At 43.1% G+C, this 144,179-nt stretch overlaps 1 long non-coding RNA gene across 2 annotated transcripts; it reads left to right on the top strand.

Annotated features, from left to right (window-relative positions):
• Positions 1–35,254: 35,254 nt before the first annotated feature.
• LOC143810018 (uncharacterized) lies at positions 35,255–130,928 on the top strand. 2 transcript variants are annotated; one of them, XR_013222602.1, is made up of 4 exons: positions 35,255–35,526; positions 37,668–37,778; positions 56,879–56,958; positions 128,306–130,928. It is a non-coding gene; the product is annotated as an uncharacterized LOC143810018 (long non-coding RNA). The 2 variants fall into 2 exon arrangements; XR_013222601.1 differs by having other exon boundaries at positions 35,270–35,526; positions 56,879–57,006.
• Positions 130,929–144,179: the final 13,251 nt, after the last annotated feature.

Raw genomic sequence — 144,179 nt, 5'->3', positions numbered from 1 at the left:
TCATCACATCCAGGCACTTTGTTGTCTGTCAGAAACTTAGTTGAAGCAACAACTTAGTTTTTCATGATGTTTGTGTCTCTCTAACATTTCCAGTCTCATTTCTCCTGTACCTCTGAGTCGTTCTTGTAGAGGCGCTCCGTGTACTCTCTCCATCTTTTCTTGATATGTTCTTGCTCAGTTAGTTGTTCCTGTTGGCATCTTTCAACACGCCCACTCTTGGTTGAAACTTTCATTGTAACTCTTTATTCTTTTAGCATGCCTTCCTAGTCTTACCCATCTGATATTCACTTTCTGCCTCTATACATATCTTTTAGTAATAGTGTTCTGTGTCTGCTCTTTCATGAGAACCCCTATTACTTGCACACAAGAAAGTGGCCATGGGCAATACAATAAATATTCTTCTCCTATAGCTTACAGCTCGGAGCTACACAACAAGCAAATGTTGCATAGAGACTATAGCAACAAGCCCATTGCTTGATCCATAATCTAGTTCTCATCCTTTGGAGCAGACTCAGAATTGGAAATCCATCTGTAAAGACAGCATATAGATCAATATGCATCAGAACACTCCTTTCTTAGGTCAAGGCAACTGAACTCATGGCAGGGAGGAGGTAAGTAGGCTTAGGGTGGAGCTTAAGGCCACGTACACGTTTAGTATTTAGTATTTTACGTCAGTTTGTGTAAGCCAAAATCAGGAGAGGAACAATCAGAGGATGAGTATAATAGAAGCATGTCACCACTACTGAATTAATGACCCACTGCTGATTTTGGCTTACAAATACTGATGTAAAATATTGAACATCTGAATGTGACATTAATAGTCCCTTTCTTTACCTCCTACAGCATGGTCACCAATGTTTTTGTAAAATTAAAGGTAAATTTGGAGGTCATTTGTGAACAAAAGTTTAACACCCTAACGACGTAATGTTCTCCTATTACCCATCATGTAAAATGTAAAATTAGGGGTTAAGACAGTATTTTAGTGGAAAAAAATATTTTTTTGTTCTCACATCTACATGTTTATAAAGTTTTGTAAATCACTTGTAGGTTTAAAATTCTCAGTACACCCCTAGATGAATTCCATCATTGGTCTAGTTTCCAAAATGGAGTTACTTGTGGGGAATTTATGCTGTTTTCGCATGTCAGGGGCTCTCCATATGCGACATGGCATTCACAATCTACTCCAAACTAATAGCACTCTTTCCTTTCCGAGCTGTCATTGCAATTGGGAGAAATTGATTAACAAATTATGAGGTCCGTTTTCTCCTATTATCCATTGTGAAAATGACAAATTTTGGGCTAAAACTACATTTTTATGAAAAAAATGAAAATTTTCAATATGACGACCTAAAGTTATCAAATTCTGTTTAGTGCCTGTGTGTTCAAAATATTCACTGTACCCCTGTATAAAATTCTTGAGGGGTGTAGTTTCTAAAATAGTGTCATTTGTGGGTGGTTTCTGCTGTTTAGGCACCTTAGGGGCCCTGCAAATACGACATGTGCTCACAATTTATTTAGGCCAAATTTGTGTTCCAAAATTCAAATGGTGCTCGTTCCCTTCTGAGCCCTGAGGTTTCTGATCACACAGCCCACTCAGAAGAAGCTTAATAACAACATTTGTGGTCCATTTTCTTGTGTTATCCCTTGTAAAAGTGAAAAAATGGAGCTAAAGCAACATTTTGGAGCACCTGAAAGGTTAAAAAAAATTCCTGACATAAATTTTTAAGTATTTGAGGGGTGCAGTTTTTAAAATGGTCTTATTTTTGTGGAGTTTCGAATATATGCTGGATCTGGTAACAACTTGGTGGATATGCTGGGTATTGGGCCTCCACTGATCTGATATAGCCAAGGATAGGTCATCAACATTTTAGTCCTGGAAAATCATTTCAGCCAAAAATAAAGTTCAATAATGTAATTTCAGAACAATGCAAATTTTAAGTGGCCATTACACCAAACTTCACAAATATGCAAAGAATTGGTAATATCAGTCACATATATGTAAGTACATGTTTCTAAAAGGGGTTGTCACTTTGTGACTGCAGACTTGTGAATCCTTACATCACTCGCACTGCGCACTGTGAGAATTCTGTGGGGTCGGTGTGGCCGGTGCAATGTGCATACTCCTGGCCACATTCGGGCTGGATGGGCACAGCCTCGCTCAATGCAAGAGTGTTGAGTGAGGCCAAAAACTGAATGTAGCTGGGAGTATACATATTGCATACTTGTGGTCACGACCGTCTGCTCCCGGCACTGGAGAATCTTCACATTGCAGTGCACAAAATACGAGGATTCACAAGTCTACAGTCACATAAAGTGACTCTAAACTTTTAGCTTCAGACCAGACAACCCCTCTAAGGGTCTCAGAGCTGAAGATGTGAGCTGAACATGCAATCCCACTTTGAATAAGACTTCTATCTGTCACAAGCAGTCAGACAGACAATACAAAGTTGGCAGTACGTTCAAGTTTACCAAGATGGTCACAATCTTCAGTTGCCATTTCAGAACGATTCTTGGGCTATTAAAGCCATTTTACAGTAGATACAGAGAAATCTCCTTCTCGGCTTCAGGAATATCAGTCAGATTGCTCGATTTTGCGCTGGTGTTTATTTTCATTATTCATGCTCTGGGAATTCATTTGACGGTTTGATTTTCGTTGATTAGTAGCAACAACATTAAACAATGTTGAGTTAATCATGTCACACCTGACTTTCTCGTTCCTAACAAGACAGTAAGTGATTCCTTTACTTCTCTGCAAAAGATAACACAGTATGGGGTCCACCTAAATGAAATGCCAAGGCAGTTATCTGTCGCACAATAGCTAGAAGCCGCCGGGATCTTCTACATTAACCAGAATTTTCATATTTTAATTCAAACACTAAATTGTCTTCTAAAGAGAAATCAGTTATTAAGCAGGAATTCACTGACAAGCATCACCTAGTTTACTGTCCTAACACTTCTGGATTTGGCAGCTAGAGGGTTAATGAGCGGATGAATGTTGCAGGAAATAATACCCGCGTCGTACAATTGCTATTGGTTTCCACATGAGCTGCCAAAGTCTCAATTAATAATGTAAGATGATGTTACATGCCGGACATTGCGGGTGATTTGGAGAAACAGGATACAGTAGATACAGTATTTCATGGACCTCTAAATATGCATGGTAGATTTGAGTTTTGTGTCATCTGATCTCAGTGCATTTAGTTGGAGCAGTGTCATGTGTTTGCAGCGATACACCATACCCTGCACAATACTTTGCGCATTAATATAGATTTGTAAACTGCACAGCAAGGATTCAGAATGATGGAGAGAAATAATGGAATTAACTTTGCTGATATACTCTTGCTGACATGATGTGGGTCAGTCACCTTTTTAACGGAAAAAGAAAAAGGAACTGCTGCCCCTTTTTCTGCTGTATCAATTATTCACCTTTTTAGCAGAGTTGTCCAATCTAGGAAAAAAAAGACTAAGTTGCCTTCTTGCGCAAATAGTGCCAGGCATGCGCATGGGTTACATTGGGTGCTGCAGCTCTGCTTAATTGAAACTAAGGGTACTGTCACACAGTGCAATTTTGATCGCTACGACGGCACAATTCGTGACGTTCTAGCGATATCGTTACGATCTCGCAGTGTCTGACACGCTACTGCGATCAGGGACCCTGCTGAGAATCGTACGTCGTAGCAGATTGTTTGAAACTTTCTTTCGTCGCTGGATCTCCCGCTGTCATCGCTGGATCGTTGTGTGTGACAGCGATCCAGCGATGCGTTCGCTGGTAACCAGGGTAAACATCGGGTTACTAAGCGCAGGGCCGCGCTTAGTAACCCGATGTTTACCGTGGTTACCAGCGTAAAAGTAAAAAAAAAAAAACCGTACATACTCACCATCTGATGTCCGTCAGGTCCCTTGCCGTCCGCTTCCCGCTCTGACTGTGAGCGCCGGCCGGTAAGTGAGAGCAGATCACAGCGGTGACGTCACTGCTGTGCTGTGCTCTCACTGTACGGCGGCGCTCAGTCAGAGCAGGAAGCAGACGGCAAGGGACCTGACGGACATCAGATGGTGAGTATGTACGGTTTGTTTTTTTTTACTTTTACGCTGGTAACCACGGTAAACATCGGGTTACTAAGCGCGGCCCTGCGCTTAGTAACCCGATGTTTACTCTGGTTACCCGGGGACTTCGGCATCGCTCCAGCGCCGTGATTGCAAAGTGTGACCGCAGTCTACGACGCTGGAGCGATAATCATACGACGCTGCAACGTCACGAATCGTGCCGTCGTAGCGATCAAAATTGCACTGTGAGACAGTACCCTAACTTGGCTACGATGCAGCGCAAGACGCAACCTGTGGACAATCAATGCAGAAGGGGTTTTGGAAGAAAATTGCCTTACTTTCCAATCCTTTAATCAATGTATGGCCTCCTTCACACGTCTGTGTTTCCAGTATGTGTGCTATCTGTTTTTTTTCACGCATACCCACTATATCCTATGGGGCTATGCACATGTCTGTGTTTTTACACAGCTCGTATGTCCATGCAAAACACGCAGAGACATATCCGTTTTTTATGTCATCACTGATGACAAGGGCCAATGCAAGTTTATGGGTCACAGCACGTGGATGGCATCAGAGTACAATCTGTGTTTACTGTAACATTGCAAAGTACAGGAGAAGCTTCATCAATTATTCCTTTCTCTATTGATCCTGGAATAACACTGACACACTGACAATCAGCTCCTGATTGCTGATCGTTGGTTGTTCCATAACCTGTTTACACCATCAGTATGATCAGTAGCAGAGTTCTTTCAGCAAGCATAGGCTGCCAACAAGTGTGAATGAACATTGAAAGAGTTCTGCAATGTTTACTATTCCTGCTTTATAATAACTAGAATATTGGGTTATGTGCACACAATGTCTTTTTTAGGTGGGTTTCACCGCTTAAATAGCGCCACAAAAGTGCAATATAAAGCGCAATATAAAATGAACTACATGTAAATCAATGTCAAAATGACATTTCCTTTTACATGTTCCATCTTGTCTTTTAGCCATCAAGCAGTTAAATGAAGTGACATGCTCATTCTTCAGGCAGCTTCCTCTTCTAAGTATAGAGTAAAAGGTGCCAGCAGTGGAGCCGCCTGAAGAATAACAGCAAATCCATCAGCAAAGCCGCCTCTGGAAATGTCAATTTTCAGCTTCACCTAGGAAAACAGGTTGGATGCACCAGCATCAGAAGATGCCATGTGCACATACCCTTAGAGAGTTGTAAAATGTTTCATTATGACAAAGGGAACCTCCAAGATATGTGCAGCATGTATCAGCCATATAAGTCTCGGTACTGCTTTAAGTGTAACTTGAACAAAGGCTTGATCTCTTTAAAAATATCAAAATGAGCATTACTTACCCCCTGCCTCTCCAGCACTCTGCTACTCTGCTTCTCCCCGCTGTCTTTTTGACAGGACTGCTTTTGTGATGTCCCATCTACTGTACATGGCTGCTGCAGCCAATTACTGGGCTCAGTGGTCTTGAGTCATCTTCCCCAGCATGACCACTAATCCCAGTGGGCCTAGGGTCTTGGGAAACATTACAGGAAATATCCGTCTGCAGCAGCAGTAACAAAGAATATTTTAGACAGAGAAGTTTAAACAACTGCTTTGTCTTTGGCAAATTACTCTACTACTCTTGTGCGCACACATCCAGTTATTGCAGCAGCATATTCTCCATTCTGTCTCTTACATCCTCCATAGGTCCCAGCAAAGAGAAGTCTATGAGACCTAGATGCGACAGGTCACCTCTGTGAACACAGGATATTTGGTTGTAGCACTTTAGGGTCATGAATGATCCCTTGTAAGAGTCTGATTGAGAGGGCCTCCTTTAAAATATAGCAGCAATTTGCTTGAAACAAATAAATAATTATTTTTTTCCCATTCTACATGCCACAGTGGCACGACGAGATTGATGGTTACAAATCTCATATAGGCACAGGAGCTTGGTTGTTGCAATTCACTCTTGGTTGTGCTATTATCTCATCAACACAAAGTGAATAGACTTTAGAATTTAATAGTTTCTCTAAGATTACTCAGGTCATTACAACAGGTCAGTTTTGTCTTCACACAGACACACAAGGTAGCACCTCTGCTATTCATGTAGCTGACGTTCAAATACTTAACATTAGATTCACATTCTACACTAACAACATTGAATGCTGTGGCACAATTTCCATATGCCTAAAGTTTTAATGTGTGCTAAATCTGTAATTTACAGTTCAATTTTAGAATAAAACTTTTTGTGTGCAAACATTTTGAGAAGTAATGCTAATCCAGGGCTAATTCATATGAGTATTTCATGAACCAACCTCCCTTTACACTCTCCCAGTCTTTTCACTACACCAAAAGCCTTGACAAATTGAGCCACACTACAGACCTCAGGGCAGTCAGCTTTCCAGGCAGATATCCCACAAACCCCTCCTAGACTCAAGTGTAGCACTCGCAGGGTTTAGATCTGTGTCACTACCCAACTCTTCTAGGCTCAATACAAAGATTAACATGTTTTAAAGCCCAAGCAAAATTGATCCCTTAGTTGGAACTCTGTCCAGAAGCTAGCCTTTCAGTACTTTAGCCCATGACCACCAGATGGTAATAAATCTTCACGTCAGATCACAGTCTGCACCTACTAACTCACCAGAGTTGTATAAAAAAATTTAAATGACAATTTTTACCTAATGGAGATTTCAAGGGCACACCAAGTTGACCACAATCACATCTAGCTCACCAGTTCTCCAGTCCACCAATGCTCCTCTGATGAACCAACTCACTTCAGTTCCCCAGCTTACCAACGCTCTTCCAAAGTAGACATCATTCCAGATCTCTCTGTACGCTGCTGGGCATGGTGGCACTGCAAGCTCAGAAAACCAGAATCAAACAGTACACATCAGATGGGCAAAGTTTATACATTGTGCATTGTGTCCAGATACATACGACCTGACGAGGTGTGTGATCACTAACAGCCATAGACAATTTTTTGTCACATTCTTATGCTGCTACACAAATAAATTAAGTGAAGCTCAGAAGTAGAGAGTGCTCTGATTTTTATTTGTCCTTCAGTATCTATTAGAAAGTTGTATATTGTATTTACATTATATCTACAATGATTATTTTTGCATTTTAGGACTATTGAAATACTGTATATCCTTCTCCCTGGAGACCTCTTTTAAAAAAATATTTTGTTTACATAAAATAGGATAACCCATGTAATAATACTGGTATACTTGTTTTGTGCCTTTATTCTTTATAGTTCATAAAATGGAACAGTCTAGCAAAATGAAACTGAATGATAAAAAAGCAAACTCTCTAAGGAGATATGGAATCTGATATATAGCTGCAGTAGTTATGATTTGCAATGGCTTCAGAAATGCTCATCTATCTAGACGGGTGAATTTCAGAGTTGTTATGGGCACTGCATAAAACAGTGTGTTTTACAAGAAACAATAAGTAATTCATGCTATATGCCACTGCAGCATTTTGTCATCAAGTTCCAGTCTCTTCAAGAACAGCACAAAAAAACTCAAAATAATGCCATAGTACATATAAGGGGATGTGAGGTCATAATCTCAACATAAGTATACTGAGATTGGGCCTAATTGCAGTACACCCACTTACTAGAAAGCACTTGCTATGTATTACCTTTACCTATGCTATCTGTCTTCTATGGAGAATAGTAATAAAAACAGCAACAAATTAAAACTTTGGGAAAAATGTAGTTTGCTCATAAACAAAATACATAAATACATAAACTATGTGCATCAGGAGCGATTTGTTGATTTGCTGATTCTATTTATTTATTGTTTAGAGCTTAAAGTGAACCGGTCACCACAATTTTATATACTTATGTATTTAAGAAATTTAGAGTAAACACATAAGCAAATCAGTCTGGAAGTGCACTGGGGGCGTGTTACTGCACTTGGAAATAACAAACCAAGCGCATTGCCACACCCCCAGTGCTCCTCCAAACTGATTTGTATATAGCTTCTACATTAGGCTTTGCATGACTGCCATGTCGGATCTTTAAAAAAATACATTGATAATAGGAATTAAGCGCCTATACAGCCATACCACTACTTTCATATGTAAAAACATGACTTCCTTTAAGGCACACACAATACCCAATGAAGGAACAGATACCCTGACACTATTTACTTATAATTCTATTATATACAGTATCCTATTTACAGGTGATATTAAAGTAAGGGTGCGTGTCCACGGTCCGTAATGAGGACACGCCTCGGGTCTCCACTACAGGCTCTCTGATGTAATATGAGATGAATTGATCTTGAGCTATGAGCATTCTATGTCGGTGTGTGCTGTGATTAACAAAGTTTGGGGGCTATCAGTCGTCCCTTTGTTTTTCAGTTATCTATTCTAGGCATTATTTCACTATTAGAGGGCATATTTTTTGAGTGACTGGTTCCTTAGTTTAGGTATATATCTTCATTAGTCCCAACATTGTGATAATCGGTAACCCATTTATATGAGTAGCTTAGGACCACTCATGCATATCTGATGAATTTGGATATTGTGCATAATTTGAAAATACGCAGTAATGAAAAATAAAAATCGAGTGGGCACCACTATAAATACATAACCTTTATCAAAGGGAGGGTGCAACTAATGCGCCAGAAAGCATGCATAAGAAGAGAGAAAAAGAAGCGCAAATAAAGTGCACACACAACCCATATAAAGTGAACACGGCTTTATTGAGACAAAAAGTGCTTACAAGATATAAAAACATTTAAAAAAGCATGTAAAAAACATACCCAAACAACAATAACACCCCCTGTATATGAGGATGTAATTCAAGCAGACTCAAGGGAATAAATAATCCCAAAAGGGATCCTGGTGAGTAGTAAATTATCCACAAATAAGAGTGAATATAAAAGTGTAAATACAAACCCACCACAGGCTCAAGTGGTAAAACTCCTCAGGCCTATAAGGCTATAGATATCCAATAGGCAATGTCGCCACATAGTGGCTAATAAAAAAGGATTTTATTCTATATGAAAAATAATGATAATAAAAACTCATACACATACAGGTCCTTCTCAAAAAATTAGCATATAGTGTTAAATTTCATTATTTACCATAATGTAATGATTACAATTAAACTTTCATATATTATAGATTCATTATCCACCAACTGAAATTTGTCAGGTCTTTTATTGTTTTAATACTGATGATTTTGGCATACAACTCCTGAAAACCCAAAAAACCTGTCTCAATAAATTAGCATATCAAGAAAAGGTTCTCTAAACGACCTATTACCCTAATCTTCTGAATCAACTAATTAACTCTAAACACATGCAAAAGATACCTGAGGCTTTTAAAAACTCCCTGCCTGGTTCATTACTCAAAACCCCCATCATGGGTAAGACTAGCGACCTGACAGATGTCAAGAAGGCCATCATTGACACCCTCAAGCAAGAGGGTAAGACCCAGAAAGAAATTTCTCAACAAATAGGCTGTTCCCAGAGTGCTGTATCAAGGCACCTCAATGGTAAGTCTGTTGGAAGGAAACAATGTGGCAGAAAACGCTGTACAACGAGAAGAGGTGACCGGACCCTGAGGAAGATTGTGGAGAAGGACCGATTCCAGACCTTGGGGAACCTGAGGAAGCAGTGGACTGAGTCTGGTGTGGAAACATCCAGAGCCACCGTGCACAGGCGTGTGCAGGAAATGGGCTACAGGTGCCGCATTCCCCAGGTAAAGCCACTTTTGAACCATAAACAGCGGCAGAAGCGCCTGACCTGGGCTACAGAGAAGCAGCACTGGACTGTTGCTAAGTGGTCCCAAGTACTTTTTTCTGATGAAAGCAAATTTTGCATGTCATTCGGAAATCAAGGTGCCAGAGTCTGGAGGAAGACTGGGGAGAAGGAAATGCCAAAATGCCTGAAGTCCAGTGTCAAGTACCCACAGTCAGTGATGGTGTGGGGTGCCATGTCAGCTGCTGTTGTTGGTCCACTGTGTTTCATCAAGGGCAGGGTCAATGCAGCTAGCTATCAGGAGATTTTGGAGCACTTCATGCTTCCATCGGCTGAAATGCTTTATGGAGATGAAGATTTCATTTTTCAGCACGACCTGGCACCTGCTCACAGTGCCAAAACCACTGGTAAATGGTTTACTGACCATGGTATTACTGTGCTCAATTGGCCTGCCAACTCTCCTGACCTGAACCCCATAGAGAATCTGTGGGATATTGTGAAGAGAAAGTTGAGAGACGCAAGACCCAACACTCTGGATGAGCTTAAGGCCGCTATTGAAGCATCCTGGGCCTCCATAACATCTCAGCAGTGTCACAGGCTGATTGCCTCCATGCCACGCCGCATTGAAGCAGTCATTTCTGCCAAAGGATTCCCGACCAAGTATTGAGTGCATAACTGAACATTATTATTTGATGGTTTTTTTGTTTGTTATTAAAAAACACTTTTATTTGATTGGACGGGTGAAATATGCTAATTTATTGAGACAGGTTTTTTGGGTTTTCAGGAGTTGTATGCCAAAATCATCAGTATTAAAACAATAAAAGACCTGACAAATTTCAGTTGGTGGATAATGAATCTATAATATATGAAAGTTTAATTGTAATCATTACATTATGGTAAATAATGAAATTTAACACTATATGCTAATTTTTTGAGAAGGACCTGTATAGATAATGATTAACAATCCAAGATGTAAACGAGGATATCCCACATTGAGCGCATGGAAGATAGTACAAGATACATAAATAAGCACATAAATAGTAATACTCACTACTCACTAGAGGTCATAGAGCCCGCTTGCTCCCAAGCCTTGTTCACTTTATATGGGTTGTGTGTGCACTTTATTTGAGCTTCTTTTTCTCTCTTCTTTATTTGAAAATACGTCATATCTATCTAGTCAGTTGAGTTCTGTGTGGATAACATGTTGTTGTTTCTTTGTAAACATTGTTTTTAAATGTTTTTATTGTGTGGTTTTTGTATACCTGTATTAATAAAAGTTATTTAAATTTATAGTCTGATATGTGATGGTCCCCCTTTTTTGCCCATAACATGCCTCTCTTTCTTGGATTTAAGTTTATCTATTGACTTTTTTTAGGGGTTGACCATTTACTTAATTATATTGACTCTGATATTTGATGGTGCCATCTATATGTTTAAAATATGGTCCGTAATGACGGCGCTTTGGACGGAGCGGAAAACCCGCTCTGCCCAAAGCGCCGCCCCCTTCTGTACACGCGGTGATTCCAGATGTGTTCATTGTACACGTCTGGAATCTCCGCACCCCATACATAGGGCCCTGTGATTTAGCTTTCAGCGACGGAGCATTGCCACAAGGTAAACAGACATAATCCAAACAAACCTTAGTGAGCGCCATCTACACATATACTACATTAAAGGGGATCACCAACTGCATACTCAGCATAAGTAAGACCAAACAGAGCAGTGGGGTTTTTAGATGTTTTTATGTTTTTTGTGTGATGTTCCCTACAATAAAGATGTTTTTGTAATAACCTTTAATTGTTGTGGTGATCCCAATTTACATGCATACGCTTTCTTTGCTCTGTAAGGTAAACAGACATGCTGCGTTCTAAAAAGATGCACCGCATGTCCGTAAACGCATGGCCGCCGGATGCGAGTTCACACGCATATTTACATCCTATAGATTGCCATAGTAGATGTCACAGAGAATGCAAAAGAAAGGTATTTAACATATCAGAGAGGATAGCAAGCAATTCAAAGGACAGCTGCAAACAATACTTATCATTAAGTATAAGGTAGGTGCCACTATGCACATATGCCATTCATAGTGGGTTCCACTTGGACTTAACAAAGGTTAACTTATTAGGTGCCAAATACTTTGATTGCTAATATCTCCACAATGTAGAAGGGAAATATAACAAAACAAAAACAATATTTTATTACACTCTGCAGTTACTATTACAATGTGTGTTCATTTCAACATGAAAAATTTGATGAATGGTTCTCTTTAAAGGCTAGGGAGAAATTTGAATGTTTTTACAGTTTATTGTATTTAGAATGTGATATTAATCCCTTAATACAAATCACAGCAAGAACATAAATCCACAAAAACATAACTGAAAAAGACTACCATATTTTACAATACCTAGTCACATTACAAAAGCACTGCAGGATGCAACAGACCCTTATGATAAAAGGTGAAGGCAGCATTGGTGCAAAATACTGATGAAAAACCACTCATACCGCTAACATTCATTCAGGATTGTTACAGTTGTTTAGTGTGGAAACAAGGGGGGGGGGGGTAACCGGGTGCCCTAGTCCACTAGCCGAAGCTACTTGGACCAGGGATCGTCCCACCAAAAGCCCACATTCAGCCAAGGCCGTAGTCCTCTAAGCTGGCATTCTGTAGATTGACAAATCTGTGTCCCTCATGATGGAGTCATGATCTGGCAGCTATCCTGTAGAGTGTTCCTGGCTGTGGTTTTGTAAAGAGTCTCTGGTTCGCTGAATCTCTGGATATTTGGATGTCTTGGATTTCTTGGATGTTTTATTATAGTTTACTAATGCTCTTCAAGCCATTATTCACAGGTCAAGAGAAAGGGGTGATGAGGTTAACCCACATTTCTTGATTATTTATAGCTTATCCTTCAATGTTTGCAAATCAACAGACTGCATGGCCGGCTATAATGTGTAATCCACATATCAGCAAACATCATTGTTCAGTGTCCCTGCATACCTGTTTTGCAAAGATAACAGTACAATAAACTGTAGAAGCTGATATAAAAGGTAAATAACAACAATTCAACAGTTTACAAATATCAGATCAACCTAAAAGAAGAGTCAACATAAAGATGACAGTCAATGCCTCCTGAAAATAGACATCTAGATAATTAAGATTAATGCTGTGTAGTCACACTTGGTATTACAAATGCACACAGATAAGGCTTGTATAGGACGATAGTCACATAGATATGTATAGTGCACAATGTCTGACTTAAAGCTTAATGGTCATGCTCATACTATCAGATCGCTCTATCAGTGCATTTCTCATGGACAGACATCCCAATGCCCCACACCAAAACTACAGAGCCCAGCTGCATTATGCAAAAGGTAAAAAAATGCATGAGGTCTTAGTTGATATTTTGTCCAACATAGGCAAGGTCACAACTCATGTCAAGGCTTCTCATATATGCAAGTTATCTGGGAGTTGTACTTGCCCCAGATTCATGTGCATGAAACTCATTGTGTCTTTTTAAAAAGTGCCAGAGGACGGTAGTCAAGGTCAAGGGGCTGCCTCACATAGCTGTGACACAGTACAGGAAACTCAGTTTTCCGGCCCAGTGTGCTATCTCAAGTTGGGTATGTTACACTAACTTGCAAGCCACAGGCCTCCACTGCCTTCTGTTCTACATCTACAGGAACAGCCGTGCAAGCAACAGGGGACACCCAGTTTATTTTGCAAAAGAAGTTTACTTAGCAGTCCATTTTCATCATAAAGCAACGCTCGGTAGTGTTGGGTACAACATTTTCCGTTGCTTAGGTCCATAGTGCAGTACACTTTCATGTTTCCCTTTTCATCAGCTTGAACTATCCCTACTCTTATTGGCTGCTTCAGTCCCAAGGACTTAACATCCAGCTCTGCAAGATCCATTAACTTTCCCTCACACGGTTCCAACTCCATCTTCTTCTGTACGTAAAAGTTGTCGGTGCTCTCCATAGCCCCAACTCTAGCATTGAGCTCCAGATGTTTCAGTAATGTCCGCAGGGAGATTTGAAAGGTCTCCTACTGCTGAGAACAATACATACATGCTTCAGCTTACAGTCCACTGCACCTTGAAGTCATCCACTCTCTAACTCTCTACAACCATCTCTACCCAGAAAATTCTCCCCTTTTATTTGACCTTGCCCCCTCTTTTGATGAGCCGGCCACAAACACTTTACCTGTATATTAACCTGTAAATGCACTGTAAGCACTGATGGAATGCACCGAGTAAATAGTGAGATGTTTTCAGGTGCGTTCGCAGTCCGGGGTCCACTGTGCAGGAGAGAACCTGCTGCTAGCAAATGGCAGTGGAAGCAAACTCTGTTAAGTCACAGGGCCGCGGTGCCACACAAAGAGCACAAGGAGTCACCGAACTCAGTCCCAAGACTCAGGATTAGAGTCCGTCTAGACTAGTTGCGCTCGACACCGCTACTGGGTGTAAGAGATTAACTGCAAATAATATTTTGAGCGCAAGAGTGCGAGCTGTACCATACTGGCGGACGCCACCAACCACCCAGGCTTGGGCTAAGAAAGCGATCTAATGGCGTGTGGTGCCACACTGGCAGTCACCGCAGTAGACGCTGTTGTGTGTAATAGTGCTGATAGTTTAGCTGGGCGCTAGATAACAGCCATACACCATATGCGAACAGTCATACAATAGGGATGGGATATTTAAGACAATAGGGATGGGATATTTAAGAACGACTTGCACTCATCAACACACACATGTATACAAATGTGCACTAGCGCATGGCCGTGCGGTCATGCAAACCTTTTATAGCTGCAGCATGTACAGGACCTTCCCAAAAGGACCAATGGGAGGCTGCCACAGAAGTTGAGCACCTTCAGGACCTTCCTGGAGGACCAATGGGAACTGCTGCAGTATCTGAGCATGTGACCCTCGATGTCCAACGGGAGATCTTGCCCTGGGCATGCTCAGAAGAGGAAAAGCAGGACTTAGTCCCAAAAGCATCTGCTCGCCGCTGCCCAGCACTGGCTTCAATGGCAGAAGCTGGAAAAGCAGTAGTAACCCTTTGCACAGAGTGAGATTGAGCAAGACGCTAGGACCGACGTCTCCGCTGAGCAGGCTCCACTGCGGCAGAAGAAGAATGGGAGACCGCAGCGGAGATGGCCTGAGATTCCCCCTGTGCAGAAGCAGGAACTCGACCCCTAACATTACCCCCCCAGGGCCCCCCCCCCTGGACCTCGCCACACTCGAAGGCAGCAATGAGCTGCGGAGCCCGAATGTGCTCAGCAGGCTCTCAGGACCACATATCTTCCAGTCCACCAAATAAATTTTTTTGCCACGTACCACCTTGCACCCCAAAATAGCATTCACCTCGTAATTGTCAGTAGACTAACCCGATGTCCCGGCAGATGACTCGGAAAACTGGGATATGTACACGGGCTTCAAGAGGGACACATGAAAGGTGTCGGTGATACCCAGGGCTAATCGGTAGACCACAGGGTTAACCTGTTTGAGGACCTTAAAAGGACCCAAGTAGCGAGGTGCAAACTAGTGGACTCAACTCACAGCCTGATGTTACGGGTGGAGAGCCACACTAAATTGCCAGGAGCAAAGGTCGGAGCGGGGCTCCGATGTGCATCGGCGGACATCCTCATTCTCTCCTTGGAGGCCCGAATGGCATCCTGAGTGCAGTCGCAAATGTCCCGTGCCTCCACAGTCCAGTCTGCCACCCTGGAGTCGGCGGAAGACACGGGCATGGGCACAGGTACCCGCGGATGCTGACCATAGTTAAGGAGGAATGGAGTCTGTCCAGTGGAGTCAGCTACAGTGTTGTTCAGCGCAAACTCTGCCCCCGATAGCAAAGATGCCCAGTCATCCTGCCTGGCTGAGACAAAATGTCCCAGATATGTGACCAAGGTCTGGTTGGCCCTCTCTACCAACCCATTCGTCTCGGGATGATATGCAGAAGAGAGATTTAACTCAATGCTGAGAAGATGACAAAGCTCTCTCCAGAACCGAGACGCAAACTGGGGATCCCAGTCACTGACAATTTTGTCTGGTATACCGTGTAGGCGGAAGATGTGTTTTATAAACAACGCTACCAAGGCCCATGCAGAAGGTAGCCGTGGAAGCGGCACCAAGTGCACCATTTTAGAAAAATGATTGGTGATAACCCAAATGATGGTACAGCCACGAGACTTGGGCAAACCCACCACAAAGTCCATCCCGACCATCTCCCAGGGCCTGTCTGCCACCGGCAGGGGATATAATAACCCAGCTGGCCGTTGTCGAGGAGAGTTATTTTTGGCGCAGGAGACACACGCCCGAATATAGTCTCTAACGTCACGGACCATATGTGGCCACCAGTACGTTCTCGCCAGCAGCTCAGATGTCCTCTTTGCCCCAAAATGTCCACCCACTCTGGACGAATGAGCCCAAGAGAGAACCTCCGGTCGCAAATTAATGGGTACAAAAGTCTTGCCCGGAGGCACAGACTCTAGCGAAACCGGAGCTACGGTTCTCAGGCTCTCAGAAGGGACAATAAGCTGAGGCTCCTCTTCCTCCTCTTCAGATGACACAACGGAGTTAGAGAGGGCATCAGCATGAATGTTCTTCTCCCCAGCGAGATAATGGAGAGTGAAGTGGAACTGGGAGAAGAACAAGGACCATCTGGCCTGATGAGAATTCAGCCGCTGAGTTGTATGTAAATAAACCAAATTTTTGTGGTCCGTGAAGACTTGGAAGGGAAAGCGAGCTCCCTCCAAAAGATATCTCCACTCCGAGAAGGCCAACTTCATTGCTAGCAACTCCCTATCCCTGATGGAATAATTCCTCTCCGCTGGTGTGAAGGTCTTGAAGAAGAAGAAGCAAGGATGCTTCCGACCTTGAGCATCCTTTTGGAAGAGGACTGCTCAAGCTTATGAATGGCTTATCAACATCGGGACGATGTAGGATGGGAGCGCTAGCAAAATGAGACTTAATAGAAGTGAAGGCCTTGGAGACCTCCTCAGACCACAATTTCGGATTTGCTCCTGTTGTGAATTCCGTCTGGGCTCCCTCTGGTGGCCTTTAGCAATACTGCGGGACTGGAGCTGGGCTCAGCCGCCTCATTTCCTGCTATGCTGGTTCCTATTTAACTCCACCTGGACCTTTACTTGTTGCCTGCTGTCGTTGTATTCAGTACTGGTTCTGACCTCTCCTGGATCTCCCTGGTGACCTGTCTCTTTCTGAGAAGCTAAGTCTTGCTAGTTCTTTTTGCTCATTGTTTCCTGGAATATGTTTCTCAGTATATGATGTGTTCAGTCCAGCTTGCTTATATGTGATTTTTCGCTTGCTTGTAGCTCTGGGGTGCAGAGTGCGCCCCTCACATCGTGAGTCAGTGTGGGGGTTCTTGTACTTTCTGCGTGGATAGTTTTTGATAGTTTTTGTACCGACCGCACAGATCCCTTGCTTTCTTCTGACTATTTAGTGTTAGCGGGCCTCATTTGCTTAAACCTGTTTTTCATTCCTACGTTTGTATTTTCCCCTTAACTCACCGTTATTATTTGTGGGGGGCTGTCTAAACTTTGGGGTTATTTCTCTGAGGCAAGTGAGGCTTTGCTTTCTCTCTAGGGGTAGCCAGTTTCTTAGGCTGTGAAGAGGCGTCTAGGTTTTTAGGTAACGCTCCACGGCTGCCTTTAGTGTGTGTGGATAGGATCAGGATTGCGGTCGGTATAGTTCCCACATTCCCGGAGCTTGTCCTACAATTCAGGTTTACCTATCAGGTCAGTTTTGTGATCCTACCACCGGATTATAACAGTACAGCAGACCCGAAAAGAGTTAATGCATCGCAAAAGAGGGATAAGAGAAATCCTGAGTTCATTTTTTTTTTCCTCTGCAGTGTGTCTAGCCTCTCTCCTCCCCTTAATCTCTGGGTGGTTCAGAATTCAGCTGCAGCTATGGACCTTCAGAGTCTGTCTTCTAGTGTGGATCATCTCACTGCTAGGGTACAAGGCATTCAGGATTATGTAGTTCACAGTCCTATGTCAGAGCCTAAGATACCTATTCCTGAGCTGTTCTCCAGAGACAGATCTAGGTTTTTGAACTTTAAAAATAATTGCAAATTGTTCCTTTCTCTGAGACCTCGTTCCTCTGGTGATCCGGTTCAGCAAGTTAAAATTATTATTTCTTTGTTGCGTGGTGACCCTCAAGATTGGGCATTCTCTCTGGCGCCAGGAGATCCTGCATTGCAAAATGTGGATGCGTTTTTTCTGGCGCTTGGAGTGCTTTATGAGGAACCTAATCTGGTAGACCAAGCAGAAAAGGTTTTGCTGGCTCTCTCCCAGGGTCTGGATGAAGCAGAGGTTTACTGTCAGAAGTTTAGGAAATGGTCTGTGCTCACTCAATGGAATGAGTGTGCCCTGGCAGCGATTTTCAGAAAGGGTCTTTCTGAAGCCATTAAGGATGTTATGGTGGGGTTTCCCACGCCTGCGGGTCTGAATGAGTCAATGTCTTTGGCCATTCAGATTGATCAGCGTTTGCGGGAGCGCAAACCAGTGCACCATCTGGCGGTATTTTCTGAGCAGAAGCCTGAGTCTATGCAATGTGACAGGATTCTGACCAGAATTGAACGGCAAAATCACATACGTCAGAATGGGTTGTGCTTTTACTGTGGTGATTCTGCTCATGTTATCTCAGATTGTTCTAAGCGCACAAAAAACTTTGCTAAGTCTGTCACCATTGGTACTGTACAGCCTAAATTCATTTTGTCTGTTACTTTGATTTGCTCTCTGTCATCCTACTCAGTTATGGCTTTTGTGGATTCAGGTGCTGCCCTGAATTTGATGGATTTGTCTTTTGCCAGGCGCTGTGGTTTTATCTTGGAGCCTTTGCATATCCCTATTCCACTAAAGGGAATTGATGCCACGCCATTGGCCAAGAATAAACCTCAGTACTGGGCTCAAGTGACCATGTGCATGACTCCTGCACATCAGGAGGTGATTCGCTTTCTTGTGTTACATAATTTGCATGATGTTGTCGTGTTAGGTCTGCCATGGCTGCAGGCTCATAATCCAGTCCTGGATTGGAAAGCAATGTCTGTGTCAAGTTGGGGTTGCCAGGGAATTCATGGCGATGCTCCTTTGGTGTCAATTGCTTCTTCTACTCCTTCTGAAGTCCCTGAATTTTTGTTGGACTACCAGGATGTATTTGATGAGCCCAAGTCCAGTGCCCTACCCCCTCATAGGGATTGTGATTGTGCCATAAATTAGATTCCTGGTAGTAAGTTCCCTAAGGGATGACTTTTTAATTTGTCTGTACCAGAACATGCTGCTATGCGGAGTTATATCAAGGAGTCCTTGGAGAAGGGTCATATTCGCCCGTCCTCGTCCCCTTTGGGTGCGGGGTTCTTTTTTGTGGCCAAGAAGGATGGTTCTCTGAGACCCTGTATAGATTATCGCCTTCTAAATAACATCACGGTCAAATTTCAGTATCCCTTGCCACTGTTGTCCGATCTGTTTGCTCGGATTAGGGGGGCCAGTTGGTTCACCAAGATAGATCTTCGTGGAGCGTATAATCTTGTGCGTATAAAGCAGGGCGATGAATGGAAAACAGCATTTAATACGCCCGAAGGCCATTTTGAGTACTTGGTGATGCCTTTTGGGCTTTCTAATGCCCCTTCTGTGTTCCAGTCCTTCATGCACGACATCTTCCGAGAGTATCTGGATAGGTTTATGATTGTGTACCTGGATGATATTTTGGTCTTTTCTGATGATTGGGAATCTCATGTGAAGCAGGTCAGGATGGTATTTCAGGTCCTGCGAGCCAATGCCTTGTTTGTGAAGGGCTCTAAATGTCTCTTCGGAGTCCAGAAGGTTTCCTTTTTGGGCTTTATTTTTTCTCCTTCTACCATTGAGATGGATCCAGTCAAGGTCCAGGCTATTTATGACTGGACTCAACCTACATCGGTAAAGAGTCTTCAGAAGTTCTTGGGTTTTGCTAATTTTTACCGTCGCTTCATCACTAATTTTTCCAGTGTGGTAAAGCCTTTGACGGATTTGACCAAGAAGGGTTCTGATGTGACGAATTGGTCTCCTGCGGCCGTGGAGGCCTTTCAGGAGCTCAAACGTCGGTTCTCTTTGGCTCCTGTCTTGCGTCAGCCGGATGTCTCTCTGCCCTTCCAGGTCGAGGTTGATGCTTCTGAGATTGGAGCAGGGGCCGTCTTGTCACAGAGAAGCTCTGATGGCTCTGTGATGAGGCCATGTGCTTTCTTTTCAAGAAAGTTTTCGCCTGCCGAGCGGAATTATGATGTTGGTAATCGGGAGTTGTTGGCAATGAAGTGGGCATTTGAGGAGTGGCGACATTGGCTTGAGGGAGCCAAACATCGTGTGGTGGTCTTGACGGATCACAAGAATTTGACTTATCTCGAGTCTGCTAAGCGGCTAAATCCTAGACAGGCTCGATGGTCGCTGTTTTTCTCCCGTTTCGATTTCGTGGTTTCATACCTTCCGGGTTCGAAGAACGTGAAGGCTGATGCTCTTTCTAGGAGCTTTGTGCCTGACTCTACGGGAGTTTCTGAACCGGCTGGTGTCCTCAAAGAAGGGGTGATTTTGTCTGCCATCTCCCCTGATTTACAACGGGTACTGCAGGAATTTCAGGCCAATAGACCTGATCGTTGTCCACCGGAGAGACTGTTTGTCCCGGATAGATGGACCAGTAGAGTCATTTCCGAGGTTCATTCTTCAGTGTTGGCGGGTCACCCTGGGATTTTTGGTACCAGGGATTTGGTGGCTAGGTCCTTTTGGTGGCCTTCCTTGTCGCAGGATGTGCGTTCCTTTGTGCAGTCCTGTGGGATTTGTGCTCGGGCCAAGCCTTGCTGTTCTCGTGCCAGTGGATTGCTTTTGCCTTTGCCTGTCCCGAAGAGGCCCTGGACGCATATTTCCATGGATTTTATTTTGGATCTTCCAGTCTCTCAGATGATGTCTGTTATCTGGGTGGTTTGTGATCATTTTTTCTAAAATGGTCCATTTGGTGCCCTTGCCTAAGCTGCCTTCCTCCTCCGATTTGGTTCCACTGTTTTTTCAGAATGTGGTTCGTTTGCATGGTATTCCTGAGAATATTGTGTCTGACAGAGGATCCCAGTTTGTGTCCAGATTTTGGCGGTCCTTTTGTGCTAAGATGGGCATTGAATTATCTTTTTCATCGGCCTTCCATCCTCAGACGAATGGCCAAACCGAACGAACTAATCAGACCTTGGAGACTTATCTGAGATGTTTTGTTTCTGCTGATCAGGATGATTGGGTGACCTTTTTGCCATTGGCTGAGTTCGCCCTCAATAATCGGGCTAGTTCTGCTACTTTGGTTTCGCCTTTTTTTTGCAATTCTGGTTTTCATCCTCGTTTTTCCTCAGGTCAGGTTGAGCCTTCTGACTGTCCTGGGGTGGATTCTGTGGTGGATAGGTTGCAGCAGATTTGGAACCACGTGGTGGACAATTTGACATTGTCACAAGAGAAGGCTCAGCGCTTTGCTAACCGCCGGCGCTGTGTGGGTCCCCGACTTCGTGTGGGGGATTTGGTATGGTTGTCTTCTCGTTATGTTCCGATGAAGGTTTCCTCTCCTAAGTTCAAGCCTCGTTTCATCGGTCCTTATAAGATTTTGGAAATCCTCAACCCTGTGTCATTTCGTTTGGACCTCCCAGCATCATTTGCCATTCACAATGTGTTCCATAGGTCATTGTTGCGGAGATATGTGGTGCCTGTGGTTCCTTCTGTTGATCCTCCTGCTCCGGTCTTGGTCGAGGGAGAATTGGAGTATGTGGTGGAGAAGATCTTGGATTCTCGTGTTTCGAGACGAAAGCTTCAGTACTTGGTTAAGTGGCAGGGCTATGGTCAGGAGGATAATTCCTGGGTTGTCGCCTCTGATGTCCATGCGGCCGATTTGGTTCGTGCCTTTCATTCGGCTCGTCCTGATCGGCCTGGGGGCTCTGGTGAGGGTTCGGTGACCCCTCCTCAAGGGGGGGGTACTGTTGTGAATTCCGTCTGGGCTCCCTCTGGTGGCCTTTAGCGATACTGCGGGTCTGGAGCTGGGCTCAGCCGCCTCATTTCCTGCTATGCTGGTTCCTATTTAACTCCACCTGGACCTTTACTTGTTGCCTGCTGTCGTTGTATTCAGTACTGGTTCTGACCTCTCCTGGATCTCCCTGGTGACCTGTCTCTTTCTGAGAAGCTAAGTCTTGCTAGTTCTTTTTGCTCATTGTTTCCCGGAATATGTTTCTCAGTATATAATGTGTTCAGTCCAGCTTGCTTATATGTGATTTTTCGCTTGCTTGTAGCTCTGGGGTGCAGAGTGCGCCCCTCACATCGTGAGTCGGTGTGGAGGTTCTTGTACTTTCTGCATGGATAGTTTTTGATAGTTTTTGTACCGACCGCACAGATCCCTTGCTTTCTTCTGACTATTTAGTGTTAGCGGGCCTCATTTGCTTAAACCTGTTTTTCATTCCTACGTTTGTATTTTCCCCTTAACTCACCGTTATTATTTGTGGGGGGCTGTCTAAACTTTGGGGTTATTTCTCTGAGGCAAGTGAGGCTTTGCTTTCTCTCTAGGGGTAGCCAGTTTCTTAGGCTGTGAAGAGGCGTCTAGGTTTTTAGGTAACGCTCCACGGCTGCCTTTAGTGTGTGTGGATAGGATCAGGATTGTGGTCGGTATAGTTCCCACATTCCCGGAGCTTGTCCTACAATTCAGGTTTACCTATCAGGTCAGTTTTGTGATCCTACCACCGGATTATAACATGCTCCCTTCTTGGTGAGGGCTACCAAGGGAGCTACCAAAGTTAAGAAATGGGGAATGAACTGGTGATAGTAATTAATGAACCCCGTAAAGCGCTGCACCACTTTAAGAGAATGGGGTTCTTGCCAGTCCATCACAGCCTGTAGTTTGGCAGGATCCATAGCCAATCCCTGGGCAGAGATGGTATAGCACAGGAAAGGTAAAGACTCCTACTCAAACACACACTTCTCCAACTTTGCATAGAGGGAATTAGCCCGTAAGAGGTCGAAGACTCTGCCAACATCTGTTCGATGGGAGTCAATATCTGGAGGGAAGATGAGAATATCATCCAGATAGACTTTGACCGAGGTGGTGAGCATATCCCGGAAGATATCGTTGACAAAGTCTTGGAAAACGGCTGGGGCATTACAGAGCCCGAAGGGCATCACCAGATACTCATAGTGCCCATCCCTGGTATTAAAAGCCATCTTCCATTCGTCCCCCTCACGGATGCGAATCAGGTTATAAGCACCCCGCAGATCTAATTTGGTGAATACCCTTGCTCCCCTTAGCCTGTCAAAGAGCTCAGAAATCAGGGGCAACGATTACTTATTTTTATTGGTGATGGCGTTAAGACCCCTGTAATCGATGCATGGACTTAATTCCCAATTCTTCTTCTGCACGAAGAAGAACCCCGCCCCTGCAGGTGATACTGACTTCCTAATGAACCCTCTTGCCATATTCTCCTGGATGTATTGAGACATAGCCTCCGTCTCAGGGAGAGAGAGGGGATAGACCCATCCCTGAGGAGGTTCAGCTCCAGGCATGAGATCAATAGGACAGTCATAGGGGCGATGAGGCGAAAGGGTCTCTGCAGCCTTTTTGGAGAAGACGTCTGAATAGCACCAATAGCACTTGGGAAGGGATGAAAGATCTGCGGGTATCTCGGTAGTGGAAACCTGTACACACTCTCACACATCTGCCCTTACAAGACTCACTCCAACCCAATATCCTCCCAGAGGTCCACTCAATATGTGGGGAGTGGAAACGGAGCAAGGGTATTCCCAGCAGAATCTCATCCATTCCCTCGGGAAGGACAAGAAGAGAAATAATTTCCTGGTGGGAAGGGGACATGGACAATGTGAAAGGGACAGTCTGGTGTGTGATCTGTAAAGGGAGTGTCGACCCATTCACTACTCTTACAGTTACCGGTTTGGCAAGCATCACCAGAGGTATTGCGTGGCGCAGAGCAAAAGTAGAGGACATGAAATTTCCCTCTGCCCCAGAATCCACATAAAGCTCGACAGTTAGAGAGGATGAGCCTAACATGATTGTCCCTTTGAAGGACAGCTTGGAGGAAAATGCCGCTGTGTCTAGTGAACCCCCTCCAATGGTTACTGGACGTGATCGTTTACCCGACCGCCGTGGACATTTATTGGCATAATGTCCTTGTTGTTGGCAATTTCTACAAACCACTGGTACTCGAGCGGTCTGAGACTTAGGTTCCGCTCGAGAAACCTCCATGGCCTCATGGGAGTCAGATGCCAGAACAGGAGATTCTAGAGGTCTGGCGAATGTGGGAGCCAGCCGAAACCTCTGCCTACACTGGGTCCGCTCTAACCTCTGCTCGTTAAAATGGAGGTCGATGCGGGTAGATATAGAAATTAGCTCCTCCAGTGTGGCGAGAATCTCGCTGGTGGCCAAGGCGTCCTTCACATGGTCTGCCAGTCCTTTCCAGAACACCGGAATAAGAACTTTATCTGGCCATTCTAGCTCAGAAGCTAGAGTCCGGAATTGGACGGCAAACTGGCTGACCATGGACGAACCCTGAGTTACTGCCAACAATTGGAGCCCGGTATCGTGGGTGACACGGGGTCCCAAAAAGACCTGCCTCAGAGCATCCAGGAAGAGAGGAGCACTCTGCACCACATGATCATCATGCTCCCAAAGCGGCGTTGCCCACTCCAACACCCTGCCCGACAAAAGAGATAAAATAAATCCCACTTTCGCCAGTTCCGTAGGAAAACATGCAGCCAGAAGCTCAAGATGTATGGAGCACTGACTCACGAATCCCCAACATAGCTTACTGTCACCAGCAAACTTGTCTGGAAGTGGGAGATGGGAAATAGTCGGAGCAGGGGTGGCAGCGGACAGACTGGCTGCAGCTACACTTGCAGCCTGAACAGCGACTGAAGTGAAATCCACAGCTTAGGTTGTACGCTCTAGAGCCGCCAACCTACCCTCCAGCTGCTGGATGTACCGCTGTAGACGCTGATCGTCCGCCATTTACTAGCCAGACCCTGGCGCTAGTGTTCTGTTAGGACTGGAGGAACGCACCGAGTAAATAGTGAGATGTTATCAGGTGCGTTCGCAGTCCGGGGTCCACCTTGCAGGAGAGAACCTGCTGCTAGCAAATGGCAGCGCTATATGGCGGTGGAAGCGAACTCTGTTAAGTCACAGGGCCGCAATACCTCACAAAGAGCGCAAGCAAGGAGTCACCGAACTCAGTCCCAAGACTCAGAATTAGAGTCCGTCTAGACTACTTGCGCTCGACACCGCTACTGGGTGTAAGAGAATAACTGCAAATAATATTTTGAGCACAAGAGTGCGAGCTGTACCGTACTGGCGGACGCCACGAACCACCCAGGCTTGGGCTTAGAAAGCGCTCTAATGGCGCGTGGCGCCATACTGGTGGTCACAGCAGTAGATGCTGTTGTGTGTAATAGTGCTGATAGTTCAGCCGGGCGCTAGATAGCAGCCATACACCATACGCGAACAGTCATACAATAGGGATGGGTTATTTAAGAACGACTTGTACTCATCAACACACACACTTATACAAATGTACACTAGCGCATGGTCATGTGAACCTTTTATAGCTGCAGCATGTACAGGACCTTCCCAAAAGGACCAATGGGAGGCTGCCACAGAAGTTGAGCACCTTCAGGACCTTCCTGGAGGACCAATGGGACCTGCTGCAGTATCTGAGCATGTGACCCTCGATGTCCAACGGGAGATCTTGCCCTGGGCATGCTCAGAAGAGGAAAAGCAGGACTTAGTCCCAAAAGCGTCTGCTCGCCGCTGCCGAGCACTGGCTTCAATGGCAGAAGCTGGAAAAACAGCAGTAACCCTTTGCACAGAGTGAGACTGAGCAAGACACTGGGACCAATGTCTCCACCGAGCAGGCTCCACTGCGGCAGAAGAAGAATGGGAGACCACAGCAGATATGGCCCGAGATTCCCCCCATGCAGAGGTGAGAACTCAACCCCCAACATCCACCTCCTAGATCTGATGTTCTAAACTTAATCTCGTGCTTTCCATATATATGCTATACGCAAATTGAATTATACATTAATCACAATACATTACATTAACAGCATACATTAGTGACTATAAAACTCTGCATTTTCACATATTATAGTCACAAAAATGCAATAAAATCACACACTCTGTATTTAAGAGGAAATGGCATATAACAGCCCTTACACTTTGTCTGCACAACCACAGGGATAGTCCAGAGTTCTGCTGGCCTCCGGATGAAAAATCCTGCAATCTGGGTATGTGAAGAGAACACCATGGATGATGCAGTCTTTAGCAACTGCAGCATCTGAGAGGTTTGACAGAGTGACTGACATCTCCTGGACATAATTAGAGTTGTCTCATGTGCAAGAATTACCCAAACTATTCAAGTATCATGTTATTTAACATGTATGATGAATACTGTAAAAAAAACTAGGCTGTGCTAGAATTGCTATTTTTTTTTAAATCAAATCTTGTAACCTAAAATAGTACCACCAAAAACAAATACCACAAAAAAAAGTTTTCACACATTTTTGAACTGTTTAATTATGCATTTTCCATATATTACAATGCATTTCAAGCTGCTTGATGCTGTTTATTCTGAATCCTAACAGGAGCTCCCTGTCCGGTCAGTCTCAAGCCCCTCATTCCCATCTCTCTCTTGAATGTTCATCTAAGCTCAAAATAAATGTTTTTTTTTTTTTTGCCAGATGATACTTTAAAGTCTACAGTGCAATATGAGACACACTTCATTCAATATGTTTTTTTTTTTGACCTTTTGGTAGAATTTTTTTGGGGTCAGTGGTTTCATTTTAACTCACAGCATGGTCTGGATATGATGTTTTTTTCCCCAGTAGTTTATCCAATAGGTTTCTCTATATGACTTAAAAGAATGCTGAAAAAATGCATGGACAAAATGACAGTGAAAATGTACAAAATAATAAAATAAAAAATAACACTGAAAAAACACCCTGTGTAAGTCCTAAAATTCTTGTTCCATTACATGCAAAAAAACCTTTTTTTGCATGGCATATTAAAATACAGTGCGAGAATACTCTTTCATGTGCATAGCTATTGTGTCATACTGTGGTTCCAACCATGCGCTTTATCATGTCCAACCTCCAGGTTCACACTGCGTTATCGGCGTCCGTTAGATGGACTACATTACACCGCGGCATAACGTGGTGTAACGTAGTCTGTTAATGCCGCCATTAAATCCTATGACAGACGCATCGATAGCGCACGCCCACGATGGGCGTGCGCTAGCTATGTGCCGTCATTGAGTGACGGACCCTGGGACGCAGGCTGCAGCGTTTCCGGGTCCGTCACTGCTAGCACAGATAGAGCTAGCAGATGCTCTATCTGCGCTAGCGCGATGACAAATTGGCACTTGCATTTACAGCAGCCCGTTAATGCATGTGTTGAACGGGCTGCTGTTAACGCAATGTGAACCTTATAATGCTTTACCACTAGTTTCTCTTCCTCTGCTATATATCTATGTGCCTGCTTCAAGTGGTGGTTAAATGAGGGTATGATGCCTGCAGCTTCCTATTACTGACTTACTCTAAAGCTCAATCAGATATCCGTTTTCCTTGTTTTTTTGAGGGGGAAGGTTTGCATATGAAAATACAATGGCATCCATGTGCTGCTGTTTACTTTTTTATAGACCCATTGATAAAATAGGCAAGCTTTTTTTGAGTTCACAAAAATTCACAGACTATAGTGGCAATGAAAAAGGATAGAACACATAAGTCAAGAACAGATGTCTACATGAGGCATAATGCAGAGATTGATGCAGGAACAGGACAATGTTGTGCAAAAGGTATTGTATACTAAACTCCAAACTGAAGTATCTTTTTATGTTTTTGAGACTTCTGCCACCTTGCTGATTTAACTAGGGGTTATAGTTCTGGTATGTTCTGTATAGTTCTCTTCTATTGTATTACCTCCTTATCATTTTCTACTGGCTTTTCACTTTGTGCAAAGCATTTATGAGTGTAGAAGCACATCAACTACACTTTCAAAATATTTGAATGAGTCCCACAAGTTGTTGCCTTCAAGGGTCTATGGATGACTGGATGGCCCTCCTTATAATTTTTTCCTGGTTTTGCAGTTCGTGAAAAGCCTTTATATGTGAAGGAGGACCACAACTACACTTTGCTCATGATAATGAATGAGGCACTGCTCTTGGTGCCTTCAATGGTGTATAGATGACCCTGCTTGTAATTTTTGTCAGGCTTTGCACTTACTGCATAGCCTTTATGAGTCTAGGAGTATCACTATATGACAATTTGAACATAATGTTTATGAGGCCTTCCTTTATGTCTCATACAGAGTGTATTTGAGTTCCTCTTCCATTGAATTTTTGGCAGCTCTTGCTTCCTTCATAACTTACATTGAAATTTCCAATTTTTTAACAAAAAATAATAATAAACATTAATACAAAATTCTATTTTGGTATACTTAAATTCTCCTTTTTAAATCTGTTATCAATTTTGTCTTATATACAAGTCATTATACAGGAATGAATGTTTCTTAATATTTTTTTGTCCTGTAAACTCCGTTTTCTCTTCGATTTTGAATGTTTTATTGTCACTCCATAAAGTGTAGTAAAAGTGTAGCACCATAGTTCTCAGCAGCAATCTGGGAGTCAGAGATGCTTCCAGAGGTCCTCCTCATGCCATTCTCCTTCCATTCAGCACTTTTCCCATCCATTTCAACATTTTCACTGCCCCCCAGACCTCCTAGTAGGGTCTGCCGGAAAAATGCTCGGATTTCCCATTTACTCCTATTATGCTCGTTACTTGAAACAAGCATCTGAATATTAGGAATTGCTTGGTTCAAGTAACGAGCATCATGTGCTGAAGGTCACATAAAAAATGTACAGTATACAATATACAATTTTTACACTGCATGGCATTAAGGTAGGATATGTTGCAGCCTTCCTTAGACACTTCCATTTACTAACCATATACTATGCTCAATAGTTCAGTTAAACCTCTAACGTCACTGGACGAAATTAAGAAATTAATTCCGGAACACATCACCCCTTCAGAATCTCATAACACTGGACTTTGCACTATTCTTGACTTACTACATATTTCTATGCTTGGCTGAGAAAATCCAGTATATTAAAGGAAATGTGTCATCAGAAAATTACCTATTCTTTAAATCAAGTTTCTGTCTTATTTTCTTTTTAAACATTATTGGCATTTTTTTATATAACGATCTTTATTTAAAAAGCAACATCATTTTTAATCTTGCAATTTTTACAGTGACCATTGCATCTATTTTAGTATGTTCCTGTCCTTTCAAGAAGAATTTTCAGAGTGTTCATTATCATCAGAGACAGAATTACAATAAAAGGTAACACATCCATACAAATACACAGGTAAACAACAACCTTGTACGCCCTCTGAGTCCTCCTGGATAAATAAAAAAAAATGTTGTGAAGAAGAAACGGAGAGTTGTGGTCATAGGGGATTCCCTGCTGAGAGGTAAAGAGGCTGCTATCTGCAAACCAGATATAACCTCAAGAGAATTGTGCGGTCTTCCAAGGTGCAAAAATTTAAGATGTGTCTGACAGGATATCAGGACTCTTCAGGCCTTCAGAGGACTACCCATTCCTGCTAATACATGTGGGGACAAATGACACCATAAGAAATGACCTGGAAACCATCTGTAGTGACTTTGAAAACTTAGGTAAGAAAGTGAAAGAACTGGGAGCGCAGGTGGTCTTCTCTTCCATCCTTCCTGTAGATGGCCATGGAACAAGGAGGTGGAATAAAATTCTGCAGGTGAACAACTGGCTATGTCGATGTTGCCGTCAGCAAGGATTTGGATTTCTAGATCACGTGAATTACCTATACGATGGACTACTTGCTAGGGATGGGTGCACCTTACAGAGACTGGAAAACATGTATTTGGAAGTCGCATTGCTACACTCATCAGGAGAGCTTTAAACTAGAACAATGTGGGAAGGGAAGCAAAAGGCCAGAAAAAGCCATACACCTGACAAATACTATTGAGAACTCTGTTATTAGAAGTGGAAGGGAAGAACAAAGACAAAAAATGTAAATAATAAAAATACTGGAGAAAGAGAAACCAATCACAAACTAAAATGTTTCTATATGAATGCACAATGCATGGGCAACAAACAAGAACAATTTTAACTACTAACGCAGGAAAAGAAATATGATGTCATTGGAAGCACTGAAACTTGGTGGGACGATACACATGATTGGAATACAAGGCTAGAAGGATACAACTTATTTGCAAGAAACAGACTTGATAAACGAGGAGGAAGTGTTGCATTGTATGTTAGAAAAGCGTATATCTGCACAGAGATTGAAGTTTCAGAGACTGGAAGTTCTGTGGAAACTATTTGGGTAAGAATACAAGGACAGAACAATGGAAAGGACACCATTTTGGGCATTTACTGCAGGCTGCCAGCAAAAGCCGAAGATATGGATGAACTCTTTATGCATCAAATGGCCAAATTCTCCAAAAATATGACATACTTGTCATGGGAGATTTCAACTATCTGGACATTTGTTGGGAATCTCTCTCAGGCAAAACTAACAGGTCAAGCAAATTCTTATCCTCTCTTGCTGACAACTTTATCTTCCAAAAGGTAGGGGATGTAATCCATATAAAATAGGGAGGAAATGGTTGAGGAAGTAAGAATGGCTGGGACCCTAGGAGGTAGCGACCATGCTATTTTAAAATTTTGGATAACTAGAGGAGGAAGACCTGTGACGACTCAAGGTTAGATTTCAGAAAGGCAGATTTTAAGGGATTCAGAAAGAGAATCAGAGGGATCCATTGGCTGGATATCCTTAAGGACAAAAATGTGCAGGAAGGATGGGAAATCTTGAAAAATGAGATTCTCAAAGCACAATTGTTAACAATTCCGAAAAGAGGGAATAATAGGAAGCATTTAAGGAAACCAGGGTGGATGAACACAGAACTTAAACACATGGTAAAAAAGAAGAAATGTTTATCAAATGGAGAGAGGGAGCCATATCTAAAGAAGAATATAATGCTGTCTGCAGAACCTGCAGGGCACGAATCATATTATCTAAAGCTGACAATGAATTAAGGCTTGCAAGAGATGTCAAAGGCAATAAAAAAGGATTTTGGGGGTATGTCAAAAGTAAAAGAAAACTCAAAGAAGATATAGGATTTTACAGGATGAAAATGATGAAATGGTAAGAAAGGATGTTGAGAAGGCCAAACTTTTAAATTCCTATTTTGCATCTGTTTTCTCTCAGAAAGGAAATGTAACATTAACTGATCTTCACTGTCCTATTAAGGGAATAGAAGAATCCAATATATCTATAAACAGAAACATAGTGAGGAAACACTTAGCTAACATAAATAAATTCAAGTCTCCAGGTCCAGATGAATTACACCCCAGAATACTGAAGGAGATAACAGAAGAAATTTTTGAACCACTCTCCATAATCTTTGCAAATTCTTGGAGAACAGGAAAAGTCCCAGAAGACTGGAGAAGAGCAAATGTTGTTCCTATCTTCAAAAAGGGAAAGAAGGTGAACCCAGGGAACTATAGGCCAGTGAGTCTGACCTCTGTACCAGGAAAGATCTTTGAACAAATTATTATTATACAACATGTATGTAAGCACCTGGATAAGAATGAAATGATTAAACAGAATCAGCATGGGTTTGTAACTAATAAGTCATGTCAGACTAACTCAATTTCCTTCTATGACAGAATCACTGACTGGGTGGATCATCGAAATGCTGTAGATATAGTATATCTTGACTTCAGCAAAGCATTTGACAAAGTATCTCACACAATCCTTATTGAAAAAATGACTAAGCATGGAATGCAAAAGGCAACTGTTAGGTGGATTCATAACTGGCTTAGTGATCGGACCCAAAGAGTGGTCATAAATGGCTGCACATCCAGTTTGAAAAATGTCTCAAGTGGGATGCCACAGGGCTCTGTCCTGGGCCCTGTATTGTTCAACATATTTATCAATGATTTAGATGAAGGAATTGAGGGTAAACTGATAAGATTTGCTGATGTCACAAAGCTAGGAGGGATAGCTAATACTAGAGAAGAGAGAGAGGATTCAAAAAGATATAAATAAACTGGAGCAGTGGGTAGCAACTTACAGAATGGTTTTTTACAGGGAAAAATGCAAAGTACTACATCTTAAAAATGAAAATGAAAAAAAAGCCTATACAAAATGGGAGGAATAGGGCTAAGCAACAGCACATGTGAAAAAGACTTGGGTATACTAATAGATCACAGGCTGGACATGAGTCAACAGTGTGATGCAGCAGAAAAAAGGCAAATACAATTCTGGGATGTATTAACAGAAGCATACATGCTAGATCACGTGAAGTTATTATTGCCCTCTACTCCTCTTTGGTCAGACCTCATCTGGAATACTGTGTCCAGTTTTGGGCACCACATCTTAAAAAAGACATTAACAAACTGAAGCAAGTACAGAGAAGAGCGACCAGAATGGTGACCGGTCTGCAAAAGATGTCCTAAGGGGAACGGTTACAGGATCTGGGAATGTTTAGCTTGCAAAAAAGAAGACTGAGAGGAGACTTAATAGCTGTCTAAAAATATCTCAAGGGCTGTCACATTGCAGAAGGATCATCTTTATTCTCATTTGCACAAGGAAAGACTAGAAGCAATGGGATGAAACTGAATGGAAGGAGACACAGATTAGATATTAGAAAAAACTTTTTGACAGTTAGGGTGATCGAAGACTGGAACAGGCTGCCACGAGAGGTGGTGAGTTCTCCTTCAATGGAAGTCTTCAAACAGAGGCTGGACAGACATCTGTCTGGTATGCTTTAGTGAATCCTGCTTTGAGCAGGGGGTTGGACCAGATGACCCAGGAGGTCCCTTCCAACTCTACCATTCTATGATTCTATGACTCCAGGATCCATCACAATAAGTGATATCACAGCGCCCTCGCACCAGCAACAGGCACTAGGCAAGGCGTGGGAGCGCTATCCACTATCCACAACCTTAAAGCATATCGCTTTCTCTCTGAGGACTATACAGCCCATAGTACACATCACCACAACCAGGGAGGCTTCCCTATACAGTGTACATCCACCACCAAGACAACATTGACAATGTATTGAATAAGACCAGGGATAGGTCAAAACGTCACTCAATTATATTGTCGCTCTGAAATTTTTTCTGTGTTCTGCCACTTTTTACTTTTTTTGTTCTCACCAATAAACATTTTTTTTCTTGCATCACTTGAAAATCCTCAGAGTGTGCGGTAAAATTCTACTTTATGGACTCATGGTCATCTGGCCCATTACACCAGCACCTCGAATTAGGACAGAGTGCAGGCCATTATCTTTCTTTATTGGTCATTTTACAAAAACACATTCCCTTCAAGCTCTTCTTGAAGATATGGCTCCAAAAAGCAATTCAGAGCTAAAAAGTGAATGTGACTATCAAGAACAACAATGTTTTACATGTTATATGCTTCTACACTTGGTGGCATTCTCCTGTCATTGCTTGGAGGTGATTCAAATAGTATCAGTAGGGCAGACATTTGTTGATTTAAGTAGGAAGAAAGGCATCCTATGACAGTCAAGAAAATGATGAGGAATCCAGCTCAACGAGATAGTGAAAAAAACCTTTTCTTTATTCACTTGGAAAATGTGTTCAGTGGAGGATAAAAACATCAGCGTTTCTGGTGACCAAGCACCCTTAATCATGATATCATGACTAAGGGTGCTTGGTCACCAGAAACGCGTTGATATCGCATTTTATTCTCTGTAATTGCTGATGTTTTTATTCTCCACTGAACACATTTTCCAAGTGAATAAAGAAAAGGTTTTTTTTGCTATCTCGTTGAGCTTGATCCCTCATCATTTTCTTGATTCTTCCACACCCTGACACAGCGGTTCCGTGCTCTGAGTCTCTAAGGATGTCGACCATGGTGAGCTGGACTTTGTTTGATATCCTATGATAGTGCAATGTTAAAAGTCAATGCACTCTTCAATATAACCCAATCTAATGCTTTTTTTTTGAGTGCAGAAATTATATGGCAGTAGTTCAGATTGTGGGTTCACTCACACTGGCTTATAACACGGCCGAGTGCTTTACTTTCCGATTTTTTTTATCAGACAGCATGAGGCCCAGTGTTATACTAAGGCAGTGCAGATCAGCGATGTCATAAGCATAATTGTCCCAATTCTCTCACATGAAAGAATATATGCCAGTGTAAGCATACCCTTTAAAGGGAATCTGTCAGTAGGATAAAATCACCTAAACCATCTATATAGGTATGTAGGTCATATGAAGCTGAATAAAATCATAACTTGATATCTGAAATCCAATGTCTTATTCCAAAGATATCCATTTTTTTAATATATGTAAATGAGCTGTTCCAGGTTTTGGGCCAGACACAGAATTTCATGAGAATCTGCCTCCAGAGATTATTCTTTTTAAAAAGGTGGCATTACCAGTGTGAAACATGGAACTAACACAGAACAGGAGAACTGAAATTTGTCTTCTTACAAAGACATTTGCTGCAGCTCTCACAGCTCTGCTGTATTGCAGCACTGTCTGCCTGTGAGATGGAAGCTGAAGCTGAGGAGAACCTGCAGAATGTGTCAGGTATAATCACACACAGCTCTGCAGTGAGATCAGGAGAGAAGAGAGCCGCCATTACACATCAGGGTCAGTGTTCGGCCCATAGATCTTAACAACTCATTTCCATATAAGAAAAACATGGATTTCTCTGGAATAAGACTTCGGATCACAGATATCAAGGTATCATTATATTTAGGTTCCTATGACCTCCATGCCCATATAGACGTCTGAGGAGGGCTGATCCTACTGACAGATGCCATGTATGCACAGGTTAGCAATGGGAGTGAATGAAAAGGTAGAATGCGCAAGAAGGGATCTCTGGATATCATGAGCAATGGTGAGCATGAGACATAAAGTAGTGATCATGAAGACACATTTTTGTGGACTTTCATTAGTAATCCCAAACACTACAGTGAGCGCCTACCTAGTCTGAATTGCCTCATTACGGGGAATAGATTCCAATCTGCACTGAAAATAATAAAAAATGTACCATCCCTTAATTTCTAAGGCAGCAAATCTGGACAGCAGATATTGCAATCCTATTAGTTCTGGTATATGCATTTAGAAGTATTCATTCTGAATGGACACAAAAAAATGTAGAAAATAGTAATGGACTTGTGAGCTATACAAATAATGTGGGAAAGAAGGTGGCGAGGAGTTATCTTGAAGGGGCATAAGGCAAGAACGATAAGAAAGTGGAATATTGAGTATGTAAGGAAGAGAATGAGAGAAGAAAGATAACTGGTGTAAAAGCAGCTTCAAGCCGTGAGCGACATTTCTCTCTATTGGAACCCTGCTGACATCTCATTCAAAGCAGAGAGGAAGCGCCCCCTGCCTCCTCACCTCATTCATTAAAAGCACCACACATAAATGACAGCTAGGGGATTCAGCTGCGTTCTCTCTTACAGCTGCAGCATGATGATCAGCTCAAGATGGAGCGATCCCAAGTCCTGGCTATTCCTCCGGGTTACTTTCCTTTCCAGCACACTACGCTTGCTCTACTCTTGTGTACCTGTAGTGTGGAGTGACAGCCCTGCCTGAGATTGAGCTGACATGTATCAGCTGCCTTCTACTACCTGATCCCAGCTCTCCCGTTACTACACCGCAGCTGTCCGGAAGAAAGATTGCTCCGCAGCTTCAGAGTCTCCTGTGTAAGTTTGTTTTTTGCTGTTATATAGAGATACAGTGATCTTTTTCTTTTTGCATGCTTCATTGCTGGCATCTAAAATACCAGATCAAACCGAAATACTTGTCATCCAAATTCTGTGATCCTGCATTGCCTTACAGAGAGTAAATCTTAGCACTTCTGCACTTATTATACTCATTACTATGGCAAATTATTTTATGTTTTTCCAAAACAAAATGCATTCATCAGTATTTTTTATGTCACGGATAGATCTCTTACTTATTATAGTCTTTGGGGCTGTTCACACTTCCATGTAATTTTGAAGACAGAATTGTCTACACCAAAGCATAGTGATCTTAATCCGATTTAAATCTGAGTCACGGAACAAACTCATCAATAGGTCCATAAAAAAAAAATATCATACTGTACATGGGTGTAAGGCATATGTGAGCTGTTCAATTTTCATGTTTGATAGAAGCTTGAGAGAGATTCTCATTGGCAAAAAAGCCAATGAAATTCAATGGAGAAAACTGACCCATTAATAAAAATCTGTCTTTTTTTTGCGTTAGAGGAAAATCACTGAGGTCTGAATGAGTCTTTACTGAAGGGAAAGCAGAAAGTGATTATTCTCTGCATCATCAGACAACCAAGGCTGCTCATACTGCGAGCATTACCAATATCTACAACAAATGAATTCATACTCTCCAGCAGAGAGGTGCAGCAGGACACACTGTAGGAGCCATGAAATTCATCAACAAATTGGGGAATCGCTCTAACAGTGTAAAACTATTTGTTAATTACCTTATTCCCCTTAAGGACTCTGTGCTTAATGAGACGACATTCACTCTCCTTTATTCTTTAGTCCTAATTTAAAATAATAAGCAATGTTTGAAGAGCAATATATAATGCCACAATTTGCCCCAAATCATAGTGGAAATTTATTTTCCATCAGAGAATGCTAGCTTTCACCTCATGCTCTTTAGAAAGTACATCCAGCATGATATAATATGCATAATTATATATACTTTCTAGTTACAGAGTTTTGCTAGGGCATAATGGTGCCTTTCTGACATTTTCACAAATTAGTGGACGTTGCAAAATGATAAAAAACATAGTGCGAATGTATTTCTGCAAATATCATTACATTTATGCTATTCATATCTGATTTCTGTATCTGTGAACTACAATTCTATAACTTTGACATATTCAGGAGTGAGAAGACAAGTTTTCCCTGTTCTACACTTTTATTGTCCTATTTCAGCCCTTAACTGACCCTGTTTACTGTTTCTATAGTTAATATGATTACACCAATTAATTCATACCAGAAAAAGTATGCCTACAATTAGTCATGTTAGAAGACACTTATCATTCTATAGTATGGCTTTTATACCTGCCAACTTTTTCATCATGTTTCATATGCTTCTAATATTATTATTTTTTATTAATATTATTCAAAACTTACTGTACTTAATTCAGCATTCCTTATATAGTACGCCTAATGTACAATTCAATGGCATATATTTGGCTAGTAATTATATGAATGGTTTTGGTTTTCTACAATAAAAGTATGTAATACACTTTGATTCAAAAGGGTTTTTGACACTGTGTTAACATTGCTAGGACAATTAACAATGGGAGTTGTGGTTTAGTGTACAGGAGATGTACAGGGTACCAATGAAGAGCCATGCCAGTTGGCTTGCTAAGGAGGATCTCTCGGCTCTCCTGACATGTCTGTCCTAGTATATACTTGGAATCTTCATGAAAAAATAATTCTGGATTGTCTAGAATGCTATGTCATCCCAAGCCTCTGTTACCACTCTTGGAAATGTTATAATGATTGATTAGTCCCATTTTTCTTTTCAATAGGGTGTGTCCCTCACAATGTCAACACTAACTGGAAAGTATATAAGTTCTAACAATAAACACTCCAGAATTATTTGTTGGTCAATTGGGAAAACTGACTGGACTACTTTAAAGTTTGATCTCAAAATCAGAGATTTGTCAGAGATTTGGATGTTTCTAATTTTGACGCTTGAATTCATATACTGTAGTCATGTTTTTGGCGTTCACAATACAATACTATTGCTTACATGGCAGGAGAGAGCATTGTATTCATGTGTGGTCTGTTTTACTTTCCATTGACCCAGTATTTTCTTTCTTTGACAGAACTTATGTGCTAAGAATTTATCACTTTCTGGAGTCAAGTAATTGGTCCTAGATATCCATATCCACATTAACTAGAAACACCTGTGATACTTCTGAAACACTGGACTCCATGTAAGCAATGCCTGATGAGGGGACAATATAGTGATTCATTTCATCTGTTAATATTGTTGTATTAATATATGTATATTTATAATTTTGTTGGGGTTATTCTCAGCAGCTACATTTGCAGGCAAGGAACTGTTCACAGGAGTCACATCCGCACCTGGGGATTGCATGGTCCAAATCATGTGCATATCTTATAGTCTGACAGAACCCCTCTAACTTTGGAAACAATTTATACTACTGGTATCCTCTATTGTTGCACATTGAGTCACCACAGACACCAGTTCCCAGATAAGACTATAGTCTCCAAACTTTATTTCTGGACTTCCTAGAAAATGCACAGAGTGCTGTCACTTTACAGGAATGATTCTTAGTCATTTCACAGTCCACGTATAATTCACCCATAGAAAGCAAACCATAAGTATAAAAAAATAGTAAAGTCAGGTATAATAAACCCAATTATGTCCCAGTACAGGAGAATAGACACAGTAATTTCACAGTACAGAGATAATGACACAGTGATGTCACATTACAGGGACAATAAAATAGTGATGTCTTAGTACAAGGATAATAATGAGAGTGATGTCCTAGCGCTGATATAATAAAAACAATGATGTCACACAACAGGGATCATAAACAAAGTGAAGTAAAAAGTACAGAAATAACAAACACAGTGATGTCACATTACAGAGACAATAAACACTGTGGAGAGATAACAAATAGTATGAGCGAAGCAACCAGGCAACCCCCACATGTACTTATGCTGGCTAACAGATGTAAATCATTCAGCTGCGGCAATAAAAACTAAATCTCCGAGCACTAAAAAATACTCGGAGGACACCCGAGCGTGCTCGGGAAATCTCGAGTAACGAGTATATTCGCTCATCACTAATAATAAACACACTGATTTCACAGTGCAGAGATAATAAACACACTGATGTCACAGTACATGGATAATAAACACACTGATGTCACAGTGCAGAGATAATAAACACACTGATGTCACAGTACATGGATAATAAACACACTGATGTCACAGTGCAGAGATAATAAACACACTGATGTCACAGTACAGGGATAATAAACACACTGATGTCACAGTACATGGATAATAAACACACTGATGTCACAGTACAGGGATAATGAACACACTGATGTCACAGTACATGGATAATAAACACACTGATGTCACAGTACAGGGATAATGAACACACTGATGTCACAATACAGGGATAATAAACACACTGATGTCCCAGTACAGGGATAATGAACACACTGATGTCACAGTACAGGGATAATAAACACACTAATGTCACAGTACAGGGATAATAAAAGCAGTGATGTCACAATACAGGAGAATAGACAAAGTGATGTCACAGTAAAAAGATATTAAATGCATTGATGTCACAGTACAGGACAATACACAAGGTGATGTCAAAGTACCGTGATGGTAACTACAGTGATGTCACAGTACAGGAGAATAGACAAGGTGATTTCACAGAACAGAGATAATAAACAGAATGATGTCACAGTACAGGGATATTAAACACTATGATGTCACTGTACAATATGCTCAATCATGTGATAGTGTAGGTCTAATAAACACAATGTCGTCATTGTAATAAATACAACAATGTCACAATATATAGATAATAAACACATAAAGATAGTGATGTTGGAACACAGGAATAATAGTGTTAATTTTTTTAATTAAGAATATAGGTAATAAACACTATAAAGTCAAAGTAAATTATTGCTAGATGTCACAGAATAGGTACAATGACTACAGTAATATAACGGCAAAGAGATGATAACCAATCAATAGTGGGAGAGTGGTCTTTGGTTACCTTCAGATGTGAGACCTAGGTGAATCAGCAAGCTCTGCACACTGGTTCCCACGTACAATAAATATGTCAAATAGGAAATTTACTATGCTGCATGTGCCAATATTCTGCATATGTCTTTAAAGCTTTGCACCATATTTATTGGCTTTTAGGCACTTTATGTGCTTTGCCCGACCATTGTTGCCAACCATCCAGCAATTCTGGGACAGTCCATAAAAATAGGGTACTTTTTTACCCTGTCTATAAAAATATTAGAGGCATCCTTGAATTTTTTGAAGCTGAAGAAACTTATACAGATTATTTTGATTATAATTATCATCATTTTACTGTTCACAGTGCATGCATCTGATGTCTTCATTTCAGGATTATGGGCTGTAGACATTGTTCACTTGTAATCACACTGATTTACAGTATTTCAGTTTTCTAATGTGTCTGTAAAAAGTATTGTCTGTGATTTTTTTGAAAAGCTGTCCAGAAACAATAAAACATCAAGTTGGCAACAATGTGCCTGACAAGGGCCTTGACTTTGTGCAAAAATGACGTGCATTCATGGGAAATGTTCACTTAATATGGAATACTGTGGGCGAAAAAAATGTGCTAAAATTTTGGTATAAAAATCTGGCACAAAGTAATATCACGAACAGAGTTGATTGAATAGCTTCGGATAAGTGCTTATCAGAATAGCTATAGCACTTACCGAATAGCTGCCTCGGTAACCTGGATACCTGGAGCGCTCTCGATAATAAGCTGTTCAGTGCCACAGCTGCATGTGTCGCAGCTGTGTCACACTCATAGAGAGCCTGTTTGTTGGGCTCTCCATGCATGTGTTGTGACTGTCACACAGCCGCGGCGCTGAACAGCTATTTTATTTTTAGTGAAAATAGGCATGTAAACAAGTTTCTGTGAAATATGCATCAAAGTTTTGACATTGTTAGGTGTCGAGTTCCCACCGCTGCACAGGGGGAATCTCGAACCATGTCTGCTGAGGTCTCCTATTCTCCTCCAGCTGCAGTGGAACCTGCTTAGCAGAGACGTCGGTCCCAGCGTCTGGCTCAGTCTGATACTGTGCGAATGGTTACTGTTTCCTTTCCAGGCTCTGCCCTTGTAGCCAGCACTGGTCAGTGGCGAGCAGGCTTTTCTGGGACTAAGTCCTGCTTTTCACACACTGAGCATGCCCACGGGAGGACCTCTCATTGGAGGTCGGGGGTCACACGCTCAGGCCCTGTTGCATCTCCTGTTGGTCCACCAGGAAGGGCCTGTAGAGCTGCAACTATAAAAGGTTCGCATGGCCACACGGCCATGCGCTAGTATCAAATGTGTTTGGCTTATGCCAGTGGATACTATACCACTCTATACATATGTGGTGTGAGGCTGTAGTTTTGGGACTGTACACTGAGGCAGGCAGCTAGCGTCAGTGGAGGCAATTAGCCTTGGCTTAGCATCTGGTTACTTCATGTGTGCGGTTAGCACAGAAGAGTTCCAGAGCAAGCACAACCCTTAGTTAGGGTAATAGTTTTGTGTACAGCGCGACTGTGAGTCAACAGAGATCACTTCCAGTTCACATGGGGTGAAGCTTAACCCACATGTGAGCTCAGAGGTTATCCACCGTTACTTTGCAGCAGATATCTCTGCATTGTTGACCCCGGGCTGCGAACGCACCTTGTAGCTACCTATCTATACTCGGTACGTTCCGCTAGCCCTAACAATATACTAGTGCCAGGGTCTGGCTAAGTAATGCTGGACAAACAGCGATTGTAGGGGTACATCCAGCAGCTGGAGGGTAGGTTGGTGGCTCTCGAGTGTGCAATCTCAGCTGTGGATGTTACCACAATACATCCGAGAGAATCTGGCAAGAGGATTCATTAAGAAGTCAGTGTCACCTGCAGGGGCTGGGTTCTTCTTCGTGCAGAAGAAGAGTGGAGAACTACGTCCATGCATAGACTACAGGGGTCTTAACGCCATCACCATTAAGAGTAAGTACCCACTACCCCTGATATCTGAGCTCTTTAATAGGCTACGGGGAGCAAGGGTATTTACTAAATTAGATCTGCGAGGTGCTTACAACCTGATTCGCATCCGTGAGGGGGATGAAGGGAAGACAGCTTTTAACACCAAGGATGGGCACTATGAATATCTGGTGATGCTGTTCGGGCTCTGTAATACTCCAGCCGTTTTCCAAGACTTTGTGAACAACATCTTCTGGGATATGCTCACCACCTCGGTTGTAGTCTATCTGGATGATATTCACATCTACTCTCCAGATATTGATTCCCACCGGAGAGATGTTTGCAAAGTCTTCGACTTCTTACGGGTAAACTCCCTCTACGCCAAGTTGGAGAAGTGCGTGTTTGAGCAGGAGTCCTTGCCTTTTCCCTGGCTATATCAACTCTGCCCAGGAATTGGCTATGGATCCTGCCAAGCTACAGGCAGTGATGGACTGGCAGGAACCTCAATTTCCTAAAGCCGTGCAGCGCTTTATGGGGTTCATTAATTACTATCACCAGTTCATTCCCTCACCAAGAAGGGAGCAAATCCCAAATTGTGGTCGGAGGAGGTTTCCAAGGCCTTTCTCGCTATTATGTCACACTTCGCTAGCGCTCCCATCCTACATCGCCCAGATGTAGATAAGCCATTTATAATGGAGGTGGATGCCTCATCCGTTGGTGCTGGAGCAGTCCTCTTCCAAAAGGATGCTCAAGGTCGGAAGCATCCTTGTTTCTTATTTTCCAAGACCTTCTCACCAGCGGAGAAGAATTATTCCATCGGGGACAGGGAGTTGCTAGCTATGAAGTTGGCTTTCTCAGAGTGGAGACACCTCCTGGAGGGGGCTCGCTTTCCCCTCCAGGTTTTTACAGACCACAAAAATTTGGTGTACTTACAGACAGCCCAGCGGCTAAATTCTCGCCAAGCCAGATGGTCTCTGTTCTTCTTCCGGTTCCATTTCACCCTCCATTTTCTCTCCGGGGAGAAGAACATTCATGCCAACACTCTCTCCCGCTCCGTAGTGTCATCAGAGGAGGAGGAGCCTTGGCTTATTGTCCCATCTGAGAGCCTGATAACTGTGCATCCAGTTTCGCTAGAGTCTGTGCCCCCGAGCAAGACTTCTGTACCATCAAATTTGCGACCGGAGGTTCTCTCTTGTTCTCATTTGTCCAGGGTGGGTGGACATTTTGGGACCAAGAAGACATTTGAGCTTCTGGCGAGGACATACTGGTGGCCGCATATGGCTCGTGACATTGGGGATTATATTCGGGTGTGTGTCTCCTGCACCAAGAATCGGTCCCCTCAGCAACGGCCTGCTGGGCTACTTTACTCCCTTCCGGTGGCAGACAGGCCCTGGGAGATGGTCAGGATGGACTTCGTGGTGGGCTTACCTAAGTCTCGTAGCTGCACCTTTATCTGGGTAGTCACCGATCATTTTTCTAAAATGGTGCACTTGGTGCCGCTTCCATGGTTACCTTCTGCACGGGCCTTGGCGGCGTTGTTCATCTAATATATAAAGCTGAATGTGTGTGTGTGTGTATGTATGTATGTATGTATGTATGTCCGGGATTGGCATCTGAACCGTAGCAGCTACAGCCACAAAATTTTGCACAGTCACACGTCTGGACCCCGAGAGCGTCATAGGCTATGTTGTGAGGTGAAATTTTAACCCCGCGCTTTCCAATTCACCAAACAATTTTGCCCCTATCTACATAATGGGGAAAAAGTGAAAGGAAAAGTGTTGGAGGCGTCGCAGCTACAGGCACAAAATTTTGCACAGTCACACGTCTGGACCCTGAGAGCGTCAAAGCTATATTGTGAGGTGAAATTTTAACCCCGCGCTTTCCAAGTCACCAAACAATTTTGCCCCTATCTACATAATGGGGAAAAAATGAAAGGAAAAGTGTTGGAGGCAAATTAACAGCTGCCAGATGTGAACAAGGGGGACTTAAAGAATGACAGCGATGGCACCAAAGAGTATATACTGTACAGTTGCTAAGGTGGGGCCCCAACATGGGATAATCACACCACCACGGGGATATGAACACACACACAAAATGCGCCACACACTACCACGTGCTCGAACACATATACCACCCTCAGTGCACATTTCACCACACATACACCAACCTCGCCACATAAAAGTAGAAACACAAAAGTCGCCGCTCAAAACTCGCCACGCGCAAAACTCTCCACATGCAAAACTCGCCACACGTGCAAAACTCGCCACACGCAAAACTTGCACACGCAGAAAAATTGCCACACGCAGAAAAATTGCCACATGCACAAAAGTTGCAACACATGCAAAAGTTGCCTCACACAAAACTTGCACATACTCAAAAGGCACCACACATAAAACTCGCCACGCGCAAAACTCGCCATGCGCAAAACTTGCTGCACACAACTTGCTACACTAACCTGTCACATGCAACTCGACACACAAAAAGTTGCTACACGCATGTCGCCACACAAAACTCATCTCACAAAAGTCCCTACATGCATGTCGCCACACGCAACTCAACACACACAACTTGACACACGAAACTCGCCCTAAAACACACACAAGTCTGGTATCCTTCAAAAATAAAAATCTGATTAATAAGCAGACAAACTACAAGAGCAACAAATGTACCATATAGGAATCCGGCAGCTGTCAGTCACATGACCAGTCTATTATGTGTATGTGTGAGCTAATATATACTGCCAGGGGGTGGGCTTACTGTTGGCTGGGGATTTATCAGGCTGCCATTTTAGCTTACAAATACTGAGGTAAAAATACTGACCAAATAACGTGTGAACGAGGGCTAATACAGGAGGAGATGGCATACAGCTATATACTATATACAGGAGATGACACACAGGTATATACTATTTACAGGGGAGATGACACACAGGTATATACTATATACAGGAGGAGATGACACACAGATATATACTATATACAGGAGAGATGACACACAGGTATATACTATATAGAGGAGGAGATGACATACAGGTACATACTACATACAGGAGGAGATGACATACAGGTATATACTATATACAGGAGGAGATGACACACAGGTATATACTATATACAGGAGCAGATTACCTACAGGTATATAGTATATACAGGAGGAGATGACACAGGTATATGCTATGTATAGGAGGAGATGACATACAGGTATATACTATATACAGGAGATGACACACAGATATATACTATATATAGGTGAGATGACACACAGGTATATACTATATACAGGAGATTACATACAGGTATATCTAATATATAAAGCTGAATGTGTGTATGTATGTATGTGTGTATGTCCGGGATTGGCATCTGTACCGTCGCAGCTACAGCCACAAAATTTTGCACAGTCACACGTCTGGACCCCGAGAGCGTCATAGGCTATGTTGTGAGGTGAAATTTTAACCCCGCGCGTTCCAATTCACCAAACAATTTTGCTCCTATCTACATAATGGGGAAAAAGTGAAGGGAAAAGTGTTGGAGGAAAATTGACAGCTGCCAGATGTGAACAATGAGGACTTAAAGAATGAGAGCGATGGCGACAAAGAGTATATACCGTACAGTTGCTAAGGTGGGGCCCCGACATGGGATACTCACCACACACGGGGATATGAACACAAACACAAAATGCGCCACACACTACCACGTGCTTGAACACATATACCACCCTCAGCACACATTTCACCACACACACACACCAACCTCGCCACATAAAAGTCGAAACACAAAAGTCACCACTCAAAACTCGCTACATGCAAAACTCGCCATATGCAAAACTAGGCTCACGCAAAACTCGCCACACGTGCAAAACTCACCTCATGGAAAACTCACCTCATGCAAAACTTGCACACACAGAAAAATTGCCACATGTACAAAAGTTGCACCACATGCAAAAGTTGCCTCACACAAAACTTGCACATACTCAAAATGCACCACACATAAAACTCGCCACGCGCAAAACTCGCCATGCACAAATCTTGCTGCACACAACTTGCTACACTAACCTGTCACATGCAACTCAACACACAAAATGTTGCTACACGCATGTCGCCACACAAAACTCATCTCACAAAAGTCGCTACATGCATGTCGCCACACGCAACTCAACACACACAACTTGACACATAAAACTCGCCCTAAAACACACACAAGTCTGGTATTGTCCTTCAAAAATAAAAATCTGATTAATAAGCAAACTACAAGAGCAACAAATGTACCATATAGGAAATACGGCAGCTGTCAGTCACATGACCTGTCTATTATGTGTATGTGTGAGCTAATATATACTGCCAGGGGGGAGGGCTTCCTGTTGGCTGGGGATTTATCAGGCTGCCAATAGCAACCAATCACAGCTCAGCTTCTATTTTGCTACAGTTAATTAACCTGAGCTCTGATTGGTTAATATAGGCAACAAAGACATTCTCAGTATAACAAAGCTAATATATGTTGTGAAATGCTTCTATTTGCTTAGTTTTTGCCTTTTAATAATTACATTTCTATCTATTTGTTTTGTGGTTTTTGTGTGCAGAATAAATTTTTGTTAACACATTCTATTTTGCTAACAGCAGTCATTAACCCGGGCGAAGCCGGGTAGTACAGCTAGTTTAACATATTTTTCATCTACATGGCATGCCTGACAAAATTGTCAGTGACCGGGGTCCCCAGTTCGTGTCTCAGTTTTGGAGAGAGCTCTGTCGTTTACTCAGCATTGAGCTGAATCTCTCTTCTGCATACCATCCCGAGACGCATGGGTTGGTAGAGAGGGCCAACCAGACTCTGGTGACATACCTGCAAAATTTTGTCTCTGCTAGACAGGATGACTGGGCATCTTTGCTACCTTGGGCAGAATTTGCTTTGAACAACGCCGTAGCCGACTCCACTGGGCAGAGTCCATTTCTCCTTAATTACGGCCAGCATCCGCGTGTCCCTGTGCCAATGCCCATGTCACCCACTGATTCCAGGGTGGCAGACCGGGCAGTGGAGGCATGTGATATTTGGGACCGCACACAGGATGCCATTCGGACCTCCAAGGAGAGAATGAGGGTTTCTGCCGATGCACACCGGCGCCCCGCTCCGACCTTCGCTCCTGGCAACTTAGTGTGGCTCTCCGCCCGTGACATCAGGCTGCGAGTTAACAGACATTTTGACCATCCAGGGTCTTTGTCACTGTAAAAGAGACAAGATATGAGAGTTGTACAATAGAAAAACATAACACTGTATAGTGTATTTCCCAGGTGACATATACAGAAATAAGACATTTTAACATATAATATATACAAGCATCAGCTATTGACACGGTTGCCCCTCTCCTTCATGGCAGAGTGCGACATATCAATAGACAACCCTGGCACAATACCACCACTAAAAAGCTCCGGCAACTGTCCAGGGTTGCAGAGTGGCATTGGAAGAAAACACATTCGCAAGATGACTTCACTGCATTCAAACAGGCAACACTCGCTTTTAAATCTGCTCTCACCTCTGTTAAACAGGCCTATTTCAGAACCCTCATATCTTCCCTATCCTACAACCCCAAACAGTTATTCAAAACCTTTAACTCCCTCCTCCGCCCCCCTTGGCCCCCTCCAACCTCCGTCATCTCTGCTGAGGACTTTGCCACACACTTTAAAAATAAGATCGACCAAACAAGGCAAGTCTTCATTGTTCAACTACCACAACCCCTTTGTATACCAGACCAATGCCCAAACTCCATAACCTCCCTATCCAACATCACTGAAGGGGGGCTTAATTGTCTCCTCTCCAAATCACACCTCACCACCTGTGCCCTCGACCCCATCCCATCCCACCTCCTCCCCAACCTCACCACCACACTTATCCCAACCCTAACCCACCTCTTCAATCTATCACTAACTTCTGGCACCTTCCCTTCTACTTTCAAACATGCCACAATTACGCCTATCCTTAAAAAGCAAACCCCCGATCCAACAGCTATGTCCACCTATCGCCCAATATCGCTGCTCCCATTCGCTTCCAAACTCCTGGAGCAGCACGTCCATGCAGAACTTTCCTCCAACCTTTCATCTAACTTGCTCTTTGACAATTTACAATCTTGTTTCCTCCCGCATCACTCAACTGAGACAGCCCTGACCAAAATCACTAACAATCTACTTACAGCCAAATATAACAGATAATACTTTGTACTCCTCCTTCTAGACCTGTCCTCTGCTTTCGACATAGTTGACCACTGCCTCCTACTACAGATCATCTCCTCCTTTGGCATCAAAGACCTCATCCTGTCCTGGATCTCCTAATACCTTTCCAACCTCACATTCAGCATCTCCCACTACCACACTACCTCCTCATCCCACCCTCTCTCTCTGTTGGAGTCCCCCAAGGCTCTGTTCTAGGACCCCTACTCTTCTCAATCTATACACTTGGCCTGGGACAACTCATAAAGTCTCATGGATTCCAGTACCACCTTTATGCTGATGACACTCAGATCTACCTTTCTGGCCCAGATGTCACCTCCCTGCTGCCCAGAATCCCGGAGTGTCTATCAGCCATATCTCCTGCTTCTCCTCTCGCTTCCTCAAACTCAATGTGGACAAATATGAACTCATCATCTTTCCTTCATCTCATAGATCTTATTACCTGACCTATCTACCTTTCCCCCATACCGGAAGTCCGCTGCCGCGGAGTAACCCTTGACTCTACCCTGTCCTTCAAACTGCAAATCCAAGCTCTTTCCACCTCCAGTCGCCTCCAGCTCAAAAATATCTCCAGAATCCGACCTATCCTCAACCTTCAATCTACTAAAATGCTTGTGCATGCCCTCATAATCTCCCACCTTGACTACTGCAACATCCTTTTCTGTGGCCTCCCTGCTAACACCCTTGCACCTCTACAGTCCATCCTTAACTCTGCTGCCCGACTAATTAATCTCTCTCCTCACTACTCCTCTGCTTCCCCCCTCTGCAAATTACTAATACTGACCTACAAAGCCATCAATAACCTGTCTCCTCCATATATCTCTGAACTAATCTCCCGATATCTTCCCTCACGTAATTTCCGGTCCTCCCAAGACCTCCTTCTTTCCTCCACACTTATTCGCTCCTCAACCAACCGCCTCCAAGACTTCTCCCGAATATCCCCCATCCTCTGGAATTCTTTGCCCCAACACATCCGACTATCAACCACATTTGGATCCTTCAGATGGAACCTGAAAGTCCACCTCTTCAGGAAAGCCTACAGCCTGCACTGACCCTGCTGCCTCGTCACCACTACCGAAGCTACCGCCTCACCAGCACAGGAGCTCCTGCAACCCTCAACCTATTGTCTCCATCCCCACTATCCTGTAGAATGTAAGCCCGCAAGGGCAGGGTCGTCACCCCTCGGTATCAGTCTGTAATTGCTAGTTTGCTTACTTTAAGTGATATCTGTAATTTGTATGTATGTAACCCCTTCTCATGTACAGCACCATGGAATCAATGGTGCTATATAAATAATAATAATAGTAATAAAAAGAGCTGCAAGGCAATGGGCTTCATAGTTAGAGTAATAAGGTGCCGTCGCACAAACATGTGCAAAAAGAAACTCAAAACAGGGTGAGGTAATGTGGGAGATGGCTTGTGTACTGATGGGGAACCCATAGAAGTAAAGAATAAAAAGCACACTTAGTGCTTGCTTGATTGCTGAGATTAAAGGAAACACATTCAGATACAGTCACCAATTCAATGGGATTTACAGTATAATGGAAACTGCAAAGGAAAGACAATAAAGTAAGATGTGAGCTGTAACTCAATACCATGAACTCAATACCATGATACATGCTGTTTGCTGTGAGGTCCCATGGGTAGAATGGCATACTTAAAAACTGGCATGTGCCACCAGACCGGAAGTGCATTATGATGACACCGCCCACCGGAAGTAATGTTACCGACAAGGTGCCATGGTATCTACTACCGGAAGGACATGCTCATGCATTGAGTGGTTGTTATGGTAGAGGGGACACTCTCATTGATAAGGGGAATACATGGTATGCAGTAGTTGCGCCTGCGTGAATAAAACTTATGGGTTGCCATGAGAAAAGTGAAATCTTCACATACATGATCATAGTACAGGAGTGGACATGCATGGACTAAGTTTGTTTATATGCAATCAAACTGTAAATACTGGAAATATAGGAATTCTTGGGGAGATAACCAACTATTTGTTATCCATGATGGAGAATGTGGAGTATTGGGATGGATTATAAGAGGCACAATTATCAGTACACCAATGGAAACTTACCTAGCGAGTAGTGTAAAAATGTGTGTCTGCAGGGAGGGAAACAGATTTTTGTTAGAGTAGTCAGTGAATCTCTCTGTTCAGGCCCTTGGGGACCAAGGTTTGAAGGGTGAGTAGCCAGTAAGCTTCCCTATGCTTAAGGAGCTGATGTGATTGCCACCTCGTCCAGGTCTGGGGACCTGCTCAATAACTTGGAAGCGTAATTGGGATGAAGTGTCTGGCACTAGCAAAATGATCTGGTAGTGGTAGCCATGTTTTGCAGCAATGGATGTTTGACTTATGGCTAGCAATATGGTTCCCTGACATGTTGGGTAGTCTTGCAAACATATGGAAGGCTGCACGGGCATTTGATGACATAGACCACAAAATTTGAATTGCATGTAAAATAATCCCTAATGGGATAGGACATCCCTGTCCTAGTATGTGTAATGTTTTTCGATATGTTGATGTTTCAACATGCAGCACAATTGAGACAAAGAAATCACAAAATTGGAAAACATTACACATCCTTGGACGGGGAAGTCCTACCCCATTAAGATTTATTTTATATGTGATTCAAATTTTGTTGTCTACATCATCAAATGCCCCTGTGGCCCTCTATACGTCAGCGAGATTATCCAACACGTCAGTGAAAAAAGTGTTCATTGGTGTTCTGATAATTGTGCCTCTCAACATCCATCCATAATAGATAACATGTATTTGATTTGTCCTCCCCACGAGGCATTCCTCTTTTTAAAGTCTTTACAGTTTGATTGCATACAAACAACTTCCTCCATGCATCTCCACACTTGTATAGTGACCATGTATGTGCAGAAATCTACTGCATACCGTATCTTCCCCTTATCAATGAAAGCGTCCCCGCTCCAATGACAACCACTCAATACATGTGCCTGTCTTTCTGGTACCCGAGTATCACGTCATTTCTGGTGGGCGGTGCCATCATGACGTAATTCCGTTTTTTAAGTACGCCATTCTACCTATGGGACCTTACAGCAAACAGCACGCATATGCAAGGGAGTGCCACATGAAGCTTAGACCACTCAGGTATCTCTGCCGGTCATAAGTCTTACCATATTATAGCATTGAGTTTACACTTACTGCTCGCATCTTACATTATTGTCTTTCCTTTGCAGTTTCCATTGTAAGTCTCATTGAAATGGTGACTATATCTGAATGTGTTTTCTTTAATCTCAGCAATCAAGTAAGCACTATGTGTGTTTTTGTATTCTTTACTTCTATGGGTTCCCCATTGTTACATTAGCCATCTCCCACATTAATTCCCCTATGGATGCATAATCCCTTGTTTTGAGTTTCTTTTTGCACTGTAAGGCTGGGTTCACATTACGTTACTGGCGTCCGTTAGACGGACTACGTAACACCGCGGCATAAAGCGGTGTAAGGCAGTCCATTAATGCCGCCATTGAGTCCAATGTCGAGCGCATCGCTAGCGCACGCCCACAATGGGCGTGCGCTAGCGATGTGCCGTCATTGAGTAACGGACCCTGGGACACGGGCTGCAGCATTTCCGGGTCCGTCACTGCTAGCGCAGATAGAGTATCTGCTAGCTCTATCTGTGCTAGCGTGACGACATATCGGCACTTGCGTTAACAGCAGCCCGTTAATGCATGTGTTGAACGGGCTCCTGTTAACGCAATGTGAACCTGGCCTAAGCCACTCTATTACTCTAACTATGATGCCCATTCCCTTGCAGTACTTTGCTTCTATATATTGTTTATATTGTGTTAAAATGTCTTACAGGTTACATGTCACCTGGGAAATATACTATACGGTGTTCTGTTTTTCTGTTGTACAACTCTCATATCTTGTCTCTTTTACAGCGCCATTGTGATAGACTTTGGATGGGTTAAATCGTCGTAACTTTGTGGCACATTTCACAACTTGTTTATATGCCTATTTTCACGAATAATACAATCATGCCTTACTCGAATTGAGAATGTCTGGTGAATCTCTATTGCCTTAGTATAAGTTTATAACAGCTAAAATGTAGCCAGTTTTAATAAACCTGCACTATAATCTGTCCTGCTCTACAGAACTGAATTGCGCTAAATCCTATTCCAAAATGTAGGCACACACTATACACTCTGTACTGAACTGTATGAAATTAAGCAGACTTATAAATAAACAGTAAGGAAATTGCTTTAAATAATAAAATACAAGACATAAAAAAGATTAGAAGAATAAAAGTGGTGTGCTTAGTGCAGCAATACAGTCCTATATGTAAATGTTCAGTAAAGTAAAATAATAATCTGGGTATGGTGTCAGGTATATACTGTATATATACATAACTGACAGTAAAGTATACTATACTATATTAACTGTTATATTAAGTCTGTAAAGTGTGCTATACTGTATAATGTTCCTTTTTTCATGTCTAAATACACTCTTCAACATTGAAATTATAACAGCAATATGGAAAAGTCATGAAATTAAGACAATCACAGGATCAATTTACATGTTAATGACATGCAAATGAAGAAAAATTGGAAGCTAAGCTTTCAAAACATCTCAGTTCATTCAGTATCTATTATGTGTGCAATGCACAGAAATACACAGACTTACACACTTTGGCATGCAAACAATTAAATTATTGATGGTTGATGGAGGTTCTGCCATGCTGAATCAACTTTCTCATGGAAATCGCCAAGATTTGTTGCTGGCAGCTTCCATTGCAATTAACAACCAATGATGTTCCAGATGTGCTTGATGGAAGACAAGTCTAGAGATGCTGCAGGCTATGGTAGCATGTATAAGACATGCAGACTGCTCACAGCAGCATGCATAGCATACGTTATCTTGTTCAAAAAAGCTCCTCGAACACTTCCACGTTACTTCATAAAGCCCCTTGTGGCATTGCCCACAAGGTCTTCAGATCAATCCCTAGCGATCATTATGTCACATACAAAAGTGTGTGTGACAAAAGTGTGAATCATCTCTGAAAAGACCTCAATTCCAGCCTCCATTACTGTCTTGTTTTGCACCATGACAGCCTTTGACAATGGTGATATGACATGAGGTCAGTAGCACACCTGTAGGTGGACATCTGGTTCGTAAACTGATGTTACGCAAACACCTTCTGATGGTTTTAGTAGACACTGTTTGACAATGTAGCTTGTTTCAGATTTTAAAATAATATTTCAAGCTTGTGTTATAAAGTATTCTAATTTACTGAGATAATGACTTTTGGGTCTTCATTGACTGTAAGCCATAATCATCAACATTAACAGAAATAAACACTCGAAATAGATCACTCTGTTTGTAATGACTGTATATAATATATGAGCTTCACTTTTCGTATTGAAGAATTGAAATAAATTAACTTTTTGATGATATTCTAATTTTGTCAGAAGCACCTGTATTTCTGTGTGTGGCACTCATACTCAATACTTAGTAAATCGACATGTTTTGAAAATTTTCTCTATTTGCAGATCATGTTTATCGATCCAGTGATTATCTTAATTCCATGACTTTTCCTTTTGCGGTGTTATAATTTTAATGTTGAGGAGTGTAGTTCCAAGATTTTGGGTAGATTAATATTAAAATGTATATATTTTTTGTAATATAGAAATATTATGACCAGTGTTTTGTATTGGAGAATTCCAGATGCCCTCTACCCTTCATATGGAATAGAGCAATAACATGGGATGTTTAGGAGCTTATCATGGACAGATTTCTTCACTAGCTAGTAGATGCTGCATAAATCAGTGTTAATGAGTGGTTTTGCATATGGCTTTGCACAAAAGCAAAATGTATGGAGCTTTATATATTAAAAATGAAATATTTCCGATCCTTATAAAGAGACATTTTGAAGTGAATACGTTTTTAAGAAAAAACAACAACATCAACATGTAAAATATTATGGAGGCTGCTGAATAGCTTGTTGGATGCACTTTGTAACCGTGTATGTACAAATTATCAGTAAATATATTCTTTTTTAGGATGATTCATTTGTAGCTGTATGCAATTTAGCACTGTACTAGCAGCTCTGTACAGAGCAATACACTACTATTTTATGCTTTCATCTCTATATACAGTGGCTGGAAGCAAATACAAATGGGAATGCAAAATTATGGGTTTACAGTGCCTTTAATACACTTGCAGTATGCACTTCATCAGCTGAATAATCTTCATACAAGTTATATGCAGTCCTTATAAAGATCTAAGAGCTCAGCCTCAGGATTGTATTCGGTGGCATGACATTTAAATTGTTACGAAAGATTCAGTGTGCACAAAATCTCATTAACCACCAGCACTTTACTCTACATTAGCAGGCCATACTAATCATTTTCCTCCTTTTTTTGAGCATTTCATCATCTTTTTCCTCTCCAGTAAATTTTCACCTGTACATCGTACATGTCCTTTTCATGCCATCCTGTCTCGGAAATGGCCTCAATCTAGTTTAATAGCTAATTTTCACAATGCTTATTTTGTTGGTCTTCGGATCATCAAAGTCCTGATTAACAATGCAGAATTCATCATTCTGAAACTGCCATTGGGAAAGTAATATAGAGTAATGATGGTACCCTTGTCTAGGAGATCTATAACAAGAGGCTCAAGGGAAGAGAGGAACAAAATTCAGAGTTTCAATATATGTAAAGGTTAATGAAAAAATATATAGCACAGAAAGGTCTACTGACGCTTTTCAAGTAGTCAGTTCTCCATTTAATTTATAGCAGTGATGACTATTTTTATTGAGTGTTCAAAATGAGTCATAAAACTCAGCTGTGATGCACCTACTTTATCCTAATAAATATGACAATGTCAACCACCCTTCAGGGAACTGCTGGATTTTCAGTGTATTCTGGATCCAGATCTCATCTGTTAGTGCCATGCCGCCTTTCTGTATACCCACAGAGCAATCTAGAGCACAGTATTAAATGCATGGGAGTATGCAGAAAATGACATTATTTGATAACTGCTGTATCTAACTATTTGATCTGCACTCAGATACTTTAGCTTAACATTAAAGCAAAGCTGTGATATTTCCTAAACTGGGAGATTTCATTATCCCGATCTGCCTAGATTATTATGAGCACCGAGCACCGCTGTAAAATAATACAGAAGATAACTCTCAATTCTGATAAATATCTAGCAGGTCATAAATTACTTATTGAATGGTTTGAGCGATGGAGCAAATTTTAGTTTTCTATTAATTATAAGCAATGCCATTGAGTTACCTAACGGTCGAAACACACATCTCTTTATGATCAACTGGAGAAAGTTGTGAAAACCAAAGTGCCTCCATCAGCAAACATTCAAAAAAGTGCTGACCTGATTATCTACACAGCTTAAAGTACCACTCCAGGTTTGTTTGTTTTTTAAATTTGACTACCGGTGACTACCGGATAGGTATCGGTAACGTATGTTCTCTTTGTGTAGTAAAATACTTACCGGTGGAAGTCGTCTTCTGTTCCGGCGCTGCTCTGACCCACTTTTTCCATCGCTTGACCACAGCTTTGACTGACCAGAAGTCAATGCTAACAGTGTAAAGTAAGTCCATGAGAGTCTTGTTCTGAGTCTCATAGATTTACATTGAGAAGTGTATTCTGGTCAGCCCAGCAAACAGTGCAGTAATCCAGCCATTCACATGGTTCAGAAGAGGACCAGAGCAGCACTGAGAGCAGCAGAAGATGACCAGTAAATATTTTGCTACACATTGGGAAAAAACATTATTGATACCTATCCGTTGGTGAAATGAAGAAAAAAACAACAAAAGTAATGGTAGTATAATGATTTTTGGAGGTGTCGAGAAACAGATCTCACTAGCATGGCTGTGCAAAGTTTCTGCCATCTATGCAGAGCAGCAAAATTACACTATGGTACATAAATACTGGTGGTGTGTATTTATAGGGGCAAGCAGTTCTTACATATCCTGAAATTAACTGTGCAGTGATGGTGAAAGGAAGTCTGATATTTCAAGTGCAATATACAGTAACTGTATAGTAAATGCAAGAGTAATTTCACATTGACCAATATATGCAGCAGTAGCTGTAGAGATCAGGTTCTTTCATTTATTCTTTAATCTCGTAGATTATTAAAAGGCTATAATGTGTTACTTTACATTAGGCTGTTGCTCAAAATATGAACAAAATAGCAGAAGAAATATATTTCCTGGATGCTGACCCCAATGGGTGTCAGAGTTTACTATGCTATGCTCTGCACTTTGTGGCTCCAGGCAACAAGTCACTGTCTACCACTAGTGATGAGCGAGTGTGCTCGTTACTCAAGTTTTCAGAGCATGCTCGGGTGTTCTCTAAGTATCTTGGACGTGCTAGTAGAATATTGAGTCCCCGCAGCTGCATGATTTGCAGCTTTTAGACAGCCTGAATACATGTGGGATTGCGTGCTTTTAGGGAATCCCCACATGTATTCAGGCTGTCCAGCAGCCACAAATCATGCAGCTGTGGGGACTCAAACATAATCTATGAGCACGCCCAAGATACTCAGAGAACACCCGAGCATGCTTGGAAAACTCGAGTAACAAGCACACTCGCTCATCACTATCTCCCACTAATGAAATCTACTGAATATGAATCTTACTCTACATTCTTGCCATCATTTCCCACAGAAAGTTTGGGATGTAAAAAATCCTGCTCCCAAAATCCAGAAACACCTAAAAAAGTGGCAACATTTGGGTGTGATTTTTCTTCTTGCACCCTGGTTCATATATTTATTTGGGGGTACCGGACTCGCATATGAGTCATTAGGAGACTGTTGTGTGCATATGCTGTCTTCATTTTAAGGGATTTATTGTAATGACTGATTAGTTACAATTATGATCAATTATTATTCAATTATAAATAATAACTAATAGAGATGAAATGTGGAAGTCCAGGTGAATTCAAACAATGAACAAGTTTACAATGACGTTGTTCTAGCTGGAAGAATAATTGAATTGAATTTCTAAGATTTTGCAATGATTTTCTATATTTTTTTAAAGATTTGTTTGTTATAGTTTTATGCTACTGATTGCTTATTGTTTTTTATTTCTTATCTTTTTACTGTTTTAGATCAATTCAAAGAAGGTAAAAAATCTTCGTAACATGAAAAAAAAGACAAAGGCAAAACTAATCTATTATGACATAGCCAAGTGAGCATCTCATCTACTAAATTGTCGGTAATCCAGCAAACTACACCGGTCAGTCACGCGGCACATACCTATCCATCTCAGAATGCATTTCTGACATCTCATCAAAGCTGCGAATGCTTCTGAGCATTTCACATACACATCATCAGCTTCTTGCTGTTTTCACTTCTTTCACCATATTCCAACTGTCATTTTCCCTGTCTCTATACCAGATTCTAGCTGCTGCAATCAAGACTTTCAAAGAGATTGTTAGTCTTGTGTTTTCTAAAAGTGCTACCCAATTTATATGTCTAGCAGCATACACTTGTTTTGAGCACCAAGTCTTCCCTTCATTTCTGATGTAATGCTCAAACAATACACATTTTTGTAGAAGATGAATGGAATAATTGTTTGCACTTAAAAGATGTCCTCCCATGAAGATTTTTTTATTTTTACTGAATCTGTGTATATCTGCATGCACTGTAGTGTGTATATGTTAATTCACTCACCTATTGCTGTATTCTCTCATATCTATAGCTGTTCTGCTCCTCTTCTCAGTGTCATCACTGCTCTGCAGACTCCGGATCACTCTATGCTCTTGCGTGAGCCAGAAGTCTCTTATATAATGTAAGCCTATGGAGCCTTGTTCTGTTGTCCCACTAGTTTACATTGTAAAAGCCACTTCCAGGTCACACAGAGCACAGTGTGACCCAGAGACATCACTGAGAAGAGGAGCAGAACAGCAATGGATTCCAGAGAAAATGGCTGTAGGTGATTATGTCAACACACACACACTACCTTCCATGCATATATACACAGATTCAATAGATTCATTGGGAGCACTTATTTAACCAATATCCACATGGATACAGCCAAAATATAATACTCAAAAAACACTTGGCACTCAAAAAATTATTTTGCAAGTTGATTATTCCATTTATTTGTGCATCCAGTTTAGAAATTTGAACGTTTTCGGTCCATACATCAGACCTTCATCAGAAATGCCTTTTTACAAACTGAAATACAGGTAGATAATACAACAAAATGAATGTCAATCTACAATAAATCACAATATACATGGTGCACAACTGAAGAACAATAGAATTATAATGATATGTTTCCAGACCAAATCCATCATGTGACAGACTGAGTGCACGCAACCGTGGTGGCTGGAGGAATTCCGGGTTGGTGGTCCGTGAGTTGTAAGTGCTTCCAATTATTGAGAGCTAGATAACAAGAGATAAAAAGACTGTGCAGCTGTACGTGCAGATCAGGAAAAGAACAAATGGCACAAAAAGTGGAAAGTTATGGCTTATGATGGTCAATCCTATTAGTGGACTATAGTTGTGGTAGAGGTACATGTTGCCTCAAAAGGATACTAGGTGGAGGACAAATCCGGGTGCTTGCACAATGTGTTGTGCTCTACAGTGGACCAGTGATAGCCTACAAAGCAAATGTGACAACATATCTAGGTTAACAGATGATGGTGTCTATGCTGACACGAACACTTGTCATATTCTAAATGCTGTATGTGACCCGCCTAGATGCTGAGTTGGTGGTCCTAGGCACATTAGGCGAAAAGAGAGGAGGTGAGAGATGAAAGGATAAGAAGAGAATATATATGTTTCTCTAAAGCCAAGTGGCATCCCCGTTTGCGATGTGAGTAAATAAATGCTATGCCGTAATTTATAACAGTGTGAGGAGGTCCTGAGAACAATAGTAGAATAATGTTACCTGGTACATTTAATGTGGACGGGTATATCAAGGCCCGAATAGGCCAATGCTGGGTGGCCCGGGACAAGGCAGAGAGGCTGACAGCCTGTAGTATATAAGGGAAAACATGTATGATAACCCCGATGCTATTCTACCAGTACTATATAGGTGTGGATAACGGATAATTACCAGGTTGCCTCACTTTGCCCGAAGATGTGCTGCTGGGTGAAGGCGCCAATCAGCTGCTATGGGTAGCGCTGGAGGGAGGTATAAGAGAAAAAAACCTTAAATATCCTGTGAAGGTATTGTTGGTGGTGGTGAAGAGCGCTGCCCCTAGTCGGTCCGTAGTTACCTTGAAGCGCCGGCTACGTGGCGTAAGGACTGAAAATCCCGGGCACCGCTGTGTAGTAGCGTTACTTCCGGGTATAAAAGCCCTATGTGATCGGGTCATGTGACCCGCCGCGTCATGTGACCGCGGTGTATCCAACTGCGCATGCGCGCATCTAATACTGAGAAAAAAAGCAGCGGTGACTGCTTAGGATGTGTGTAAGACTATTGCGCATGCGTTGGGGCTAAAAAAGCGGTGACTGCAGAGGATGTATGTTAGACTATTGCGCACACGCTGGGGCAGAAGGAACTGTACATAGTGGTTACCAGGGCGACATATGCCGTCCAGGTAAAAGCAAGGAGAATGAACATAGAAAGAATGAAAGAGAGTCTTGAATAAAATTGAGATAAGGAGTAAACAAGACAGAATAGCAGCGCCTATATAGTGCCGGATCCCTCTAGGTGCTTGTATACTCTACCATCTACGGTGCCATAGGTGACCACCAGTGCCACGTGAGTGCCGTGAGCCTATCGGTTCTAGGAAAAAGGGAAAGACATAATAAGATTAGACAGATTAATTAAAACAGCTATATACATATATTGCCATAATAAGGAATTGCATACATGTTGTAACTATACATAATTACAGGAATGCTGCCACTTCAAATTCCCTGTTAAGTCCCTTGGGCTCTAGGGTCTGTAAGGAAAAAATCCAGAACGCTTCCCTTCTTTTGAGTGTTTTTATACGATTCTGACCTCTTCTCTGGGGGTCTATCTGCTCTAAGACCTGAAATTGGAGTTGGGAGATGTTGTGATTTTTTTCATTGAAATGGTAGGGAAGTGGTAAATGCGTCTTTTTACACCGGATGGTAGATTTATGCTGGGACACTCTGTCCCGGATGGCTTGTGTGGTTTCCCCCACATATGCCAGGCCACAAGGGCATTTGATGACATAAATTACGTATGTGGATTCACAGGTGTAGAAACCTTTAATGGGCAGGGCTTTACCCGTTTGTGGATGGAAAACTGCAGGGCCTTTTTGAACATTGCTGCATTGTAGACAATTGAGGCATGGGAAGGTACCCTTTCTTTGTGTTTGAAGGAACATTTGTCTGGCCACGGTTGTCTCTGGACCTATGTCGGCTTTGATCAATCTGTCTTTCAAGTTCTTTGCGCGTCTAAAGCATGAAAGAAATGGAGACTTAAACTCAGGAATAAATGGATAACTTTTGGATAAAATATTCCAATGCCTCCTGATGGTGGATTGTACCAAGCCTGAAAAGGGGTGAAAAGTTGTGACAAAAGGAATTATTTTAGTAACACAATTGGGCCTCATCTGTGATGTATTAGATCTGGCCTGGGAGAGTATCCCCTGTGGGTAGCCCCTGTTCGAGAATTTCTGCTCCATTTCTGTTAATCTAGTCTCCTTTATGCTATCATCGGATACAATTCGTTTTACCCTTTGAAACTGGGACTTGGGGATGGCTTTTTTTGTTGAGGAAGGGTGACAACTACTGAAATGAAGTAGGCCGTTACGGTCTGTGGGTTTTATATACAGGTCAATGGCAAGAGAACCATCCCTCTCCTTGTAAACCATAGTGTCCAGGAAGCTGATACGCTTGGTATCATGTTGTATAGTAAATTTTAATTCTGGCCATATGTTATTTATGTGGTTATCAAATGCCACAAGTGACTCCATTGGTCCCTCCCATATACAAAAAATGTCATCAATGTATCTCCGCCAGATTTTGCAATGACTGATGAACAGAGGGTGGGAGAACACGTAGTCCATTTCGAAGGCTGCCATATAGGCCACTGCGAAAGGAGGCGCAACGTTAGAGCCCATGGCTGTGCCCTGTTGTTGAACATAAAAGGAGTCCTGGAACATGAAATAGTTCTCTTTTAAGACAAGATCTAAAAGGTCAGCTCAAAGATGACGTATTTTGAAATCCACTCTGGCTTCACTTAGAAGCCTGTCTGTGGCCTGTAGCCCCTTCTCGTGGGTTATGGACGTGTATAAGCTATTTACATCCCAGGTAATCAAAAGGCATGTTTGGGATAGCGGGCCCACGGATTTGATAGTGTTGATGAAATCATTAGTATCAAGTAGGAAGGACTGCGTGGTCTTAATTAAAGGTGTAAGAATTTTTTCTAACACAATGGCCAGTGGTGACTTGACTGAATCTGTTAGGGACACAATAGGTCGACCTGGTGGTTTGGTCAGTCTCTTGTGTATCTTAGGTAAGATATAGAAGATAGGGGTGATAATGGTGCCTGGTGCCTGCTTGTAGGTGTACCTCCAGAACCTGTTTGAAATCAAACAGGTTCTGGAGGTACACCTACAAGCAGGCACCATTGATAGCAAAATGAGGGATTTTCTTACCAAAACAGATCCTATCACCCCTATCTTCTATATCTTACCTAAGATACACAAGAGACTGACCAAACCACCAGGTCGACCTATTGTGTCCCTAACAGATTCAGTCCTGTCACCACTGGCCATTGTGTTAGAAAAAATTCTTACACCTTTAATTAAGACCACGCAGTCCTTCCTACTTGATACTAATGATTTCATCAACACTATCAAATCCGTGGGCCCGCTATCCCAAACATGCCTTTTGATTGCCTGGGATGTAAATGGCTTATACACGTCCATAACCCACGAGAAGGGGCTACAGGCCACAGACAGGCTTCTAAGTGAAGCCAGAGTGGATTTCAAAATACGTCATCTTTGCGCTGACCTTTTAGATCTTGTCTTAAAAGAGAACTATTTCATGTTCCAGGACTCCTTTTATGTTCAACAACAGGGCACAGCCATGGGCTCTAACGTTGCGCCTCCTTTCGCAGTGGCCTATATGGCAGCCTTCGAAATGGACTACGTGTTCTCCCACCCTCTGTTCATCAGTCATTGCAAAATCTGGCGGAGATACATTGATGACATTTTTTGTATATGGGAGGGACCAATGGAGTCACTTGTGGCATTTGATAACCACATAAATAACATATGGCCAGAATTAAAATTTACTATACAACATGATACCAAGCGTATCAGCTTCCTGGACACTATGGTTTACAAGGAGAGGGATGGTTCTCTTGCCATTGACCTGTATATAAAACCCACAGACCGTAACGGCCTACTTCATTTCAGTAGTTGTCACCCTTCCTCAACAAAAAAAGCCATCCCCAAGTCCCAGTTTCAAAGGGTAAAATGAATTGTATCCGATGATAGCATAAAGGAGACTAGATTAACAGAAATGGAGCAGAAATTCTCGAACAGGGGCTACCCACAGGGGATACTCTCCCAGGCCAGATCTAATACATCACAGATGAGGCCCAATTGTGTTACTAAAATAATTCCTTTTGTCACAACTTTTCACCCCTTTTCAGGCTTGGTACAATCCACCATCAGGAGGCATTGGAATATTTTATCCAAAAGTTATCCATTTATTCCTGAGTTTAAGTCTCCATTTCTTTCATGCTTTAGACGCGCAAAGAACTTGAAAGACAGATTGATCAAAGCCGACATAGGTCCAGAGACAACCGTGGCCAGACAAATGTTCCTTCAAACACAAAGAAAGGGTACCTTCCCATGCCTCAATTGTCTACAATGCAGCAATGTTCAAAAAGGCCCTGCAGTTTTCCATCCACAAACGGGTAAAGCCCTGCCCATTAAAGGTTTCTACACCTGTGAATCCACATACGTAATTTATGTCATCAAATGCCCTTGTGGCCTGGCATATGTGGGGGAAACCACACAAGCCATCCGGGACAGAGTGTCCCAGCATAAATCTACCATCCGGTGTAAAAAGACGCATTTACCACTTCCCTACCATTTCAATGAAAAAAATCACAACATCTCCCAACTCCAATTTCAGGTCTTAGAGCAGATAGACCCCCAGAGAAGAGGTCAGAATCGTATAAAAACACTCAAAAGAAGGGAAGCGTTCTGGATTTTTTCCTTACAGACCCTAGAGCCCAAGGGACTTAACAGGGAATTTGAAGTGGCAGCATTCCTGTAATTATGTATAGTTACAACATGTATGCAATTCCTTATTATGGCAATATATGTATATAGCTGTTTTAATTAATCTGTCTAATCTTATTATGTCTTTCCCTTTTTCCTAGAACCGATAGGCTCACGGCACTCACGTGGCACTGGTGGTCACCTATGGCACCGTAGATGGTAGAGTATACAAGCACCTAGAGGGATCCGGCACTATATAGGCGCTGCTATTCTGTCTTGTTTACTCCTTATCTCAATTTTATTCAAGACTCTCTTTCATTCTTTCTATGTTCATTCTCCTTGCTTTTACCTGGACGGCATATGTCGCCCTGGTAACCACTATGTACAGTTCCTTCTGCCCCAGCGTGTGCGCAATAGTCTAACATACATCCTCTGCAGTCACCGCTTTTTTAGCCCCAACGCATGCGCAATAGTCTTACACACATCCTAAGCAGTCACCGCTGCTTTTTTTCTCAGTATTAGATGCGCGCATGCGCAGTTGGATACACCGCGGTCACATGACGCGGCGGGTCACATGACCCGATCACATAGGGCTTTTATACCCGGAAGTAACGCTACTACACAGCGGTGCCCGGGATTTTCAGTCCTTACGCCACGTAGCCGGCGCTTCAAGGTAACTACGGACCGACTAGGGGCAGCGCTCTTCACCACCACCAACAATACCTTCACAGGATATTTAAGGTTTTTTTCTCTTATACCTCCCTCCAGCGCTACCCATAGCAGCTGATTGGCGCCTTCACCCAGCAGCACATCTTCGGGCAAAGTGAGGCAACCTGGTAATTATCCGTTATCCACACCTATATAGTACTGGTAGAATAGCATCGGGGTTATCATACATGTTTTCCCTTATATACTACAGGCTGTCAGCCTCTCTGCCTTGTCCCGGGCCACCCAGCATTGGCCTATTCGGGCCTTGATATACCCGTCCACATTAAATGTACCAGGTAACATTATTCTACTATTGTTCTCAGGACCTCCTCACACTGTTATAAATTACGGCATAGCATTTATTTACTCACATCGCAAACGGGGATGCCACTTGGCTTTAGAGAAACATATATATTCTCTTCTTATCCTTTCATCTCTCACCTCCTCTCTTTTCGCCTAATGTGCCTAGGACCACCAACTCAGCATCTAGGCGGGTCACATACAGCATTTAGAATATGACAAGTGTTCGTGTCAGCATAGACACCATCATCTGTTAACCTAGATATGTTGTCACATTTGCTTTGTAGGCTATCACTGGTCCACTGTAGAGCACAACACATTGTGCAAGCACCCGGATTTGTCCTCCACCTAGTATCCTTTTGAGGCAACATGTACCTCTACCACAACTGTAGTCCACTAATAGGATTGACCATCATAAGCCATAACTTTCCACTTTTTGTGCCATTTGTTCTTTTCCTGATCTGCACGTACAGCTGCACAGTCTTTTTATCTCTTGTTATCTAGCTCTCAATAATTGGAAGCACTTACAACTCACGGACCACCAACCCGGAATTCCTCCAGCCACCACGGTTGCGTGCACTCGGTCTGTCACATGATGGATTTGGTCTGGAAACATATCATTATAATTCTATTGTTCTTCAGTTGTGCACCATGTATATTGTGATTTATTATAGATTGACATTCATTTTGTTGTATTATCTACCTGTATTTCAGTTTGTAAAAAGGCATTTCTGATGAAGGTCTGATGTATGGACCGAAAACGTTCAAATTTCTAAACTGGATGCACAAATAAATGGAATAATCAACTTGCAAAATAATTTTTTGAGTGCCAAGTGTTTTTTGAGTATTGGATTGAGGGGCTGGAAACCCGACTTGAGCACCTCACAGGAACCTTGAGTGCCGTGTGCATTTTTCATTATCTACAGCCAAAATATATTCCAATTTAAAGGGAATCTGTCAGTAGGCTCAACACTTTTAATCTATATGTAGGTCATAGCTTCCTATAATAATTCCTGAATAAAATTATACCTGGATATCTATGATCTGATGTCTTATTCTAGAGAAATCGATGATCTACATGAGAATCTGCCACCAGAGATCCCTATAAATAAAAGGGACATTACCAATGTGATGTGTAATGACCACTATCTGCTCTCCTGATCTCATTACAGAGCTGTGTGTGATTACTGTATCACTGACACTACAAGTTTCTCTTAGCATTTCAACATCCATCTCAACACATTACAGTGTTGTAATACAGCAGAGCTTGAGCAAATGTGTTTGTAAGAAGACAAAGTTCAGTTCTACTGTTCTCTTTCAAGTTAGAGGTCTCACCCTGGTGATTCCTTCTTTCATATAAAATAATTTATAAATCCAGATTCTTATGCAGATCAGTGTCCGGTGAGCAAGGATTAAATGGTGGAAAATGGTGACCACGGCACTCAGGGATTCTTGGGAGGTGCTCAAGTTGGGGATCCAACCCGTGAATGTAGCTAGAAATATACTTGGCACTCAGGAGGAATTTGTTGCAAGGTTCAAAAGTAGATTTTTATTTTGGTGCATCCAGATCAACATATAAACGTTTTCGGTCTCGACCCCGGGTATATAGAGAAATAATTAACCCTCTATATCAAGGCATGTGGTGCATACTATACCGTGTGCAGTGCTCAGTGCGAGGAGTGCATTTAACGATTCTGTAGAAAAAGACAGAAATGAGCACAGATTAAAGACTAATAAAACAAAACAAATATTGTGTTACATTAACAGTGTGCACCCAAACGGGTGCTATAAAACACACAGTAAAAACAATACACATGTACACTATTGCAAATATGCCGAGACGTCGTAGTCCCTGTTGAGTCCCTTTGGTTCTAAGGTTTGCAAGGAATAAATCCAGTAAGCCTCCCTTTTGAGGAGTAAACTGACACGGCTTTGGCCCCTTCTTCCACTTAGCATAAACCTTAACATGTGTACACTCTTCAGCATTTCTTGAACAGGACTCACGCTTCACGCAGGTCCAGGACGGACTCACCTATTCCGCCACCCGCGCTGTATGCCTTCACCTATACTTATATGCAGACTGTTTAATTCATAATACAGTATGGATCGCATGCTTTGTCATTTATTTCTCATGTATTTTTGTGCAACAGTATTCTTTGTTTAAAAGCATTTCTCCTGTTTTTTTGTATATACATTACAGCTTTTACAACTATATCTGATGAAGGTCTCAGTTGTCGAGACCGAAAACGTTTATATGTTGATCTGGATGCACCAAAATAAAAATCTACTTTTGAACCTTGCAACAAATTCCTCCTGAGTGCCAAGGATTAAATGGTGGTCTATGTCACAGATATCAAGTTATCATTTCATTCCGCTTCTTATGACCTGCATGACCATGTAGACAGCTTAGGAGGGTTGATCCTACTGACAGACTCCTTTTGAAGGGTTAATCTGGTTACATTTTAGTCTTGCACACAATACTATATACTGTATATATAAATATATACATAGAAATAACATAGATGCAAGATTATTACCTATTTATTACCTATTGCAAAGTTGGCTAACAATAAATAGGGCTGGATTGTAGTACCAGATGTAGCCTTTGAGGAAAAGTGGCACTGGTCCTGAGTAATATGCAAACTCTTATCCAATCTCAAATAAGCTGAGCCAAGCCATCTGCTTCTCTTTACGGCCATGTAGTTAAATGATAAAATCTATAAGGGGAAGCTTTATGACTTTAGGAAAATAGACTTATAATTGACTTTATTGTGAGCTATATAAATCTCTTTTTACTAAGCACCCTTAATTGATGGTAATCAGAGTTTTTAACTCTGTGTCTGTTCCATTATTGTATGGTACTCACTGGGAAGTGTCAAAGAAGACACTTGAAAGGACATATGTTACTTTAGAACTTCTGCCCAGATTTACAGGTTTTTTAACGTGTTTCCTTTTTGTCTTGCAATTTTCAAACTTTTAATCTTTATGCCCTTAAATCAGAGAGTCATATCACAAAAAATAGTAAATAAATAACATTTCCCCCATGTCTACTTTACATCAGCACAATTTTTGAAACATATTATTTTTTGTTATGAAGTTATAAGGGTTAAAAGTTGACCAGCGATTTCTCATTCTTACAACAAAATTAGCAAAAGCAATTTTTTAGGGACCACCTCACATTTGAAGTGACTTTGAGGGTCCTAAATGACAGAAAATACCCAAAAGTGACACCATTCTAAAAACTGCACCCCTCAAGGTGCTCAAAACCACATTCAAGAAGTTTATTTACCGTTCAGGTGCTTCACAAGAATTTTTGGTATGTGGAAGGGAAAAATAAACATTTACTTTTCTTTCATAAAAATGTTTCTTTAGACCCATTTTTTTTACTTTTGCAAGGGTAACAGAAGAAAATGGACCATGTAGTTTGTTGCACAATTTCTCCTGAGTGTGCAGATACCCAACATGTGGAGGAAAACAACTGTTTGGGTGTACAGCAGGGCTTGGAAGGGAAGGAGCGCCATTTCACTTTTTGAATGTAATATTAGCTGGAATAATTAGCGGATGTCATGTTGCGCTTGGAGAGCCCCTGATGTGCCTAAAGAGCGGAAACCCCCCACAAGTGACACTAGTGGAAACTAGACCCCTTAAGGAACTTATCTAGGTGTGTGGTGAGCATCAGGTGCTTCAAAGAAGTTTATAACGTAGAGTCATGAAAATTAAAAAATCACATTTTTCCTGCAAATTTTTTTTTAGCTTCAAATTTTGGATTTTCACAAGGGTAATAGGAGAAAATGGACCCCAACATTTGCTGTGATACTTCTCCTAAGTTTACCGATACCCCATATGTCATCAAAAACTGCTTTTGAGGCACAGTGCAAAGCTCAGAAGGGAAGTAGCACCACATTACAGTGCAGATTTATGCTGCACTTGTTTGAGGGTGCCATGTTATATTGGCAGAGTGCCTGAGGTGCCAACACAGCAGAACCCCCCATAAGTGACCCCATTATGCAAACTAAAACCTCTCAAGGAATTCATCTAGGGGTGCAGTGATCATATTGACACCACAGGTGTGTCATAGACTTTTATAACATTGGGCAGTGAGGATAAAATAATTTACATTTTTTGCACCAACATTGTGTGTTAGCCCCAAGTTTTACATTTTCATACTGGAAAATGGGTAAAAATGGCACCAAAATTTGTCCAACAATTTCTACTGAACGTGGCAATACCACATATGTGCCTCCATCTGCCTAATTATAGGGAAGCTTTCGTTGAGGGTTCCATCTGAATCATTTATTTCAGAGATTTACATGGAAATCCAGTTGTAAGCACTCAGAGCAGAGCACCAAATAAATGTGCGCCTAGCCTTTCTGCGATATTTTGGAGGCAGAATGAAAAAATCAACAGCAGGTAAATAATTGGTTTTATTTATCTTTTCCTCATGCGGTATAAGTGATTAGGCGACTTTATTCTTTGGGTCGGTGCGATTACAGTGATACCGGAATTATATCGGGTTTTTATGTTTGGCAGCTGTCACACAGTAAAAGACCCTTTTTATTGCAAATCTAGTTTTGGCATCACCATATTTTGAGAGCTATAATTTTTCCACATTTCAGCAGACAGTCATGTTATAGCTTGTTTTTTGTGGGCAAGCTGACGTTTTTATTGGTACCATTTTCAGGCACATGACGTTTTTGATCGCTTTCTATTCCGATTTTTGGGAGACAGAATGAATAAAAACCAGCAATTCAGGAATTGTTTTTTGTTTGATTTTTTATACCATTCCACGTGTGGTAATATTGGTAAGGCAGCTTTATTCTTCGGGTCAGTACAATTACAACGATACCCAATTTATATTTTTTTTCATGTTTTGGCACTTTTACACAATAAAAACTATTTTATAGAAAAAAAGATTACTTGTGCATCGCTTTATTCTGAGAGCCATAACTTTTTTCTTTTTCTGCTGATAGAGCTGTATGATGGCTTGGTTTTTGCAGGACAAGATAACGTTTTCAGTGGTACCATTTTTATTTACATTTGTCTTTTTAATCGCGTTTTAGTGCACTTTATGTTCAGCGGTATGATGATAAAGCATTGTTTTTAGTCTTGTTTTTTATTTATTTTTTAACGTTGTTCATTGAAGGGGTTAACTCATGGGACAGTTTTATAAAGCAGGTCGTTACCGACATGGCAATACCAAATATGTGTACTTTTATTGTTTATTTTTTTATTTACACATATAAATGTATTCATTGGAAAATATAGTTTTTTTCCTAATTTAGGTTTTCAAAAATAATATTTTTACACGTTTTAATATTTATTTATTTTTTTTACATTGTCCCATCCTGGGACATCACTATATAGTGTCAGATCGCTGATCTCATGCTCTGCAATGCTTCTAAACTGCAAAGTATCACATCAGCATCTGACAGGCAGTGAAGGAGGCATGTCAGCGTCTGCTCTCAGCAGGCACTCAAAAGCCACCTACCCTGCAGGATCCTGAAGGACCCCACGGCCATGCAATGCTCATCTATGCTGCTGTTACTACTGACAGTGGCATTGGAGTGCCCCCACGTTAAGGGCAATGGGGTACTCGGTAGTGACGCCCCTCTCCCACAATTTGCCTAAGTGTCTTCTCAGGTATTAAGGTCGGGCAACCAACTTGGAATTGACTGTCCTGACGGTCTCTGAAGTAATACGTAGAGTCAATTACTCCCTCGGTGTTCCGGCCACCGGCTACGCGCCTCAGAAGGAGGCTTCCGATCTTGGGGCAGAACTCCTCCTGGTATTATCTCCTTGTGCTGTGACTTCGTTTCTCACTCTCCACAATACAATTCCTTTCCTGTCCTTTCTTAGGATGCTGCCACAATGGGTGCAGGCGCAGCTCCGTAATGTTCTATCTCGTGCTTGGCCTCTGTCAGGATCCTACCCCTGACAGGGACCCTCTGTCTGCAGCTCAGATGTTCCTCCTTCTCCCCCTGTCTGCCTGACAGGTCCTCTCTGGGTCAAACCCAGGTAGCTTCTCACTGACTTCCTATCCAACCCACCAGTTTTACCCCTGTGTGAGGAGTGCCCTAATAGATAGAAGCAAGGCTCCCCCTGGTGGACTGGAGTGTGAAGTGTAGTGTGTGACTTGTGATACCTGGTCAGGTGAACTCCTTTAGTACCATCAGACATAATATCACTCCCCCTGGTGGAAGAGCGACATTACTGCAACGACCAGGACTTTGGGGTGCTGCACTCCCCCCCATTAAATCCAGTACTCCGGGACTGGGAAAAGAAGAACAACAATACATGTTAGCAAAAGACATACAAAATTTTTGGAAATGCTTTGAACAAATTAATTTAACAATGCTTCCCTTTATGGGAGGTGAGGACACTTGAACGTTACAAACAAGAACATATTTACATTGTGCAAAAGCAAATTGAAAACAGTTATTATCTATCTATGCAACCAATGCTATAACAATAATTTAAAATTTTTCTTTCTCTAAGTACAAAGTCTATCAACCATCTATCTATGGCTCTCTAGAGGACTCGCAAACCCCTACGGGTTTTAGCAGCAGAAAACAGGAAAAACAAACAGTTAACTATTTACATAGTCATGGCTCCGAGGTTTATTTAAGTAGCTGTAGCAGCTTTACCTTGCACACCACCCCTCTCGTCCAGGAAAGGGTGGAATCCAGGGTCACTCCAGGGGCCCGAGCCACTTGGTTGTGAGCAGCGGGAGTCACAGTTGTCGTCTCCGCGACGGGTTCAGTTTCCCGGTCCGCAGCCGCCGCTAGGAGAGCTGCACACAGCTGGACGTCCTGAGCCCACCAACCATTTCCTCTTTGCCACCGGGTATAAGTTATGGCATCCCCGGACTGTAAGTCACGGTCAGCATCATCCTCTCCGTAGCAGGGCTCCACCTCACCTCGGGTGATGTGCACCCTCACCGGCAGCCTGATCTCCTGGATGAACCCCCTTCCCTCCTGGGGATGGAAGGTCACGACAACACCCCATTTTGGTGGGAGGTCGTCCTGCAGACCGGCCCGAACCCCACGTCCAGCTTCCTCCTTCCACTCCGCTGTCAGGTGCCGCCGGTACTCCGTCCAAGGCAGGACCCTAAGGTCCGATTCTCGCGACCCATGACCGGGCAGTGATGCAGTCGGATCCTCCACAGCCGCAGCAGGCGACGGAATGGACGTGGGAGACAGGAGAATCCTGGAGGCACGGCCAGGTCTGGTGCCTGCATGGGGACAAACTTCACCGCTGCTGGTCCACTCTGCAGATGGGAATGCCGTAGCCATCAGCGATGCAGGCCGCGTACCCTTGTGAGCGTTTCTCCAACAGGAAACCAGCTGCCGGGACTCGGCCATGGTCAACCAGCTGCCCAGAGGCTGGCCGTCGGGCCCCTCCATGGAAGACTCCGGAAAGGTCACCCCCCTCTGCGATGGTGAACCGGAGGCCTCCTTCTCCGATGGGGGCCCGTGTTGGGCCGGAGCGTTCCCACGTGGACGCCTGGGGGTCGCCATGTTGGTCCCTTCCTCCTCCTCATTTTCCTCCCGCGCTCTCTTTCGGGGGCTGCCCCGTCTCCTTGGTCTCCGCCCTCCATAGAGAATCAGGAGGCGGATCTCAGCCGCTAACGGACACGTCCCCAAGATACAGAGATACTTGGACTGGGCGGCCATTATTTTTCGCGCTTCTCAGTTTGTTCACACCCACAAATCCGTGCCCTTCTCCTCCTGCGCTCCTCGTAGCGCGGTAAAGCCGGCGGTTTTGGCAGGAATTTTTGGCGGCAAATGGCAGCACACAGTCTTTAAGCAAATCACAGTTCCAATACAGTTCTGACACAGTTCTTTGGCACACATGACCTGATTTTTCAGGCTTAAGTAAATCCTGTTCGTGATGCCAAGATTTGGAGCGCCCCCACGTTAAGGGCAATGGGGTACTCGGTACCGGGTCCCTCTTGATTCTGGGGATGTCACAGTGGCCCAACCCGGTCCGTGGCCGGCGCCCAATTAAAGGTGTAGTTTGTCTGGTATTCGTGACGCCACCTGTGGTACTCGGTCAGGGTGACCGACGCTGCTTAGGGGCCCGCTGGGGTGATGGAATGGCAGCTAGATGATATACCTTCCCACAGGCGAAGTATGTCCCCAGGGCTTCCCGGATGTGTAGGTGGTGATGCTGGATGATGTAAGGTGCAGTGAATAACGAGGACACAAAGGTTGCAGTCTCTTTACCTTTTACTGAAGACTTCAGCGTCCACAGTCCAGAGTACCATTCACAGGGCAGGCAGTGTCCGGCCGGTCCGAAGGCACATCCAGAGTTCCCTTATCCAGGTGGAAATCAGTAGCCTTCTTACTAGCGCCTGTGTGTTGTAGTACCTCCCTGCTGAGCACCACGGGATAGTCCTCACAACTTTCGTGGATGTTTCTGATTTTCTCTTTCTCTGTCCCCCAGATGGTATGGATAGGACAACCCGTATGATGGGGTAGGCCTGGAGCTTATTTATAGGGACCCTAGTGATGCCCCTCTCCCACAATTTGCCTCCGTGTCTTCTTAGGTATTAAGGTTGGGCAACCAACTTGGAATTGACTGTCCTGCCGGTCTCTGAAGTAATACGTAGAGTCAATTACTCCCTCGGTGTTCCGGCCACCGGCCACGCGCCTCAGGAGGCTGCCGATCTTGGGGCAGAACTCCTCCCAGTATTATCTCCTTGTGCTGTGACTTCGTTTCTCACTCTCCACAATACAATTCCTTTCCTGTCCTTTCTTAGGATGCTGCCGCAGTGGGTGCAGGCGCAGCTCCGTAATGTTCTATCTCGTGCTTGGCCTCTGTCAGGATCCCACCCCTGACAGGGACCCTCTGTCTGCAGCTCAGATGTTCCTCCTTCTCCCCCTGTCTGCCTGACAGGTCCTCCCTGGGTCAAACCCAGGTAGCTTCTCACTGACTTCCTATCCAACCCACCAGTTTTACCCCTGTGTGAGGAGTGCCCTAATAGATAGAAGCAAGGCTCCCCCTGGTGGACTGGAGTGTGAAGTGTAGTGTGTGACTTGTGATACCTGGTCAGGTGAACTCCTTTAGTACCATCAGACGTAAAATCTCTCCCCCTGGTGGAAGAGCAACATTACTGCAATGACCAGGACTCAGACAGAGACAGACAGAGCTGACACCCACGAATGATAGCCGTGGCGCTAAGCGTGAGGCTGTGCGATCGGTGCGCCATGCCTATACTGTCGGGAAAGGGTTAATTTTGTCTTTACGTTTTTTTAGCGCCAAAGGACACATTCGATTGAACCAAACAAATTGTACATACATTCCCTATAGGGAATGACTGGAGTTCATTTGTGAAAAACTTTTCAAATTTTCAAAAGTTCTCAAATGAGAAATAAGCTACAAACATCTGGAAAACCTTAACTCCACCCACAACTGCAATGTGAAAAAGGAAACAAAAATAGGCAAACAAATATCTCCTCGAATTTAACTTTCTTTTACTAGCTTGTAGAGTTTAGAGAATCGGTCAGCAGGTTTTTGCTACCTCATCTGAGAGCCTGAATTTAACAATGTATCACTTAGTTTACATTTAGCAATGTAGCAGAGCTGAGGAAGCTAACCCCTCCCACAGCAGGCTCTCTATACACAATGTCTGTAGACACTGAGTTGCTTATCACAGGAAGGGGTATCTGACTACCAGACTTTAGTCTGAGCAGTGATAAGCTCCTGATGCTAAAACAATCATTGCAAGTAAACAGCAGCATGGAGCTTGAAAAGAGAGGCATCACTGAAATCTGTGTTTTAACCCCTACAGCATACTGTCTTCAGATTACATAGCAAAACCCTGCTGACATATTCCCTTTAAAGGAGTTGTCCATGACTTTTTTTTACTATGGGCTTAATATGTAAGGTATCAGAGACAACTACCATTTGGGCTGCTCTGTCAACGGGGTTTGACTGCCGATGTCAAGCTGATTGACAGCGAGCTCCCCGGCATAACGTTGGCAGGCAGGGCTGAAGAGAAGCCGCTGCTCTGTTGACGTGACCACTCTGTGGCTGCAGAGATTGGCGATGAGCACAACAGGCAGGTAGTTAGCAACTACCTGCCTGTTAGTTCCTAGACTCAAAGTAAAAAAGTAAATAGTCCTTGGATAACCCCTTCAATAATGTATCTAATGTAATATCTGTCATACAATAATATCTCATTGTAATTTCTTATGAACAGTTCAGATATAATATTATAAATCACGCTAAAATGTGAGTTCATAATTGGTCATAATCATTAAATTATGGTGCATTTCGAAAAATCAACGTACATATTTGGAAAAGCGCATACTCTGACACCTTCCTATTTAATAGCTGTTTCTGTGGCTAGATGCATTTTTAATACAAGCACTTGGCTTCTTTTTATACTTATTGCTATACTGTATATAAACACGTTAATGAAATATATGTTTGGGTTTATATGAAAAAGAAAGAATTTACTGTGGTGAGGTTTCTTTGATGTGCAGGCCAGGCTGTCGTGCAGATGGTTGCTGAACAGTGAATGCCCTAAGCCAAGACTTGCCAGCTCCTCCCTGGTGTTTTCTATATATAGAAGGGGAATACTCTATTCCTCCAAGATATGTGATATGATCTAAGCTGCAATATGTCTGTGATCCGAAGACCTGTCCAGGATGTTCATTTCAGGATGCAGACATGTTACTGAGAAAAAATGGCATGTTTTTTCAGAATTCCCTTTTGATTGGAAATTGGTTCGAAAGTTCCAGGTGTTAGAAACCAGTGATGTCTACTTTGCCAAATCTAACTGTTACAGTGTTTCTAAGAATAATATGGCCAACATTTTACATTTCACTACTTTACATGCAGTTCATTGCAAATTGTTACTGATATTTAATCTAGAAAATTTGATTCACAATCCGCAATACTTTCAAGGCACAAAGTCAGAAATAAGAGAAGCAATGATGCATGTTTTATATGTTGAAATTGTTTCCAGTCTTTCCTGTTGTACATGGGTGCAGATATAGAGGTTGCAGGGAATGAGGATTTTCTTTTTTTTACAACACTGGATCTTCAGGCTATCGAGGTGCAAAAGCAACTGCCATAGATGTTTGGCAGCAGCTTTCTCACTTATCCCCATAGAAACACATACATACATAATCAAGTCGAATGTACATGTGTTTGGAGGAGTCAGGAGAGAGTATTTGGCCAAATACTTTACCTTAGATGGGTATCTTTAATGTTCAGGTACAGTCTACTGTTAACTAGAATAAGAAGGGTTGGTTGTTTACTATTTATAAAACTGACTTACAGGCTTCTCATTAGTAGAGCCCTTTGTACTTCGCTACAGTATGACTGAGCACTCCTCTGTGCCCACATTTGAAGTGGTTATATCACTCCTCATTAACAGTATATTAGGGGGAATTTATTAAGTCTGGCATTTATTATGGCATTTATTATATTAATACATTTCTTGCATGGCCTCATCACACCTTAGTTCTCCTTTTTATGGCACCCTTTTTAGAAAACTGGTGAGAGTGGAAGAAGATTTAGAAAAATAAATGTGTAATTTTTACACAAAGAAAGTGCATTCTGGAAAGATTTTCTGGAAAGAACCTGCAGATGTGTCAGTTATAATCACACACATCTCTGTAGTGAGATCAAGAGAGCTGAGAGCAGCCATTACACATCACATTGGGAACATCTTTTACAATGCCTTGCGAAAGTATTCGGCTCCATGGAACTTTTCAACCTATTCCCACATATCATGCTTTAAACACAAAGATACCAAATGTAAATTTTTGGTGAAGAATCAACAACAAGTGGAACACAATTGTGAAGTTGAACGAAATGTATTGTTTATTTTACATTTTTGTGGAAAATAAAAAACTGAAAAGTGGGGCGTGTAATATTATTCGACCTCTTTACTTTCAGTGCAGGAAACTCACTCCAGAAGTTCATTGTGGATCTCTGAATGATCCAATGTTGTCCTAAATGCCTAATGATGATAAATATAATCCACCTGTGTGTAGTCAAGACTCTGTATAAATGCACCTGCTCTGTGATAGTCTCAGTGTTCTGTTTGAAGCACAGAGAGCATCATGAAGACCAAGGAACAAAACAGGCAGGTCCGTGATACTGTTGTGGAGAAGTTTAAAGCCGGATTTGGATACAAAATGATTTCCAAAACTTTAAACATCCCAAGGAGCACTGTGCAAGCGATCGTATTGAAATGGAAGGAGTATCATACCACTGCAAATCTACCAAGACCCGACCGTCCCTCTAAACTTTCATCTCAAACAAGGAGAAGACTGATCAGAGATGCAGCCAAGAGGCCCATGATCACTCTGGATGAACTGCAGAGATCTACAGCTGAGGTGGGACAGTCTGTCCATAGGATAACAATCAGTCGCACACTGCACAAATCTGACCTTTATGGAAGAGTGGCAAGAAGAAAGCCATTTCTCAAAGATATCCATAAAAAGTGTCATTTAAAGTTTGCAACAAGCCACCTGGGAGACACACCAAACATGTGGAAGAAGGTGCTCTGGTCAGATAAAACCAAAATCGAACTTTTTGGCAACAATGCCAAGCGATATGTTTGGCATAAAGGCAACAGAGCTCATCACCCTGAACACACCATCCCCACTATCAAACATGGTGGTGGCGGCATCATGGTTTGGGCTTGCTTTTCTTCAGCAGGGACAGGAAAGATGGATAAAATTGATGGGAACATGGATGGAGCCAAATACAGGACCTTTCTTGAAAAAAACCGGTTGGAGTCTGCAAAAGACCTGAGACTGGGATGGAGAATTGTCTTCCAACAAGACAATGATCTCAAACATAAAGCAAAATCTACAATGGAATGGTTCACAAATAAATGTATCCAGGTGTAAGAATGGCCAAGTCAAAGTCCAGACCTCAATCCAATCGAGAATCTGTGGAAAGAGCTGAAAACTGCTGTTGACAAACGATCTCCATCAAACCTCACTGAGCTCGAGCTGTTTGCCAAGGAAGAATGGGCAAGAATTTCAGTCTCTCTATACCCCAAGCGACTTGCAGCTGTAATCGCAGCAAAAGGGGGGGCAACAAAGTATTAAGTTAAAGGGACTGAATAATATTACATGCCCCACTTTTCAGTTTTTGATTTACCACAAAAATTTAAAATAACCAATAAATTTCATTCAACTTCACAATTGTGTTCCACTTGTTGATTCTTCACCAAAAATTTACATTTGGTATCTTTATGTTTGAAGCATGATATGTGGGAAAAGGTTGGAAAGTCCCATGGAGCCGAATACTTTCGCAAGGCACTGTATTTATAATAATTTCTGGGAGAAGATTCTCATGCATATCAGTGTCCACCCCATAGCCTGGAACAGATCATATACATATTGTAGCACTAATGCCAGTGCGGCTGCATGATTCCTCTTCATTCTCCTTGCAGGGACGCAGACATACTCACTGCTCCGAATGCACAGTGAGCTCCCCATCTCCTGCTTCCTGTCTTGCCCCTGAGAGCGCCACACAAGCTTAATGGTGGTGCTTGCGCTCCCCGTCCTTAAACAGTCAGCATGCCATCTTTGAAAATAGCTGGGCAGCATCTTGCATAACAGGCATCCTCCCCATTAGGGAGGTGCCTGAGCAACCCTGGTAATTTCTCTACATCTCTTGTGTGTGCAACTGTATATTGCCAGGCTCCGTCCTAATCTAGTGTGGCCAGGGCCTGAACCTAATCTCTTGGTCCTTGTGTGGCCAGGGCCTGAACCTGAAGCCGCATCTGGTGGTCGCTGAACCCGGAAGCTGCATCGGCGGTACCTGAAGCTCCATTGGTGGTATCTGAACCCTGAAGCTGCCATGGCGGTACCTGAACCCTGCAGCCATACTGGCGGTACCTGAACCCAGTAACCATTCCAGCAGTACTTGAACCTGCATCTGTGTCTAACCTGGCTAATGTTCCAGATTCCTTACTGTCGGAGCCTGTTCCAGTATCGGAATCCAGCCCTGTCTGTGACTCCATACCAGTATCAGTTCTGCCCAAGGTTCCTGAACCTGTGCAGTCCGAACAGAGTCCATATCCTGTCCTATCAGTTACTCCGAACTCAGTCTGTGTCTGTAATCCTGACCTCAGGCGTCTGTAGCTTCAGTACTGGGGACTACCTTGGAGTGGTACCTGGTGGCTACCTGCAGCTCAAGTCTAACTCTATCAGGAGCTTTGGCAAAGACAAGGTAGCTGCTTGGCTGTGCATCTCCTAGGTAAGCCCGGCCCATGGCACAGTTGGTTCATGAACCACGTGCATCTCACGCGTTTATGACACATATAAGAAAAACATGGATTTATCTGGAATAAGACATCGGATACAGACATCAAGGTATCATTTTATTCAGCTTCCTCTGACCTACATGCTCATATAGTTTAGGAGGTTGATCTTACTTTCCCTTTAGATTCCCTTTATTCATATTTTCACAATCTGTTTATAAGATTGATTATTTATGCTAATATAGATTTATAAAGTTGTTTTTAACATAATTCCAATGGATAACTTGAGCCTGATGTCACTTGCTCTGCTGTCAGCTGCTGATAATCATCTTCTTTTCTGGAGAAAGTGGACCTTTCAGTGGCTTACAAGGGTGCATGTACATTAGAGGTCTTTTTCAGTGCAGTTTAATCCTGATTTTTAGGTTGCAACCTCGATAAGTGCTGTAACATTAGCAAACACAAAAAGTTTACAATGTCATGTCACAGTTCATTACGGCCAGAGTCAGACTGGTATGGCAAGGTCCCACCAGGAACATTGACTTTGTGGGCCCAGTGTTAAGCTACATTTAAATATTACTTTTTCCTGTATGAGAAATATACATCTGCTTCTATATAATGATAAGTTACTTTATTGAATAAATTATGAGATTTTACTCTTGTTTGTACACTGTGAATTAAACGTTTCGGGCCAACTATTGCTCATGTTGGAGTGTAAGTGGTTTACTCCTGTACAAAAACCCACTAGGGAATTCACCTGTTCCCCTGTGGGCCAGTCGAAGCCTGACTAGGGGTATTGTGGTATCAAGCAGAACCTGAAAGAGACATCCCCAGTCCTTTCTGTATGCCACTGATGGCACAAGCTCATCATTAAATATTTTGCCCACTAAACAAGACTAACTCTGGTCACTCTATTTTATTCATTGCAATAAATGAATTATGACATTGAGCGACTGAGACTAGATACTGTAAATTCCATCTTACATAAGGAATGAGAGCAATTACTCTAACTGATAACTGTAAAGTTTCAATGCAATCACTTTCAGAGACATTTTGTTTCTAAATGACTCTGCAAATTAAAAGTTGGCAACTATGCTTGAGAGAAGAAATATAAGTGGACCTTGTTTTACTGACTTCTGCATCAACTAAGCCTTGTTCATAAGCACTGTGGTATTCATTTTCATGAAAAATCCAGTGGCACCTGCTCATTAAAGCTATGCTTAACCAGTGACATCAGAAATTGGGCTGCAGGATGGAGACCAAGGATTTTCCGAACTTATGCACACAAAAAAATCTTTTTGAAAATTTTGCACAGTAAATCCTAAAAGATTTCTTCCAAACTTCACCATGTAAATTTATACAATTATCTGACCTCGTGGGAAAAGATCTTATTAATGTACCTTACAAGAATGTTTCCACGGTAAGGTGTGTGCACTGCAGTTATTAAATGTTCTGTACTGTCTAAGAAATCCTCTCTTCATTTATAACCTGTATGTATTAATACATTATGAAATTGGGATCAATAGATTTTTAGACAATGTAATGCAGTGCTATAGAAGTACACTAATGTATAAATTAACGATAAGTGTAATTTGTCATTAATACTGGCTTGTGTGCAGTTGCGATTGTTATTCAGACCTATAAGGCACAGTAGTATGAGTGTGATTACTTTAGCAGTTCAATTCCCAACTAATGGAAATATGAGGTGATATCCTATGTCTTCACTACCATGTTGAAGTTGATTCATAAGTGTGGTGCTAAACGACCCTCAACTCCCATATTAAATGTACCCATACTTTTCTAATGTTATAGTCACTGCATCTAATAGCCTTCCTTCCTCAGGTTATTGCCCTTTATTAATCTCCAAAATGGAAGGGAAAACTGATCTGGGTCATCTTGTGACAGACCCCATAATGGCTGCATGAGCTACTATGATATGTCCATCCTTGGTTATTCAAACCTGTACTTGAATACTCTACATAGTTAACATTTTTACTTTCCTAGAGTACCGTAATTATGAAATTTTAGGGGAAAAATTTGTGACATACTGGAGAGCAAAACAAATTGGCCATGATTTCCAAAGATGGTTTAAGTTACCTTTATTATGTAGAATATGAACAATTTGTGCCAATTTGCACCTCTCAATCAATTTTGTGCCTATTGCGTCAATTACCTTTACACCAGTCTTAGTAAATGCAGTCCAATATCTTTACCGTATATACTTAACGAGAAACTGTCATTAGAAAAAAATGGTATTTATAGTACCTGCAGCCATAGTACTGATCTGAGGTTAAATACTATTCTATACACAATGCATTTGGCAATATAATTGGACTATTGTCTGCAGTCTGACTGGTTAATTGACTACTGTCGTTCACATCCAGTCAATCTAAGCAGTCAGCGCTCTCTACACTGTATCGCTCTCTACACTGTAGCAGCGCTGTTATCACACCCACTAATCCTAAATGACATGTACACTTAGCATGTCACTAAATAACGGTGGATATGATTACTGCGTTGTCACTGTGTACAGGGAGCTGACTGTTCTCTGCCTCAGTGCTGACCACTTGACTGGAACATAGCAGGTTCACGGAGAATTTAACTGCATTTTCTCCCTTTAGTTTCACTTCCAACTAGACTGCTGTGCATGTTTAAAATGGTATTTGGGGAATTAGTGTCTATGTTTTATGACAGATGCTAAGAGGAGGAAGAAATCTCCAGCGATGAAGACAAATGTAGAGAGAGATGTACAAAAAATTGGTTTTTATTTTATCAATATTAAAAAATAAATGTACTGGTCAGCAAAAGAAATCAACGGAAGACAGTTTTTATACATTTCTCTCTCTACATTGGTCTTCGTGGCTGGAGATTTTTTCCTCCTCTATGCATCTGATGGTTACACCCAAGTCTGGGATGGCTCCGTTCGATCTATTTTGACCTGACAAGGTGCACTTGAATGTGGTGAGCTGACTTTCCATTTTCCCTCTCCTTCTTTTTGTCTGTTTGTTTTATGACAGGTTCACTTTAATACAGTTCTATGTGGCGATATGTGTGAATACATTGACACTAAATGCCCACTTTTTGTCTATAGTCCCCTTATCTTAGGGAACAAAGATACCAGGGATAATTTGATGTATTAGGCATTTTAAGCGCTACATTTTCCCTGTTAGGGTACTGTCACACAGTGGCACTTTTGTCGCTACGATGGTACGATCCGTGATGTTCCAGCGATATCCATACGATATCGCTGTGTCTGACACGCAGCAGCGATCAGGGACCCTGCTGAGAATCGTACGTCGTAGCAGATCGTTTGGAACTTTCTTTCGTCGCTGGATCTCCCGCTGTCATCGTTGGATCGGTGTGTGTGACACCGATCCAACGATGCGTTCGCTTGTAACCAGGGTAAACATTGGGTTACTAAGCGCAGGGCCGCGCTTAGTAACCCGATGTTTACCCTGGTTACCATCGTAAAAGTAAAAAAAAACAAACCGTACATACTCACATTCTGGTGTCCATCAGGTCCCTTGCAGTCTGCTTCCCGCTCTGACTGACTGCCGGCCGGAAAGTAAGAGCAGAGCACAGTGGTGACGTCACCGCTGTGATCTGCTTTCACTTTACGGCGGCACTCAGTCAGAGCGGGAAGCAGACTGCAAGGGACCTGACGGACACCGGAATGTGAGTATGTACGTTTTTTTTTTTTTTACTTTTACGATGGTAACCAGGGTAAACATCGGGTTACTAAGCGCGGCCCTGCGCTTAGTAACCCGATGTTTACCCTGGTTACCCGGGGCCTTCGGCATCGTTGGTCGCTGGAGAGCGGTCTGTGTGACAGCTCTCCAGCGACCACACAACGACTTTCCAACGATCACGGCCAGGTCGTATCACTGGTCATGATCGTTGGAAAGTTGCAGAGTGTGACAGTACCCTTAGTGAAAGAGGTTTTCTCAAGAGGAATCTTCAGGAGCACACCGCTCCCAGCCCCCAGCTTCCTGCTTTGCTGGGGATGATGCATTCATGGAGTTAATCGCGTCAGATCAGTAGCATGGTGGCATTGATGTTACAAACTGTGAACTCTCACAGCCTGCTAGCAAAGGTAACAATGCCTCTTCAGCATGGGACAAATGAGGGGAGAGGCTTATAAGTGGAGTGCTCAGATTTGTTGGTTATATATGGAGGTTGCTACTCTTAGTACACATCTGGTGTCTGTTTGGAAGTGATGGTCAGTCTCTTGTTATTTGCATACATAGGCTCTTTGACTGAGCACTCCACCCATCAGCCTCTGTCAGTTTTAATCAAAGCAGAATCCTATCTACCCACATAGATGCAGACTTCAGCCTAGAATGCCTGGGAGAGGATTCACATTAGTTTCCCAGCAACAAGAATTGCCTTATCGCGGCTGCTAGGTACACGTGAATTGACCAGTATTCTCAATTTTTCCTATTTTATAGAGCAGTAATGCAACTCATATATCACATATTTAATGTTTTCATGCTATAGCACTACAGAGTGCAGCTTTATTTGTTGATTAGATCAGTGGATGTAGGATTGCGCAAATTCTTCTGTCTCTTCATACAATTACAGACTCAATAATGTTGAGATCAGGGTTCTCTCATCTGCCATATCATCACTCCCAGAACTTCTTGTCCATCTTTACATTGAAGATAACTCTTTATGATTTTGGCTGTTTATTTGAAGTAATAGTCTTGCAGAATAAATTTGGAGCCAATAAGACATGGTGGATAAGTATCTGCTTGTGTTTCTCAGCATTGAGGACACCATTAATCCTTATCAAATTCTCAACTCCCAATTGCTCAAATGCAGCCCGAAATTTTAAGGAACCTCCTTCATACTTCACTTTGAACTGAGGACACTGCCTGTTCTGCTCTCAAGCCCTTTTTGCTTTGTGTTCCAGCCAAATAGTTAAAATTTGGACTCAGGAGTCTAGAGCACCTGCTGCCATTTTCCTGCACCCTGGTTCCTATTTTCTTTCCTTATTAGAGCCACTTGGCCTTGTTTCCACGTTTAAAATATGGCTTTTTAGCAGCAATTTTTCGATGAAGACCACTTCTGGCCAATCTTTTCCAGTAGTAAATGGGTATAGTTGGGTCCAAACAGTTGCTGCAAGTTTTTTGCTGATGGCAGTGTTGTACATCTTAAACCTTCAAGAGAAGTATGATGTGTCTTTCATCTGCTGCACTATGTTTGCTTGGCTACCCAAAGCATCTTTGATCACCAATTTTTCATGGTTCCATAAATGAGCTTGAAAAGCCCATCTGGAAATCCAAGTATGCCTTGAAATCTTTGTCTAGGAGAGACCTTGCTGATGCAATACACAACTTGTGTCTTGTTACTGCCCTCAGTATTTCCATCGTATATGACTTGTGATGTGAAATTGTGTTTCACAATCTTACTTTTAAATCAGACTTTGTCTGTTCCTCACTCAGTTTTAGACCTCTTAAACAGCTGTTTTGGTTTCAGTTAATGACTTTGTTTCAACCTATTGTTTGGTGGCACATACAAACACACAATGTAAAAATCGAGTCAATATCTCACCTTTTTATCTGGTTTCAGGTGTGATTTTAATAGTGCCCACAACAGTTACTTGCCACAGGTGAATTTGTGGGCATCACATGCTTGAAACAAAATATTTTTACCACATTTTTGGAAAGGGGCCAATAATTTTGTCCGGCCCATTTTTGGGGTTTTGTGTGAAATAATTTCAATTTGCCTTCTTTCTCAGGTTTTTTTTGTTGCTTTTTTCAAATACACGCAAGGGAAATAAACACGTGTATATTAAAACATGCGTAATTGCAATAATTTTCTGGGAAAAAATATTTAATTTTCTGAAGCAATTTCAAGGGTACCAGCACTTTTGGCTATGATGGCAGCAATTAAGAAGGTGTTGTTTGAGAAGTTGACAACCCTTTGTGATTATGGTGTGTTGCACAATGGATCACATATTTGAGGAACACTAAAAAAGATATGAAAGACAACTTAACTAATGCAAGTATCATTTATAATTGTTCATTGGAAGGAATTTAATATTCTTGTAGGGAGTGTATTGTAAAAATACTTTATAAAATTAGGTTATTACAGCATGAGTCATGCAATTATGTAATTAGGATTGACTCACATAATTTCTTTTCTCGTTGGTCCAAATTAGAAGAAGTAGGTGAGGAGTATTAAACTTTCATATTTTATAACCTGACTCCATGGTTGAGGAAATATTCTGTGCTTTGATACCTATGTGTTTAGCAGTTTTTCCACTTAAAGTTAAAAATTATAATGCTATTTTATGTATAACTAACAGATCGAATACACACTCTTCATGTTTCTTATTTGAAAAGGTATCAGAGTGGATTTTGCTCATTTCAAAATATGTCATCTTGGTGCTTTTACTCTAGTCTAGCCGCACAATTGTGTAAATGGTGTTTTTGAAAAGCTCACAACAGCCTACTCAGGCCTTCTAGTTTTATTGCTGGTTTCTTTACTTTGAACTATATTATGTTTAGCGTTGTAATAAGGCAGCAGCTGTTCAATAGAAATAATGGGCTGTGAAAGAAACATTTTAACAACCTCTGAAACCACTTCCCAGCAAAGAACACAAAATAATCACATTTTGGAGGATTCAATCTCGTCAGAAGAACAGATTGGTACTTTGACATAGTGAGCTTTTTATTTTTGCATACTGTTTTATGGCAAGGCATATGAAGGCTCAGCTGGTACGGTGTTGTTCTGTTAGTAATCCTCACACTGAGAGAGAATAAAACTACCCCTAAATGACTCCGACAAATGCAATTCTGAATCAGAAAGCAGCTAAGTGTGGTGTAGCAGCGAGTCGCTAGCATCCTCGCAGTAGTATTCAGATCTTTTAGCAGAACAGGTGTAGTGTACTTAGCTCAGAAATGCCATGGTTAATTATTCTTGGATAATGTTATTCTACATAAGCATTCAACAATACTGGCAGAACACTCCTTTAGCTTGTTAATGAGGCATTAAGAGTGCTTACAGAGCCATTTACTCGACTTTGTTGACAAAAAATGTGAAGGAAAACTTGCCGCCGCCAACAAAATCACAATGTTTTACTGGTGAGTATTTTGAAGACTGATGGAGGTTGTTGCCACTCTCAAAAGGAGGCACAAAATATTTTACAATTTAGAAGACTTTTCCTCAATACAAGGAGGGGGACAATGGGGGTCTTGTAAAATGTCGTCAATGTTAACTGTGTAATTAGGTCCTTCATTTACCATGTTCCATTTATAATACCAGTTACCTTTTATAAGGAAACTGACCCTTTAGAGTCCCTCACACATAAGGTCAGGGGGTGACTGTCATCATTTCTTTTTCTCTTTATAGGCACAACATTGTGTGCTTTTGCTTCGGTATTCCTGTGCTGTACAGCACTCTATGAGTTTCCTCAGACTGGCAGGATTGTCCCCCGATATTCCAATACATGAGATTAGAAATGAGCAAATATATTGAAATGTGCTTTGGGCAGATTTGATTCATGCCAAGTCAAATTCAGTCTGAGTCGAATTTTCCCTGAAAATACATCTCCATACCCCAAACCAGAATAAAAGTAGGGCCAGGAAGGGGTTTAAAATTAATAAAATATGACACTTGTGTGTTCATGCCTGATCCTTACCTGTCCTGTCACCACAACTCCACCACCCAGTCCTCTGCTAGCTTTAGATTGGTCTTCTGTCTTCGGTTTCTTTTTTCGGGGATGACTGCATTGGGGTGCCTGTTATGTTGCAACCCATGAGACCACTGAACCGCTAGTCAGAGGCAGAAAATCAAGACCAAAGGCCAATCTGAAGCTAGTGGATTACCTGATGTGGGACTGCAAGGGAAAGAAAGGTGATGGGCGGGCCCAGGACAGGCGACTGCAATATTTTATTATTTTTAACCCCATCCTAGACCTATAGAGTCCAGCCAGCTGGTAGACCACCTTATTGCAGAATTCATGTGAATGAAACACCCATTAATTCATAATGAATTGAATTGGTTATGAATGGATTTCCTCATCACTGCACATTGTGATTTACAGTTTAGGAGACAGAGCCTCAATATTTGCTGTCAACTAAGAAATCTGTATGTAACAGCCTCAATTGCATCTTAAAGGGGATGTCTATTTTAAAGAAATGTGCATTACTGGTATAAATAGATCTAGCCACTGATAATTATAAACATAACCTACTATTCATACTTATGCTAGTAAAGCTCCCCTAACTTCACCAGTGGTCCAGGTTTTTGCAGTTTCAATTACAGTTTGTGCTCATTACTTGAGAGTTTTTTCTATGTCGACATGTCATCAGTACTGTGTGGGGTGCTGGCTGAATACTCAGTTCAATAGCTAGTCCAGTCTCATTTTCTGTTATGGCAGCAGATACATAGCCCATGAAACCAAAGGAAGAGTTTTTTTTTTAAATTGGACAAGCTTTTAAACACGTGCAATTGTGATGCATCTTTCTGTAGAGTTACTTCTATCTATACAATCTGAAAACACAAAAGTATTCTGCCAGGTATGAGGTGCTGTGCTGCAGACATATGGAGTTTAATACTGATTGTGGAAGTCAAAATTCACTTTTAGAATCTTAATTTTCTGCCAGAAGACTTGAAACTAAATTTTGCTTCCACACTTTACTGGGTAACTTGAGGTACAAGGTAAATGAAAATGTCATCTAATTTAGTCCATAAAAAAATAAGTCAGAAAAAAGTCTATAGTGATCTAATTTCAATTTAGTAGAATTGGAGGTGGCCATAACAATGACGCTAAACTGCGGCAGCATTACTTGTAAATGAGCACTGCTGTACTGGACTATTGTAAATTCACTACAAACGTACAGGCTCACATATACACACTTACTACATGTACACCCTACCTTGCACCTACCCAGGCTCACATGTGCATGATTACTGCACACACACTTCCTGCTGACAGTCGCACATTCGATTTTGTATAGTCAACATTGCCTATTTGACCCATCCAAACACCAGAATTCTGGCATAACTTTTTGAAATGTTGCAAAACTTTTGCACAACTCGCAATTGCACAAAAAATATTGCTGCTTTTTTATGCCGACTCCACTAACTTTTTGAAAAAACGTTGGAACTTAATGATTTTGCAATGTCCCTCTCATTATTATTTCTGCCACAAAAGTAACCTAGATATGACTTAAATGTACTTCACCCTGTGACAACCGAGAGATGATGCAGTCTGATGGCTGTATAAATCAGACAGAGATCGGAGTGCAGTGCTTGCATAGGCCGCTGCTCTCCTGACCCGAACTTGACTACTTGACCTAGAAATATATGAAGCGGCCAAGCTTGGGTCAAGAAAACCGCCGGCAAGTCCGTCCTATCTTGGTCCAATTTATACGACCACCTGACTGCCCCCTAAGAGGCACATATTGCTTCAGCGGGCATGCAAAACTACAATTATGATGAATTGGGGCGTTTAATCTATTCCTTGCTTGAGAACCTTGTAAAAGTTTTTAACAAAATATGTGTTTTTTGTAAATTCTCAGAAACACTGACACCAGAAAGGCTGTACTTAGGCAGCTATAATGTTACAGTTTGGTGAATAAATCCACTATTTTTCACCTCATACACTGGAGTGCTGCCTCTAGGGTCTTACTTTATGTATGTATATATAGTGTGTGTTGAATAACATCAATGTCAGACTATAAAGTTGATAAAATAGAGTAACTTCTATCCACAGCCTGATTTTTGCCAAGCTGTGATCTCATGGAGAAGGCAAAGATACATAAATCACCCACTGCTACATCGTATCTAAAATACTGTGTTAGCTTTAGATCCTCTTTAAATTCCAATTCCAGCGCTGTTTCTGTAGATTTTGAATTGATTAAACTCCTGCTGCATTTGGCACTTATATAACTAGTTGACTGTTTTATCTCACAGACAGAGCTCAAATATCTGATTTTCACTTTATGGGTACATCTGATTGTGCATATATTTGCAGGATTCATGGCTTGCCTATTTTTGGGACTGTATGAATGTCTTAAAATGAAAGTGCATTTAATCATGTACGCACACAATGTTGCAGACATACTTTATTGGAACAATCAGGAGACCACAGGGAATAAATTTGCATTCTTTGTGTTAATGAAATTCTGTATTTTGCTTCAATCAACCTGGCATTTGCTAAGTTACTGCTTTTCTACTCTTGAGGTGTCTTGTAAATTTATTATGGGGTGTAAAGACAATATCACAGAAAATCACATTTTAAGCGACATTCTAACCCAGTTCTCACTTTTGTAGCAAATCAAACTAAACTGTATTTTCCCAGAAGATTTTAATATCACTTAGAGGTGTTGTCTTAATCTGTGGCAATATTACATAAAATATAATTTATATTTAGCAATTAATTTGAGACTGTAGAAAATGGAAAGAACTATTGCAGTATTTTGGTATGAAGGCAGCTTGAAAGCCCTGCTAATTTAGCTCCTGTTTGCTTAAAGAGCCGCTCCAGCAGTTAAGTAAAAACCAGCCATCACATTCAGTTTGTTTGCTACCCTTACAGTGTACTTTCAAATCTTGTTCAGGTAGCCTTTACTTTTGGATATGACAGCATTACTCCATTAACACTATCTTTTAGGAGATTTGTGGAACAAAATCGTTAAACTTTTTCAAGTTTTTTATGACTGATTTTTTTAAGGGGTTGTCTTCTGTTACACTTTAAATACCACTGACAAGCCAGAATTTCTACTTGTACCCTTATTCCTAATCTGTCCGTTTACTATGTCTTTGGACGAAAGGAATAATTTAGAAGACCTAATTATACCCTATTCCTTACTGCCTTCCTGCTCACTATAAAATATGCATTTATAGAAAATCAAATGTATATTGCTTTTATTTCAATCTGTTTATGCATACAGTAATTCTTTAGAAATCAGAAATACATATTTTTTGCAGCATGACTTAAACATTGTGACTACTGATGAGTGAACCCCTGGATTTTCGAATTCGGACGAACATTTTTTTACAAATTTGGTTTGAGTACCCGATCTCGAACATCCGTTGTTTGCCACCCTATCATCTGCATGACAGCACACCAAACACTGCATCTGATCGGTGGTAAAATTATTACTAGCGGTCAGAGAGCTGCGTTTCCCACACAGTCAGATGACAGTGAGCCAGCAGCTGTGAATGAAGGTAAAGTTTACCTCCGGTCACAGGCGTTGGCTAATGTAAGAGTAGTACACACATCAGCCTATGCCTGCTGCTAATAACAGTGGGTATTTTTATTTGAAATAAAAACTTTATTTTGTGTGTTTTTTATTGACAACATGACTGTGGGTTTAGTATTGGAAATGAGCCTTAAGGATGCCTCTCCATTACTAACTGCTGGGCTTGATGTCACCAGAAAATATAAAGATGACATCAATCTGACAAATATGAACCCCATTTTCCACCGTCACAGGGTAAATGAGAAGAGTTGGGAAAAGCCAGAATTTTCACTTCTAATAGGTGCACAATTCTGGGGCGACTGTGGGCTGTTATTTTAAGGGGGGGAAATATCCATGTTGCTATAATGGATACTAGTTGTATTAGTTGTGTATTATTAGGATGCTTATTACATTTCACCCTCATTTCCAACCTGTTTCTGTTTTTAGCTGTTTGTATTACCTTAAACCATTCTACCTATCTATACGAAGGGTGTTGGTGCTTGTATGTCATGATAATTGGTGGTTGTGTTGTACAGACTGGTGCAGTAGCATGCCTGAGTCTTAGCTGTAGGCTCACTCTATTACCCATCTCTACAAACGAAGATTGTTAGGGCAATTTAATTCACTGTCTTTTAGAAATGTCCAAATTTGAAGGTCAATTGCTCTGTTTAGACAGCTTTTTGTTTAGGACCCAGTAAAACATAACTACTCATATGAGTATTGCAAAGCAGGAAACGGCATCTGTCAATTTATGGCAATACTAGAAACAAAACTACTTCTGAATCCCTGTACAGGTCCCTGGAGAGGAGATGGTGCTGGGAGGAAGCTCTGAAATAGAACCATTAAAGCAGCCAAAATGGGTTTTCAATGACAGCCCTAGTGATAATTACCTAGTTTAAACTTCAAGTTGAATTTGTCTACCATCACAGTTAATTACTGTTTGAATTGCTTCTACATTTCAGTAAGGTAAAGGTTACATTTCTTTTAATACTTTATTATATTTAATGCATACAAATCCTCTTAATAGACACTGTATTGATGTACCCAGAAAATAACAGCCGTGACCAGGTAGAACTCACAATGCACATTATAACTTCTCATTAAGCACGTATGAATTCTACTTTTAAGAATTAAATCTGCAGCATAGAACAAGAGATGGGTATATAAAGAAATTGCTGTTCTCTTTTGCTCCTCATTGCCCCTTTAAAATGCATCTGACTGAAATGGAGTCAGCTTGTGTGAAGCAGTAGCAGTTATCAAATGGGGAATGGCAGTGCCAATGTTCAAGATTATTGCTCGTGAAAGAGAAGGGAGAAGATGAGGAGTCATTGATTTTTGTGGATGTTGGTGTGTCTGTCGGACTTGGCTAATGACGACAGCCCTTTTAAAGTATTAAATAAGATCGCCTTGACAGGCTGATGTCAGATCATCGCAGGATCATAAAGGATTAACATGACAGATCCTTTTAAATTTCAAGTTAGAAACATTTGCTGCTTTCAGTAAATGAGCTAATGTTATTGTTGCATTTAATGATATATTGGATCACAACAATTATAAAGTTGTTCCTTTCTTATTAGATGGCACGAGATCTTGAAGCTGTGGGGGACAGGGATTTACCTTTTCAATCTCCATATACACAGGACTGAACCAGAACTTGTGAATACAGTTTGTGAAGATATTAGGAAGCACTGACCATGCTTTCTCCTCCTGGCCCAATGTGATCACTGGATGTAAGGACAGAGCAGTAGCTGCGGGATCCTTGAAAATCCAGTCAGCTCTACTAGGCAGGCAAGAAACTGAAATTCCCCTGTAACTAGAGCTGGTATACCATCCCCAGTTACAGGGTAAATCAGCAAAAAAAATCTATATGTGTCAGCAACACTTTTAGAGGACTTATTTTTTTCACGATAACTTGTAATTTTCAATATGTCTATTTTTAGATATTGTTTACTTTAAATTACAGTTTATACTAGTTGGCAAGATGAAAATAGCTATGTTAGTAATTTTTTTAAGGGTAAAGATAACACCTATAGAGAGATCGACAAGGAATATTAGCCAAACCAGACCCCTTATCTGTAAAGAGCTGTAGATCACTGGTTTGCTGAATGAGATACATTTCATGTACCTCATGCTTTGTGTCATCAAGATGACAAATGAGCTATAAAACAAGAAAGTTTTAACAGTCTGTTACTGTTCTATTGCCAATGTAATATTTCAAGATTTTTTTTAATTGGTAATGAAAAGCAAAAATAAGCACCAACATTTTCACTTATTCTCTGCATCCAAAGTCTATAAGACTGATGGAGATATTTGAGTACATTGCTTGGCTATCTCAATCAGTCCCATAGACTTTAAATAAGGGCATTACTTTGTATGCACAACCACCTCAATGGACACATGACCATTAAAAACACTTTAAGATCTCATCTCATGGCAGTCAGTGTGGGGCAGGGTGAGAGATGAAAGCACCGTGAGATGAGATGTGAAGTTTTTGCAATGATACACATCTCCGCTCTACTGTGTCTCTATAAAGTAGCTGCATAGACCGGTGAGAAGAAAATGGTGTGTTCTTTTCCCATATGTATTGCTGCTCGCTTATGGCAAGTCAACCTAATGCAATGGAAGAAGTACATGTTCCTAGAGACAAATCTCAGGTAGGACCCTGTAGAACTATAACATGAATTATAACCTAAATGTTACAAGCCAATATCTATGCAAGGAAGTAGAGGAGAAAATTAAAGATGAAAACTACGTTTTATTCAGTTATGCATCCATTATTTCATGATGTTGGCAGTTTACCATGCTCAAACTGGTGAAAAATCCTCTTTAAGTTTTTAAGTTTCTTTTCTCCTGTGGTAGTAGTCCAATCTATCAGAAGCAGAGCCAGTCCCCAGTTGTCAGACTCAGCCAAGAATGTAGCTAAGTTATGTAATGTTCTAAAGCACTGGCACAGCCAATGCTTATGTTGGACCTGGTGATCACATTATAACTGGGTGTCTGCTGGCATAGCAGATCTGCGGGATCCTAGCAGACCTAGATTAGCTCTGCCAGTGATCATTTCCACTGTCATGGGCTGTTTTCCTCTGTAACTGGGGCTCATATGGATGTAACGGTTACAGTGGAAAAAGAGTTATGAATAAAATAAAGAAAAAAACAGTTCCCCAGAGATCTTTAATAATCTCTTGAGGAGCTAATCATGTTAAAAAAAAATCATGTATAATACTTTATATTATTAAATTGTAAGAAAAAGAGTCAACGCATATCTAAATGACCATTTTAACCTGGAAATTTATTCCATAGGTTATTTGGTGTGAAACATGAACAGTAAAAATATAAACAAAGATAGCTTTTTTAATAATTACATCACATATCAGTGCTAAAAATAATACAATCTTTCACATGTAGCCATATCAGTGAAATAGAAAAAAAATGATGGCTGTTGAAAGGCGGAGAAGCAAAAATAAAACATTGGCTAGTCATTTCTGGCCATTAAGGGGTTAAAGTGGCCATGACAGAAGCAAAAAGTGTTAGCATAAACTGACTGTAGTACAAGAAGAGCCATTTATAAAAAACTAGGTCAAATAAAAAATAAAAGGATGATTATTTGTTTTTATTTTTTTACATTTGTTTTCCTGAAAGTAGAGCAGGAAAATCTCATCGAGTTATAGCTTCACTAGGTCTTTGTATTAGTTTTCCTGAATAACTGTCACGTTGTATTTATTTCCATTGTGAGCTTGTTAGCAATTTAAATTGTGTTGACAAGTAAAATAACTATACGATCATTTAATTGACCAATTAAAGTTCCATATTCTTCCTTGACTTCAAAGTAATTTAATGTTCAAGAGCCTTTCCGCAGCTCAAGGAAGGTGGTGGAAAGGATGGCTCCCCACTGTTCTGCTTGTTATGGAATATGTGAATGTTACATATTTAAATATGAAAGAGTTTCTTATACTGGAAAGCTTGAAGTCTATCACAATCAAGAGATAGTAAGGTTAGCAAACTCACAATAAGAAGATATGTTAATTTTCAAAGCACATAACCTATCCGTCTTCGGCTACAAAGACTGATTTATTCTAATATCCATTCCCTAAATGTATCAGTGTTCTGTAAATAAAGTCTTTTCTATTTGTAGCACATCCTTACCACTGTTAAATCCTTGGAAAACAGCCAGAGCCATACAGATTGTATATTTAATTCCAAGTGAAAACAAAGTGAATATATTTTTTTCTAACAATTCTAGAATAGTATTTCCACCTCTCCTCAGCTATAAAGTCCCTATTAAGTATGTGAAGTACAGTTATACTGTGGGAGTTTTATCTTGTCTGCTTTCTTGTGAAAGGATCTGCTCCGTTGCTTACCATTGCTAATTTAGATGGCCCTACTGCTTTTCATAAGATAAAATGTTAATGCTAATTTAAATACATTTTGATCACACTTCAAAGGCATGTCATGCCGGGATGAAATGAAAATAAAAGAGACAAGCTGATGGAGGATGAAGACTCCACAGCTTAATGCCAGTGGCGCAGTCTAGTCTATTTTAAGCATCCTTATTAACAAAAGCTATACGCCAAAGCTTTTTCTTTTTTTGTAGACTGTAATGGTTATTTCATGTTATTTACATAAAAGTTTTTAATGTTAATTGCGCACTTTAATCATTGGGGAATTATCGAAGACATTTCTACACCCACTTCTTAAAGCATGAAATGAAAAGATTATTAAACTAAGTGGACTGACCTTCTCCAAATAAACATTGATAAGTACTATTATTTTGTTTTGTTTTTTTTTCTCAAATTTGTCCACCATTTTGTACTGATTAATTGAATTATATATTGACGAAGGTGTCAAAATTACTTCAAATTTCCCTGTTTTTTTTTTCTCACAATGACTAACTATAATAAACCCCATTCAGCCCCCAAACCTATTTTCACCTTCATGACCAGGCTAATTTTTACAATTCTGAACAGTGTCAATTTATGTGGTTATAACTCTGGATCCCACTAATTCTGAGTATGTTTTTTCATGACATATTGTACTTCATGATAGTGGAAAAACTTGTTTGATATGACAACAAAATTTACAAAATCATTTTTTTTGGTGGACTACATCACATTTGAAGTGATTTTGAGGGCTCTATATGAAATAAAATGGCCAAAAGTGACAACATTCTAAAAACTGAACCCCTCAAACCACATTCAATAAGTTTATTAACCCTTTAGGTGCTTCACCGGAATTAAGGAAATGTGAGAGGTAAAAATGAACATGTAACTTTTTTTCCACAAAAATGTTCATTTAGGTCCAAAATTTTATTTTCACAAAAGTAACAGGAGAAAATAGACCCAAAAAATGATTGTGCAAATTCTCCTGAGTACATCAATGTCCCACATGAGGGGGAAATCTACTGTTCGGGTGCACGGCAGGGCTTGGAAGGGAAGAGCACCATTTGACTTTTTGAACGCAAAATTAGCTGGAATCATTAGCTTATGCAATGTCGTGTTTGGAGAGCCCTTGATGTGCCTGTCATGATCAAGACAGGGTTTTGTATCCTGTCTCTTTCCTGGTCTGATCATGTCAAGGGTTAACTTTTCTTTGCCTCATTCTGGCATCAGGTCAGCTATTTCTCTCCACTGCATCCTGTAGGTGGTGTCAGTTATAGTTTCTGCCTATGGCGTGTGTACCTGTGAACCCTGATTTGTCCTGCTGCATTTGCTTACTGTACCTGTGTCTGTTTATTCCCCTCTTCCTGTCCCGACTCTGTGTTCCCTTTTGTGTTTGAACTCCCTGGTACTTGACTTGGCTTGGAATCTAATCTGCTGTTTTGTCTCTTGCCTTTGGCATATCTGCTCCTGACCAGTATTGACACATTTGGCTTGTTTCTGACTCTGTGCTTGTTTATTCCTTTGGTACTGCGTTACAGACTAATATCAGCCTGGCTTGTTTTACTATTGCGCTGCCACCTAGTGGTGGCCTCACTGTTGCACTGCAGGTTTGCTCCTGCTGTGTGCAGTCCTCCCTCCACTCTATTGCCATCTAGTGGAGCTGCATCTACCTGCATAGCAGCAGCGTGAAAGTGCCTAAACAGGGAAAACCCCAAACAACTGATGATGTTTTGGAAACTAGACCCTTTTAGGACTGGCGGAACGCACCAAATATAAATAAGAGGCGCGATATAAGATGCGTTCGCAGTCCGGGGTCCACCGTGCAGAGAAGACACCTGCTGCTCGGTAATGGTGGACTATATGGCGGTATTAAGAGAAAACACACATGGGTTAGCTTCATCCAGCATGAAGGAAGCAAACCCTGTTGTGTCACAGGGCCGCGATACCACACAAAGAGCACAAACAAGGAGTCACAGAACTCTGCCCAAAGACTCAGGGTCAGAGTCCCTCGAGACTTCCTGCGCTTGACACTGCTACAGTGGTGTCAGGAGTAAACTAAACTAAAATAGGTTTAGTGCACTGGGTGCACGCAGCGCCGCTCTGGCAAACACCACTAACCGCCCTAACTAGGGACGGGAAAGCGCACTGGTTGCGCTTGGTTCCGCACTGGCTAATGCTGCTAATAGACACTGTAGATTGTGCCTGTTGCTGGATGGCACTAACTGGCGCTAGACAGCTCCAACATTTGCAAGCATTCATCAGCACTAGGGATAGGAATGATTCGGAGCTTTCACCAGAACAGGCATACATCCACACACACACAAAAACTGATTTATACTAGCGCATGGCTGTGCGACCATGCAAACCCTTTATAGCTGTAGCTCTCAGGACCATCCTAGTGATCCAATAGGAGCCGCTACAGGACCTGAGCATGTGACCCCCAACCTCCAATGAGAGGTCGACCCGTGGGCATGCTCAGTAGGGGAAAAGCAGGATATAGTCCCTGGAATGTCTGCTCGCTCTGCTCAGTGATCAGTGCTAGCTACAGGGGCTCAGCCTGGAAAAGCAGCAGTAATCAAGCGCACAGTATCAGCTTGAGCCAGATGCTGGGATCGATGTCTCTGCTGAGTAGGTTCCACTGTGGCTGGAGGAGAATGGGAGTCCGCAGCAGACATGGTGTCTCCTGGAGTGCAGATTTTCCTAGAATAGCTTTCACACTCCATATACAGCACCCCTAAATGCTAGAAGAGCAGAACACCCCCTCAAATGAGCCCATTTTGGAAAATATGCCCCTTTGGGAATTTATATGCATGTGTATTGATGATTTTGACTCCATGTGTGTTCTCCAGAAACAAGCAAAAGTGCATGTGGCTGAGTGAAAATTGCAAATCTGGTTTTGTAGTGGCCAGTACATTATAGTTCCCAGTACGTTATGCCCAGCTCATGCTTCTGGAGATACATACTCGTAAATTAGGCAGGCTCTCATTGCTACAGAAATGCCAGATATGTGGCCGCTAAATGTGGTTTAGGTACACTGTGTTGCTCAGAAGGGAGAGGGGCATTTGGATTTGGGAGTGCAGAATTTGCTGGATTTCTTTTTGGGGGCAAGGAGTCATAGCGCTTTTCCAGAGCTTTTGTGCTACCAGTAATGTGGTAATTTCCTTTAACAGATAGCAGACCTAAATGGGGGCTTTCTTGTGGAATGAGTTGAAGCTTTTATTGGGAACATTTTCCATAACGTTTGGGATCACATTGATCCAGCGCTCTATGCTGTGCAATTACATCGGGGTTTTCATCGAAATCTCTGAATGATGTGATTCAGATAAAACCCCTTGAAATTGATGAGACAGCTTTATTCTTTGGGTCAGTATGATGACGGTGATACCACATTTACATTTTTCTCATGTTTCGACCCTTTTAAACAATAAAAACTATTTTATAGAAAAAATAATTATTTTTGCATCGCTTTATTCTGAGAGCTATAACTTTTTTATTTTTCCGCTGGAAGAGCTGTATAACAGCTTGTGTTTTGCGGGACAAGATGATGTTGTTAGCAATACCATTTTTATTTACATTCGTCTTTTTGATTGCGTTTTATTCCACTTTTTGTAGTATAATTTTTTGCTTTGTTTCTTATTTTTTTATTCACAGAAAGGGTTAACTAGTTGGACAGTTTTGTAGGTCGGGTCATTTAGGTGCAGCAATACCAAATATGTGTACTTTTTTTAGTTTTTTCATAAAAATATGTATTTATTGGTACAATATATTTTAATTTTGATTTTGTGCTTTTTTGCTTTGTCTAGCCATGGGACAGCTATGTCACAGCTCTGATCACAGTTATAAAGAATAGCAATGCAGATGCATTGCTATGCTGCATAACCTGTCAGTACCGAAGTCATAAGTTAGTTAGATCATGCACTGCACATGATCTAACTAACTTGCTGCAGCCTGGTTATCCGGATGTCATCATGATGACATCGGGTCACCATGGCAAGAATAGGCCCATTGCAATAATGTCACTGGGTTTGTCGATCGGAGAGCAGATGTAGCACCCTCCCTATGCCTGCCTTCTAAATGCTGCAATTGAAATCCCATTAAGAGGGTTAAACTGCCGAGAGCACTCTAGGCTGTGGAGGTATAATAGTCTTTCGCCTACCTGCGTAATGCAGATGTGACGGGTGCCACATTGATATCTAAGTACATGAAAATGGAATGGCTTCCACCTAAATAGACTACTCCCAGAATGGCACAGCCCTGATGAATGGTCTCAGGAAATTTGAGAGCTTTGCATGAAAACCCTGCAGGGATCGTGCATGCACAGCTCCTGTGTGCACAAAATCACCTGGACGTTGCCATACGTCCAAGGTTGGTACATACTTACTAACCTGGACATATGGATGGGACTTTGCTTTCTGCACACGGAGTAGATGTTGGCTATATTACATACTGTATATGGCATCTGTCTCTAACATCAGCAACTAGAGCTGGCCTTCAATTGCTGATTTTTACTGTGTAGATGTTGCTGTCATTCTCTAACAGCAACATTTAAGTGGAGCTCCCATAGCCCCCTCACACGATGTGATCACGGGCCACTGATGGGTTATAATGGCAGCCTTTATCACTGCCATCTTGGTACTCCTGTGAAGCTTAGTCATAGGCTAGCTTCTTGGGAGATCATGATTAAGGGCTCATACACACTTGCGCGAGACTCGGATGAGTTTCACACTGCAATACCTGGCACTGCACCTGGCACAGAGGAGCGGAGCTTGCGACTGCATGTATTCCTAGGCGGAATCTCGCGTAAGTGAGTATGAGCCCTAACACTGTTAACTGTAATATACAGTTGTGGCCAAAAGTATTGACACCCCTGCAATTCTGTCAGATAATACTCAGTTTCTTCCTGAAAATGATTGCAAACACAAATTCTTTGGTATTATTATCTTCATTTAATTTGTCTTAAATGAAAAAACACAAAAGAGAATGAAGCAAAAAGCAAAACATTGATCATTTCACACAAAACTCCAAAAATACGCCAGACAAAAGTATTGGCACCCTCAGCCTAATACTTGGTTGCACAACCTTTAGCCAAAATAACTGCGACCAACCGCTTCCGGTAACCATCAATGAGTTTCTTACAATGCTCTGCTGTAATTTTAGACCATTCTTCTTTGGCAAACTGCTCCAGGTCCCTGATATTTGAAGGGTGCCTTCTCCAAACTGCCATTTTTAGATCTCTCACAGGTGTTCTATGGGATTCAGGTCTGGACTCATTGCTGGCCACCTTAGAAGTCTCCAGTGCTTTCTCTCAAACCATTTTCTAGTGCTTTTTGAAGTGTGTTTTGGTCATTGTCCTGCTGGAAGACCCATGACCTCTGAGGGAGACCCAGCTTTCTCACACTGGGCCCTACATTATGCTGCAAAATTTGTTGGTAGCCTTCAGACTTCATAATGCCATGCACACAGTCAAGCAGTCCAGTGCCAGAGGCAGCAAAGCAACCTCAAAACATCAGGGAACCTCCACCATGTTTGACTGTAGGGACCGTGTTCTTTTCTTTGAATGCCTCTTTTTTCTCCTGTAAACTCTATTTTGATGCCTTTGTCCAAAAAGCTCTACTTTTGTCTCATCTGACCAGAGAACATTCTTCTAAAACGTTTTAGGCTTTTTCAGGTAAGTTTTGGCAAACTCCAGCCTGGCTTTTTTATGTATCGGGGTAAGAAGTGGGGTCTTCCTGGGTCTCCTACCATACAGTCCCTTTTCATTCAGATGCCGACGGATAGTACGGGTTGACACTGTTGTACCCTCGGACTGCAGGGCAGCTTGAACTTGTTTGAATGTTAGTTGAGGTTCTTTATCCAACATCCGCACAATCTTGGGTTGAAATCTCTTGTCAATTTTTCTTTTCCGTCAACATCTAGAGAGGTTAGCCACAGTGCCATGGGCTTTCAACTTCTTGATGACACTGCGCACGGTAGACACAGGAACATTCAGGTCTTTGGAGATGGACTTGTAGCCTTGAGATTTCTCATGCTTCCTCACAATTTGGTTTCTCAAGTCCTCAGACAGTTCTTTGGTCTTCTTTCTTTTCTCCATGCTCAATGTGGTACACACAAGGACACAGGACAGAGGTTGAGTCAACTTTAATCCATGTCAACTGGCTGCAAGTGTGATTTTAGTTACTGCCAACACCTGTTAGGTGCCACAGGTAAGTTACAGGTGCTGTTAATTTCACAAATTAGAGAAGCATCACGTGATTTTTCGAACAGTGCCAATACTTTTATCCACCCCCTTTTTTATGTTTGGTGTGGAATTATATCCAATTTGGCTTTAGGACAATTCTTTTTGTGTTTTTTCATTTAAGACAAATTAAATGAAGATAATAATACCAAAGGATTTGTGTTTGCAATCATTTTCAGGAAGAAACTGAGTATTATCTGACAGAATTGCAGGGGTGTCAATACTTTTGGCCACAACTGTATGTGGCTGTATTTGAGAAGAATGGGTTTCTTCTGGTTTCATTATGGAGAAATCTTATCTTGGACTCTTTACACAAATGCATATCTGACTCTTTGATTAAGGCTATGTGCACAGTGCACACACTGCAGATTTTGCTGCGGATCCACAGCGGATTTGACGCTGCAGATCCACAGCAGTTTTCCATGAGGTGTACACTACCATGTAAACCTATGGAAAACAAAATCCGCAGTGCACATGCTGCAGAAAAAAACGCGCGGAAACGCAGCAGTTTATATTCTGCAGCATGTCAATTCTTTGTGCGGATTCCACAGCGATTTACACCTGCTCCTCAATAGGAATCTGCAGGTGTAAAACCGCAGGTGGAATCCGCACAAAAAACGTGGAAAAACCGTGGTAAATCAGCGGTAATTCCACGGTAAATCTGCAGTGCGGTTTACCTGCGGATTTATCAAAGTCAGTGCGGAAAAATCCGCACACCATTCCGCAGCATGTGCACAATTCCCTAACAAACAGGCATTCCTCACATATATTCAGCGTATCAGGAAGCCGTAAATCATGCAACTGAGGTGATGAAAAGTATATCTCCGAGCAATAACAAATACTCGGAGGTCACCCGAGCGTGCTTGGGAAAATCCGAGCAACGAGTATACTCGCTCATCACTATTCATCAGTGCTGTGCCATTCTGGGAATATCTGTTTACCGTAGGTGGAAGCCATTCCACCCATACATCTGCATTACACAGGTAGGCGAGGGACTATTATACTTTGCGTCACTGCGTATGCTTGCTCCAGTCTGGACTGTTTGACTGCACCCCACATTTAACAAAACATATCTTTTTACTGTGGATTGCCTTGGCTTGCAGCCATGCATCATTTTTTTTGTAAGTTCTCTATTTAAACAGATACAATAAGAATTAGGCTATGGTCCCACTATCAGTGTTTGCTCAATATTTTACACCAGTATTTGTAAGCCAAAACCAGGTGAGGAACAACCAGAAGAAAAGTATAATAGAAACAAGTCACCACTTCTGCATTTTTCACCCACTCCCGGTTTTGGCTTACAAATACTGATGTGAAATACTGACCAAATACTGATAGTGTGACCATAGCCTTAAGGTAATGAATATATGGAGGAAAACACTGAAGGGAAAGGGGATATATGTGCATAATACAGGTAACTTAACTTTTACCACCATGACAAATGTAACCCTGTGATAAACACATGCATTAAGAGTTTGCAATTTTAACCCCTTTCTACCATTTGACCTACTATCCCGTCCATGGGACCTGGGCCTAAATTCCCAGGGACGGGATAGTATGTCATACGCGATCAGCCGCTCTCAGGGGGGGGCGCGGCCGTGTGTCAGCTGATTATTACAGCTGACACCCGGCACTATGTGCCAGGAGCGGTCACGGACCACTCCCGGCACTTTAACCCCTGCAACACTGCGATCAAACAAGATCGCAGCGTTCCGGTGGAATAGAGAATCATCGCACAGGGAGAGGGCTCCCCGTGTGCTTCCCTGAGACCTTCAGAACAACACAATGTAATCGCATTGTTCCAAGGGCCTCCTCCCTGCAGGCCCCAGAACCAAGATGTCAACGGGGTCCTTCTGGGTCATACAGGGAGGAAGCTTGTCAGTGCCTGTTGAGGGCAGGCGCCGGCAAGCCTCCTGCACTGCCTGTCAGATCACTGATCTGACACAGTGCTCTGCAAAGTGTCAGATCAGCGATCTGACATTATATAGTAATGTCCCACACTGGGACAAAGTAAAAAAGTAAAAATTAAAAATAAAAAATTAACATGTGTAAAAAATATTTTTTTTAAAATTCCTAAATAAAGAGAATTTTTTTTTTCCAAAAAATACATTTCTTTATGTAAAAAAACCAAACAATAAAAGTACACATATTTAGTATTGCCGCGTCCGTAACAACCCGACATATAAAACTGTCCCACTACTTAACCCCTTTAGTGAACCCATTTAAAAGAAAGTCAAATAAATAAGGCAGCACACTGCTGCGCTAAAACATGCAAACAGGAAACATGAAAATTGAACTGCATTACTGCACTAGAAATATGAAGAAATGAGAGCGTTCAATTTTCATGTTTGCATGTTTTAGCGCCACAGTGTGCTGCGTTATTTATTTGACTGTATACAAGTTGGTGATTGTAGGTTCAGCACCTTTTCACACTTAGTCTATGTTTGGATGTGACAGTCAGTTTTTTGAAATATTTAATTTCCATTTAAAAGAAAAGCAAGGCAAAAAAACAATGCTTTATCATCATACCGCCAAACAAAAAGTGGAATAACACGCAATCAAAAAGAAGTATATAAATAAACATGGTACCGCTGAAAATGTCATCTTGTCCCGCAAAAAACGAGCTGCCATACAGCATCATCAGTGAATAAATGAAAAAGCTATAGCTCGCAGAATAAAGCGATACAAAATAATTATTTTTTATATAAAATTGTTTTTATTGTATTGTATAGCGCCAGAACATAAAAAAATTATATAAATGCAGTATCACTGTAATCGTACTAACTCGAACAATAAAACTGCATTATCAATTTTGCCAAAGGCAGAACGGTATACATGCCCCCCCAAAAGAAATTCATGAATTGCTGGTTTTTGTTCATTTTGCCTCCCACAAATCCTAATAAAAAGTGATGAAAAAATGTCATGTGCCCAAAAATAGTACAAAAAAAAGTCAAATCGTCCAACAAAAAATAAGACCTCACATGACTCTGTGGGTCAAAATATGGAAAAAATTATAGCTCTCAAAATGTGGTGATGCAAAAACTGTTAGGGAAAAATAAAATTTAAAATACGTATTTATTTCCATTTTCCCATTAGGGTTGGGGCTAAAGTTAGGGTTAGGGTTGGAGCTAAAGTTAGTGTTGGGGCTAGAGTTGGGGTTAGGGTTTGGATTATGGTTGGGATTGGGGTTAGGGTTGGGATTAGGGTTAGGGGTGTGTTTGGGTTAGGGGTGTGGTTATAGTTAGGGTTGAGATTAGGGTTAGGGGTGTGTTGGGGTTAGGGTTGGAGTTAGAATCTGGGGGTTTCCACTATTTAGGCACATCAGGGGCTCTCCAAACGTGACATGGCATCCGATCTCAATTCCAGCCAATTCTGCATTGAAAAAGTAAAACGGTGCTCCTTCCCTTCTGAGCTCTGCAGTGCACCCAAACAGTGGATTACCTCTACATATGGGGTATCAGCGCACTCAAGACAAATTGGACAACAACGTTTGGGGTCCAATGTCTCCTGTTACCCTTGGAAAAATACAAAATTGGGGGCTAAAAAAATCATTATTGTGGAAAAAAAATGATTTTTATTTTCACGGCTCTGCGTTATAAACGTAAGTGAAATACTTGGGGGTTCCTAAGGGGAACTACTTTCCAAAATGGTGTCACTTGTGGGGGGCTTCCACTGTTTAGGCACATCAGGGGCTCTCCAAACGTGACATGGCATCCAATCTCAAATCCATCCAATTTTGCATTGAAATGTCAAATGGTGCTCCTTCCCTTTCAAGCTCTGGCAGGTACCCAAACAGTGGTTTACATACTCAGGACAAATCGTACAACAACTTTCAGGGTCCAATTTCTCCTGTTACCCTTGGTAGAATAAAACAAATTGGATCTAAAGTAAATTTTTTGTGAAAAAAAGTTAAATGTTAATTTTTTTTTTTAAACACTACAAAATTTCTTGTGAAACAGCTGAAGGGTTAATAAACTTCTTTAAATGTGGTTTTGAGCACCTTGAGCAGTACAGTTTTTAGAATGGAGTCACTTTTGGGTATTTTCTATCATATAGACCCCTCAAAGTGACTTCAAATGTGATGTGGTCCCTAAAAAAATGGTGCTGTAAAAATAAGAAATCATTGATCAACTTTTAACCCTTATAACTCCCTAACAAAAAAAAATATAACCTCATAAAGGGATAGTGGTCAGAATTGTAAAAATTGGCCCTGTCATTAACATGCAAACCACCCTCGGGAGTAAAGGGGTTAAGGAATAGTGAACAAATTCATTTTGTGGTGAATATATATTGAATCTCAATGCTGGAACATTTGTAATTTTTCAGGAAATACATGTATGAGAAAGGAGGGAAAGAGAGAGAACCTGGCTAACCATAAGAGGGACTTTAAAGATTTTTCCTTCTTTGTTTCACAATTTTAGTTTTCAGAAGTGTATTTACAGCCGTGGCCATAATTTAATGAAATATTAGCTGTTTATGACTTGTTCTTACAACACATCACTGGTTATGTGTTCCTAGCATCATAGGTTGATTGACAAGATAATTGTGATGTCGAGTCACAAATGTGATGCTGAGTCACTACTGATCGACAAACCGTGAGACAGGATAGTCAAGAGGTCCAGGGCCACATACCAAGAGAGCTCATCATAAACAGAGGAGTAAGACAAAGGCAAACTTTTGTCACAATCGGAGATCAGACTTCCAGGAAGGTAGCAGATGAAGACAAAGGGGTTATTATTATTTATTATTATAGCACCATTTATTCCATGGCACTTTACATGTGAGGATGGGTATACATAATAAAAACTGGTACAATAATCTTGAACAATACAAGACGCAACTGGTAAAGGAGGAGAGAGGACCCTGCCCGTGAGGGCTCACAATCTACAAGGGATGGGTGAGGATACAGTAGGTGAGGATAGAGCTGGCCGTGCAGTGGTTACTGCAGGTTGTAGGCTTGCCGGAAGAGGTAGGTCTTCAGGTTCTTTTTGAAGGTTTCGATGGTAGGTGAGAGTCTAATATGTTGTGGTAGAGAGTTCCAGAGTAGGGGTGATGCGCGAGATAAATTTTGTATGCGATTGTGGGAAGAGGAAATAAGAGGAGAGTAGAGAAGGAGATCTTGTAAGGATCAGAGGTTGCATGCAGGAAAGTACCAGGAGACAAGGTCACAGATGTATGGAGGAGACAGGTTGCGGATGGCTTTGTATGTCATGGTTAGGTTTTTGTACTGGAGTCTCTGGGTAATGGGGAGCCAGTGAAGGGATTGACAGAGGGGAGAGGCCAGGGAATAGCGGGGGGACAGGTGGATTAGTCGGGCAGCTGAGTTTAGAATAGATCGGAGGGGTGCGAGAGTGTTAGAGGGGAGGCCACAGAGCAGGAGGTTACAGTAGTCGAGGCGGGAGATGGTGAGGGCATGGACTAGGGTTTTTGCAGATTCTTGGTTTAGGAATGTACGGATCCGTGAAATATTTTTGAGTTGAAGGCGGCAGGAAGTGGAAAGGGCTTGGATATGCGGTTTGAAGGAGAGATCAGTGTCGAGGATTACCCCGAGACAGCGAGTTTGTGGGACTGGGGAGAGTGGGCAGCCGTTTACTGTAATGGATAGGTTCGTTGGGGGGGTCGCTTGAGATGGGGGAAAGACAATGAATTCTGTTTTGTCCATGTTAAGTTTTAGAAATCTAGCAGAGAAGAAGGATGATATAGCGGATAGACATTGAGGGATTCTGGTTAGTGGGGTGGTGATATCTGGTCCAGAGATGTAATTCTGTGTATCATCAGCATAGAGATGATACTGAAAACTCTGAGACAACCTGAGAACCGTGGGCAAATTGATGGTCAAAAGGCAATTTTGCAGCAAAAGATCAGAAACTGAGCACTGGAAAATAAGGCACACACTCCACCGAGCTAAAGCTATGACTGGCAATAACCAGACACCATCAGCCAGTTAAATAGCCAGGTAATCACCCAAAATGGGAGACACCAGGAAGAAACCCAGCATGCCTCTGCCTTGATTGGCGGGTGGGCTATCACTCACATCTCAGCATGCCCCTGCCTTAAATTGGATGGCTGAGCTGTCACTCACAATACTGACATCTCAGCACAACCCTGATTCTATAAGGTAGCTGAACTGACACTCACTACATCTAGAACCCAGTGAGTGGTGAAATTGTGACAGTACCCCCTTTTCTATGGAGAGCCACTAGACCTCCAGGTTTCCCAGGAAACCTAAGATGGAAGGCCCTGACCAAACAATCTGCCTTCACACAATAAACCAGAACTCAGGCTATCTCCTTAGGCCTATATCTCCTTCTATGAACAAGATACTGGGGGGAATTTCACGCCATCCAAGAATCCATGATCCTCTGCACCTCATTCTCGAAACCTCCATAGACAGAAACCGAGGAGGTGAGGATGAGGGAGAAAACACAGAAGGGACAAACTCTTTTAACAGGGATCAGTGGAAAACATTCAGAATGGGAAGAGACAGACAAAGTTTTAATCTAAAGGTCACCAGATTGACTACATCCAGAATCTCATAGGGGCCAATAAACTTAGGACCCAACTTTGCTGATGGTACTTTCAGCTTAATATTTTTAGATGACAGCCAATCAATAACGGGATTGTGAAGAAGAAGCCAAGGAAAACTCAATGCCAACCCAGCAGGTAAATTATCCAAAACAAAGTTGGAGACGGACTCAGAGTGAAGTGTTACCACTCGCAGTGTGGATGCCACCGTTACCTGCTGGACAAGATTCTGAAGTAACGGCTGTTAGGTGTCGAGTTCCTGCCACTGCACTGGGGGAATCTCAAACCACCTCCGCTGCGCTCTCCCATTCTTCTCCAGCTGCAGTGGAGCCTGCTCAGCAGAGACATCGGTCCCAGCTTCTGGCTCAGGCAGATACTGTGCGCTTGGTTACTGCTGATCTTCCAGGCTCAGCCTTTGTAACCAGCACTGTTCTGCTGTGAGCAGATGCTCCTGGGACTAAGTCCTTCTTTTCCTCTACTGAGCATGCCCAAGGGATGGAGGTCGAGGGTCACATGCTCAGGTCCTGAAGCAATTCCTATTGGACCACTAGGAAGGTCCTGGAGAGCTTCTTCTACAAAAGGTTCACATGGCCATGCGTTAGTATCAACTTAAGTTCATGGGTGTATGATCTTAGCTACTTTGTGGTCTGTGTTAGCATGTGCTCAGGGTCGGCTGTAAGCCGTTAGAATTCCGGCACCTCCAGAGAGGAGTTTGTGTGTATGAAATCAGGGCTGGCGAATAGCCACTAGAATTCCGGTACCTCCAGAGAGGAGTTTGTGTGTATGAATTCAGGGCTGGCGTATAGCCACTAGAATTACGGCACCTCCGGAGAGGAGTCGTTTGAGTACAGTTGCTGACTGTATGACCACTATATGCTACCTGCTCCGTTAGAGAGCTGTGATCCTCTGTGAGGTTAACAGGGCACAGCGTTATCTGTTATCCCGGCGACTCTGTGAAGCAACAGAGTTCGCTCCTATACAGACCGGGTGACGGAACCCGTGTCTGTTCAGGTGTTATACCGCCATATAGTGCCGCCATTTACTAGCAGCAGGTTCCACTCCTGCACGGTGGACTATCTCCATATTTACTTGGTGCATTCCGCCTGCCCTAACAACGATAATATTTAAAATTTGTAATAATCTTTAATAAACATTATAAAACAAACAAGAAATTATATAAAAAAAAAAGAGATACCTCTAAGAGATACATAGGCTAACTGGACCTCAAAAGATTTTCAGTGACTTTCCGGAGTCTCAACTCAAATATAAATGCACCACAATTTATTGTAAAAGCCCAGTGGCTATGGTGCAAAATGAGTTATTAAAATAATAAACAATTACTGGAAGCAGAATGTGTCTTAGATATAATTCATAAAAATATTTTTTTTAATGAGAAAAGTTCTTATAAAAACATAATAAAAAAGGAGAAATGGCAAAGAATGCCACACTACCGGATATATGGGATTGCATACAAATGGATTTTGATTACCGTATATGACAGTCCAATAATATGGTGACAAAGGGGTATCATACATAACCACCAATACAATTCATAAATATTATTCAGATATACTGTATCTGGACAAACAAGCTCCTTATTCACAAATTAAAATGGTATACACATAAAATACAAGACAGGTGGCTGGGAAACAAGTATTTCTATGAATACCAACAAAGAACTGACAAGAGGCGCTGCAGAATATAAACCAAGCAGCGGACAACAGGGATTCATATATTTAGTATTATAGGTAGATGATAGTGTTGAGCGATACTTTCCGATATCGGAAAGTATCGGTATCGGAAAGTATCGGCCGATACCGTCAAAATATCGGATCCAATCCGATACCGATACCCGATCCCAATGCAAGTCAATGGGACGAAAATATCGGAATTAAAATAAACCCTTTATAAACTTGTAGGTTCATTCTACATGAAGGAAAACAACTAAGTATAATGTAGGATGTATTGGGGGACGTGGAGGAGACATTAAAGGCACAGAGGTTTAGCCCAATGTAATAGAATAGCAGGTTTTTGGGTTTTTTTTATGACGTTCGGCGGTAGAAAGATTTAGACTATGTTAATTTTTTTTTATTTTGTCAGATATTGATGTTTCACTACTTCCACGCCCTTCACCTTCTTTTTTACTTCTCCCACACTTTCTTCTTCATTATCCTCATCATCAGCTTCTTTGACATCAACTTCTTCACCTTATTCATCTTCTTCATCTTCTACCTATTATTTTTTTGGTTACATTGTTCATATTCTTTTTATTTACTATTATCTTCATCATATTCTACTTCTTCATCATATTCTTATTTGTGACAGGCATTCCCGTAGTTGTTATCTATAAAAGTTTGAAGATTACACCTTCCGTTCTGCCTGTCACAAAACAGTTACATTTGTCCGCGTTCAGTTTGGCCTGCAGCATCAGGCTTTATCCAGGGGCACCACGAGGAGGAACGGACTCACCCCCATACACTGCTTAGTCTTCTTCTGCTTATAATTTAGATAATATTTTTTGCTCTGATATTTAGTGTTATGCTTAATGTTCTTCTGCTCTTTGTTCTGCAGCCTCTTGTTCTTCTGCTTCTCGGTCCTCCAGGGTCGTCGTCTCCGGGGTCGTCGTCATCGGGGTGGTCTTCAGGGTCGTCGTCTCCGGGGTCGTCGTCATCGGGGTGGTCTTCGGGGTCATCGTCTCCAGGGTCGTCGTCATCACGGTGGTTGTCGTCTCTGGTGTCGTCGTCATCTTAGGGGTGGTCTTCCGGGTCATCGTGTTTAGTCTCTTGAACTTGGAAATGTAGCAGAAGGTACAAGAAGGCTGAGAAAATGCCGAGAACCAGCTGATGGAACTGGAACTCGGATGGCTACCCGAAGGTCCAAGAGCCAATGGAACTACCGAGGACCAGCTGACGTTACTGGAACCCGGTTACTAAGCAGGAGGTACCCGTGCCTGAAAGCACTACCAAGGACCACCTGACGTTGGTGGAACTCGGATACCCAGAGGGAGGCACCTAAGCCAAAGGCTCTGCCCGGAACCAGCTGACGGTACTGGAACCAGGATGGGGAGCAGAAGGTACAAGAGCAAAAGACACTGCCGAGAACCAGCTGACGGTGCTGGAACCCGGATGGGTAGCCGAAGGTCCAAGAGCCAATGGAACTACCGAGGACCAGCTGACGTTACTGGAACCCGGTTACTAAGCAGGAGGTACCCGTGCCTGAAAGCACTACCAAGGACCACCTGACGTTGGTGGAACTCGGATACCCAGAGGGAGGCACCTAAGCCAAAGGCTCTGCCCGGAACCAGCTGACGGTACTGGAACCAGGATGGGGAGCAGAAGGTACAAGAGCAAGTGTCTGCGTGGCTTTTGCAGGACACGATGCCGGCTGCACAGCAGGGGAACAGCTGGCGGTGCTGAACCCCACTGACACATTGGCTGGTGTTTTTCTCTGTGCAGCTAGCAGTACCGGGCCCCAACTGGCGGTGTTGGAGCCCAGGGCTCTGCAGGGGGAGCAGAGTGTAGGCCGAAGCCTAATTGAACCAATTTCAAAGGTAACCTTTAACCCCCCCCTCAGGGGTTACAAAGTAGAAGAGCCACAGCTTATGCAGCAGTAGTGCTGCACAAGTCAAAGGTTGCTCTTTTAATTTCGCTCCTTGCACACGCTGAATGAAACACGTATAACATTTAGCCCTTTAAACAGTCAAACTGTGTTGGAGGCGCGAGTTCCCTTTGTAATGAGACGCAGCACAGATGTCAAGAATCCCACCTTGGTGCTGGGTGCAGCCTCCTGAGCGTTGTTATTTGCTGTACAGGAGTCTGCGCTGTCGTGTGATCCCCTGGCCTAGCGCTGTTAGCGCTGCCCATGTTCTGGCATCATTTAATGTCGGCCGGTGCGGTTCGCGATGACCATGAAGCCCAGCCCCGCAGTGTCTTAACATTGTTAAAACACTGCGGGGCTGGGATTCAGGGTCTGGCGCAGCACATATGTTCGCCTCTGACACTCGGGTCCTTACACCCGCTTCAGACTGTGCGGCGTCATCTGATCCCTTATCGCATGCCACGGCCATGAAGCCGCACAGTCCGCAGAAGGCGGAAGGAGATGAGGGACAGGCGAACTGATGCACTGATCATGCCCGTCAATCACACCCTCGCAGTCCCAATAAATAAGACAACGAGGGGCGTTGTGTGGGTCAGGGCGGCCGCAGAGGCGCAGGCAGCCAAACAATGATGCCAGAAGACGGGCAGCGCTACCAAGGGGGTTGCAGCGTGTCATTACAAAGGAAAGTCACACCACCGGGACGGTTAAATGGTCACACAGAGGACACATTTTAGACGTGTTTTCAGTTCCACATGTGCGAGGAGAATACGTTTATGAGCCACCTTGCACACATGCAGCATTACCGCTGTACAAGGTGGCCTTTAAAACGTACAAACGCCTGGGGGAGGGGGGACAGGTTCCCTTCAATTTCAGTTCTTGTGTCTGCGTGGCTTTTGCAGGACACGATGCCGGCTGCACAGCAGGGGAACAGCTGGCGGTGCTGAACCCCACTGACACATTGGCTGGTGTTTTTCTCTGTGCAGCTAGCAGTACCGGGCCCCAACTGGCGGTGTTGGAGCCCGGGGTCAGCAGGAGGAGGAGATGGAGCAGAGTGTAGGCCGAAGCCTGCACTGGCGGCAGCTTTTGGGTCTGTTGTGCCTGCGTGGCAGTTGCAGGACACGTTGCCGGCTGCACAGCAGGGGAACAGCTGGCGGTGCTGAACCCCACTGACACATTGGCTGGTGTTTTTCTCTGTGCAGCTAGCAGTACCGGGCCCCAACTGGCGGTGTTGGAGCCCAGGGCTCTGCAGGGGGAGCAGAGTGTAGGCCGAAGCCTAATTGAACCAATTTCAAAGGTAACCTTTAACCCCCCCTCAGGGGTTACAAAGTAGAAGAGCCACAGCTTATGCAGCAGTAGTGCTGCACAAGTCAAAGGTTGCTCTTTTAATTTCGCTCCTTGCACACGCTGAATGAAACACGTATAACATTTAGCCCTTTAAACAGTCAAACTGTGTTGGAGGCGCGAGTTCCCTTAGTAATGAGACGCAGCACAGATGTCAAGAATCCCACCTTGGTGCTGGGTGCAGCCTCCTGAGCGTTGTTATTTGCTGTACAGGAGTCTGCGCTGTCGTGTGATCCCCTGGCCTAGCGCTGTTAGCGCTGCCCATGTTCTGGCATCATTTAATGTCGGCCGGTGCGGTTCGCGATGACCATGAAGCCCAGCCCCGCAGTGTCTTAACATTGTTAAAACACTGCGGGGCTGGGATTCAGGGCCTGGCGCAGCACATATGTTCGCCTCTGACACTCGGGTCCTTACACCCGCTTCAGACTGTGCGGCGTCATCTGATCCCTTATCGCATGCCACGGCCATGAAGCCGCACAGTCCGCAGAAGGCGGAAGGAGATGAGGGACAGGCGAACTGATGCACTGATCATGCCCGTCAATCACACCCTCGCAGTCCCAATAAATAAGACAACGAGGGGCGTTGTGTGGGTCAGGGCGGCCGCAGAGGCGCAGGCAGCCAAACAATGATGCCAGAAGACGGGCAGCGCTACCAAGGGGGTTGCAGCGTGTCATTACAAAGGAAAGTCACACCACCGGGACGGTTAAATGGTCACACAGAGGACACATTTTAGACGTGTTTTCAGTTCCTCATGTGCGAGGAGAATACGTTTATGAGCCACCTTGCACACATGCAGCATTACCGCTGTACAAGGTGGCCTTTAAAACGTACAAACGCCTGGGGGAGGGGGGACAGGTTCCCTTCAATTTCAGTTCTTGTGTCTGCGTGGCTTTTGCAGGACACGATGCCGGCTGCACAGCAGGGGAACAGCTGGCGGTGCTGAACCCCACTGACACATTGGCTGGTGTTTTTTCTCTGTGCAGCTAGCAGTACCGGGCCCCAACTGGCGGTGTTGGAGCCCGGGGTCAGCAGGAGGAGGAGATGGAGCAGAGTGTAGGCCGAAGCCTGCACTGGCGGCAGCTTTTGGGTCTGTTGTGCCTGCGTGGCAGTTGCAGGACACGTTGCCGGCTGCACAGCAGGGGAACAGCTGGCGGTGCTGAACCCCACTGACACATTGGCTGGTGTTTTTCTCTGTGCAGCTAGCACATCTGGGCCCCAACTGGCGGTGTTAGAGCCCAGGGTCAGCAGGAGGAGCAGGGGGAGCGGAGTGTAGGCCGAAGCCTGCACTGGAGCAAGTTGAAAGGAAACCTTTAACCCCCCCCCCCCCCAGGCGTTTGTAGCTGGAAGAGCCATCGTGTACACCACTAATGCTGGAAAAGGTAAACTTAGCTCTTTTAATTATGGTCCTTGCAGATGCTGAACCTAACACTTATGAAATGTGTCCCCTCACAGCGTTCAACCGTCCGGTAGGTGGAACTTTCCTTTGTCATGTGACGCAGCACAGCCGTCATTTCTACCCCCTTGGCGCCGTGCGCCGCCTCCTCAGCGTTGTTTGAATCTGTCCCGGAGCCTGCGCTGTTAGGTTACCCCTTGGCCATGCACACATTTCGCGCTGCCTGTCTTCTGACATCATTTGCTGTCAGGCTGGCTGCGCCTGTGTGGGTGCGCTGTCCGAGATTTAGCCTCGCGGTGTCGTGTAATGTAATCCCACCGCGGGCCTGGGATCCGTGGCCATGCGCAGTGCATATCCTCACCTCTCACTCCCCTCCCTACGGCTTCTTCAGACTGTGCGGTGTCACGGCCGTGGCATGCTATTAGGGATCAGCTGACACCGAACAGTCTTTATCCCAGGCCCCCAGTGGGATTAAATCAGAAGACACTGCGAGGCGGGCTCTCTGCCAGCGTGGCCGCACAGGCGCAGCCATCCTGACACCAAATGATGCCAGAAGACGGGCAGCGCTAAGTGTGCCTGGCCACGGGATAACATAACAGCGCAGGCTCCGGGACGGAATCAAACAACGCTGAGGAGCGGGTGCGCGGCGCCGGGGGGGTAGGAATGACGGCTGTGCTGCGTCACATTACGAAGGAAAGTCCCACCTCCGGGACGGTGTTACGGTATCAGTGGACACATTTTATAAGTGTTAAGTTCTGCGTGTGCAAGGTGCTAAACAAAAATAGCTACCTTTTCCTTGTGCAGCATTACTGCTGCACAAGGTGGCTCTTTCAGTAACAAACGCCTTGGGGGGGGGGGACAGATTCCCTTACATTTCAGTTGTTGTGTCAGCGTGGCGGTCGCATGACACATTGCCGGCTACACAGCTGGGGATCAGCTGACGTTACTGAAACCCAATAACACTGGGTCGTATGTTTTGACTGTGCAGACGGCACTTCTGAGCCTCAACTGGCGGTGTTGGAGCCCAGGAATTTAAGTTCAGGTGGTAGAAAGATGAACACAACAGGAGACCTGGATAACGTATACAGTGACCTAATTATTTAATCAGGAGGAGGAGTGGCAAATTCCTGCGAGATCCAGGCCTTGTTCATTTTCAGGAAAGTAAGCCGGTCAACGTTATCGGAGGATAGTCGCATGCGACGGTCAGTTAGTACACCACCTGCAGCACTAAAGACACGTTCCGATAATACACTGGCCGCAGGGCAAGACAGCACCTCCAATGCATACTGGCTTAGCTCTGGCCATGTATCCAGCTTTGAGACCCAAAACTTGAAAGGGGAAGAGCCGTCTGGGACTACAGCAAGAGGGCAAGACATGTAGTCTGTCACCATCTGACGGAACCGTTGCCTCCTGCTGACTGGAGCCGTCTGTGATGGTGTAGACTTTTGTGGGGGGCACAGAAAACTGTGCCACAGTTGGGCCATACTGGTCTTGCCTTGGGCAGAGGCACTGCTTCTGCTCCCTCTTTGTGCAGAGCCTCCACCACTGCCTGGACGCACTGAGCTGCTTTGGAATGCACTAGCAGCACTTCTCTCAGTTGGAATGGAGAAGATGATGGAATTGACCAGTGTGTCTTGGTACTCCCGCATTTTTCGCTCCCGGTTCAACGGTGTGATGAGGCTTTCTACGTTGTCCCGGTAGCGAGGATCGAGGAGGGTGAACACCCAATAATCAGACATGTTGAGAATGTGGGCGATGCGGCGGTCGTTTCTCAGGCACTGCAGCATGTAATCCACCATGTGCTGCAGACTGCCAACTGCCCAAGAAACGCTGTCCCCTGCTGGAGGCGTGATCTCTGCCTGCTCGTCATCACCCCACCCTCGCTGTACACACTGAGTACTGGACAATTCGGTAACTCCCTCCTCTGGACGGACGTCTTCCTCCTCCATTGACTCCTCCTCATCCTCCTCACAAACTGTTCCCTGCCTACGCGTTTGTGAGGAACCACGTGGCGCTGACTGTCCAGAAGATGATGGAAATGGTGAATCCTCATCCTCCACCTCTTCCACAACATCATCCCTTAGCGCTTGCAGTGATTTTTCAAGCAGGCAGATAAGGGGGACAGTCATGCTGACTAGTGCATCATCTGCACTCGCCATCCGCGTGGAATAATCAAAGGGACGCAAAACCTGGCAGACGTCATTCATAGTGGCCCACTCTGTGGTTGTGAAGTCTGTACGGCGCTGACTGCGACTTTTTTGCGCCTGAAGCAGCTGGTACTCCATTACAGCTTGCTGCTGCTCACACAACCGCTCCAACATATGTAACGTGGAATTCCACCTGGTAGGTAGGTCACATATGATGCGATGTTCCGGCAGGCGGTGTCGGCGCTGCAGAGCCGCAATGCGCGCTTTTGCCGTGCTGGAACGCCGCAAGTGAGCACACTCTAGGCGGACCTTGTGCAGCAGTGCATCAAGATCCGGATAGTCCCTCAAAAAGCTCTGCACGACCAAATTGAGCACATGTGCCAGACATGGGATGTGAGTGAGGTTGCCGAGGCCCAGAGCTGCCACCAGATTTCGGCCATTATCACACACTACCATGCCTGGCTGGAGATTCGCTGGCACAAACCACACATCGCTCTCCTGCTTGATGGCATTCCAGAGCTCCTGCGCTGTGTGGCTACGATTCCCCAAAAAAATTAATTTCAACACGGCCTGTTGACGTTTGGCCACGGCTGTGCTCATGTCGGTCGTAACAGGTACACGTTCATCACGGGTCCATGTGGAGGTGGACTGTGACGGCTCCTGCAGTGATGATTCTGAGGAACTGGTGTAAGAGGAGGAGTCAATGCGTACAGAATGGATTCCTGCAATCCTTGGAGTGGGCAGGACACGTCCTGCGCCACTCGCACGGTCTGTACCCGGCTCAACGACATTAACCCAATGGGCAGTGAGGGAAAGGTATCGCCCCTGTCCATGTTGACTGGTCCACGCATCGGTGGTGAGGTGGACCTTGCTACTGACGGCATTCAGTAGCGCGTGTTTTATGTGTCCCTCCACATGCTTGTGCAGGGCAGGGACGGCTTGCCTGCTGAAGTAAAAGCGGCTGGGCACATTGTACTGTGGGACTGCCAATGACATCAAGTCACGGAATCTGTCAGTCTCCACCAGCCTGAATGACAGCATTTCCAGTGACAGAAGTTTGGCAATGCCTGCAGTCAGAGCCTGTGCTCGTGGGTGGTTTGACGAGAAAGGCCGCCTTTTCTCCCATGCCTGTACTACCGATGGTTGTAGACTGGGCTGGGAGTGTGTGGATGACTGGGAAAGTGGTGCTGCGGGTGGAATTACAGCGGGTCTCTGGACAACAGGGCAAGAGGTTCTTCCACGGCGATCCTGGGAGGAAGCCGAACCAGCTGCGTGTGAGCTAGAGGAAGAGGCAACACGAGCTGAAGAGGTGGTAGCTGCCGCTGTTGGTTGGCCTACCTCTTCAGTGTGTTTTTCTAACTCCGCCGGGTGCCTGTTGCGCACATGTTTCCACATGTTGGAGGTATTGAGGTTGCTGACATTTCGACCTCTTTTGACTTTTTGATGACACACGTTGCATCTGACATAGCAAATGTCATCTGCAACTGTGTCAAAAAAGGACCAGGCACTGCAAGTCTTGGGAGCGCCCTTTTTGGCTTTTGGAAGAGACATGCTCCTAACGGGTGCCAAAGCGGAGGCTGCAGGATCCGCAGTCTTCCCCCTCCCTCTCCCTCTTTGGGCCGTACGGGGAATCTCTTCCTCAGAGCTGCTCCCACCACCTTCCTGTCCCTCACGCCAAGATGGGTCGAGGACCTCATCATCTACACTACCCTCTGCCCCCAACTGCTCCTCCTGGGTAGTCTCAGCAGCAGAGCACGCACCAGTAAGTGGCACCTGAGTGTCATCATCAGCTGATGCGGCCTGCGATGTGGTGACCGGAGCCACTGGCCCACCCGCCTCTTCAGAGGAAGACAGAAAAAGCTGTTGGGCATCACTGCACCCTGCCTCTTCTTCCATTTCTCCAATGCTGCTTGGCTGGCCCCCTGTTTCCAAGCCAAGAGATTCAGAGAACAGAAGTAGAGACGGCTCCTGTCCTGGGCTCTCTGTCTGCCTGGGCAATTTGGCAGGTGGTGAAGAGACAGATGGCTGCTCTCCAGTGCTCTGTGTCTGAGAGGATGTGGCACTAATGGAAGTTGATGCATTAGCTGCCATCCATCCGACAACAGCTTCAATTTGTTCTTGACGCAGCAGCGGTGTACGGCGCTCTGACACAAAGCTGCGCATGAACGACTGTTCCCTTGTGAAAGTGGGTGCTGATGAGTCACCGGTGCCCGCAGCAGGCAGAGAATCCCCACGTCCCCTCCCTGCTCCGCGCCCACGCCCACGCCCACGTGCCTTACTCACTGCCTTCTTCATCTTGGTTGACTGATAAAGATAAGCAGAAAAGTACTAACGGATTTGTGTGCTTATTCCTGAGCAACTCCTCCTAACAGGTATAAGAAACACTAATTTTCTAAAGTGTGGACTAGACTTTAATATGAGCTAATGTGGCCTACACAAATGTAAAGTGGTGTAACTGGTGTGTTTGGTGAACTTTATTATTTATTTCTTTTTTGGGGGCTGAACTGACAACAGATAGAGCTGCAGTCACACGGAGACCGTGCAGACAGACGTAAACGGCGCTGCAAGGCCCAAAAACCCTCCTCTACGTTATCCTATGTAGTGTTTTTCCACAAGTTAGCTGGAGACGGGTGGAAAGACACTAATAGGATTTTTTTAAATAAATTAGCAGCAACCTACACTACTTGAAAAAAAAAAAGAAAATTGATTTGGCGGTATGACGCAGTGAACAACCCTGAGCTGGAGACAACCAGGCTATGGCTGCTCACAGACTACAGGGCGAGCTGCAATCACACGGAGACCGTGCAGACAGCCGTAAACGGCGCTGCAAGGCCCAAAAACCCTCCTCTACTTTATCCTATGTAGTGTTTTTCCACAAATTAGCTGGAGACGGGTGGAAAGACACTAATAGGATTTTTTTGAATAAATTAGCAGCAGACTACACTACTTGAAAAAAAAAAAAAAAAAAAAAGAACAGTATGAGGCAATGAACCACCCTCCCTGAACTGAATACAACCAGCTATGGATGGCCTATGTGGCTGCACTCAGACTAGAGAGTGGGCTGCACTCACACACACACACACACACACACACACACACAGACCTTGCAGATCGCTGTGAAAACAGCGCTACAAGGCAAAAGCAAGGTGAATAGTAGGTGAACACAGCGGTTGCTAAATTAGCCTTTGGAAAGCACAAAGAAGCAAATCGCTATCTCTAAACTGTCCCTCAGTCAGCAAACAGCGTCCTGTCACTAACTGAATTCACAGCAGAGTGATCGCAAAATGGCGCCAGCGACTTTTAAACTGCAGCATGACATCATTTCAGCAGCCAATCACAGCCTTGCCAGTAGTTTCATGCCCTCCATGCTAAACAGGATGTGCCCACACTTGGAATCATTCTCATTGGCTGAATTTCTGCATTTTGAATCTTTGAACTTCCGATTCCGGTATCCGATACGCGGCAAGTATCGGAATCCCGGTATCGGAATTCCGATACCGCAAGTATCGGCCGATACCCGATACTTGCGGTATCGGAATGCTCAACACTAGTAGATGACAATTACAGCAGTATTGTATAGTATATTTCAAAAAATACATATGCCTTGTGAAGAAAAGAAAAGAACCAAGCTGTCAAGATAATGGAGAAAGGTCTAATACATCAAGAAAATAGATGTCAAAATAAATAGACATAGAATACAGCCATATGCAACCTGGTGGTGAGAAGGGATGGGTGATGGGAACAAAGGAGCACTTTATATGAACTCAGACAATTGATAGAAGTGGTAATAAATAAGCAGACAAGGGTGGAAATGTTCTATTATGGCCAACCATAATGTACAAGATGGAAGCATTCCACCAACTAAGAAACAACGAGTGCTATAAAAGACTAATATTAAGCCCATATGTACAGGTTAATGGCGTTTTTGCTGGTGACAGGTTCCTTTTAAGCTTGGACTGATGAATCAGTTTGTGAAATCTCTACCGAAAGGAGAGACTTTTAAGTAACTGTGTACCAAGTTTCAGGAACTGTACAAAGCAAAACTGAATGAAGGCATTTTTGTGGGTCCAGATATTCAGAAAATCATGAAGGACAACATATTCGAAGCAAAAATAAAATCTGCTAAGAAATTGGCTTGGGATTCTTTTACAGAAGTTGTGAAGAAATGTCAAGATGACAACAAAGATTCAAAATATAAGTCCATCGTGGAGAACATTCTGATACATTTTCAAAGCCTTGCGTTGTCTGATGTATTTGAAGCTACATTTTTTACATTTGAACTACTTTCTTGAAAACCTTGTTACTGTTAGCGAAGAGCAAGGAAAAAGATTTAATAAGGATATTAAGCAGATGGAACGGCGATACCAAGGTAGATGGAACATGAACATGATGAGGACAACTGCTGGATGCTTTAAAGAGGACATCTGCAGGCCTTCTATAAGAGAAAAGATATCAAGAGAAGCTGAAACAGGCCCTGCGAGAGCACTTGAGAGTAAACCCAAATATGACATTTGCAAAGGTGGGAGGTTAAGCGTGGGCGCAAGAGCAAGAACAGGGGCGACAGTGTCAGTGGCGAAGGTTCGGAGCGGAGCGGTGGCCATGAGCAGCTCGGTTACTGAACCAGGCTGGGCCAAAGACCTGCACAGAGAAATCTTACCCACAAGGGAAGATTTGACAGAGACTAAGAAGAAAATGACTTCCTTGAGTGTCCCAGGGACCAGAACTTACTCAGAGTCGAGACGGGGAGAAAGGACAACTCGATGGGAAGAACTCCCTACCTGCTTTCTATGTGGAGAGCTCGGACATATGGCTCGGGTCTGCCTGCAAAGCGGATGGCCTCTACAGCCGCTCCCATTAAACTAGGAGCCTCCGAGAATGGGGGAAGCCGCTCGGAGCCTGAACAGTCAGTGAGAAGAACCAGAAGTCTCACTAATCTAGTTTGTGTGTCCATTAGTCTCAGCTGAAATTGATGGGTGGGCTGTGTGATGCCTGGTGGATACCAGTTCTCAAGTGACCACGATGCTAGAGGCATACTATTGAAGACATTTCCCCCAGGCGATGTGGCCTGTATGGGGGCAGGTGATAAGATTGACGGCAGCCAATCAACTACCCATCCCAGTGGCAGGGGTGGTGTGGATGCAAATTAAGGTCTGCAGAAAGGATCTGGGCCGCAAAGGAGTGGTGCTGACCTTGGGGGACATAGAACGGGGGTACACGGTCACCTTGGGGATGAATGTGTTGAATGAGTTCGGAAGTGTGCTGATGAGCGAGGCCCCGGATGTATTCCTGCAACAGTGGAGTTCACAGACACCCCAGAGAAAGTTATTCCAGCAATTGATACGGTCGGCACAGGCCCAAGAAGCCTCTGGTGAAGGGAAAGTGCTGGGAAAGATATTTACCCCAGCAACCAGTGGACTGAAAATGCCTCCTGGACAGACCATGCTATCCTTGCCTATCCGGGCCTGCACACCCCTGGAAGGGGTAGAGATACAATTGGAGCCAGCCACTCTGGAAATTTACCACCCAGGTTATTGGTCGAACGGATGCTGGCTACCGTATGTGAAGGAAAGGTATCAGTGCGCTGTATAAATTTAATGGAAGAACCACTCACTTTGTCCCCCAGGAGTGAGGTAGCCCAAGTCATCGGCATGCCAGAAGAATTAATACCACCCCAGACCGTCCAATTGACCGCAAGGGAAGAAGACCCCCGGATCATAGCTGTAAGAACTCTCTCTGCGTCAGAGCCATTCCAGAAAAAAGAGGGGCGGAAAATACTTGACCAGATGCGGGCTGATCTTACTGGGGTAACACCTAGCCAGATACAACAAGTGGAAGTCCTGCTGGGATGCTATCAGGATGTGTTCTCTCAGCACGATGAAGACTTCGGCTGTACTACCGCTATCACCTACGAGATCCCAACGGGACAAGCGGCCCCCATAAGAGAGCCTTGTCAACAGATTCCTCCACAGCGGTATCAGGAAGTAAAGGGGATGCTCTCTGATAAACTACAGAATGGAGTGATCCGGGAAAGCCAGAGCCCGTGGGCCGCTCTAATAGCCCTTGTCAGAAAAAAAGATGGAACCCTTCGATTCTGTGTGAACTATGACAAATTAAACCACTGTACTGTACTGGATTCATATCCACTGCCCTGTGTAGAAGAGTCCCTCTCTGCCCTTGGACACCTAAAGTATTTTTCTACGCTGGATCTGGTAAGTGGCTACTGGCAGGTGTCAATGTCAGAGCACAACCGAGCAAAGACGGCCTTTACACTACCAATGGGGCTGTTTGAATTTAATCGTATGCTGTTCAGGCTGGCAAATGCTCCAGGAACTTTTCAACAGCTCATGGAGAAGTGTCTGGGGGACCTGAATTTTGAAGCCACACTGATCTATCTGGACAACATAATCATCTATGCCGGCACGTTTGATGAACATCTATAACAACTAGAGCGAGTGTTGAGCCGACTTCAAGTGCATGTCTTGAAAATAAAGCCCTCAAAATACCACCTGTTCCGTACTCAGATTGAATACCTAGGGCACGTGGTTTCAACAGAAGGGGTAAAACCATCCCCAGAGAAGATTGCAGCAGTGTGAGACTGGCCCACTTCGAAGACCGTAAAGGACTTAAGAGCCTTCTTGGAACTAACTGGCTACTAGAACTTCACGCACATAGTGAACCCATTGCTGGAACTGTTGAAGGGCGTTCCTTCTGGAGCAAAGAATCGGGACATACAATGGGGAGAACGGCAGGAACAGGCTTTTCAAACTCTAAAAACCGCCCTGACAGAGGCACCAGTGCTGGCCTATGCCAACTTTTCAAAGCCCTTCATTCTTCACACGGATGTCATCCTGCAAGGACTAGGAGCAGTCGTGTCACAACTCCAAGATGGGAAAGAACAGCTAATTACATATGCGAGTCGCTCCCTTCATGACTCCGAACGAAATCCCGACAATTACAGCTCATTGAAGTTGGAGCTGCTGGCACTGGTGTGGGCTGTGACCAAAAAAGTTTGTGGAATATTTGGCAGGGTGCAAAGTGCTGGTGCGTACTGACAATTACCCGCTGGCTCATCTGGAGAATGCGAAGTTAATTAACTTAGAACAATGCTGGATAGCAAGAATGGCCAAATTCCGATAGAAAATCACTTACTGCCTTAGGGCCTGAAAACACACATGCAGATGCCTTGTCCAGAGTCCCACATGGAGAGCCTGGTCCCAAATGGGATGAAGAACTTGAGGATGAGGAAGTTCCTGTTCTCGAGGTTCTGTGAGGACATTGAAAGCGACGCAGGATCAGGTACCAGCGGGTGTCCCAAAAAGTATCCTAAGACAGCCTCGTGATGAATTGGTGAGAATTCAGCAAGAAGATGAGGATCTCACACGGATCCGGTCTTGGGTGGCCCTAAAACAACTGCCCAGCAAGAGCAAGAGAGAAACTTTGTCCACTGGAGCTTTGCAAATACTTTGGCAGTGGGAAAGTTTACATCTGAAAGACGGGCTCCTGTACTACCGGAAGATGCAGCTCCAGAAAGCTTTACCCATTGTCTGGCAAGTGCTGATTCTGGGAACACTCGTGCATGAAGTTGCAAAAGAGGCCCATGAACAAGGAGTACACTTTGGTCCTGGAAAAACTCTACACTGGCTGCAAAAAACAGTTTATCATCCTCTACTGAAAACTGCGGTTGAAGAGGTGTGCCGGCAATGCAGGAACTGTGAGCTGCCCAAACCACAGGAGCAGAGAGCTCCTCTTCAGACAGTAGTGACCTCAGCCCCATTAGACATGCTGACGATCGACTATATACTGATAGGACCAGCTTGCCAAGGATATGAGCATTGCCTGGTGATGGTAGATCATTTCACTAAATTTGTGGTAGTGACCCCAACTTGAGACCAAACTGCAGAGGCCACAGCACATGCCATCTGCAAAAATTTCATTCAGGTATATGGATGTCTGAAGAGAATACATTCAGATCAGGGAGCCTGCTTCCTGGGGAAGGTAATGGAGGAGCTGCATCATTTATACCAGATTGAACAGTCACGAACGACTCCTTACCACCCTCAGGGCAACGGGACCTAAGAACGTTTTAACCGCACCCTCATCCAAATGTTGAGAACCTTAGAGGAGGATCGTAAGGCCATTTGGCTGGAGTTTGTACCATAACTGGTATGGGTGTATAAGAACAGAGTCCATAACACTACGGGACACACACTGTACTCCCTACTTTTTGGCTGAGTCGGCAAAGAGATTACTGAGCTGGACCCAGAGGTGAACTACCAGTGGACACGGGGTGTCCAATTGGGTGCAAGAACATCGGCATCGGCTTCAGACCCTGCATCGCCTGGTACAGACACGGTTTCAAGAATTGGAACATGTTGCAGTGGCCCCACTGTGAGTGACAGCTCTGCAGGCTGGAGATCAGGTGCTGGTGAGAGAAAAAGGTCCACGTATCAAGCTGGGTTAAATGTGGGAAGAAACACCACACCGGGTCATGCATCAAATCCACCCTGGTGGGCCCATCTATGAAATCCGACCCGAAGAAGAGTGCCCCTCCCCGTGTGGTTCATTGAAACATGCTCCGATCGTGTGTATCTCATGATCCCATTGTAAAAGAAGAAGAGGCTCCTCCTGCTGAGACCCCACCTGTGACTCAAGTTTAGGAAGAAAAATGTGAAGAACAGGTGACAGTGGAAGAGAAAGAAGAATGGACACCAGAGACATCTGAGACTCCAGAGACTCTGGTAATTCCCAAAATGACTGTTCAACCTGTATTGGATGTCTTCAGCCCTGTCGGTCCAACCAAATTCATCCACCTCTCAGGACTCGACCGAGATTCCCAGTTTACATAGCTCTGAACTTTGAACTGCAGGAAGACTCCCTAACCATTTTGACCAGGAACATTTCGTCTGGAGACAAATTGTGCAAGGAACAGGAGAATGTAGATCCTCTTAGAGTCTTTACTCCAGATTTCCCCATGGCCTTTTTCTTTTTTTGGGGGGGAGAAGACTACAGATAAGTGTTTTTTTGTCTCCCCCTGCTGGCAGTTTGGTGAATTAGTAGGTCATTGTTTGTGCGTTATACAAAGATGTGGGAGAGAGATTGCGTTTTATCTTGTTGTGATGCGCTGTTTTGGTATAATCCTTCGTGCTGATAAAGAAAGCACATGTCAGTTTGCTTGAGACCTTCTGGTTATTGGTGCTTTTAATAGATTTAGATGGGTGGAATCTTCTCTATTTGTTGGTCTCAGCTCAATTCGGAAGCTCCAGGGTCCCCCCAAACCCTCCCAGTTGCAGCTTAGCAATGAATTTCACTTATGGCTAGGTCTATATGTTATCTTGGGCAAAAGCACAGTACTATAGAGGGTATGGTAGTCTTGCAAGTAGTGGGGATTACGGACCCCACACAAGGGTGTTGTTCTCCAGGTTATTCCGCTTTGATGACTGGCGCTGAGGCACAAGGCTTTAATAGCAGAAGGATCCTCTGGGCCTCCCTCTGTCTGCAGACTTCACCCGAATCCCCCAGTACGCGCTCAGGAGCGCCGCAGGCTCACAGAGTTTATAGTGACCGCGATCAGCCACAGCGGTGCAGCTCTCACCTCACCAATGCTCTCCCGTGCTGCGGGGACTCCGCTTCAGCGAGCGGCAGATCAGGACGAGGGTTAAGGGACAGGTGTCTGCACCTCAGAGCTGAAGTCTTATAGCCAGCCAGGGACACGGCATGAGTAGCAGCCCCAGGAGTGTCCCTGGGTGTGGATAGAGCCCAGGGGATAGAGGACTGGTGGAGTGGCGCTGTTTCCCCGTCGGTCACAGTCGGGTTGTTATAGCACTATTGCCGAGTGCTGCTCCCGGGTCTTCTTACCTCTGGCTGCAGCTGCAGGTGATCTCCGGAGAAGCTCCCTCCTCCGCTCGGGACCCGGGTGACACGGCGGCGCAAGCGCTTCCCGGCAGGACCTCCGGTCTTCCCGCTTCTGCTTGCTGCCGATCTCCAGGGAGAGCCTCTCACCGCTTCTGTCCGCCGCTAGCAAGCTCCCCAGCAGCTTCACCTCCTGCTACAGAGTCCCAATCTCTGATTCCGCCTCGGTTGCTCAAGCTGCAACTCCAGGCTGCAGTCTTGTTGGAAGTGCGGGCCGCAACACGTCTTGGGTACCGCGGCACTCACTGGTCACCTCTGAGCCGCCTCCCCAGCGCTTCAGGTCAGGAACCAGGGAGGTAAGTTCAGGCTTCCTCGTCCTCCGGTCCCCACAGAAGGGAGAAAGTGGTTCAGGGTGGGCATTCACGTATGAGATAGCGTGATTCCGGCAGGCTTGGACGCCGCGTGGAGGCCTCTATCACAATCTGCCGCCGGGTGGGTTCAGGGACCCGGAAAGTGGCCAAAATCCACTCAACTAGTCCCCGGGGGACCCCCTCAGCTAACTGTGGATGAAGATGGGTCTCTGGGGGGGAGATGTTAGCTGGATTTCCAGATGGGGCCTTGGAGCTCCGAAATACACGACCAGCTTCTTTGGCTGCAGGCTATGCCCCTGGAACAGGAGAATGTAAATGCCTGTTGCAACAGATCATGCCCCTTGGAATGGAGAGCACAAAGGAAGGGGAAATGTAAGGACGAGAGCCTGCCTCGGCATGCCTTGTCGAGACGAGTCTGGAACCATAGGTGCTGTCACCCAAGTTTTAGGGAGGAGAGTTTAGTGCCCCGGACAGACCTTTGAACTTGAGATCAGGAACGAAGAGGGTATAAGAGGGGAACAATGTGTGGGAACAGGAGCTCAGTTGGCGGGAAGCTGTATTGTGCGGAGGCAGAGTGAGAGCCCTCCCGTGCTGTACAGTCAGGACAAAATAGGCTCAAGTCAGAGAGGCCTATGGAGACTTACCGGAGACTGTAGGAAAAGATGGCTCCTAAGATCCCTGACATCCACTTCCGCAGTGTCACTGAGTATGAGTGAGCCCTCCCCATGACCTGACCACAGGGGGCAAGGTTCGAGATTCGACATCCAAGCCACATTTTTCTTCCTTGCCTGCCAAATCCCTATATAATGTACATGGGAACTCTGATTGTGGAGTCATATTCCTTAGTTGTATAGCTGCCATGGAGTTGGCTTCAGGTTTTGTCCTGATCTCCCATAGGAGCGCGGTGCGAGTGTGGGCCATGGGCATGCCAGGGGTGTGGCCAGGTGTCTGTACACTTTGGCGCCTCCCTGGCTCGGTGATGGACGTGCGGTATATCCAGCGCTCCTGTGGGCTGTGTCTGGTGATGCGGTCACGTGATTGTGCGTGTCCACGCGCCGGATGTAGCTTGTGCATATGCGCGGGCGGCGGCTGGACGGCCTATGGACATTACTATTGGAATGTTTTTGTAAGGAAGGTGGGGATTGGGCCATTTAGATTGGAGCGCCAATTTATTTACTATCTGGTATTGGGCAATGTGATTGTTTACATATGAGGACCTGTTGATTGGCTGAAGGATACCATGACAACCGGGTAGCTTTGCTATGATTGGGATATGCACAGAAGGGTTGCGTCCTGCCCTGATGCTTTGTGTGTTTAATGCATAATTCTTATATGGAATTGTTTTTTAAATTGTCATGTTGATAATACTATACAGTATATGTTGTATACACATTGTAATGTTTTTCTATGTGATTTAGATGTATTTAATAAAGACTGCCCCTTGATGGTGATTGGTGCTGACTTAGCTCCACACTATTTAAGGTGGCCATTTGCACCATATTGTATACTTGACAAAGACCATGCTGGGTCAAAACGTTGTATGACTTGATGGCAGAATAAAGACTTTTCTACTCTTTTTCACCTGGATTGGACGCTGCCCCTTCTTTCTTCATCCACTTCTGCAGTGTCACTGAGTATGAGTGAGCCCTCCCTACGACCAGACCACAGGGGGCAAGGTTCGAGATTCGACATCCAAGCCGTGAACTGAGTGCGGCCGTGGAACATATACTCTCCTGCCTGTATTAGTGTTTTGCCGACACTTAAAAAGAAGGGACTGTTCTCTCTCCAGCATGACCCATCATGGAACCAGGACCCGCAAAAGGACATTCCAGGATCCCCAACGACACCGGAACCCAGGATCCATCTCAGACCAGGACGCCGCCGGATTCTTCAGGTGTTCTGGCCGGAACGCCACCGCTATCTTCACTGAGACTGATCCTCAACACCGCCGGACTGATAAGTTTGATACCTTTGTGCTTTCTTCAACCCTTCATTGCCCCTGTTATTCCTACGCCCACCAGACACAGTTTTAGTATCCGTATCCCCCTCATTTACCCTCTCCCTGTGTGGAGTAACACTGTTTCATTAAATCCCTTTGTTAACCCTTGTTCTGCCTCCGACTATTACTGCATCCTGGTACCTGCTCACAATTAGATTCCTGATGTTTTCAAAGGGGTTCTGGTCTGGAGATTGGGCTGCCCATGACATGGTTTTCGATGTGGTGGTCTCTTAATTTTTGCTAGAGTTGTGTATGTATGTATATATATATATATATATATATATATATATATATATATTTGCAAAGTTTACATAAAATCCAGATATTTGAGGTTTAGCAAAATGCTTCACTTCAAAAAAGCAAGAAATTTGGATGTCTTTGTATTTTTTTTAGAATACAACTTAAAAGATCGTAAAAATGACCTTTAGCAGCTAGAGATTGTTCAGCATGAATTTGATTCTTGTAGGATTTAATTTAATTTCAGTTTGTTCATATTTCTTTGTGTTAATTCAGAGGGATTACAATTCAGCCCTTTGAGTTCTGCAATAATACATTCTTAATATTCCTAAAAAGGTCAAGACACATTCCCATAAAGTTATCAACCTATGTGCTTCCAAAAGTACAGCTCTGAAATAGAACAAAATTTCCCACCTACCCTTTATTACTACGATCTATTTCAGATTTCTGCATTTTCATTACTAAGTTGCTTCTTTGTATTTCGTATTTCTCCAGCTGTTAGACTTCTAATGATCTGCTATTCTTTTTGCCTCTCCCTACTGTACGACTATTCTGCTATGTCTGCCAATATCCTCTATCAATTTTTATGCCACCATTTAACAATGCTCCTCTATGCCTAATTTGCTCCACTGTTCCCCACATTTTGTCATTGTGTGATTTCTTAATGCCCGGATTTCTATTCCTAATGCATATTATTTCACAGCCTGCATTGTTCAGTTCATAGATCTTTCAGGTCAGTTTGTTCAAGTCTGTGCTTCAGCTAGATTATTGGAAGGAATACTTATCTCTTTGTTTGTATTTTTGTGCATCAGGAATCATGTCTTTGTGCTTTGTGTTTACCTTTTTCTTTATTCTTTTCAGAAATAATTGTAGAAGATTATGTTATGTTTGACTTTGACAAAGAAAGCAGCAGCTCCAGCAATGAGAAAATACATAATTCTTCATCACAATTGGGAAGAAGGATGTAAGCTGTCCCAATAGAGATTTCTTTCATTTAAAGAGAAATTGTGCCTGGAACTTGGATCTCTCACCTCAAGGTTTTATTTCTCTAGGATTATTTGAAGCAATTCAATAATTTTTTTCAGTTCTACTGATTTGTCTCAAATTTCTATTCCTCACCTGCAGCAAGTGTAAGACAATAAGGTTACCATTCATCACCCACAATGTATCTAGACACTTGTGCATATTTATTAAAAGTGTCTCCCTTTTAGACAGTGTAAACTTCTTAATCTTTTTACTAGACAAATATGCCAATTTTTTTACAGTGATTTACGTTGATTGATTGTAAAATTTGGTGCAATGTCTGGTATAAATTTACACAATCGTTTAGTTGCACTAGTTTGAGCCAGAAATTTTTGTCAAAATTTTGGTGCTTTTTTTGGTGTTTGGTACCAGACCATGTCATGCCCTTTTACACAAGGCTGCGTCCGTTTGTTGGGTGAACCACAGAATGCTTGTAAAACACATAAATGTGTGCAATTTATATGTATGTAAGTCCTCCTTCACATACATGTGTTTCTGTTATGTGTGGTATCCTTTTTTTTACGGATACCACACATACCAATTATAACCTATGGTGCTATGCATATGTCCGCATTTTTACAAGGACCGTGTCCGTGCAAAAGACACAGAGACATGTCCATTTTTTTTAGAGCAGCACGGATGACGAGGGCCATACCCGTCTATGGATCCATGAAAAACACATACAGAACATGTATGGCATCCATGTGTCCAACGTGTGCCATCCGTGTGCTGTATATGTTTAATATTGCAAAGTATAGGAGAAGCTTTGTAATTTAATAATTTATCTATAATGGATGCATGTATGGCACACTGATGTAATACCTATTACACAGTGATGACACACTGAACCAAAACACTGACAGCAGTACTTTTTTTTTACGGCACTGGTTTTATATGGACGTGTGAAAGACTTTTTTTTTTTTTACCAATATTTAAAATTAAGTATTTTTAAAGATTAAAGCACACAATAAAGGGGTGGCACATACTTAAAGAATTAAACTTTAGTAGGGGAAAATAATAAAACACACAACAGAATATGCAGTGACTATAACAAATGATGAGAAACTATGGTACTTAACTCTGCAAAATGCATCAGTTGATGATTAATTACTGCTTCTAGGCCGAAAGTTGTGTTGTCCCCTGCTGATTTCTACTGCACGGTAAGTACATGTTACACTTGCACCTTACTGTAACAGCCAATCACTAGTGATGATGTGCCATCTATATGGGCCTTACTGATTGTTTCTATAATCATAATGGAACATGTAGTTGTTGAGAACGGCAGAGAATTGGGGTCTTTCACAGCAGAATTCAGAATTTATATAGTAAGTATATGATCATGAAGCATTTTCAGATAAACAATAATTCTAATGGATACCGTACTCATATCAGCACAATCATGTTTACTAGCCTCACTTTAGAGCAGACAGTAATGTAATTGATTTTGTTCACTGTATGTAATTCTTATTATTTTTGATACTTTTATTAGAATATCTATTACACTTTAGACTCTAACACCGCTGAAACTTCTGATCTGTAACACATCTGAAACTGGGCACTGTGTGGAAGAAATAATGAAGTGCCTGCTTTATTTTACAGGTTACTGAGTCAGTTGTGTATTTCTTTTGCCATTTAATTAAAATGACAATTTCCTTAATGCAGCCTTGTTTTCAGGTCATTTACAAATTGAACTGATATCTTCGCAAATGTTTGACCATTTCGTACTTTTGAACAGGGCTTACCAAAAGGGAGCAATATAACTGAAATCTATGCTGTTGGCTAGAATACATTTCATTTTCTGGCACAAGATGTGACATATTAAAGGGAGTCTGTAACTACCAAAATGCCAATTAAACTGCATAACCCCTTTAAAAATCATGCCAAACATATACAGTTTAATGGAATATTTTCCATAAATGGTCCCATATGATAGTTATTATGCGTGCATCGCAAGGATGCCTATGGGGGCTTTTTGACGCACAGGCACATTGCACTTTATGGGTGAGCATTCGTTTTGTGGTTTTCATGTTACAACCTGTTCCACAGCATTGTCATTTCCTTATTTCTTTGTGCCATGTGACTCACATGATGTCCTTGCGATGCACACATAATAACTTTATCATATGTGACCTTCCATTATCAGTACGGTGTGTTTGCGATCAGGATGCTGGAGCGCCATCTGTCTCTCATATGGCACCATTGTATCACTTTGCACAATGCTCTTTGTCTCCTTCCATTTTCTGGATTTGTTCAGAATTTTTCATAAGTGCTAATGTTATGACTTATAGGTTGTACATGTATGTATACATTGAACTGACCTCATGCTAACATCTACTAATTATTTGTTGCACTGTTATACAATTTGTGTTTTTACCGGTCTGACGACCTACTAATATAGAAATTTGTGTACAATTCAAACCTAATTTTTAATGATTCTAATAAAATACAAATATTTTATATGAATGAGGTTTCATTACCATTTTTTATACCTAATTGGGATATTCATGCTCCATTTTTCCATATTGCTCTAACACAAACATGATGTTGTGTTAGGCCTACTAATCAGAAAAAGCACCATGGTTGCCAGCATGTAGGAGGATAATCACAGGGCTCTTTCCTGCTGGACCAGGACATACAACTTTTCTTAATCCTCCCTATTAAAATACTAAAAGGATTACTGTATGTACATAATATGATGGGAGTCCACCGTCTAATGCCTATATGGCCTACAAAGGACTGTTATACTGAATTCTGTAATTTTTCCCCTTTGTGCTAAACCTCATAGACTGCAAATAACTTAAGCAAAGTTGAAATAATAATAAAAAAGTGAAAGATATGTTGTACAAGACAAGTAAAGTATCTGCAACACTAACTATTTGTTAGCTGCTTACCGTTAAATAATGTTCCAATTAAACTCCCACATGAGATAAGAATAGCCATTCTCAGCTATTTTTATTATATTGAAACTTGCATGATGACTGTGTTGGGAACTTATCCGTTCAATAAACATATTCTTGAAGAACATGAAGCAAATAAGCTATGCCTTTACAGGAGCTCTAATCCTTCAGTTGATTTAACCATTTTTTGGTCTTTGAAATCAAGCTTGGGTTAGACCTGTCATTACCATAATGAGGCGACCCATACTTGGTTTCTGAGACTGAAAGAACATATCTACAATAAAACATTTTGCTCTTCAATAAAATCACAATAAAATGGTTGAACTGGTGTAAAATAATGATTAATATTACTAATAAAAAGATAAATTCACAGGAAATTGACTTGGATCAGTTTTATTGAACAATTTTTATTGCTATTCTCAAGGGTTGCAGAAAATCACATCATATGGTCTAGCACAGCCAGTCAGGGACTATAAAAGATGAGGGCAGGAAAAACATCCACCAATTCAGGATTCTACAGCCTAGGGAGAGGAGATCAAAGTGCTCAGCTTATTATTGCAGAATGAGGATATAGAGTCCTAAGTGAGAAAAGTGGTGTACTACTGCATTATTAAAAACATTTAAAATGGGAGTGAAAGTCTCAGTCTGAAAATAATAATGTAAAGTTTCAAGTGATGAGGAGGTGCAGGACCTGCAAAGTCTGTGTGACCATACATTGATTTATCAGTGTTATACTGTGAGAGCAGGTTGCGGGATGCAGTGATGGACAGGAGGCTGAGCAAGAGTTAACAATTTTACTTAACAGGGGAATACTCCACGCAGGGAGGCAAACAGTTAAAGGGAGGGCAAAAACAGTTCAGATGCAAAAAGATGTGCAGAGTCAATGAAAACAAGGGAAAAGAGAGTGGCAGTTCATGTTAGATCAACTTAGCCTGGCAGTCACCTTCCAGGCTGTGGCAATTGTAGAGCAGGCGATGATGCGAACAACGGCTGGTGCAGTGCTGTTCCAGTGGGGTCCTGCAAACAACGGTCCATCTTCTGGCAGCAGTACCTTCCACTGAGCCCCTAGTCCATGAACATATGCGGCTGGAGCAAACAAGGCCTCAGCACAATCAGGGTCTCCGGTGGGCGGGAAAGTGTATGCTGGCATGGTGTGTTACAAAAGTTTATCCAGTACTCGGTTCTTTCTTTGCAGCACGTGCGCTGTACTCACGGTCACAAAGCGCATGACACCTAGATCTCTATCAGCTACAGGGCGCGCTGCACTTTTCTCTCCATGCTGTGCATTGCCTGTTCCCGCCAAGACTGAAGCTCCGACAACCACTGACACGCTGCTTCTCCAGCAAGGTCCTGCAGACCACAGTCCGGCGACGAGAGCAGCAGCGAACAGTCTTGAACTCTGCCCTTGTTCTTAGGCTGGCGTGTGGTGCTTAACCCCTTTCTGACATTAGATGTACTATCCCGTCGAGGTGGGGTGGGCCCGTATGACCACTGATGGGATAGTATGTCATCACCGATCAGCCGCACTCACGGGGGGAGCACGGCCGATCGGGGCTGGGTGTCAGCTGACTATCACAGCTGACATCCGGCACTATGTGCCAGGAGCGGTCACGGACCACCCCCGGCACATTAACCCCCAGCACACTGCAATCAAACATGATTGCAGTGTTCCACCGGTATAGGGAAGCATCGCGCAGGGAGGGGGCTCACTGCGTGCTTCCCTGAGACCCCCGGAGCAATGCGATGTGATCGCGTTTCTCCAAGGGTCTCTTACCTCCTCCTCCCTGCAGCAGGCCCGGATCAAAGATGGCCGCGGCATCCGGGTCCTGCAGGGAGGTGGCTTCACTGCGCCTGCTCAGAGCAGGTGCCGGGAAGCCTCCAGGAGCTGTGCACGTCAGATCGCCGATCTGACACAGTGCACAGCAAAGTGTCAGATCGGCGATCTTACACTATAACATGGTGCCCCCCCCCGGAGGCAATGTTATAGTGTAAAAGAAAATATTCACATGTTTAAAAAATATTTTAAAAAATCCCCCCAAAAATTCAAAAAAAAAATATATATATAGTAAAGTAAAATAACCAAAATTTACTAGAACATTTTAAAAAACAATTTTAAAAAAAGAGAGAAAAACCCTCTTTGCCTGACGCGTTTCTGGAGCACCACAGCGCCCTTAGTCATAGGAACTAATACAACATGGATAAACAGGTTTTTTAAAATTGTTTTTTAAAATGTTCTAATAAATTTTGGTTATTTTATTTACACTGGATGGACGTGCTGGATATTCCCATTTCTCCTCTCTTCTACTTCAGCTGAAAATTACCAGCAGGTACAGCATCCACCAATTACATTTACTTGCAATGGCTCTCAGATGTATGTCTCGGCGTGTCAAGCTTCAACCCTTCCCCCTCCTCCTTTTCTGAATAAAAAAGTTATAGTCCTCAGAATAAAGCGATGCAAAAATAATTATTTTTTCTAAAAAATAGTTTTTATCGTATAAAAGCGGCAAAACATAAAAAAAGATATAAATGAGGTATTGCTGTAATCGTACTGACCCGCAGAATAAAACTGCTTTATCCATTTTACCAAACGCGGAACGGTATAAATGCCTCCCCCAAAAGAAATTCATGAATAGCTGGTTTTTGGTCATCCTGCCTCACATAAATCAGAATAAAAAGCGATCAAAAAATGTCACATACCTGAAAATGTCACCAATAAAAACGTCAACTTGTCCCGCAAAACACAAGACCTCACATGACTCTGTGGACGAAAATATGGAAAAATTATAGCTCTCAAAATGTGGTAACGCAAAAATATTTTTTGCAATAAAAAGCGTCTTTCAGTGTGTGACGGCTGCCAATCATAAAAATCCGCTAAAAAAACAGCTATAAAAGTAAATCAAACCTCCCTTCATCACCCCCTTAGTTAGCGAAAAATTAAAAAAATAAAAAAAATGTATTTATTTCCATTTTCCCTTTTTCCCGGGTTAGGGTTAGGGTTAGGGTTAGGGCTAGGGTTAGGGTTAGGGCAAGGATTAGGGCTAGGGTTAGGGCTAGGGTTAGGGCAAGGTTTAGGGTTGGGGCTAGGGTTAAGGCTACAGTTAGGTTTGGGGCTAAAGTTAGGGTTAGGGTTGGGGCTAAAGTTAGAGTTAGGGTTTGGATTACATTTACGGCTGGGAATAGGGTTGGGATTAGGGTTAGGGGTGTGTTATGATCCTTAGTGGTTGAGGATCACAAATAACTCCAGCTAAGTAACAAACATAGGACAAGCTCTAGGGAGGTGGCAAACTGGACTGACCGCAAATCTGAACCTATCCAAACACACTAGAAGTAGACGGTGAACGTGCCTAAATATCCTAGTCGTCTCAAGCCAGCCTGAGGAACTAACTACCCCTAGAGAGAACGAAAATACCTCTCTTGCCTCCAGAGAAATAATCCCCAAAGATATAGAAGCTCCCAACAGATAATAACGGTGAGGTAAGAGGAAGGCACATACACAGGGGTGAAAGCAGATTCAGCAAATGAGGCCCACTAATACTAGATAGCAGAAAATAGAAAAGGGAATCTATGCGGTCAGTAACAAACCCTTACAAAATATCCACTCTGAGATGTCAAGAACCCCCACACCAACTAACGGTGTGGGGGGGAGAACCTCAGTCCCCTAGAGCAACCAACAAGCGAGGAAATCACATTTTAGCGAGCTGGACAAAAAACATAATGAACACTGATAATCAAAAAATGATCAAACAAAAACTTAGTTTGTCTTGGAGAGACTGGGAGCAAGGTAGACACAAGGAATCTGAAGAGCACTGAATACATTGATAGCAGGCAAGGAACTGAGTATCCAGGAGGGCTAAATAGGAAACCACCCAAGGATAACGAACCAGCTGATGCTGCCAACCTGCAGAAAGACAACACTACACAGTACCACTTGTGACCACTAGAGGGAGCCCAAAAATAGAGTTCACAACAGTACCCCCTCCTTGAGGAGGGGTCACCGAACCCTCATCAAGACCCCCATGGCGATCAGGATGAGCCGCGCGGAAGGCACGAACCAAATCGGCCGCATGAACATCAGAGGCGACAACCCAGGAATTATCCTCCTGACCATAGCCCTTCCACTTAACCAAATACTGAAGCCTCCGTCTAGAGATACGAGAATCCAAAATCTTCTCCACCACGTACTCCAATTCCCTCGACCAGCACCGGAGCAGGAGGCTCAACAGAAGGAACCACAGGTACCACATACCTCCGCAACAAAGACCTATGGAACACATTATGAATGGCAAACGATGCTGGGAGATCCAAACGAAAAGACACCGGGTTAAGGATTTCCAAGATCTTATAAGGACCGATGAAGCGAGGCTTAAATTTAGGAGAGGAGACCTTCATAGGAACATACCGAGAAGACAGCCACACCAAATCCCCAACACGAAGTCGGGGACCCACACCGCGGCGGCGGTTGGCAAAGCGCTGAGCCTTCTCCTGTGACAACCTCAAATTGTCCACCACATGGTTCCAAATCTGCTGCAACCTATCCACCACAGAATCCACCCCAGGACAGTCAGAAGACTCAACCTGACCCGAGGAAAAACGAGGATGGAAACCAGAATTGCAGAAAAAAGGTGAAACCAAAGTAGCAGAACTAGCCCGATTATTAAGGGCAAACTCGGCCAAAGGCAAAAAAGTCACCCAATCATCCTGATCAGCAGAAACAAAACATCTCAAATAAGTTTCCAACGTCTGATTAGCTCGCTCGGTTTGGCCATTAGTCTAAGGATAGAAGGCCGACGAAAAAGACAAATCAATGCCCATCTTGGCACAAAAAGTCCGCCAAAACCTGGACACAAACTGGGATCCTCTATCCGACACAATATTTTCAGGAATGCCGTGCAAGCGAACCACATTCTGAAAAAATAAAGGAACCAATTTGGAGGAAGAAGGCAACTTAGGCAAGGGCACCAAATGGACCATCTTGGAAAAACGATCACACACCACCCAGATGACAGACATTTTCTGAGATACTGGAAGATCCGAAATAAAATCCATGGAAATGTGCGTCCAAGGCCTTTTCGGAACAGGCAAAGGCAAAAGCAAACCGCTGGCACGAGAACAGCAAGGCTTAGCCCGAGCACAAATCCCACAAGACTGCACAAAGGAACGCACATCCCGCGACAAGGAAGGCCACCAGAAGGACCTAGCCACCAAATCTCTGGTACCAAAAATCCCAGGATGACCCGCCAATACCGAAGAATGAACCTCGGAAATAACTCTGCTGGTCCATCTATCCGGGACAAACAGTCTCTCTGGTGGACAACGGTCAGGTCTATCCACCTGAAACTTCTGCAGCACTCGTCGCAAATTTGGAGAAATGGCAGATAAAATCACTCCCTCTCTGAGAATACCAGCCGGCTCAGAAACTCCCGGAGAGTCAGGCACAAAACTCCTAGAAAGTGCATCAGCTTTCACGTTCTTCGAACCAGGCAGGTATGAGACCACGAAGTTGAAACGGGAGAAAAACAACGACCAACGAGCCTGTCTAGAATTCAGGCGCTTGGCAGATTCAAGGTAAATCAGATTTTTGTGATCAGTCAAGACCATCACACGATGTTTACCTCCTTCGAGTCAATGTCGCCACTCCTCAAATGCCCACTTCATAGCCAACAACTCCCGATTACCAACATCATAATTCCGCTCGGCAGGCGAAAACTTTCTTGAAAAGAAAGCACATGGCTTCATCACAGAGCCATCAGAGCTTCTCTGCGACAAGACAGCCCCTGCTCCAATCTCAGAAGCATCAACCTCAACCTGGAAGGGAAGAGAGACATCTGGCTGACATAAGACTGGAGCTGAAGAAAACCGGTGCTTCAGCTCCCGAAAGGCCTCCACGGCCGCAGGAGACCAATTAGTAACATCAGAACCCTTCTTGGTCAAATCCGTCAAAGGTTTAACCACGCTAGAAAAATTAGCGATGAAACGACGGTAAAAATTAGCAAAACCCAAGAACTTCTGAAGACTCTTAACAGACGTGGGCTGAGTCCAGTCATGAATAGCCTGGACCTTGACTGGGTCCATCTCCACAGTAGAAGGAGAAAAAATAAAACCCAAAAAGGAGACCTTCTGTACTCCGAAGAGGCATTTTGAGCCCTTCACAAATAAAGCATTAGCACGCAGGACCTGAAACACCATCCTGACCTGCTTCACATGGGACTCCCAATCATCAGAAAAGAGCAAAATGTCATCCAAATAAACAATCATAAATTTATCCAGATATTCTCGGAAGATGTCATGCATGAAGGACTGAAACACAGAAGGAGCATTAGAGAGTCCAAAAGGCATCACTAAGTACTCAAAATGGCCTTCGGGCGTATTAAATGCTGTTTTCCATTCATCTCCCTGCTTAATGCGCACAAGGTTATACGCACCATGGAGATCTATCTTGGTGAACCAACTGGCACCCTTAATCTGAGCAAACAAATCAGACAATAGTGGCAAAGGATACTGAAATTTGACTGTAATTTTATTCAGAAGACGATAATCTATACAAGGTCTCAAAGAACCGTCCTTCTTGGCCACAAAAAAAATCCTGCACCAAGAGGGGAAGAGGATGGGCGAATATGTCCCTTCTCCAAAGACTCCTTTATATAACTCCGCATCGCGGCATGCTCTGGTATAGACAAATTAAAGAGTCGTCCCTTAGGGAATTTACTACCAGGAATTCAATTTATAGCACAGTCACAATCCCTATAAGGGGGCAGGGCACTGGACCTGGGCTCATCAAATACATCCTGGTAGTCAGACAAAAACTCAGGGACCTCAGAAGGAGTGGAAGAAGCAATAGACACCAACGGAGTATCGCCATGAATTCCCTGACAACCCCAACTTGACACAGACATAGCTTTCTAATCTAAAACTGGATTATGAGTTTGCAGCCATGGCAGACCCAACATCATGCAAATTATGCAGAACGAGAAAGCGAATCACCTCCTGATGTACGGGAGTCATGCACATGGTCATTTGCGTCCAATACTGAGGCTTATTCTCAGCCAATGGCGTAGCATCAATTCCCCTCAGAGGAATAGGAAATTCCAAAGGCTCCAGGACAAAACCACAGCGCCTGGCAAACGACAAATCCATCAGATTCAGGGCAGCACCCGAATCCACAAAAGCCATAACCGGGTAGGACGACAAAGAACAAATCAAAGTAACAGACAAAATAAATTTAGGCTGTATAGTACCAAAGGTGACAGGTTTAGCGATTTTTTTTTAAAGCGTTTAGAGCATGCTGAGATAACATGAGTAGAATCATCACAGTAAAAGCACAACCCATTTTGACGTCTATGACTTTGTCGCTCAATTCTGGTCAGAGTTCGGTCACATTGCATAGACTCAGGTCTCTGTCCAGAAAATACCGCCAAAGGATGAGCAGATTTGCGCTCCCGCAAACGCCGATCAACCTGAATGGCTAAAGCCATAGAATCACTCAGACTTGTAGGGGTGGGAAACCCCACCATAACATTCTTAACGGCCTCAGAAAGACCTTCTCTGAAATTTGCAGCCAGGGCACACTCATTCCATTGAGTAAGCACCGACCATTTCCGAAATTTTTGACAATACACCTCTGCTTCATCCTGACCTTGAGAGATAGCCAGCAACGCTTTTTCTGCCTGATTCTCAAGATTAGGCTCCTCATAAAGCAGTCCAAGAGCCAGAAAAAATGCATCTACATTAAGCAATGCAGGATCTCCTGGCGCCAGAGAGAAAGCCCAATCTTGAGGGTCGCAACGCAACAAGGAGATAACAATTTTAACTTGCTGAGCGGAATCACCAGAGGAACGAGGTCTCAGAGATAGAAATAACTTACAATTATTCTTAAAATTTTGAAACCTAGATCTATCTCCAGAAAACAACTCAGGAATGGGTATCTTTGGTTCTGACATAGGGCTACGAATAACAAAATCCTGAATACTTTGCACCCGTGCAGTAAGATGATCCACACTAGAAGTCAGAGTCTGAACATTCATGTCTGCAGCTGAGCTCAAAACCACCCAGAGTTCAAGGGGATGAAAGAAGCTAAACAGACTGCAGCAAAGGAAAAGCGGGAGGAAGAAAAAAAAAATGTACTCAGGTCTTCTTTTTATCCCACTTCTGCGATGCATTAAACACTTTTTTGGCCTCCTATACTGTTATGATCCTTAGTGGTTGAGGATCACAAATAACTCCAGCTAAGTAACAAACAAAGGACAAGCTCTAGGGAGGTGGCAAACTGGACTGACCGCAAATCTGAACCTATCCAAACACACTAGAAGTAGCCGGTGAACGTGCCTAAAAATCCTAGACGTCTCAAGCCAGCCTGAGGAACTAACTACCCCTAGAGAGAAAGAAAAGACCTCTCTTGCCTCCAGAGAAATAATCCCCAAAGATATAGAAGCCCCCAACAGATAATAACGGAGAGGTAAGAGGAAGGCACATACACAGGGGTGAAAGCAGATTCAGCAAATGAGGCCCACTAATACTAGATAGCAGAAAATAGAAAAGGGAATCTATGCGGTCAGTAAAAAACCCTTACAAAATATCCACTCTGAGATTTCAAGAACCCCCACACCAACTAACGGTGTGGGGGGAGAACCTCAGTCCCCTAGAGCAACCAGCAAGCGAGGAAATCACATTTTAGCGAGCTGGACAAAAAACATAATGAACACTGATTAATCAAAAAATGATCAAACAAAAACTTAGCTTGTCTTGGAGAGACTGGGAGCAAGGTAGACACAAGGAATCTGAAGAGCACTGAATACATTGATAGCAGGCAAGGAACTGAGTATCCAGGAGGGCTAAATAGGAAACCACCCAAGGATAACGAACCAGCTGATGCTGCACCTGCAGAAAGACAACACTACACAGTACCGCTTGTGACCACTAGAGGGAGCCCAAAAATAGAGTTCACAACAGGGGTGTGTCAGGGTTAGGGGTGTGGTTAGGGTTAGCGTTGGGATTAGGGTTTGGTATGTGTTTGGATTAGGGTTTCAGTTATAATTGGGGGATTTCCACTGTTTAGGCACATCAGGGGCTCTCCAAACGCAACATGGCGTCCGATCTCAATTCCAGCCAATGCTGCGTTGAAAAAGTAAAACAGTGCTCCTTCCCTTCTGAGCTCTCCCGTGCGCCCAAACAGGGGTTTACCCCAACATATGGGGTATCAGCGTACTCAGGACACATTGGACAACAACTTTTGGGGTCCAATTTCCCCTGTTACCCTTGGGAAAATACAAAACTGGGGGCTAAAAAATAATTTTTGTGGAAAAAAAAGGATTTTTTATTTTCATGGCTCTGCGTTATAAACTGTAGTGAAACACCTGGGGGTTTAAAGTTCTGATAACACATCTAGATAAGTTCCTTGGGGGGTCTAGTTTCCAATATGGGGTCACTTGTGGGGGTTTCTACTGTTTAGGTACATTAGGGGCTCTGCAAACGCAATGTGATGCCTGCAGACCAATCCATCTAAGTCTGCATTCCAATTGACGCTCCTTCCCTTCCGAGCTCTGCCATGTGCTAAAACGGTGGTTCCCCCCACATATGGGGTATCAGCGTACTCAGGACAAATTGGACAACAACTTTTGGGGTCTAATTTCACCTGTTACCCTTTTAAAATTCAAAACTGTGGGCTAAAAAATAATTTTTGTGGAAAATTTGTTTTTATTATTTTCACGGCTCTGCGTTATAAACTGTAGTGAAACACTTGGGGGTTCAAAGCTCTCACAACTAGGGTTGAGCGACTTTTCCTTTTTTGGGGCCGAGTCGGGTTTTGCGAAACCCGACTTTGTCAAAAGTCGAGTCGAGTGAAATCGGCCGATTATCGCAAAAAGTCGGGGATCGACCGAAACATGAAACCCAATGCAAGTCAATGGGGAAGCATAGTCGGCAGTGAGTGGAGGCCAGGAAAACACCTACAGTGCCCATTTTAATGGCAAAAACATCCATACTTGTTACTGAAGCTTGTCAATCTTAATTTACTTTATAATAATAGATAGGCATTGGAAATTGGGGGTCATTTGGCTAAATGTGTGGGGGGTAGGGCTGGTTCAAGTTTTTAGTGGGCCCAGGAAACGTGGACTATGTCACGGCGGTGGAGCAGTGAGAGGTAAGTATGTCAAGTTTGCAAGTGCTGTGATCCTGAGCAAGCAGGGGGGGGGGGGCCCACTAGTTGGCATTGGCACTGGCACAGGGCCCCTCAAAGTACAGCCGTGTGTTTGCACGGGGGGCCCACGGGGGGCCCTGTGCCAGTGACGTCGCCAACAAGTATGCCCCGTCACCTGATGAAGGAACCTGCACTTTCATCTGCACCTTCCTCTTTGTCCCTGTGTAAGGTGGTATAGAATGCGGGAAGGGGAACCTTACTTTCAGCAGGGTCAGATTTTGACTGCGTAGAGTGCAAGGGGAATGTAGTGGTCTGGGTCAATGTACCAGCAGACTCATCTAGCAGTGGCTGGGCAATGGGCAGGATTAGGAGGAAACACAGATATAGGGTCAAAGAATAAAGTAGGCTAAATGCAGTTCAAAATTGGTAACAGGACTAACCAGGCGGCATTGCTTTGTTCAGTGGAGGACAACTGTAATGAGAGGCTGACACAGTTAGTAGGCCCAAGTAATAAAGTGGGCCAAATGAAGTTCAAAGTTGGTAACAGGAGTAAACAAGCGGCACTGCTTTGTTCAGTGGAGGAGAACACCAAGGAGCGGAAGACACCGTTACTAGGCCCCAACCAAAGTAGTAGGGCAACTGCAGTGTGACATTAAAAAATACTTAATGAGGGCCTGAAGGTTGAAGCTCAGACAAGGAAACCTGGAGGAGAACACCAAGGAGTGGCAGACACCGTTACTAGGCCCCAACCAAAGTAGTAGGGCAACTGCATTGTGACATTAAAAAATACTCAATGAGAGCCTGAAGGTTGAAGCTCAGACAAGGAAACCTGGAGGAGAACACCAAGGAGCGGCAGACACCGTTACTAGGCCCCAACCAAAGTAGTAGGGCAACTGCAGTGTGACATTAAAAAATACTTAATGAGAGCCTGAAGGTTGAAGCTCAGACAAGGAAACCTGGAGAACACCAAGGAGCGGCAGACACTGTTACTAGGCCCCAACCAAAGTAGTAGGGCAACTGCAGTGTGACATTAAAAAATACTCAATGAGAGCCTGAAGGTTGAAGCTCAGACAAGGAAACCTGGAGGAGAACACCAAGGAGCGGCAGACACCGTTACTAGGCCTGTTATGATCCTTAGTGGTTGAGGATCACAAAATACTCCAGCTACGTAACAAAACATAGGACAAGCTCTAGAGAGGTGGCAAACTGGACTGACCGCAAATCTGAACCTATCCAACACACTAAAGGTAGCCGGTGAACGTGTCTAAAATCCTAGACGTCTCAAGCCAGCCTGAGGAACTAACTACCCCTAGAGAGAAAGAAAGACCTCACTTGCCTCCAGAGAAATAATCCCCAAAGATATAGAAGCCTGTTGTGACCCCAATGGCAGAGGGTCTCAAAAATACATACCAAGTCTGCAAACACAAAAAACCAGCTCATAGGGCAGTGGTAACTGGGCTGACCATATATCTAATCCTAGCACCACAAATAGCAGCAGCCGGGGAACGTGCCTACGTTGGTTCTAGACGTCTCGCGCCAGCCGGAGAACTAACTAACCCTAGAAGGGAAAAGATAGACCTTTCTTGCCTCCAGAGAAAATACCCCAAAAGTTGGATACAAGCCCCCAACAAATAATAACGGTGAGATAAAGAGAAAAGACAAACGTAAGAATGAACTAGATATTTAGCAAAGAGAGAGGCCCACTGACTAATAGCAGAATATAGTAAGATGACTTATACGGTCAGCAAAAACCCTATCAAAATTTCCACGCTGGATATTCAAGAACCCCCGAACCGTCTAACGGCCCGGGGGGAGAACACCAGCCCCCTAGAGCTTCCAGCAGAATCAGGAATCACATTTAGTACAAGCTGGACAAAAAATAATAGCAATGCAAATAACCAAAAAACAAGGAAGCAAGACTTAGCTTAATTTTGCAAGATCCAGGACCAGCAGACAGGAGCAAACAGAAAGGAACTGATTACAACGATGCCAGGCACCAGACTGAGAATTCAAGAAGTTTATATAGCGACACCCCTGGACTAACGACCCAGGTGGGTGCCAAACTGAGGAAAGACAATCCCAGAATCATATCACTAGTGACCACAAGAGGGAGCCAAAAAAGTCTAATTCACAACAGAAGCCCCCAACAAATAATAACGGTGAGGTAAGAGGAAGGCACATACACAGGGGTGAAAGCAGATTCAGCAAATGAGGCCCACTAATACTAGATAGCAGAAAATAGAAAAGGGGTCTGTGCGGTCAGTAAAAAACCCTTACAAAATATCCACACTGAGATTTCAAGAACCTTCGCACCAACTAACGGTGTGGGGGGAGAAACTCAGTCCACTAGAGCAACCAGCAAGCAAGGAAATCACATTTTAGCAAGCTGGACAAGAAACCTGATGAATTCTGATAATCAAAAAATAAACAAACAAAAACTTAGCTTGTCTTGGAGAGACTGGGAGCAAGGTAGTCACAAGGAATCTGAAGAGCACTGAATACATTGAGAGCAGGCAAGGAACTGAGTATCCAGGTGAGCTAAATAGGAAACCAACCAAGGATAACGAACCAGCAGATGCTGCCAACCTGCAGAAAGACAACACTACACAGTACTGCTTGTGACCACTAGAGGGAGCCCAAAAATAGAGTTCACAACAGTACCCCCCCCTTGAGGAGGGGTCAC

Source organism: Ranitomeya variabilis, chromosome 2 (genome assembly GCF_051348905.1).
Source record: "Ranitomeya variabilis isolate aRanVar5 chromosome 2, aRanVar5.hap1, whole genome shotgun sequence".
Lineage (NCBI taxonomy): Eukaryota > Metazoa > Chordata > Amphibia > Anura > Dendrobatidae > Ranitomeya > Ranitomeya variabilis.
This window is presented reverse-complemented; position numbering and strand designations above follow the sequence as displayed.